We start from the raw sequence: 129041 nt of genomic DNA on the forward strand, positions 1-129041 counted from the left end.
TAAAAACTCACGGAATTTTAACTATATATTTTTAACAAAGTTGTTGGTTTCCTTAATATTTGCGCCTAGGTAAAGTATTGACAAGTATTGATCTCACTGAAGTAGTAATATTTTCCGATATCATGATAAACCATTTTTTATTTATGAAAAATAATATTCCAATTGCTTTATATATTTGTGTAAAATTTTAGTGTTGTATTCTAAATAATTTTTGAAATATTATTAAACATTATGTGGGATTACTGACTCAGAACTTAACACTGAACAAGAATATACAGACACTAGGTCCTTGGTTTACGTTCTAGATGCGTTCCAAAATTTGGGGTCATAAAACATAAAGACGTACAACAAAATCAATAAATTTGAAAAAGCAAATCAATTACATATTGAATATTATGTATATTATATTCACATTAAATTTGTCAGCAGGATTTTATTTTTTAAAAGAATTGCATTTGTCCTTTCCGTATTGAAAATAAAAAAAAATAATTTCCCAATAATTCATCGGTACTATTTATCGAAATGAGAAAAAAAACAAAAAATTAATGGACGTAAATCAGAGAAAAAGCTTTAAACAGGAGTAAACTAAAAGTCGTTAAAAAAACGTCTTAAACCAGGGCCCGAGTATATACATGTATATATAAAAATATATAAGTACCTTTCTATGTCTGAAACTATTATTTTTCAGCAGAATAGTAAATTATAGTACACCCTTCCAACATACATACATTCGAGTAAAGGTATAATAAAATTATTATTATAATAAAGGAATAAAAGTCCGTTGTTCTTGCACTGGCATACTTACCACACTAATATTGTTAAAGAAATAAGCAGCAAATATATATGTACGTACATATTTTTTTGTTTTCAATAATTTTCAACTTTTGATTGTTTTTAGAAGTATATTTTTTTTTCTTCCTCCTATATAACATATTTTTTACATCCTGCGTGTAAATTATAATTTTACATGCGCTCTAAATAAAGTAATGTGAAAATCCTTTAACAAAAAATAAAAATAAGTAAAAGGCTGATGTGGCCTGCACATTATCGATGGCAATATTTATTTTAAAAATTAGTCTGAATGATATAAAGAAATTCCTATTAATTTATTTTCATTAATTTGGAAATAGAGTTACGCAAGATTAGAAAAAAATTATAAGTAGTTATTTCTATTGGGACCATCGGAATGTTTTTTTTACTGTGAGTTTCCTTTCTCTTAACGTACCATTAATGACGTAATATTATCTTGTAACCTAAGTATTTCTATTTCAATTATTGTTTATTATCTTAAGTGAAAACGTCCAAAGAGATAATTCTATTATATTCTACTAACTATTAACTATTGGAGTTTATGCCTACACGTAACTCCTTTCGATAAATTTGTCAAATATTAATATTCCACTCTTCTTATTTTAAAGCAGACATCCATATTTGGGGTTTTTTAAGAAAGAAGTGAAAATTATGGGTTGATAAGTCGATTAGGTACATAAAATTAAATGAAAAAAATACATTTTTGTACATGTAAAACATACACATAATATAAAACATGTACATATTATAAAGTTGATACCATAATTTCAGAAATTATTCCACAAAAGAAATAAGTTGCCATAAAGAAATTATTCTACAGAATTCTACTAGGTCATTCTACAGAAACGTTCTTATTTGTAAAAAAAAGTAAAATTTTTAAATTTTAAATTAAAAATAAAATTTTTAAATTTTAATTTTATTAGTAAAAAAAATAAAAATTTTTTAAACTTCCAAATTTGCTGGCAGGTTCGTTACCAACAACGAATTACAAATAATAAAGGAAGGAACATCTTTGTTTCTATCACGCTTACACTTACTAAAAAAACGTATCTTGAAAAAAAACTTCATGTAAAAGACAACTAGAAAAATTTGGCTTCATCGTTTTTTCAAAATGCTCCTTCCTTTAGTATTTCTAATTCGTTTATTACCACGAAAATAAGTTTTTTTTTTTATTTCATTAATAAAAATTTTGTGATAAGTTTTGTCATTAGCGTTGCTGTCTTTAAGCCTTCTACATCAATTAAATATCTAAAAATTCGTTATTCCAAATTTGATTTTTGATTTCTAGTAATTTATAATGAAATCAGGATTGAACAAGTTTTTTTGAAAGTATGCAACATTCACAATGCTCTTTTTGTTTTTAGTTTATTTTTGTTTTTGTACTTGTCGCCACACATTATTTAATTTCTTACTCTCTTTATTTAAACTTAATTTTTCAAGAGATCAAATTTTTGAGCCTCAAAAAGTTGATGTATAGAGACCAATAAGTATTTAGAAGTTACGTTTACAAAGTCAGTGCGTGCCTTCTTAAATATGAAAAGTGAAAACAAAAAAACAAAAAAATCTACAGCATTTTAAGGAAAACTTAAGGCTAAATACTCCACCAAATAGCGATGAAGAATCTCTAGAACTCAAAAGAAATAATCAGCCTAAGATATCCAAACGAATTCAAGCTAGAAATAGGAAGTAACGTTCAAGAAAACTATTAAAAGTGGAAAAGGAAACTGATATACTCAAAAATTAAGTTAAGAAATATCAAAAACATAATGAAAGACTTTAAAATAAAAAAGAAAAATCTGCATTAGAAAAAAGATTTATTTTGGAATTGTTTCAAATGCCAAAATAAATATTCTCACTTTGACATTGGGATTATGAAATATGCCAATGACAATGAAGTTGAAATAGATTTAGATGATACAAATCCAAATAATATTGTGTGTTAAATTTTAATGGTGTGTACATATTCTTTTTCGCCATCTTCATCGACTTCGTCAACCTCATCACTAGCTTTGAATCACATTAAAAAAGGATGTTTCTTGCTTGTAGAATTCCCTGGACAAAAAAGTCAAAAATATAAGTAAGAAAACAATAATACTAAGATTTCAAATCATTGAATTTTCTCCCGTATTTTATAGATATGTTAGTCAATGTTTGGAAGATTCCGACAATGACGGAGAACACTTCGAAGCAAAAGTAATATTTTTAACAAGTAAAAACGTTCAGTCGGTACGAGGGTCACTATTTATATTTCGGGTCCTGGCAATACTAGTGCTGCCAGGTGCAATCTGACACTTCCATTGAAAAGTTTGACATTTTTTAGGACAACTTCACTCAGAACGTTTTGTCATTCGAGCGCGAATTGTTTTGTTTACAGTGACTTGAAAAATTCATCTCGGTCAAAAAATGGAATTGTCCCGTGAAAATTTTCGTGCGATGATTTTTTACGATTTTCGGCGCGGATTATCGAGACAAGAGTGTCTCGATCAACTTGTTTCGACTTTTGGTGATGAAGCACCATCAAAAACCACTGTAAATCGCTGGTACCAAGAGTTTGGTTTCGGACGCCGTTCGGTCCAGGATGAATTTCGTGAAGGTCGGCCAATTTCGGTCGTTTTGCCGGAAACCATCGATGCTGTGCGCGAAATGATAATGATGGACCGGCATGTGACATACTGTGAGATTGAGGCATCCTTGGGCATTAGTTCCACCAGCGTACATAAGATATTGCATGAACATCTTGCCGTGAAAAAGGTGTGTTGTCGATGGATCCCAAAAAATTTGACGATTGCACAAAAGAAGGCTCGTGTCGATTGGAGCAAAGAAATGTTGAAAAAATTCAATCGCGGTGCGTCAAAAGACGTTTATAAGATAGTCACAGGTGATGAATCATGGATCTATGCATATGAGCCCGAAACGAAACAGCAATCGACCGTATGGGTGTTCCAAGACGAGCCAAATCCAACAAAAGTTGTTCGTGGAAGAAGCACATCGAAGCAAATGATCGCGTTTTTTTTTGGTATAACCGGTCATGTGGCCACAGTACCTTTAGTGGAACGTAGGACGGTCAATTCTGAATGGTACACCACCATCTGTTTGCCGAAAGTTTTCGAAGAAATAAGGAAAACAAACAAGCGCCGGCGAATCATTCTTCATCATGACAATGCAAGCTCTCACAAATCAGCTGAAACAATGGACTATTTGAGCACTCAAAATGTCGAATTGATGGGTCATCCGCCGTACAGTCCTGATTTAGCACCCAATGACTTCTTCTTATTCCCTCACATCAAAAAAAAAATGCGTGGACAACGATTTTCAACACCTGAAGAAGCAGTCGATGCGTTCAAAAACCATGTTTTGGAGGTGTCTCAATCGGAGTGGAAAAAGTGCTACGAAAATTGGTTTCAGCGCATGCAAAAGTGTATTGATCTTCATGGGGAATATTTTGAAAAACAATAAAACCATTTCCAATGATAAATGTTTGTTTTTTGTTGCTAGACCCGAAATATAAATAGTGACCCTCAAACCGATTGAATTATACCCTGCACCTTTCGTTGTTGTATAGAAATTACTCAAACCTGGAACCCATTCTATAGAAATTTCACGCATATGTCTGACTTATAACTGGACACACAACTGCCAAGTTCCATGAATCTGACTTTATTATTTTTACAAACATATAATATGTCTGACCTATAATTGGATACATTACTGCCAAGTTTCATGAATCTGACTCTATTATTTTGCCGAATATAAAAAATTTGCTTTTGGAGTTTTATGGCAGCCACCCAAACCGGTGCAGCTATCCCATTAAAATCCCATTAAATTTTAGAGCATGTGTAGAATATAATTGGACACATGTATACAAAATTTTATAATTATAACTTTATTAGTTTTTGAAATATTTAAAATAAACTCCTTGAGTTGTGTGGCAGCTACCCGAACCCGTTTTCCGAATTAGTCCAATTACAATAGGGTTCGTCCTTGGCACAAAAGAAACCATTTGTGAAAGTTTGGTGTCGATTAGATTATTCGTTTTTGAGTTATCATGCGATCGGACGGACGGACGAACATGTCTGAATCAATGCATAATTTTACGCTGAGAAAGAATATATATATATATATATGTCCATACCGCAGATGACTCCTTCAAGTAGTTAAAAACTCTATACCAAAGTTAGTATACCCCTCACGAAGTGCAGGGTATAAAAAGTGCTAATTCCCAAAACACAAGACGAAAAAAAAGGAAAGAAAAGAAGAAGGAAAAACAAATATTAAAAATTCTAAAAAAGTCCAAAATGTACATATATACCGTATATAGTGATAATAAGCAAATTTTTGAATTTCAGGAAAAATTACCAGTATATGAACTCTAAATTTAGTTACCTTTTATTTTAAATTTTTCTATTTGATTATGTGAAATATTTTTACGTATTATATATGTATTTATATCAAATTTTGTAGTTGTATAGTTTAAAGTTTAAATTTTTTTTTTTAATAAGTTTTGTTTTTAAATATTTATTTTTTCGTGCCACCTTTGTTTTTTTTTGTTCATTGTTTTCAAATTTATTTGAATTTGTGATTTAAAAAGTTCCTTTTATGTTAGCAAAATTTTTCTTTTTATAAAATGATTTAAAATAAAATAAAAATTTAATAAATTGATATGTATGTCATTTTCGTGGCATCCTTGTCATTAGCGTGTTTAAAAATTTTTCAATTTCATTATGATTTTTTTGAAATTGAAAAAAATAAGGTGAACCCCTTAGCAAAAAGTTTTAAAATGCTATAAGTAACCATTTAAAGCTTATTGTTAATCAGAAAAAACACATTTTTTTTATGCAAAATTTTATTCACTTTTGGCAAGTTTCCGTAGAATGATCCGTACATATGAGTACCTATATAGGACTAAAATATCCTTTTATTTTGATTCTTGTTTTTCTTTATTTTATATATATATTTATTTAATTTTTTCCTCTCACGTTTTAATATAACCAAAAGAAACAACTGTTTTCAAGTTAATTAAAATTGTCCCATATTTTTTAATATTAACATTTTTTTTTCATAAAAATACACAAAGAACAATAATAGCAAACGAGCTATATACCAATCAAAATATGCATATGTACATATAAGCATATATATATATATTTATATATATATGTATATGTATATATATATATATATATGTATATGTATATGTATATATATATATATATATATATATGTATATATATATATATATATATATATATATATATATATGTATGTATTTCCTGGATGAATTTTCTTTGTAATAATAGAAAAACAAAAAATAAAAGAACTGAGAAACCATAAAACTGAAATAATGAAGCAAATGAAGATACTTACATACAAACGTAGAATTATCGAATTCTTTTAATTAATGTATTACATGCATACAGTAGTAATAAATATTAAATAGGACACCGTTTTCATACACTTTAATACATGCTAAACTCAATCAGATATGTAAATATATACATATACACATCTTGTACATGTATATATTTTCATCACACATCCAGTCTTGTAAAATTTATAACCTTTTTCTAGATAAAAATTTAAGAGAAAAAAAGCAAAATTGCAGCTTCGATAAAAGTTAAAAATGCAAAGCCATACTTTCCAGAGCTAGAGCAAAAAAGTATAAGTAATTTGATTTATATATAATTTTTAAGTTTTCTATTAATAGGACCTCATTAATTTTATAGACCATATAATTTTTTGCTGGAAAATGATCAAAGAATTGTCCCTGAAATTATTTTCCACCTTATGCGAAAACACCCTGTATATCGCACTTTTTTTCACTGTGTGAGAAGTGTCATATTATATATAAATGTAGTTTAATTTTCAAGTGACAAGAATTTTTTCGTAATATGTATGCCACATTTTCTAAAATTTCCAAAGTTCAGTTACCATTTAATTACTAAACGTCGGAAGATAATGAGTTTAGTGGATAATTTAAAATTTTCTGGTAAAATAAAAACACAAATTAAGTTTTTATATTTTATCTACTTTCTTAAGTGTTTCACTTTAATCTTCATTTTTTAAATTTTTCAAAAAAAATTTTGTAAAACAATTATCTAAGCTCACTGAACAAAATGTATTTAAGTAAATTTTTCAAATTTCCATGACTTAGATTTTTTCATTTCTAAATATTTCCATCAAGTTTCCTTTATTGTTTATAAACAACTTAAATGATTTTGTTCTGGCGATTATAGATAGTAAATGGTTACAATTTGAAATATGTTTGTAATTTAAGCAGGTTGCAAATTTATATTTACAATTGAAAACAGTAAAAACGCTATTTATTTAAACTAATGGTCAGATGGGGGTGCATCTTTTGGTTTATAACCAAGCTGATCTTCTGGTAAATGTGGCCAAAATGTTGGACGATTGATTGGATCTAAAGCTTCATCTGGAAATGCTTCACGATAATCTTCCATCGTCATTTGATCATATGGTAACAACGATTTTAAGTGGGCAATTTTCTTATTATACTCAGTAATTCTATCATTTGAAGATTTAATAAATCTTTCAATCTCAGCTTTTGTTTCTTTAGCTTGAACTTCAATTTGTGGTGTTAAATTTTCAGTTGGGTATGGTACTTTTAAAGCATCGTAACTTGATTGAAATTTATCAACAAGACCGGGTATTGGTATTAGCTTTTTATAATAAGCCCAATCAATTTTAGGTGCTTCTTCAGGGTTAGCAATTACACTACAGAAAAAAATATATAATAAAATTATAGTGGTATTAAAAAACATTCTTATATAATTTGTTAATAACCAGCGCGTTTTAGACATCTAAAAATAAATTAAAATACTAATTTTGTATGTAGATAGGTAACCTACCACCTACACACTTAAATGTTATACTATGACTATTTGAAAAATTTAGTTGAATCAAAAATATAAGGGTCTCTATGTCATTTGAGACCCCAAGTAAACTATATTTATTCAGTAATACAATTTTCATTAATAAATTAGTCATATTTGTTTATAAGAAATTTTCAATTAATTAAAAATTTTGCTTTAATGAATATTTTCGAGTCAATTCCTAATTGTAGAGATTTCATTTAAATTATATGCTGATTGTGTCTGCCATTCTTTTGGCTGTAATGTTCTTCATTGGTTGTTAATTAAATTTTTATCAAGTATTATTACACTCCAATTTTAAAAAAATTTTTTTTAATACTAGAATGCTGAAGCAAATTATCATTTAATTATGTATTCGATAAAATTTAACTTTTAATGAAATAAAAGTTATGGTGTTTTTTATAAAATTAATTTGGATTAGAACTGCCATAAGAAAGAAAAAAATATAATAAAACCGAATGATTATTTCTGATTTAAGTAATTAAATATGAATTTTGGTTTTTTAAAGATAGTAAAAGGACAAAAATAATTTTTTGATTAAAGAACAAATTTTAACCTTTTTAAAATTAATAAATATCCTTAAATTACCTTCTTAAATAAACATCAGATTTGGATTTAAAGGCTTGAAAATTAGATTTTTGATTTGGTGGAACACGTTCTGCCAAAGAAGACCAGTTGATTGAAGATGCAGTAATACGACGAGCAGCCATTATTCCCTTATGTAAATATTCTGTTTAAAATATTTTAAAATTAAAAATTGTTTTAAACCAATTCGTGTAAAGACACTAAAAAAAAATATTTTATAACCAAAATTTTCTCTTACGCAACAAGCTACGATTTTTCAATCAACGTAATATAAAAGAAAATTTGACGACAAAAATGTAAATAACAATACCTGACAGCTATTCAATGTTGTAACAGCAAATGAATAACTGAGTCTGATGGATAAATTAGTCATGAAAATAATAATCGATTTTCAATTTCTGACATTTATTTTAAATGTGTCATAATAATACCCTTCAAATTAAATGAAACAAATGACTAAATAATTTGGCACAATAGTTTGGCTCTTATTTTAATTTCGTTTTTCCACACTTAGTCTTTCTTCACTTGAATTTTCATACTACGGTTCATAGTTTTGTAGTTATGAAATTTCTGTCTTCTTCTTTGAATTCCAATTTTTTTTTGAGGTTAACATTCAAATCTACTAACCAAAGAAAAATTTTTCATTTCCTTTTTTTTGTCATTTACTCATGAAATGCAATATCAAGTGGAAAAACAACACGAAAGTATTGTTTTTTTAACAATACAAAGAAAAAATAAAAAAGAAATTGTGTTTTTAGAATATAAAATGTGATTTTACAAAAAAGGTAAAAATTTTTAAAATCAGTATACCATTCATAACACATGTACATTATATGCCAGCAAAGATTTTTGCGTATCTAAACTAATTTACCAGAAAATCCAGAAATGGAGAGTTCAGAAAAAATGAAATGCTGATACTTATTATTAACTATACATATATTCAAATTTGTACAATTCTTTATATCAGAATTAGGCAAATAAAAAAGTATATATCTATAATGGAAGAAATATGTATGACTTTTTTTATTTTTTTTATCGCCAACTTTGTAGATCATCCGCTTTTATTTTATATTCGTCTCTCTTTAAAATTTTATTTCAAATACACATATGTACATACAAAAAAGAATCTGCTTTTTAATGAACAATGTGGAAATAAAACAGATTCAAAAAAAATTTTTTTGGGAAGAAGATTAATGTGAAGGTAGCCATTAACATGTTTAACAATTTGTTAGGGAAAACTGTGAATAGAGAAAACTTTTTATTTGTCAAAAGTTCGACCAGTAAAAAAAAAGATTCGATCAACAAAAGAATTAAAAAATTGAATTATAAATTGACAGTAACAAATTTCAAAAATAAAATTTTGTAAACAAAAACGAACACATTACTATAATTAAAGCGAGCAAACGGTTGAAAAATTCTCATTTTAAGAGATAAGCCTTTTATTAAATGCTAAACCTAATGGATGAACCATATAGTTCATCCATATGGAATTAAATAATTATAATTCCATATGGAATTAAATCAGAGAGAGAAATTAAGCAATCGATTATTACGGTATTTAATTAATATCCTAGAAAATCTATTAGTATAAAATATATAAATATAATTAAATTAAAATTAAATTTAATGAAATTACTCTTGTTTTAAGAGCATATATTATTATCATATATGAATATATAACAGGGAGTCAAAATAAAATCAATATCAATTTATAATTTCATTCAATTAGAGTTACACTCCTAAAAACTATTGTGAATTTATTTTACGTTATCACGTTAAGTGAAAACTTCATATGTAGTAGAAAAGCAACAGCTTGCTTTCTAATTCTCTTTTTTGTTTTTATTACTTTTGTTACAAATCAAAGTATATATCAAATTATATCTATAAAAAAGTAGTTCGACACATTCTATTCCGTGAGTTTTCGTTTGCTTGTCACTTCCAAATTCTCAAAATATTCCATTTTTATTTAGAATAGATCGTAATAAGAGTTATGCAGGCAAGGAAGAAGCAAAATATTATAAACAAATATTATAAACAACGAGTGTAAATAATGTTTAGTAAAAATTTGGTTATTTTTATGGTGATAACAACAAATTAAAGTTAGGTAAAAAAATTCGAATGTATGAAAGCAATGGATATCAGTTTAAAATTTCATGTATTGTTGTATTGTATATAACACCGTTATTTCCACTTTGTAATGGAATGAATTGTAGAAATGAACTCTTGCTTTTAAAATTCTTAATATTTTTTCCTAAACTTAAAATACGAAAAAATTAAAAGCTACCGCTTTTAAAAATACATAACAAAAAAACATTTATTGCGTAGACATCTATTGCGTACTCTTTCTCTCTCCCAAAAATTACTATGTGTATAAAAGTGAAAATAACAAGGTATAATGTTTAACTCTTTAAGCAAAGGTAATTTTTCGTATGCAAATATTGTTAAGTGTTTGAATTAGTGCGATGTAAACGGAGAGTCGAACTACTTATTGAGTAGATATACTTTTATGATAATTACACAAAATATACCAAATATTTTGTGGTTCCAAATATTGTAAAGCTACAACATTTAGAACCACGAATAAAAAACTATTGTGTTGAAAAATGCTATTGCTATTTCACTTTTCACCTCTTAAAATTTCATTAAATATTTCTTATACATATTCACCCTAATATCATATTATGTAGCAAGCATATACTACATAAATTAATTATGCTCATTGCTCGTAAATTATTGATATTGTAACTGTTGTAGGTATTTGTTCGATAAAACAAATTTCTGTAGCTTCGGATAAGTTGAAAACCTCCCACTAAGCATAGTCATGATGATGGGTATTTACTTTATATTCTCAATGTACAACAGTCTCAGCCTGCTTCTAAGAATTTTTATTGTTGCTTTCTCCCAACCTTAAATTCTATTATGTATTTGTTCCCCGGCAAGTTAAAAAAAAATGATGAAAAATATTTTGAATCTATTTAGTTTCAGTAATATCATTAAAATTACAACTTTTTATTTCAACTTACATAAATACTTAAACTACATATTCTGAAATATTTTTCACCAAAAAATTACAACCCAAAGTAATATGATAACTATTCTAAAGCATTCCAGTTTTTGGTTAACGGTGTGTAGTGTTCTTTTGTTTTCGCTATACAAATATAACAAAGAAAACAAAAGCAAATGTTTCTAAGGGATACATATTGAGCTCTTAGTAGGGATGCACGTACCTTGATATCATTAAAAGACGATAAGTTTAGTTATCGTATAAAATATGTATCTTGTTTATTTTTATCTTATAACATTACCATAAATTACAATAGCATGTAATAAGAGTAATAACAATTTTTAACACTTTATTTATCCAATCGCGAAGATGGCTCGGTGGTATTCAAAATAAGTTTGTGCAAATATTGCAATATGTCTCTTGACGATATATATTGTAACAAAATTTTAACTATATTTTCGAAATATCGTAAAAATAAAAGTAGTACACAGTTTCCACAGTCACCGAATTATCGTGCGCACATAATAAAATTTTTCTTTAGGTACATACTTTACACCTATTCAAAAAATTATACTTTTAAAATTACACACTTACTTTATGTAACTAATGAATTCGTTGTACTTCTTTTAGACTTGTGTTGTATTTTTTTTAAACTAATTACTTCAATGAGAGATTAACGATATAAGAACAAAATTTTAATATCGTAAATCGTAATATTTTGTATGCCTGCCAACCCTGAAAAATTTGAATCCTGTTCAAAAATTTTATGACAAGGAAAGTAAAAAAGAATTGTTGTCGCCGTCGTGTGTGTGTAAATAAAAAGAATCGATCAGAATCGGATTATTTGTTTATAAATTAAAATTAAATTATTTATAAATTCAAATTAAATTATAAATTTAAATAAACAATTGTTTTTTTTTAAACAATTTAAATTAACATCACAACCTTTTTATGAAATTAAAAAAAAGGTATGGAAAAATATTTATGAGTTCTTGATTTTTTTTTAAATATGTAGTAATAAAATGTAGTTCAGATGCACTACAAATTAAACTGTGTGCAGTAAATGTGCAAACTTTTATACATACATTCACATTTATTGTGCCTCGTTATTTTTTATGTGCGTTAATTAAAATACGGTAATTTTGTTATGAGGAACTATTTACATATGAATGTATGTATGGATGTGTATAGACTGCAAAATTACTGTGATAAGAATTTGAAAATCTATTATTTAAACACGAATTTTTGAAACATTTTCAATAGTCGATTTGATTGTCATGTGTCCGTTTACAAAACTTCTGTAATCTTTAAGATAGCAATTTGGATTCTATCTATTAAAATTGTGGAAAAAAACTATTCTATAGAAGAAAATTGTTCCCTATATCTTCAACGCCCTTAAAACTTTTAATCCTTAAAGCTCATTAAAATGTTATTTTTTGTTGTAATATTGAACAATTGTTGAATTGGGTAAAAAGTAAGCAAAAAAAATTTTTTAACTTTAAATTAGTCGTTTTATTATTGTAAATTAGTCATTAAAAAAAAACTTATTTTATTTTCCATTTGCTACAGAATTCGGAATTACTGGAATTGATTCAGAATTGAAAACTTTAAAATTTTTAATATAACTGAAAAAATAAAAAAAAAGGAGCAGTAATTATGTGTGAACATTCTGAAGATACTCAGCAGTTTATTTTAATTTATAATAACTTGTAAAATCCGATGTATCATAAGTCGGATAACGGTAAATTAATTAGAACGAGAAAAACCTATTTTAACGGTAAGTTGATGTTTACATTTTATCATTAATATTTATTTTTTTTTGTTACGAATCATTTTCTAAAACTTTTTTATTAATGATTTAAATGCTGAAATTTCCGTCTTTTAATGTGTATTATTTTGAGATGTCTTCATTTATAGAAAGGTAGCCAAATAAAATTTTGTGCGTTTGTTCAGTTATTAAATCCTTAAAGGATATTTCTGATTTGACTGAAATCTTTTACAAGCCTTTTTCGTAGTTAACGTAAAGATCATCGAGATATATATTTTCCTAATTTGATTCATTGATTCTTTTGGTTTCGTGAAAAAGTGATGTATTTTGTATGAAAATTTTTATATGAAACTGATGATTTTGTGTTAGTTTCATTGTAAAAGTTATTAATTCAGAGCAAGCAGTAAAGGTAACTAAAAACGATTTCCGTTGTTATTCAGAGCAAGATCGGAATGACAAAATCATTTATACAGCATTTTGCATATAATGACGCAAAAAAAAATTTAAATAAATAAATGCCAAAAAAACTCGCCAGTGGTAAAATAGGAATCTAGGCTATTTTACCACTGCCGGTTCAATTCGCTGCGGTAATTTCGCTTGATTCTTCGCAATCCTATATAAATATGTGTATTCTATGTGAATTCTCACATTTAACGTCGGAAAATCGCTCAATTTCTGTTTTCAACTTATACTGATATTTTCTAAAATAACATATTATTGTCATAAAAATGTTAAATAAAATTCAATAAATTTCGCTCAGTTTATTTTAGACTTACGAAGAGAAAAATTAGTTTGATTTGGAATAGCTCAGTTTAAAACCGACAAACCATCAAATTCACCTTTAGAGAAACTTGTAGTAAATATAGGTATATATTTTTTTTAGATAATTTTTATTCTTTTTAGCACTTTGATTTCATAATTAACTAATATTAGTTAAAAACAAGTAAAAACGTTTCAGCCTGAATAATACCCTGCACTTTGACAATCTGAGTTTAAAAATTTGTTTTTGAAATATTTAGAAATAACTTTGATTGCTAAATGGCAATTATTTGAACCTGTCAAATCACTCAATAGAAGCTTCGCGGATTTTATATCTGACCTATAAGTAGACACAAGACGGCCGAGTTTCATGAATCTAGCCTTAATATTTTTCCAAATACTTAAAAAAATTTTTTGGAGTTGTATGACAGCTACTCGAACCTGTCAAGTCATTCCGCCAAAACATCAGAAATGTATCCACGACTGCCGATTTTTATGAATCTAATTTTAATATTTTTCCAAATATTTAATAATAACTTTCGGAGTTGTATGGCAGCTACTCGACCCTGTCAAGCAATTCCATCAAAACTTCAGACATATATTTGACCTAAAATTGGACACACACTTGCCGAGTTTCATGAATTCACCTTTATTATTTTTCCAAATATTTAAAGTTAGCTTCCGGAGTTGTATAGCAGTTCCCCGAACCACTGCAGCCGTTCCATTAAAACTTTCAGAATATATGTAGAACAAAATTGGTTAGCTTCCGGAGTTGTATAGCAGTTCCCCGAACCAGTGCAGCCGTTCCATTAAAACTTTCAGAATATATGTAGAACAAAATTGGACACACAATTAGTTTTTAAAATATTAAAAACAATTTCTTTGAGTTGTTTTGCAGCTACCCGAACCAGTTTTCCGAATCTGTCTAATTACAATAGCAGCCGTCGTTGGCACAAAAGAAACAACTATGAAAGTTTAGTGTCGATTAAATTATTCGTTTTAAAGTTATCGTGCGATCGGACGGACGGACGGGTATGTCTAAATCAACGCAGAATTTTACGCTGAGCAAGAATATATATACATGTACATACCGTAGACGACTCCTTCAAGTGGTTACAAACTCCATACCAAAGTGAATATACCCTTCACGAAGTGCAGAGTAAAAAAACAAATAAGTATCGTTGGTAAACAGTGTTGGGATATTTGATGGAGTAAATTGTGTTTGATTAGGCAAAATACAGTCCCATTTTATGCCAAATTCAAAAAAAATTTAGTAAATTAAAGGAATTTAATCAAAAAAAAATTTATTTTATTAAACTAACAACCTATAGATATGTAAATAAATAATATCATGTTTTTTGTTTTAATATTCAAAATAAATAGTATATTTACAAGATTTGAATCAGTGCCAATTGATGAACAAAAAAGATGCCATACTTATATCACACAATGAAAACTGTCTCTAAAAATAAAATCTTTAGAACTTTTTTTTTCAAAGATTTTTAAATGTGATTATGTCAAAAATGCACTTAGCATAATTTTTTGAAAACTCAAACCAAAACTACAATTCATTATGCCAAATTTGGCATTAAAAATGATAATATCCTAACACTGATTGTGTTGTGAGTTGACAACTATGGATTTGAGTAGTTCTGCTGGTGCTTCTCTTAGTTAAGTACATAGAATAGTTTTTTTCTCGCATGATGCCGTAATTTTTCTGATCATATACTTACAGTAATGTAGTATGTTCTCATATTGTTGATGATAATAATATGAAATGTGTATAGTAGTTGTTTTATTATCATGCGCTACAATTTCATTATTGAATTTGAAATTTTACTTTGTTTTTAACTGTTTTTTTATTTATAAAACTATATGTGTACAGTGTAATATGAATGTGCATCTATGTGTAGTGTAAAAAAAATGATTTATATGCCACGACACGACCACCACCAAACCAAAAGCAGAATAAATGTAGTAATGCATTTACTTTCAGTCAGAAAACAGCGGCAGAGCACAATTTAAAACAATTAATTTCGGAAGTGTTGCGACTTTTATGCATGCAGTAATTTATTTTCTTATTTTTGTACTAAAAATTTCATAAAATTCAATAAATATGCAAAAAAGCGTAAAAATTAAAAATATTGAAATAAAAAATACAACTGGAATATATTTTATTATGTATTAAAAAGAAAGTGAAAAGAAAGAAAAAATTTTTTTTTCAAGCTGTGACGCTTTAAAATCGTATTTACGCTACACACACTCAAATAAAGGATTTTTTTTGGTTCATAAAAGTGTCGCTGTGTCGTATTTATCATTTATTTTTTTTTGCGTCGCCGTCTGTGAAATTATTTGCTTTTTAGTGCTTCTTTTAATGAAAAAAAAAAGATAAACAAAAAATAATTTTTGGTGGAAAAATCAAAAATTTTACAAAAAAATAGTTTCAAATTTCTCTTTAAAATTCAGTAACGTGGAGCACAATATTTTTTGAAATTAATTCGCAATAGCTTTTGTTTTAGTGTGAAAAATAATGTAAAAATTTTTATTAATTTAAAATGAAAATGACAGTTTCCTTATACATAAATAGCTTTTTTAACTTAAAAATTTAAGAAAGAAAAAAAATAAAAACAAAATTACGAAGTGGAATAAAAAAAAAGAACTGAAAATTTTGCCTCTTTTTTATTGCCTTATGTATTTTTTCCTTTCTTTTGGTCTTTTAATTTTTTTTGATTTTCATTGTTTGTTTATATGTTTTTTTTGTTTTTGGATTAAGAAAAATATGCAAACATATTATGTATATAAGAAATCCACGTTAGAGGAGTTGTAATACAAACTAGAATGTATATAAGAATCCCACATTAGAGGAGTTGTAATACAAACTAGACATACAACGAAAGGAATTTTGTATAAAAAAAATTTCGATGGTAGGTGGTTTATTTTTCCTTATTATATTACAGTAGAATGTAAAATCTGGTATTAATATTAAAAATAATTTATGAATGCCTGCCAGCCAAACCAGGCGGCAGCTGATTCCATAAAGAATTCAATATCGTATGATATTATGTTTAAATAATTGCAAATGGTTAAAACTTTTATTAAGAAGTGTTTACATACTTACATTATACTGGGTGAAGAGCTCAAAATTTTTCGAGATACCTTTAGAAGAGGTTTTATGAAAATTTTTATTTGTTAATGAACACTTTGTTAGACAAACAATAACCAGTTTTTGCGAATTACCTTCACCTGCATATTACATTTAACAGGACAAAATTAATATCTAAAGTTTTTGAAAATAAGTTTAAAGTTTAGGTATTGGATCTTATTTGTTTTTGTCTAGCTTGTAAATGCTCTTACAATATTCCAAATAAATGTAGGTAGGTACCTACATAATTTTATTAAAAAATTTATTAAATATCAATAACATTTTCCATTTTTCAGGGCCAACCATTTTTACTTTTTTTATAATGAACTCATTACCTTTATTAGTACAGTTTATAAGTCTTTTGAATTTTGGTGCCACAACTTTTCATATTTTTTTAGTAATTTAATTAAAAAAAGTAAAAGCTGGTTGGTGCAGGATCCAGATTGTAAAAATTTCAGTTTTGAAAAATCCCTGGTGGTCTACTTTCGCTAAACGATTTCTGAATCTAAAATTTCGACACTATGTCAACCAAATATCGCAAATTTGCGTATGCGAAAGTAGCAAAGTCAGAACAACAAAATGCTACTTTCAGATACTTTTCATTCACTTGCCATTTTGTTTACTAATCTTATTGTGAAAGTCCAAGTTTTTGAAAAAATAAAACTAAACAAGTGTTACATTTTTTTTTTTGCTTTATTAAATTAAAACAACTTGCATTTTAAGTTTACTGCATTTAACTAAATTTTTGTAATTAATAATTATAATTATAAGTAGGCCTACATAAAATACAAAACCATCCCAATTTACGATAATGGTAAAATTCATGCATTATGCCAAATTTTTGTCGCTTCTCTTTTCTGCTTTCTAATATTTAAATTTTAACCTTACAGCTAAAAATATTTTATAAATCATATTTTTTTATAAAAATTAACAATTAGCACCTCCTTAATATACATTTAAATGTATGACTATTGTGTTGACTCTATTTAAATGTTACATTTAACTATTGTAAAATGCACAGTGTTGTAAGTTTCCAACTTAAAATAATCCCTTTTAGAAAAAAAATCATTGATTTCGCAATACCAGTATAGATTCAGTAAAAATTCACAGCTGCGAATCTAGTTGTAACTAATTGGAAAATTGCAGTAAATAGTAAAAAGGTAATAAATACTTGCAGTCTTTCTTTATTTGAGGAGGGCATTTGAAACTGTTAACCAGAATATTTTAATTGAAAAATTTGAAATGTATGCTGTCAATCATAATGAAAAAAAATCGTTCGAGTCGTATTTGAAAGAAAGTGAGCAAAGAACAAGGCTTAAACGCAGTGTAAGAAGCATTTGACATAACGTTAGGGGTTGAAAATTTTGGATGTACTACTTTTTTTAATGTATGTATGTAAACGAAATCGAAAAAGTAATTCAACTGTTCGACCTGGCTCTATTTGCTGATGATGCTCTTATTTATGTTGTCGGTAACACAGTCGAGGAATGAACTAGAAAAATTAAACCTAAACGTTGAAAAAATTAGATGTATTTCATTTAATGATGTATTGATAATGATGCGACTGATTGATAAAATATTTGGTCGTCCGCTTTAGTTTATTTTTTTATACACAAAGGTCTTATAATAATTTCTTTCAGCCTTTCATTTCGTTTTTACCCATAACGACACAAGCGTTTAAAATGAACAATTCATTATGTGTTTTTTTATTCTTATATTTTTAATTATTGTTCTATGTTTATAACATTATCTAAATATTTTTGAAATGTACATTTCATTATGTGTTTTTCTTATTTCGTTAACTTTCTTTATTCTTATATTTTTATAAAAACAAATGATAAAATACCCCAGACCTTCATAAAATTACGCGGATTTTAGCAATCCACCTAAAACTAACCCACAAAATTCTGGATATTTTTTTATTCTTATATTTTTTTTAAAAACTTGTTATTTTTAAGTAATAGGGCCCTCAAACTTTTTATGTATCCGGATGTACACATTGTATATTCGCCCGCTACGCAACATTGTTGTCCATGATAGGCCGCCCGCTCATAATGTGTTAACTGCAATAAAATGTGGCTTAAACATAGTCTCAAAATGTGACTAAATTTATCTTTTTCCTCAACATTGCTCCTTTCTAGTTTTATTTTTATGGGACTTAACTTTTTTCTATAGCCTCACAACGTTAACTTTTTCCTATAACTTTTAACTTAGGTTTACTAAGTGAAATGGTTTGCTGAGCAGGAGCAATATTCAAATCTTAACCTACCTGCTAAAAATATTTTGTAGTCCATATTTTTTCAAAAAATTAACAATAAACGCTTCCTTAAATGCTTATTTAAATTTTTAACTATTTTAAAATAGTTAAAATGTTGAAAAACTGTCAGAACTACTTATAAAAAAAAAAATTAGAAAATGCTGCCATGCCAGTTTAAATTTTTTGAGATGCGATTTTGGTACATAGTATTAAAAACACTTGCGAATCGCAAATTAACTTACGCAAATTTGCAAGTTCCGCATTTTTACATAGTACGCCACCTGGTGGTTCCACATCTCATGTGTATCAAAGTGAATGTAAACTAATTAAGTAGGTGGATGCAATTAAAAGTTTTCTTGCTAGTATTAATTTTTATGGATATACCTACTTGTTACCGATGTACTAAATCTTTAACAATTTTTGCATTTCTTATTTATTGAATTTGGTTAAGAAAAAAATTTTAAATATTTTTTCTTATCACTTTACTCTTTACGCTTTTATAATTGAATCATTCACTCCTTTGAATTTTTTTCCTTCTTTTCTTCTTTTTTAATTTTTAATTAAGTACATAAAATTTAAAAATATATTTATCAATGGATGATTGACAATATTTATTTTTTTAGCACTTCTCCAAAAAATTTTTGAAAAAAAGTATTTATTAGTGTCACTCTGTCTGTCCGCCCGTCCGTGGACATATTTACAAAACTTCTACATCCTTGAAGATAGAGAGCTGAAATTTCATAAATACATAGATCTTTACTAAAAACTTATTTCTACAGACCTCTAAAAGTTATACCCCTCCTCCACCGAGAAACATTTTTTAAATTCTGCAAAGAAAAAAAAAGTAGTGAAAATGTAGTTCATACCATATTTCAACTTTAAATAAACAAAATGGCCGTTATCTGAAATCCCGTTTTCCCAAATTTTTGATGGCGTTTTTCTTCTGGACCCTAGGGAGCAAAAATCTGAAATTTTAATAGCTTTTATTTATTAATAAAGAGTTTATTAATAGTTAGAAGAAAAATTTCTTCCACCTCCTCTTCCTCAATTGTAATAATATATAATATTATAAAATTGAATATTAAATAAAGTAACAATAATATATTAAATTGAATAAAAATATATAAAATTGAATATTAAATAAAGAGATGTTAACATTTTTGCTTTATTTCAAAGACTGCATAAATTGTTCATTGTATTCAAATGTGTGCAATCCTTGAAATAGTTTCGTGTATTAATGAAAGTAATTTTAATAGTGTAGTAAGTAGATTGTTTTTGAAAGCAATATTTTTACTTGTTGAAGGGAAAAGTGCTACATTACATACCATTAGTTTGACTCAACTTTATTAATTGACTATTTAAATTTTTTTTATCCCACATGAGTCATGAAAATTTTTTATCTCAATCATGAACATTCTCATTCTGTTTTTGGAAATCTTTTCTTTTATTTCTTAATAAAAAAACATTTATTTTTTATCGCACTTGTATGATACTTACAATCGTACTTGGATGATCCGAAAATGTGAAGTTTTTAATAAAAAAAGTAAAAAAATTATATTTTAATATACGAGTATGTAAGTATACGAGTATATATTTTTAAAATAAACTAGAATACAATAGTTGTTCAAGTTTCTTTTTATTATTATTTATAAAATATAAAATTTTTTTAGTTTTTAATGTAACTTTTTAATGTAAAACACTGAAATCTTTATATAACAAACATCACTATTTATAGATTTTTACCAACCGTATTGTGTAAACAATAGGTAGGTGATGTGATGGCAACAAATTTTGCGTATCGAGTTTTCGGTGGGAATGCATTTCTCCATGGTAGGGAAGTGTAAATAAAGTGGAAGTGTCCGTCTGTCAGTCTGTGTGTGCACGAGTGTATCTCAAGTTCGGCTTAACCGATTTTGATGAAATTTTATATGTAAGTTTATTTCGACCATTGGCCGGATTGATCAACTTTTGGAATATATCAGGCCTCGGGAACTGCACTTTTTAGTGGGCCTGTTTTACATTTTTGACAATTTTGAAGAAAATATTCAACCAATTTATTTAAAAATTCATATATAAGCTCCGCTCGGTCGTCCGCGAAACCTCCTAACTTTTGAAAGAAATCAGGTGTCAACAACTGGACGTTTAATACGGGCCAAATATACATTTTTGCGTATATAAAGAGAAATAATCAACCGATTTCATTGAAATTTAATATTTAAATTCTTCGTATTGGAACTATCAACATATAAAGTTTTTGGAAAGATCAGGGTTTGAAAACTGATCAGCAGATCAATATGGCCGATTTTACATTTTTCACCATATCTACGGAACGAATTGATGGAATTTGTTGAAATTTGATATTTGAGTTCTGGTTGTTACCGAAACTAACTGGCGACCATTTCAGGGAATTCGGGTAGCACAAAGCGAAACTTTACTAAGAGCCAAATTTACATTTTTCTAGTTATGTTAACTATAAGCTTACTGATGTCCTAAAATTGGAAAGAAGTATTTAACATACATTTTTATAATATTCTGTAACACATTCACTTAACTAGACAATGCACATTATACACTTAGTACATTACAAAGACAATTTTATACACTTAGTACATTACAAAGACAATTTTAAGATTTGTAATGTTTATTATGTAAAAATTCCACTTTATAATCAACTAAAATAGAGAACGGGTTCGAATGTTGTATATTTTGCTGTTATTACAATTACAAATATATATATTCACATAAATTTAGTTTCTCTTATTATAGACACAATCTGCTCAGTAAATGTTTTTTATAATCTTTCCTTCACGATTTTAAAGTAATTTCATAGTAAATTTATTTAGTAAATTGGCAAATAAAAGCTGGCATTTTTACATACATACTTCTATATTTATTTTATTGTTACAGATTCTAACATTGGAGTAGTAAGAAATTATTAATAAAATTATGGAATTGATCCTGGGGAATTTTCATAATTTTTGATGAAAAATAAAAAAAAGAAACAAAACAAAAACTATGTGTGCGACTAGTCCATTGTGTTCATTTTAATCCACAATAATTTTATTAACTAACAAAAAATTTTATTAACTTAGATAGTTACAGTGAAATAACTAAAAAAAAATATTTAAAGGTAAGTTTTTGCTCAAAATTACTCAATTTTTGATAATTTTAAAAATATTCGAATAATTTCATTAATACCTATTCAGATTATATCAAATAAGAAGAGGGAGAGTACGCTGTACTAATTCAAAAAATCAAGTATTAGACCCTTCAACGAATTTACGTGAAATTGATTTTTCCTCTTTTGGGAAAAATTTGCAGCAGTTGCTTATTTCATTTGTTTTCTTCTCGCTTTTTAGTTTTTTTTTTTAATTTTTGAGGTCGTTTCAATTTTCAAGTATGTATTTCAAAAATACTTACCAGTAATTTTTTGTGTATACATATTATACATATGTTATATTATTACTTTTACATCAGTAACAAATAACTCACAATATTTTGAGTTAAAATTAATTGACACGTGATTTCCTTTTCGTTATATTCTTATTAAAAATGTGTTACATTGTTATGGAATAGGAATTTTTTTATTCAGACGATAAAAAAGATTATGTGATAAAAATGAATGAGAACATTCGTATGAAATGTAATTAACAATTTGAAAAAAAAAAATTTGTTTCTATTATAATATGTCCTGCAATATAAAATATTTTTCACATTGAATTTTTTGCAAAAATATACAAAACTAGTAGTGATGATTATGTTCTGGAAGTTGAAGTCGATATTATTCGAATTTTAAATTTTTATTCAATATTGAAATATACAATGAGATTAGGTTGAATGTTGACCGATGTAAGATTGGATATTATAGTACCAACTTATTAACAAATTTCGGTAATACGGTAATACAAAGAAGGAGTGGCAGGTCGTAAATGAAATATTAAATAGGACTGGTCTTAAAGAAAATCTAATCTAATTCTTATGATCTAATCTAATTCTTAAAGTAAGTGAATCTAATTCTTATAATTCTTATGATTTGGCTAATAGATTCAACGTTCACTTTTCTTTTATTTTTAGTTTTAAGTTACATTTTTAATTTCAGTATTAGAAAAGAAATTTGTCCGTATCTTATAAAAATTAATGAAATTTTTCCGTTACAAAAGGGCGGGTGATGTTGCATCTGTAATTAATTATAGACCGATTTCCCTTTAAATTTTCTCTAAGATTTTTGAAGAGGCAATGAAAAATAGAATTCTTTCTTTTTTAAATGTAAATAGATTTTTCAGTGATGTTCAGTTTGGGTTTCAGCGTGCTAGGTCTACAAAGGATGCTTTTTTAAAGTTTTATAATGAGGTATACTTTTCTCAGAATTTCTCTAGGCGATATTTGTAGATATCATAAATGCGTTTGAGATAGTGGACCACAAAATTTTGTAAAATATAGTGTATCGTGCAGATTTTAGGGGTTTTGTTTATAAATGGTTTCTTTCATATTTAAGGAAATGTAAATAAAAAGTGAAACTTGGTCAGCTCTATAGTAAATTTAGAGATATAGAAGCTGGAGTCTCTCAGGGTTCTGCTCTCGGGCCTGCATTTTTTTTTAATTTATGTGTTCTTATTGTTTAAACAAAATTTTTCTAGCAGTATTACAGCATTTGCTGATGGCGCTGCAATATCTTGAGATAAGGTAAATAATTTTAATTTATACGTTATGTTAGAATGAATTCTGATTTGGAAGTTCTTAGTCGGTGGTTTTAGCTTAAAAGTTTAAGTTTAAAGTTTTAGGTTAGTAATAAAAAAAAGTTCATGACTTTTTGGTTGAATAACAGTTCTCATGAATATTTCGCCTAGTTCTACTATTTGTTTGCTTGTTAGATATTTAAATTTAATTTGAGTTATTGGTAACTCAAGCTGTTTTAATGAAGTTAGTAATTTACGTTACGATAACTGTTACGAAATATAAGTTGCACCTTTGTCATTTCTGTTTGGTCGTAGCTACAGTTTGTTAAACTGTTTGCCTGTTGATTTCAGGTATGATGTTCACAAAAAGTAATTTTTTAAAACTCCTTAGAAACTGACTATTTGGTTATGACACTGCTTCCATGGAATGTGTTTTGTCTCCTATTATTTGAGAATATGTGTAGTATATTCATCTTTTGAAAGCCTATATTAATTCTACTTTGGTTACCACTTTAGATTAGATTATAGAAACCAAAGTAGGAGTTGCAATATATTTTATTATTAAATTCTTCGAATGTTTCTGCTTCCATCATGTCAGTTTGCTTGTATATTAATTTTCATATGCCCCCTAAAAATGGCTAATGATAGTACATGTTTATATGCAGATTTACGTATATGTATGTATGTCTGCGTGTGCATATATTCATGTTTTATAAGAAAACAATAAAATTAGTTCGTCACTTGTCTATTGGGGGCAAAAAAATGTTCTTTTACTATTTTCATTCAAAACCATACCAATTTAATAATTGTTAGAAGAAATATTTAAATACTTGAAATGTGATTTAATGTAAATAATTTTGTTTGTATTTTTTCTGAATGGTGAAATTTATTTAATTTGAATTTTTTTAGGATATACCTTTTTTTTTAGTTCTAGTATGTACATATGTAAATTATTTTTGATTTTTTTTTATTAATTGCTTAGTTGAAATGCTATGCGAACTAAGTTTTTCCTTCATACATTTATTTATAGGGCAAGTATTTTTATGAATTGTTACAGATTTGTTACTTTTAATTTGAATGAAAATAAAGTACTATTATTATTGTTACTATTATCTTAATATAAAAATATTTAATTTAAAAATGATTTGGTTATGGTTCGCTAGAAAAAATGAGAAAAACACAGTGAAATTGTAAAGCGCTAAATATCGCTATCAGAAAAATATGCTTACGAAAAGTGAGGAGCTATTGAAATATTTAATTTTTTTTCGCTAAAATATATCCGTGACTTCAAAAATGCACTCCATACGTAAACTTTACAAAGTATCACATTCCAAAAAGTTTAGTAAAAGCTGTTGACGTTGTACACTTTTCCTAAATGCGCTCTATACATAGAGGATACGTAAAATATCCATCTCATATAAATATTACCAGAAATAACCAACTAAATAAAGCAGCATATATTTTCAGCAATAAAGTGCTAGTTATTAAGTTTTTTACCCAACATAAAAATGCTATGTTTTTAATGAAGTGGTAACGTTTGTTAAAAATTAACATTTCTACAGAGCTTTAAATTGAAATTTTCAAGCAAACGTCAAAGTACATATTAATATTGTAAAAATTGTATTCCAAAATGTATCAAAAGCTATAGCAGTTTTTTGTACAATGTAAAAGTAATACAATTGTATTAATACCGTACTTAAACTTTTTATAAAGCATTATTGAAGTCACGGTATCTGTTAATTTCGCTCACTAACTCTAGCATTAGAATTTTTTTGCAATTTTTCTGATTAAAGCGTCAGATTTTTGATTTCAGAAAGATTCGTAAAAAAAAATATTTATTAAATTCATACGAAACTTATTGAAAACGAAACGCTGCTCAAAAAAAATTTTTGTAAGTTTTATTTTATAATTATTCCACTCGTAGAATTGCTTTAAATTTAATTGTCTGCACGCGTACTATTTTTCGAGATTTAATCAAAAGGCGAAAGGCAAAATATAAAAATAAATATAATTTTCATAATCATAGTTCCGAACAAAACATTATAAATGGAAAAACAAAAATAGAACTAAATGTCGTAGAATTGCAATTTCAAAAATTCACATACTATTGTGAATTGCAATTTCTTTTTGTTTTTTAATTTTTTTTATGTGAAGTGACAAAGCAACAGCTTGCTTTTAAAACTTTTTTTTTTTGTTTTTATTAACTTTTTTTTTAAAGAATTATGTATGTTATGTAGCATAGTTTCGTAAAAAATTGACTTAAAAATAAGAGAGAGAGAGAGAAAGAGAAAAAGAATATAAGTAGAGTAAGATGGCAAAGTTGAATATTACAATGACACTATTTTTATACTCTTAATTTTTCAGCCAATTTTTTCTATTCTCAGATTTTTCTTTGCTATTCTCTCTATTCTCTCACTATACCTATTGCTCTGCTGGATCCCTTTCGTTTCTCTTACGCTTATTGAAAAATAAAAGCTAACTTTTATTTTTTCTTGAAAATTATCTCTGTTACTAGGATTATAAAAAAAATTGGGAATAAAACTTTTAACAAAAAAAAATTGAAATTTCTTTAAGCTATACTAAGGTGTACTGTGGTTAGTAGTTTACATAGTAGATATGTATATGCCTATTAAATTTTAAATGGCCGATCAGAAAATCCTTTTCTATAGGAATATTTTCGTTTTTTATACTGTTTTGATTTTTTGGTTTTCTGTTTTGTTTTAACTTTAAACCGAACTGAATTATGATGTATCATGTATGTATCTCTTTGTGCTCTCTCAGAAACTCAGAATCAAAGTATTATTTAAGAAATAGTTCGATTACCCGTTTACATCACACTAATGTAATCACCAATATTTGTGTAGTTAAGTAGTTTCGTAGTAAAGAATATCTAATTTATAAGCAATCCAACTTGTTTCAAGTCGTTAGTTTCGTTTTTTTTTTTCGAAATATTTCGAATGTTTTTAAAACACAGAAAAATTCTTGTTAATTTGTATCACACGAGTAGTCATCTTTCATTACTTGAATTTTCATATTACGCTTCTTCCGTCTTTCGCATATACTACATTTGTAGTTTTGTAGTCATGAAATTTCTGTCTTCTTTTTTGAATCCAAAATTTTGTGAGGTGAACGTTTGAATCTGACTAACACAAAGAAAAATTTTTCGTTTTGTCATTTATTTATTGGATTTTTAACGATTCACATCTGACTAAAGTGCAATACCAAACGGAATAACAACTTTTTTTTGAAATAATCGTCTACTTTTAGATTATCCGCTTTTTTTTATATTCCTCTCTCTTTAAAATTTTATTCCAAATAAACATACATACATACATACAAAAAAAAATCCAATTTTTGTCAGATTCAAAAATAAAAAGTTTGTTGAGGCAAGATGAGGCCAAAAAGGTAAACTCAACTGCAAGTCAAAATTATGGTTGGCTACCCTAAATACCAAAGTATATCTACTAATAAGTAATTCGACTCGTTCCATTCCATTAGTTTTCGTTTGCATCAAAGTATATCTACTAATAAGTAATTCGACTCGTTCCATTCCGTTAGTTTTCATTTGCATCTTGCTTCCAAATTCTTAAAATATTCCATTTTTTTTAGAAATAGATGGTAATAAGAGTTGTGTAGGCAAGAAAGAAACAAAATATTGTAAATAAACGAGTGTATCAAAAACATTGAAATAAAATAAAATTAAGTTAGGTAAAAATTTTGTTATTTTTATTTTGATAATAACAAAATTTATTTTTCATTTTATAAAATTTAGGTAAAAAATTCGAATGTATGAAAGCAAAAGAAATTGAAATTTCATGTATGAATGTACACATGCATGTACCTGGTACAGTAGATTCACAGTATCAGGTAGTGACATAGAAGTAAAGTAATTTATAAAGAAAAAAAGGTGTATGCATACTGATCACTTTATGAAATATAATCATTGCCGATTCATAGGAAATATATTTTAAATTTATTAAGATTGAAATGAAAATAAAAAATTTAAAAATAATTTATTTATTTTATTTATTAATAATAATTATTAATTACAAATGCTTAACACTAAAAATTTAAAATATTTTCAAAAGTACATATTTACCTCTCCATATCTTAAAGCAACAAATGAAATTTTCGTGTCGGCTTTTTTGCCTCACACACAATATTACATGCCAAACACTTCACCTTAATGTTCACCCATTATTATAAAAATTTTTTTTTTCACAACTACTTAAAATTTTTTTTAATATTATACGTCTTTTTAAAATTTATTTTTATTATTTTTCATATAAATTATAATAATTTTTTTTAAACACTTCTTTTCCGCTTCGCTTTTATAATATGAATACACCTTTTTTGCCACCTTGTACTGGAATGAATTACAGAAATTATTGTGTCGCTTTTAAAATTCTTAATATTTTTCCCTATACTTTATATAGGAACAAATAATAAAGTGTCGCCTTTCAAAATTACATTATAAAAAAACAAGTTGACATCTATTGCGTACTCTTTCCCTTTCCCAAAAATTCTTATGTGTATAAAAATGAAAATAAGAAGGTATACTGCTTAACTCTTTTAACTAAGGGAATTTTTTGTATAGAAATATTGGTGAGTGATTGCGTTAGTGTGATGTAAACGGAGAGTCGAACTACGTATTGGTAGATATACTTTGCTAAATTCAACTACATACATAATTAAAAATTTCTAGTTATTCTAATCAAAGTATGTCTACTCTATAAGTATTATAGTTCGACTCGTTGCAAGTCGTGATGAAATTTAAAATAAAATATTGTGAAAAATAAAATTTGTTTTTATGACAATAAAAATAACAAAAAAAATTGTCTAACTTAATTTAATTTTGTTTTAATTCACTATTTTTGATACACAGGTTTGTTCACAATATTTTGTGTTTTTTGTCTACACAATTCTTATCCATTTTTTAATAAAAATAAATATTTTGAGAATAGTGGATGTGGCAAGCAAACAAAAACTAACACCCTGGAACTAAACTAAAAACTAACATTCTAACGAATTAGAAATACTAAAGGAAAGGACATCTTGAAAAAAACGATAAAGTCAAATTTTTTCTAGTTATCTCTTTCTTTGCTCCGAGTATTGTCAAAGTCGTAGCAGGATTGTATTTTTTTTATGGTCTCTACTATAAATTATGTGTAATTTGTAAGGCCAAATTGATACATTGTATGTGTGCTATGTTTTAGCAAACATAAACTAATTTTGCTTAAAAAAAAATCCGGTCCTGGTAAAATTACACCCAACTCTTTTTTTACACAGTAGATACGTTCCAACGAAAACCGTGTAAACAAAAAAACGTGTAAAAAAAGACATGCCACTCATATTAAAATTCAGGATGTGTTCTACAATTTCAAAAACCCGTGTAAGATCAAAAAAATAGTTTTAGGTTGACTTAAAAACCGTGCAAAAAAGTATAATATTAAGAACCAACAACTATTCTAATGAAAAAAAAACATATACATATTTAATATATATTAATATTAAAAACAAGAACGAAATACATTTTATACATATTATGATTAAAGAAGCATAAAATAAATAAAAAACAAAATATAATTCAAACATATAATATTAAATTTACGCAATAATATTTCCTTTTTGTTGTAAGTAAATCCAAACAGAAATTATATTGGCAATAAAACAAATATTTTTTTCTTCGACACACTTTTAAATACAATTATGTTTTAATTCGCAATTTTGAAAAACAGACAAATATAAAGTGCGACTAAAAAAATTCTGGAAATTTCCCCAGTTACATTTTTTTTGTAGCTGGGTGTACAAAAATTTTTTTGAACACCGTGCTAGAATAAATAATTCGTGTAAAAAAAAACATATTTTTTGCTTTTTGTGAACCGTGTTATTTCAAAATCGTGTAAAAAAAGACCGTGTAAAAAGAGAGTTGGGTGTATATCATTCGAAGTAATTTTAATTTAAAACAAAACAAAAACAGATGTTTTGTATGCAAAATTAAAAACTTAATAAAATTACAAACTATGAATTAATCAAAGCACTGTTGAATATACACCTCCTCCTTTTTCAACAGATTTTTTTCTTTTACTTTTTATATATTTTTTATAAGTTTTCATCAAATAGTATTCTTTATTTAACACTTATTATTAAATATTTTATAATTTTTTATTTACAAACTGCACTAATTTTATAAACAAAATAAAAAAATCTTCTTTATTTACCTTTTATATAGCGGCGGAATTAGAAAAAAAAAACAACAACATTTGGAATTTAATGTTGATTTCAATTTGACAATGCTCGGAGCAAAGAAAGATACCTGAAGTTTTTAGCTTTATTATGTGTTTTTTCAAGATGCGATTTTTTAGTGAGTATAAGCGAGATAGAAACAAAGATGCTCTTTCCTTTGATATTTCTAATTCGTTGCTTTGTACATACTATATGCATTATATTATATTAATATATTTAGTATAATATATGTATGCTTTGTACATACTTATAATGGGTATACTTTGCTCCTTATAAAATAGATATTATACTTTTTTTCAGAATAACTGGTAATTTTTAAATATGTATGTAGTTGAGAAGTGTTTATTTATGTATGTGGTTGTATTTAGTGTGGCCAACCATAATTTTAATTTACAGTTGAATTTAACTTATTAACAAAAATTTTTTGTGTTTTTAAAAACACTTGAAAAAAAAACCTAAAAATATTTCAAAACGAGAAATGGTTAAATTCTAGTTATAATAAAAGAAAAAGTTTTAAATTTTTCTCATTTAGTTTTCTATAAATGTAAAGTATGTATAAATTTAAATTATTTGCATAGTTTTATTTAAAAAAACTGTATTGCACAAAATAGCAATAATGCTGAATATGTTCAATATTTGTAGGCTTTTTTCAGTAATTAAGATCGTGATCGCGTATCTTCACTATTTTACTCGTCAAGTGAGAAAAAGGTCAATAACTATCATATACATATAACTTATTATATGTTATGATATAAAATGTAATTTTCAAATTCAATCAAAAATATTAGTAATCCGATTGGAAAAAAAGATGATTCTGATTTGAAAGTGAATACAAAGTAAGATAAAAATCTGATGTGATCAGCACATAACCGACCGCAATGTATATTGCCTAGATTAGTTAAAGTATTCCATAAGATTATGCAAATGCGTCTTCGTTACAATTTTAAGAACTCTAATAAGCTTTTAGTTAACATACCCAGAAAAATGTGAATTTGGCTCTTAGTAGAGTTTCATTTTGTGCCGTCCAAATTCTACAAAAAGTTCGTCAGTAACTTCTGGTAACAACCAGAACTCGAATATTAAATTTCAAGAAATTCCATTAATTTGTTGCGTAGATATGATTAAAAATGTAGGGCTGAGCCCTTATCTTTCCAAAAAATTAAAGATTCATTGTTTTTACAGCTTGAATTTAAATATTAAATTTAAATTAAATTGGTTGATTATTTTTCTTTACATACGTAAAAATGTATATTTGGTCCGTAGTAAGCATCAAATTACTAACGCCTAAGTTTTTCCAAAAATTGGAAGGTTTCGCGTACGCTCTAATGAAGCTTATACGTGAAATTTCAAGTCAATCTGTTGATAATTTTATTCAAAATGATCAAAAATGTAAAACAGGCCGTTAAAAAGTTTAGTTCCCGAGGCCTGATATAACCCAAAAGATATCCCAAGACTTCGACTATGGCACTGATTGATCAATCATGTGCCCAGAAATATACTTCATATGGAGGCTTAAAAAATGCTTTAATAAAAAATGACATACATATTCATATGCATACATTTTGGTTTTACGTTATTAAAAAATTGGTTACAACAACTTTTCAACCAAATTTTTTAACTTTGTACCCAGTATTTTTAAACGTTTTTTTTCTAAGGTTTTAATCTTTAAAAAAATGTCATAGTTTACGCTTTTAAAAAAACTTATCTGGCCATACCTTTCGATATATTTTGGATAAACTTCAATCAACATTTGAATTTCATTAAAAATACAAAAAAGTTGAATGAGTTAAATGCATCGAGAAAGCTTTCAGCGATTCATGATCAATGATGATTTCTTGAAAATTCTTCAAATTTAGTTTGTACTGTTAATTTAGTTAAACTTTAAAAATACGTATTTAATTTTATATTATAAATAAAGTAATTCACATAGAAACTTATACATACTTGTTATTTAATTGTTTAATTCAATTTCCGCTATTATACTAGTGTCAAGAAACCCTTGGCATACTAATATAATAGGCAAAAAATTTTTCTGTTTTTCTAACGAATCCATTTTATAAGTCGCAGAACAAAAAGTGGAATATAAAATGGAATATTTTTTTTACAAGTGAAATGATTTAGCATATTTTTTGTGCAAAATTAGCATATTTTTTCAGGAAATTTTGGCAACACTGTTCAAAAATTATTTGTGTATGAATCCGAATCTGGTATTTATTTTTTACATACATATGCTTTGGCGGTGTTTCTTTTTGTCTCGTTCATACACGTAGAAAAATTTGTTAAAAAAAAAATTTTTTCGTTTTTTCTCTTTTTGTTTTTTTTTGTTTCTCTTTGTAAATCAATCAGTAAGTCATCATCAGATTTCGGTTGGTCGATGGTAGTAGCGTTTTAAAAATTTTTTTTTATTTTCATTTGTTTACTCTATAATAATTGTTTTTGTAAAATAATTTTAGATTAAAAAAATTTATGAAAAAAGTGTATAAAATCGGAAACTCTGAAAATTAAATTAAAACATATAAGAAAATTAATATTAATAAAAGTTAAAACAGGAAAAAAATGAGGAGAAAATTACAAAAAAAAAATATTCAAGGCATTTAAAATTGTTGCTGTCGCTTTCCAAAAAAAATAATTTTATATTTACGCTATACTCAAAATAAAAAACAAAACAAGAATAAAAGAGGAATTTTTGCTGAAAAAATAATTTTTTTTTCTTCGTTTTTCTTCTGTCATCATTGTTGCTTTCATTGTCGGTGAAAATTATTTTAATACTAAGTATTTTTAATTAAAGTTTTATAAAATAAATAATTTTTTATAATAAAAAACAAATGAAAAAATAAGCAGCAAAAAATGCTTAAAATTTAATTTCAAAAAGGTGCAATAAGAAGTATGTACATATGTATGTACTTATGTATACAATTGTACATACTTTGTTTTCAATTCATTCACAATTTTTTATATATTTTTTAATATTGTATAAATCACAATAGTTTTTTTGGTTTAAATTACAGATTTTTTTTTTAAATAAAAATGAAAGCAAATTTAATATATTAAGGATCAAAAGCATTTTTGAACATAAAAATTTATAAAAAAATCACAAAAAAGTCAGCTATAGAAAAAAACTCATTTTTATATTTAATATTCATATGGTAAGCAAATTATATATATACTATAACTCACAATAATTTATACCATATTTACTTTAAAAAACAAAATTTATAAATATTTCGAATGAATATTTGACTTTCATAACAATTTTATATTTCATTTAATTTTTTTTTCTCTAAAATTGTTTAAAATTTTTAATAAAAATTTGTATTTAAAATTTTTAGCAACATTTGATGTAGGTATACCTACAAGTTTAAAGTTTTACATAATAATTTTAATAACGACTGACTACTTTAAGTTTAAAAAAAAAATTAAATGAAAAATAATAATTTTTGTTTTTAATTTTTTTGTATAACGTTTACTTTGTGGTATGAAATTTCAATAATAAATTATTACGGGTTTAAATAAGGGATTTTTTTCATCATAAGTAAATATTATTTTTTTGAAGCAGAATTTGTGACAGAAAGCAATCTTATATTTAAAAATTTAAAAATATAAAATTTTAAACATTTGAAAATATAAAAAAAAGTTTGAAACAATCCTATAAAATTGTAATTTTACAAGATAAACAATAGTTTTACTTTTTAAACGGTTTTTTGCATTAGGGAAATTAAAAAAAAAGAATCAGAAATTTTAACCAAAACAGCTGATTTTGTTTTCTGCCTACCTTGGTAACTACCTGCTTACTTACTTATTCAATGCATTGAAAATTATGTATAAATGATATTTAACAAAACCGGCTTATAATAATAGAATTAATATTTTTAATAATAAATTACTGCCTTTTATTTGTCGATTATATCGATTAATAAAATTTGATTTTAATTTTATATTTCTATTGTTTTAAGAACTACTTAATGTGATTTCAATTTGTATAAAAATTTAACAACACTGAAAGTTTATTTTCAAGAATGTAATGCAAATTTAATATTAACTAAAGTAATAATTTTTAATTTTTACTTCAAAAATGTTGAATATAAATTTAATATTAACTAAAATAATAATTGGGTGGTTTATTTTGAAAGTAATCTAAGTCCATTTGCTATTTCAAAACTCTATTATTTTCAAAGCAATGATGTTAATAGATCTAGAGATAATTAAACTTTCGATTACTTTAAACCCAGATGGGGCAATATTTAATTTTGTTTTTTAAGTGAATTAAGGCCACTTTCAAAATAATAATCCAGTTTATACTAAAATAATATCTATTAACTAAAATAATAAGTACATTAAATAATACCAACAATATCAATTTTAATAAACTATGAAAACTATAAGAATAACGAAATCTCTTCTATTACGTTTATTTTAATAATTTAATTTAAAATTTTTTGTTTATTTTATATATTTCATGTTTAACTCAAACATTTTACAAAATAGTGCATACATTAAATTAAATTTTTTTTATAATGAAAACTTGCAAAGATCTATAATTACATACATATATCGCAAATTATTAAATTATTTCTATTTATTATACACGTAAAATTATACATATATCGAAATATACATATACAGGTGCTTTACATAAGGTGGCAAATAATTTCAGGGATATATCAGGGAGCTTATTATAACACATTTGCTTACATTAACTTTAAATTGTTGAAGAATACCATTCTTAAAAGTTATTTAAGTTATTTTGAAGTACTTGGGAATCAGCTAATGCAGAAATGTTTTCTAAAATTTTCATCGTGTTAATGCGGAAAAGTGTTCAGAAACCACATCATTCACTGAAATGATGAATTTCTTATTATTAGTTCTCTTATTATCTTCATTTATAACTTAATTTTAATTTAATATTAGTATTAAATTAATTTTTTAAAATATCAAAATGAAATAAAAATTTATTTAAAGGTCAATTATTTCTTTTTCATAATTCAATGACTTATATATCAAACTGTTCTTATCACATCATTGCACCAGTAATCATCGTCATATTGTATGTACATATATTAAAAGAACATATAAATAATAGATAATTTTTTTGAATACAATATAATATATAATTGTTTATATTTATACACATATGTATACATTTTTTAATTGTATATAATTTATATCAACATACAGGGTGTTTCACATAATATGGCAAAGAATCAGGGATAATTCTTTCATCAATTTCCAACAAAAAATTGTATGGGTGATGGTTCAGATATACTCGTTTTCGAGCTACAGCCTATTGAAGAAAAATGTACAGATTTTTCCTGTATATAAAACATAAATTCTTTAATTTCGGAACTATGCGAAATAGAGTAAGCATCATTTCAAAAACATGCGAAAAATGCAAATTTTATACATTGTTATTTTAAACACATCACGTTTTATTGGCAAAACTATCAGAGTAAGAAGCAAATCTTATGCGCTACCTTTTAGCTCCCCTTGTAACACATCGAAAAAAAACAAAAAAAAAATTTTCGAGAAGCTTCGATTTTTACAAAAAAATATTTCATAAAAAAAATTCTGACTTTAACGAGCTTTATCTCAAAAAACTATGGCTCAAATCAATAGCTGTCAATCACAGCTATCAATAGTCTGTGAAATTATTGATTGTTACTCTATGTCACATGGTTCCGAGGTTAAGATCTTTTATATGCAGAAATCTGTTACCTTTTTCTTCAACAGAACAGATTTTTTGAGCTTTAAAGTCATGTGATTCCGAAATCTGAACAGATTATAACTAATGTAGATACTCATATGAAGGCCCTTATTCTGAAGTTTCCAAATCATATTAATTAATGCGTCTGCCTTACACAGGCACGGAGTTATACTTAAAATTTCAAAAAGTAAAAAAATCAGTCGAAATTGAATAAGCACATTTTTCCTCTGAATATACATACACACATATCGGTAATATATTCCATAAAGTAAAAATTAGTATGCATACGCTTTTTTTTCTTCTTAAGTTGCTTTATTTCTATACCTCTTGTACTTGACTTGAAATCAGCTCGCAACTCAAGCTACATTTTTACTGTCAGCTTAAAAGCCCGAAAATAACGTTTGGATTTTAAATTTCAAGTCAAGTAAGCAAAATTATTAACGTTCATATTGACATAAAATAGGCTTCAACTATGTACGTTTAAAGCAGCCATATAAACGGAGTATATACACATATTACTACATCTCATACTGTGCATTAACTATGCATATGTACAATATAACAATATACTAAATATTAAACTTACATCTATTGTTTTCATGCATTCAAATATTTTTACCTAAATTTTATAAAAAGAAAAATAAATTTTGTTTTTATTACAATAATAATAACAAAACTTTTACCTAACTTAATTTAATTTTATTTCAGTTCGCTATTTTTGATACATTTATTTGTTTACAAAATTTGGTATCTTTCTTGCCTACACAACCTTTATTATCATATATTTTTTTTTTTCATAAAAATGGAATACTTTGACATTAGTGGAATAGCAAGCAAACAAAAAAAATCTGATGTGGTCAGCACATAACCGACGGCATTGTGTATTGCCTAGTTAAGTGAAAGTGTCACAGAATATTATAAAAATGTCTGTTAAATACTTCTTTCCAATTTTTAGGACATTAGTAGGCTTATAGTTAACATACCTAGAAAAATGTAAATTTGGCTCATAGTAGAGTTTCGCTTTGTGCTACCCGAATTCCCTGAAATGCTCGTCAGTTAGTTTCGGTAACAACCAGAACTCAAATATCAAATTTCAAGAAATTCCATGATTTCGTTTTGTACATATGGTGAAAAATGTAAAATCGGCCCGCATATCAGTTTTCGAACCCTGATCTTTCCAAAAAATTTATATGTTCATTGTTTTGGCACGAAGAATTTAAATATTAAATTTCAATGAAATCGGTTGATTATTTCTCTTTATTTACGCAGAAATGTATATTTGGCCCGTAGTAAACGTCCAGTTGCTGACGCCTGATATCTTCCAAAAATTAGGATGTTTCACGGACGGTCGAGCGAAAAATATATGAAATTTCAAGTAAATCGGTTGAAGATTTTCTTCAAAATGGTCAAAAATATAAAACAGGCCCGCTAAAAAGTGCAGTTCCCAAGGTCTGATATTTCTAAAAAATTTATCAATCCGTACCATGGTCGAAATAAACTTACATAAAAAATTTCTTCAAAATTGGTCGAGTCGAACTTGAGATACACGCGTGGACACACGACCGACAAACCGACTGATCGACCGGCTATTTACACTTTCCTACCATGGAGAAGTACATTCCCACCGAAAACTCGATATGCAAAATTTGTTGCCATCACACAACCTACCTATTGTATACACAATACGGTCGGTAACTACTCTTGGTCGGTAAGGCTTGAAACCAGTCGAATTACTTATGAAATAGACTTTGTTGACAAGCAAACGAAAACTAAAGCTTGGAACGAGTCGAATTCCACATAAAGTAGACATATTTACTTAGATTCAAACGTTCACCTCAAAAAATTTTGGATTTAAAAATGAAAACAAAAATTTCATAATTACAAAAGTACAAATTTAGTATATGGAAAAGAGGAGCGAAACGTAGTATGAAAATATGGATATTCTCGTATGGATATATACAATAAAAAGTTATTATTTACTCATAATAAAAATAATTATTTACTCAACTCTCTGCAGATGTACATGTATATACACTAAGTCCTTGAGATACGACATCTTCTAATTCAACATTTTGAGATCCGACATGATATTAATTTGGGTCATTTTTATTTGACTTGTGACATTGTTCCTGATACGACATCAAAAATTTTTAATTTTTGACAGATTTTACTAATTTCTGAATAAAATCTATACCGAATTTGGTTATACGGCAAGTCCAAAGCACATACTTCAATAAAGAGTCCTTTATAATTAAAAACACTAGTCAGTAGTTAAAAATATGAAGTGATACTCGTATACGTATCGACTTAATCAGATTTAGTTTTATTTACTTTTGTTACAAAATTGAATTTCAATGACTTTTATTAAACAAATTGATCCTATTAACACATTGCCATCGGGCGATTTTTGCTCAAACTTGTCTATAAATCGGTTATTATTTGTCTAATTAATATATTGTATTCAAATTTTTAGATGTTGTACATAAATTTTATTTGTATTGTTTTTTGGTATGATATTTGGTGAAACAGTTTCCTTTGTGTAACGGTATTTCACAGAATTTGCATGTATATCGTGTTTCAATATTATCATCCATATCCATTATGGTAAAAAATAGAACTAAAATAAATGCTTAAAAATTACCTGCGCAGTACACAAACGAGATTTTTTCGTTTGCCGATCTCTAATTTTTTTAAAAACGAGATATTTTCGTTTTCCGATGACTATGTTAATTATCAGCAAAGTGCAGAAACGACGTATGAATTTTTTAAAAAGCGAGACATCTCGTTTCCCGATGTCAATGTGTTAATACATTCGGTTGTGTGAAATTTCAATATCACAGCTTCTACAGTTTCTGAGATATAGCCAAATAACTTTTGAAAAATGTATGACAGCTACAAGAGGGAGTCAAGCAATTCCAGCAACTTTTATCAAATACATTGACCCTAAGCTTTTATAAATTCTTAAATATTTAATGAACTTAGCTCAATTAGTTTTTGAGTTATTCTTGGGACGGACGGATGGACAGACAAAGCTAAAAGGACTTAGAATTTGACGCTAATCAAAAACATGCATTTGAATCTATATCTTAGAGCATTTTTTCTTAGCGTTACAAACGGTAAAGCAAATTTAGTACACCCTTTTTTTATTTTAATACTCAAATTTTTTTTAAATCGTTTCGTCCTTATAATATTATTATCTATTTTTAGCTTATATAATAATTAATCGTTTTTATAATAACAGAAATGGTTTTGAGCGCCTTTTAAATGCTTAATATTTTTCCCTATACTTTATATACAAAAATAACGCTTTTGCGAGCATTTAAAAATACAATAAAAAAACAGGTAGACATCTATTGCGTACACTTTCCCTCACCCAATACTTCCTATGTGTATAAAAATGAATATAAGAATACTTTTAGCTAAGGTAATTTTTTTATACAAAAATTTGTGAGGGATTGCATTAGTGTTATGCAAATGCAGAGTCAAACTACCTATAAAATAGATATACTTTGGTTATAAGGTAATTATGTATACTTTTTCTGAAAACTAAATTAAGAAATTAGTACACGCAACGCATACAAAATAAACGCTCAAAGAAGAGAATAGAATAAAATATTTTTGTTAATTTTTACCGACCGCATTGTGTATACAATAGGTAGGTAGGTTATGTGATGGCAACAAATTTTTCCTATAGAGTTTTCGGTGGGAATGTACTTCTCCATAGTAGGGAAGTGTAAATAAACTATTTTTAGCAACCTGTCGGTCTGTCGGCCTGTGTGTGCATGCCTGTATCTCAAGTTCTGCTGAACCGATTTTGATGAAATTTTATATATAAGTTTATTTCGACTGTGGCACGGATTGATCAACTTGTGGGATATATCAGGCCCCAGGAACTGGACTTTTTAGCGGGCCTGTTTTACAATATTGACCATTTTGAAGAAAATATTCAACCACTTTACTTGAAATTTCATATATAAGCTTTGCTCGATCGTCCGCGAAATCACGTCCGCGTTAATTATATGTTATGCATTTATATTTATATCATGCTAAAAGATTTGCTAACTTTTTGAAATACTGCAATACACAATGTACTTTTGTTTTTTAAATTACTTAATTTTTTTGAAGGAAGTACTTTAAAAATCGATTAAATAATCAGAAGAAAAAATAACTTAAAAAAAATTGTCTTTCGGCTGCGTAAATACGAAACACGGGTGCCTCTGGCGCCCTCAAACATGCTGAGGTATTTATGTATACCAATATATTTTATTAAACATACTGTAGTATGTGTATATGTATATGCAAGGACATATGTGTGTTGCGTATTTGCGTGTGTAGTAGTTTAATCCTTGAATACAATTTACTTGTTGCATATTATTAAATAAAAATCCATATTTATTTATGTTTTTTTATTCTATACACAGAAGCGATGTGTATGTATGTATATACATATTATTGTATTATGTACATTATTTTAATATAGTATCTATGGTAAAGGACATTAATTTTGTTTTTAATTCTTTGGAAAAACAAAAATGACATAATTTTGACAAAAAATTTTGTAATAAATAAAAAAAAATTGTAAATATTTTTTTGCTTCTTCAAAAAGGTGGGTTGGGTCGGTTGAGCGGGAGGAGGGGGAGGGAATAAAGAAAAAGTACAAGAAGAAGTGTCTTGGAAAGGGCAAAAGAGAAATGAGAAAAAAATCATTATTAGTGCTTATAAAAGTTCGGAGCTGTTTTGTTAATATTCAGACTTGCACTGGAAATTCTTAGACTACACACACACACATTGATTATAAACCGCTATCATGCGCACATTCTAAAAAGATTTAAACATTTTCAAAAAAAAAAAACATTTTTTATCACGGTCCTAAAATATTAAAGCCAATATAATACAAATGAAAATAGGTAAAAATAAGAAAAATAATTATTGGAGTTTTGAGGGGTGGTTTTTTTGCTTTGTTGTAGTAAAATACGGACAAAAGAAGTTAGTATGTTCTATAATATTTTTAGTAAAAATATGGAAAACATTTTTTCAGTATTTTTTTCATCCATGCAGTGTTCCCACTCGGTAAAAACAAATGTATTCAATTTCGAGAAAAGAATGTATCCAAAATGGATCCAACCTTTTAAAGTAGAATTACTGTGCTAAGTTGTCGTATTTTGTATATATTAACCCATAACTAATACTGATTTGCTTAATTCAACACTTTTTTTTCAACTTGAGTTTTGTTATTTATAGAAAATTCTTTAACAAATCACATACAACTTCTATTACATTTTAAATGTAAAAGTTAAGGTCAGAAAATAAATAATATATGTTCTATAGTTGTTGAACTATGCGGTTAAGACGATTCACTACATAAACCGACAAATTTTAAAAAATAATTACATTTCCAATTACACCTGGCTTATACCAAAATATTTCTGGTACGTTCTTGTCTAAATGTTGTAGATTTGAATACAAGAAGAGGCAGTACTCATTTAATAAGGTATCTTTCTTACTTTCTAAATAAATTCGAAAATCTGCTTAGAAAATCCAGAAACTACATTTTTTGAAGATAAAGCAATTTCGTAATTTAATATTAGCAGCATTTTAACAGTTTTATAATATTTATTTAGTGTTTCAGAAATAAATGTATCCATATTTCAGCAAAATTTTCAAATGTAGCCAATTTCGGCATTTTGAGAGACTTGAGTATTTTTGTATCCAAGCTAAATTTGAAGCAAAAATGTATCCAAATTGATACAATTGTATCTAAGTGGGAACGGTGCATCCATGTGTATTTTGTACGATATAAATTATATCGCACTATTGTAATAAAACAATGTTCAGTTTATTATCCTGGAAATGTTATTAAATCTAAAATAATTATTTTGGTAAATATTTACACAATATTTAGTTACTTTGTATTTTAAATGCATATGCGTATAGATACGTGTACAAATGTAGTAGTTGGCTAGGTTTTGGTGGGCGTAGTTTTAAAAATATTTCTATGTATGTATATTCATATATATATATATATATATATATAAAATAATTATAGTAATAAAAATTAGAAATGTAAATTTTATTTTCAACAACAACAACAAGTGTGTGTTGTTAAAAAAAATTATAATGTTTTCACCCCATAATAAAAACACATAGATTAATTTTTATGAATTATGTTTTTAATTTTAATTTAACTTTCATTTTGAATTCATCGGTCTGGACTATTATTTATATTTCAATAAAAAGCGGGTATGGTGTGTAGGAGAAGAGAGAGGGGACTCAACATTCGTTTTTAAACAATTACGACAAAGGATCATACGTATTCAAAATATTTTCGGTTTTTCATTCAATATTGAATAGTATTAGATAATTAAAATTAAAAAAATTTAAAAAAAAAAAGAAAAAATAAAATTTATTTACTTATTTGTTTGTATAAAAAAAAATTAACAATTGTTCTTATAAAAAATGAGAGAATGTTCAAAATATCCCCAACGATTTTTAAGATTGCTACTTTTATTTCTATCTCTAATATTTTTCTCTCTGAATGTCATTGCCCCGGAATTTCAATTAATTTATAACACATCCTTACGGTTATATTAACTTAGATATAAGCATACGTGCATTTGTAAGTGCTCATGCACGTACCAAAGTATTACACAAATTTTTCTATAATTTCTAAGTACGCATGCTCGCTTTTTTTTTACCGACCGCATTGTGTATACAATAGGTTATGTAATAGCAACAAATTTCGGATGTCGAGTTTTCGGTGGGAACGCGCTTCTCCATAGTAAGTGTAAATAAACTATTTTTAGCAACCTGTCGGACTGCCGGCCTAAGCTTATTGCGACTATGGCATGGATTGATCAACTTTAGGGATATATCAGGCCTCGAGAACTGGACCGTTTAATGAGCCTGTTTTACATTTTTAATCATGTTGTAGAAAATATTCAACAGATTTACTTGAAATTTCATGTTCATTGGACCGTACACAAAACCTCCTAACTTTTGGAAGAAATCAGATCTGGACGTTTACTATAGGTCGAATATACATTTTTGCGTATATAAAGAGAAATAACAAACAGATTTCATTGAAATTTAATATTTGAATTTGAGGTGTTAAAATAATGAGTCTATCAATTTTTTGGAAAGATCAGGGCTCGGAAACTGATCTGGGACCGATTTTACATATTTTTTCATATTTCCGAAAAGAATTGATGGAATTTTTTGAAATTTAATATTTGAGTTCTGATTGTTACCACAAGTTACTGATAAGCTTTTCGTATAATTCGGACGGCACAAAATGAAACTCTACTAAGAGTCAAATTCTGATTTTCCTAGGTATGTTAACTAAAAGCTTATTAGTGTCCTTAAAGTTGTTAAAAAGTGTTTAAAACACATTTTCACAATCTTCTGGAATACATTTACACTTTAGACAACATACTTTGCGGTCAGTTATGTGCTGACCATATTAGATTTTTTTCTGTTAACTATTTTGGCATTTTCTCTGATTTAATTACATTTTAATTGTGTGCGTGGGTAGATATATATGTATATGTATGTGAATATGTATATATGTATATCTATATTTATGTATATGAATATGTACCTGCATATGTACATGTATTTGTGTATGTAGATGTATATGTATATGTATATCTATATGCATATGTATATTTCTATGTATATGTATATGTATATGTTCATGTATATGGATATGGATATGTATGTGTATACGTATACGTATATGTATATGTATATGTATATGTATATGTATATGTTCATGTATATGGATATGGATATGTATGTGGATACGTATACGTATATGTATATGTATATGTATATGTATATGTATATGCATATGTATATGTATATGTATATGTATATGTATATGTATATGTATATGTATATGTATATGTATATGTATATGAATATGTGTACAACGCAATAAATATAAAATCTGTTGGGGAGGAGGGGGGGGGGGGGTTGAGAAAAACGTAAATTATATGGATAAGATAGAAGGGAAGTTGTACTTATAGTTTTTATTTCACCTTTATTACTATCCAAATTTTCCACGGCATGTTTTATATGGTGAGGAAAAAATACATATGTATGTGTATTATATTACAAATTACGAGAGAGAAAAATTGTTGTTGACCTGTAATTGATTTTGGATGAACAACTTAAAGGGTGGGGAGATTGGAAAGAGGGAAGTAAATGATGTGGGAAAAACAAGAATAGAAAAGAAAAAGGGGGAAATAGTGTAAAAGAAGCTGGGCTGGAGTAGATAAAGAGAGAAAATGAATACAAGAAGAGAAGAAAAAAAGAATAAAGTTGGGTCAAACCAATGGTTTGTAATGTAGCAAATTTTCCCTTCAACAAGTAAAAATACTGCTTTTAAAAACAATTCAAATTTTGTAAATTTCGAGGGGTTATAACTTGAGACGGAGTGGAGGTGGAAAAAATTTTCTTCCAACGAAATGAACTGTTTTAGGGGAGATAGGCAAAAATTTTTTCTACGGAAATAAATTTCTAGTAACAGTCTATGTACATTTAAGATTTCAGCTTTCTATCACTAAGGGTGCAGAAGTTTTGCAAACATGCCCACGGACGGATGGGTAGAGAGAAAGTAATAAGCCCTTTTTTCAAAAATTTTTTGGAAAAGTGCTAAAGAGGAAGTGTGCCTTAAACTCTTATTTGTAATTTAAGTAATGAAAGAATTTCGAATCGAACTTTAAAGATTTAAAAAAAAAATAAAATTCAATAATATTTGCACGCTAGGGAGTTTTCAGTTAACTTACTAAAAAAATCTGATGTGCTCAGCACATAACTCTTATATTGTCCGCAATGTATATTGTCTAGATTTTTAAAAGTATTCCAGAGTATTATGAAAATATGTTTTAAACACTTCTTTACAATTCTAAGGACACTAATAAACTTTTAGTTAACCTTTTAGTTAACCTTAACCGGGCCCTGATCTTTCCAAAGAATTTATAAATTCATTGTTTTAACACCTCGAATTTAAATATCAAATTTCAATGAAATCGGTTGATTGTTTTTCGTTATATACGCAAAAATGTTTATTTGACCCATAGTAAACGTCCAGTTGCTGACACCTGATTTCTTCGAAAAATTAGGAGATTACAGGTACGGTCGAATAAATCTTATATATGAAATTTCAAGTAAATCTGTTGAATATTTCGTCAAAATGATCAAAAAGTAAAACAGGCCTGCTAAAAATTTAAATTCCTGAGGCCTGATATATCCCAAAAGTTGATCAATCCGTGCTATAGTCGAATAAATTATAAAATTGATGATAAGTTATCAAATAATATTCCTAAAATATTTACAAGTTCGTTGTTTTAACACTGAATTTGAAAAAAATTTGTTGATTATTTCTGTTTTATTTTTAATATGCGCAAAATATAAAATCGGCCCTTGAAAAACTACAGTTTCCGAGACCTGATATATCCCAAAGGGTGATCAACCCGTGACACGGTCAAAATAAACTCATATACAAAATTTCATAATCGGTTCAGCTGAACTTAAGATACACTGTGCGTTATACACAAAGAACGACATCTTGCTAAAACAAGTTTATTTACACTTCCCTACTAGAAAAAAGTACGTTTAGACCCACAAATCGATACGCAAAATTTGGTGCGATCGATCACATAACCTTCTTTATTGTATGCAATACGGTCGCCAAAAAATTACATTTATTTTAAATAAAAAAAATTATTTGTTTTTTATTAATCTCATTTTTTCATTTTTTTTTGTGATTTCAGATTTTATGATTTTTGGGGGGGGGGGTTAAAAGAATTACACACAACAGTATAATAAGTACATACACAAAAATTTTAATAAAAAAAAGAATAAAACAGAGAGTATAACAAAAACTACTTACTAGCACAACACCAATTTCATTAATAATTGGTTTTTTTCAATTTAGTTTGATATCATAAAAAGAACACAAAAGCAAAATAGTTTAATAAACAGAACGCAATCATCATTCCAATTTAAAGTAAAAAAATAAAAAAAACTAAAAAGCAGCCATAAACTTGTTTGGGTGTCTCTTAATTTCAATCAACTAACAATATACAGTTTTATTTGTCTATGTCAGCAGCAGTGGGAGTTTTTACTTTAATTAAAGTAAGTTTAAAATTTAAGTCAAATTTTGATTTTATATGAAAAAAAAAACAAATATAATTATTATAATAGTGCTTAATTTTATGACAATACGGCGAACCATTCGACTGCTTCCAAGTTTCGACTTAAACCAAAATCCGAGATATTTAACAAATATTTTGAATTCTTCATCGTATTCAAATTTGTAATCTAGAGTTATTTAAATTTAAATTTCTTTAAATCTTTAAACTTTATTTGCTTAAAATATCATTTCTCGTGTACTTGTCCTCATTACCTTTTTGTTGATTTTTATAAAAATCCAAAACAATTGGGGAATTCTGTTAAAATTAAATATCTTGTAGATAATTATTATTTTTCTATTCTTACAATTGATTCAATTTTTTTGAATTAAACACTCCTTTAAATATTGGATTTTTATTTAAATCCTTTGAAAATATAACGAAGTACCTAAAAAAACAAATCGCTACTGTTACTGCGGGATTAAAATTTTTGTGCCATAAAATAAGCTTAAAAACAGTTGTAAATAATAAATAAAGATTTATCAAGAGTTATGAGTTGGCACTTTCTCCCTCTCTCTCGTATTCAGGTATTTCGAATCCAGGTACAATTCTGTAATATAATAAATAAATAATATATGTATAACATAAATACATAATATATACATAATACATACATAAATTATATATATTTGTATACATAAATTCATATATTTTGTAATTATTATTTTCGGATTTTTGGGGTGGAAGTGGGGCTGAAGGGTCTATGAAGGGAATAATAAAACCAACAGGTGCTTTAATCCTGAAAAGGAAAAAAATGGCAAAAGCACATTTTTTTTGTTTTGTTCTTTATAAGAACGCAACAATAGTGTATGTTTTGCTTCATATACATACAGATGTTATACATATTATATTGCATTGAAATTGGATAATTAATTTGGTTTGGTATGAAAAAATTTGGGAAAAAGAGAATTAAGAAGATAAATGGGGGTTTGGTAGTGAAATAAAATGTAGGAAATCAGAGAGTGGTGATACGGTAGGCAAAACTTGACGACATTGATGATAAGAGAAAGTTGGTATAGACAAACAATTTTTTTGTTTCCTCATATAATTTCATAATACATTAGTAATAAAATTTTTATAACACAAATAAGCTACATAAATATTATACACAAATAAATATGTGTACATATAATTTTATGAATGCATAAACGACGTTTAATATATTAAAGCGATATTTGTCCTTTTAAATATATTTTTGAGGAAAATAAGATTAGGAAATTCAAAAAGAATTATTCAAACTCAAAAAAAACATGTATGGAAATTATAATATGCAATGTAGAATTTTAAAACTTCAAATAAGCAAGTAAAATAAAATAGAATTAAAATCACACAAAATAAAAGATTATTTTTTTTGGTTTTTTTTAGTATATATATGCTGAATATAGATGAGGCAGAGGAAGAATAATTGCAATTTAAATTAAGACTGATAAGAAATAAATTCAATTGTAATATTGATTGAATTGTAATATAGAAAAAGAAAAATGTAGATCGGTTGTTGATACTTTAGTTATAATGATGATTTATTGTATATATACGAGTACTATTATAAAGGATTTTTCATTCGAAACAAAAAAAATCATAAACAAAAATTCAATTGAGTTTTCATTTATAATTATGGCGACTTCTTAGAATTTTTATTCAATTTTGTGTAACAAGAAATAAAAATTTATAATTTACTCTAATTTATTATATTCGGTTGACAAAATTATTTGATTCGAAATTTTTGACCATTATTGTAATATTAAACTTCTATATTGTAGACCATTATTATTTAATGTTACAAATGGAATTAAAAATTTATAATATACTCTTCGGGCATATGTTTTTATGGGTATAAAAATAATTTTTTTTTTAAGAGTTCTTAATTAATTAATTTTTTAGTAATTTTTTTTTGCTTATTTTTTTTAGGTCTTATGTTTTAAAACATGAGGCTGCTAATTGGTTTACTGTTGCTGGCAACAACATTCTTTCAGTATGTAATATATGTGACATATGCAGTTACTACAAATAGTAAACTAGATAGTTCATCATTAAAAAGAAGTAATCAGCAACAATTTTTACAACAATCATTTATTGGTACACCACAGCAACAGCAACCGCAATCACAGCCACAGCAGCAACAACAACATAATCATCAACAACAAGCACAACAACAAGAACATCAACAGCAACAGCAAAAATATTTTAATTTAACTAATATTATAACACGACGTACAGAATTTGAAACAAAATTAAATCATTTAGTTGTTGATACAGTTACTGGGCGTGTATATGTTGGTGGAGTTAATCGTTTATATCAATTATCACCAGACTTAGATTTAGTTGAAACGGTTAAAACAGGTCCACAAAATGATTCATACGATTGTACAGCATTAGAATGTGCATCAAATACACAACGTGAATTAAGAGATAATTATAATAAAGTTTTATTGATTGATAGGGCAACATCACGTTTAATATTTTGTGGTTCATTATTCCAAGGCACATGTACAGTTAGAAATTTACAAAATGTTAGTCATGTTGAACAACAAGTTGCTGAAGCAGTTGTTGCAAATAATGAAAATGCATCAACAGTTGCATTTATTGCACCAGGACCACCTCAACCACCAGTTACAAATGTTATGTATGTTGGTGTCACATATACAAATAATTCACCATATCGTAGTGAGATACCAGCTGTTGCATCAAGAAGTTTAGAAAAGCAGCGTATGTTTCAAATAGCATCATTGGCTGTTACAACTGGCACCAGAATATTTATTAATTCATATGCACGGGAAGCATATTTAGTTAATTATGTTTATGGATTTAGTTCAGAACGTTTTTCATATTTTTTAACAACACAATTAAAACATAGCCATTTATCAGCACCAAAAGAATATATTAGTAAATTGGTTAGAATATGTCAAGAGGATTCAAATTATTATTCATATACAGAAATACCAGTTGATTGTATAAGTGATTCCAATGGTGGTAAAAAATTTAATTTAGTTCAAGCAGCTTTTTTAGGTAAAGCGGGTTCTGATTTAACTGAAAATTTATATATAACAGAACAAGATGATGTATTATATGCTGTATTCTCTGAAGGACGTTCTGATAAACAAGAAGAATTTAATAAATCAGCATTATGTATTTATTCATTAAAACAAATACGAAGAAAATTTATGCAAAATATTAAAGCATGTTTTAATGGTAATGGACCAAGAGGTTTAGATTTTATATCACCAAATATGAATTGTGTACCAACAAAACTACAAACAATAAGTGAAGATTTTTGTGGTTTAGATGTTAATTCACCTTTGGGTGGTGAACAACCAATAGCAGCAATACCAGTTGCAACATTTAATACACATTTAACAGCTGTTGCTGCAACAAGAACAAGTGGCTATACAGTTGTATTTATTGGAACATCAAATGGTCATTTAAAAAAAATTGTAGTTGAATCAGCAAGTCAAGCGAATGAATATGCTGATATACCAATTGATAATTCAAGAATATATAAAGATATGCATTTTGATAATGATCAAATGCATATTTATGTTATGTCAGAACGAAAAGTATCAAAAGTTAAAGTACATGACTGTGCTGTATATAAAACATGTATGGAATGTTTAGGGGCTAAGGATCCATATTGCGGTTGGTGTTCGTTAGAAAACAAATGTAGTTTAAAATCAATGTGCCAAGATGATGCAAATGATCCATTATATTGGGTTAGTTATAAAACTGGTAAATGTACAACAATAACAAGTGTTGTACCACATCAATTACAAAGAACAACTGCTCGTACATTAGAACTAATAATAGATCATTTGCCTCAGCTAAAAGAAGATTTAGTATGTGCATTTACAATTGAGGAAAAGCCATTATTTACAAATGCTACAAAAAAGAGGAACGGAGTTAATTGTACCACACCGAGAACTGATTTGTTACCACGAATTGAGCAAGGAAAACGTGAGTAATATATATGTGGAGATATGTTATTTCAGGGATAATAATATTAGTTTCCAATTTTTTTTTAAAGTTTTAAAATAATAAACATATTGATTACTTTTGTTTGTTTCATTTTTCTTGTCTCTCCATTATATAGATCATTTCACAGCAAAGTTATCTGTAAGAACTAAGAATGGTCCAGATTTGGTATCAACTGATTTTACGTTTTTTGATTGTTCAACACATTCTTCATGTACTAGATGTGTTTCATCAGAGTTTCCCTGTGATTGGTGCGTTGAAGCACATCGCTGCACTCATGACACAGCTGAGAATTGCCGAAACGATATTTTGGTTACTGGTGTTAGCGTAAGTTTTTTTTCATTTTTTTTATATCTTACTTATTCATTGCAATTTCTAATGTTTTTAATTGTATCATAACTATTTGATTTATTTAACTTTATTAGCGAATTGGTCCTAGTTACCGTTCAGGACCAAGTTATTGCCCAACAATAAATGCAACCGGTGATGGTAGTGAAATTCTAGTTGCTGCCGGTACTAGTAAATCAATTAAAGTTAAAGTTCATATTATTGGACAATTCATTGTACAAACACGTTTTGTATGCCAATTTAATATCGAAGGTCGTGTAACAAGTTTAAATGCTCAACTACTCGGCGATACAATTTACTGTGATAATATGGAATTTCAATATACCTCAAGATCACCCAATTTAACAGCAACATTTGCAGTTATATGGGGTGGTTCAAAACCATTGGATAATCCGCATAATATTCATGTTATTATATATAGATGTCGTGATATGTCAGATAGTTGTGGTATGTGTTTAGCATTACCAGAAAAATATAATTGCGGTTGGTGTTCATCTACAAATTCATGTGAAGTTGAGGAGCAATGTAATAAAAACGGTGAGGGTAAAACTGATTGGTTAAATCGTATGGAAACATGCCCAAATCCAGAAATTCATTCGTTCACTCCAAAAACTGGTTCTTGGGAAGGTGGAACAAATATAACGATACGTGGTATCAATTTAGGTAAAAATTTCTCTGATATCTATTCTGGAGTTAAAATTGCTGGAATACCATGCGCTCCATATCCACAATTATATATTGATACAAAAGAAATTGTATGTACGGTAGATAGTCCTGGTATACAAGCATATCGCAAAGGTAAAATTGTTGTACAAATTGGTGATTACCGCGGCGAATCAAAAATTGATTTTGAGTTTGTTGATCCAAAAATTGATAATTTTCACCCGAAATTTGGTCCAGTGTCTGGCGGAACCCAAATAAGTATAACGGGGCAATATTTAAATGCTGGTTCTAAAATTCAAGCATTCATTAATGATCATTTGCCATGTGAAATATTAAGTGCAGATTCAACAATAGCATTGTGCAAAACAAGTCCAGCACCAGGAATTATTGAAGGACGTTTAAAAATGCAATTCGATAACGGTATGCGAGAATTTAACGATTATAATTTTAAATATGTTGAAGATCCTACAATAGAACATGTCAGTTCTGGTCCGACTGGACATCAAAAAGTGCCAAAAGGTAAATTAAACAGCAAAACGAATCGACTTAATCCATGTGTGTATATTTTTTAGGTATTCCTGCTGGTGGTATTAAAATTTCTGTAAAGGGTGATCAATTTGATTATGTCCAGAATCCTCGAATGTACGTTTATTATGAAGATAAAATGTGGATATCACAGTGTGATGTTCATTCGAATACTGAAATGATTTGTGATTCACCGACAATTGAAGCTGATGATTCAAATTTAGATGTTGAAAAGCCAGAATTATTAGAATATGGTTTTTTAATGGATAACGTTGCTGCTGTGCAAAATTTATCAGTTAAACATAAAAATTCTTTTTATTTATATCCGAATCCAATCTATCAACATTTTGAAGAGAATATTAAATATTACAAAAGTGAATATTTGACAATAAATGGTAAAAATTTAGATCGGGCTTGCAAAGAAAGTGATGTAACAGTATTAATTGGCTCCGGTATATGTAACATAACATCATTATCAAGACAACAATTAACATGTCGACCGCCTTCAGAATCATCTGACACGTCAAATGATGTACCAAGTGTCGTCGTTAAAATTGGACCAAATTTAAGTTACGTAATCGGTAAATTAAGTTATGCATCACCAAATTTAATACATGGAATTGGAAAAAACGCCCTTGTTGGAGTTATAACTGGTGTATTTATATTACTTATGGTATTTATTGGACTATTAGTTGCGTATAAAAAGAAAACATCAGAATCGAATCGTGTGCTGAAAAATATGCAAGAACAAATGGATATATTAGAATTAAGAGTAGCAGCCGAATGTAAAGAAGCATTTGCTGAATTACAAACTGAAATGACTGATTTAACGGGTATAACATAATAAAAATAAATAAAAAAACTTATGTACATATATATATATATATATATATATTAATTGCATTTTAGGTGATCTCACGTCAGGTGGAATTCCATTTTTAGATTATCGTTCATATGCTATGAAAATTTTATTTCCAAATCACGAAGATCATATTGTGTTACAATGGGAAAGACCAGAATTATTACGAAAAGAGAAGGGTTTACGTTTATTTGGCCAATTAATTATGAACAAAACATTTTTACTATTATTTATAAGAACATTGGAATCAAACAGATATTTTTCAATGAGAGAACGTGTCAATGTTGCGTCATTGATAATGGTAACTTTGCAATCAAAATTGGAATACTGCACTGATATATTGAAAACATTATTGGCTGAATTGATTGAAAAATGTATTGATGGCAAATCACATCCAAAACTATTATTAAGGCGTACAGAAAGCGTTGCTGAAAAAATGTTGAGTGCTTGGTTTACATTCCTTTTATATAAATTTTTAAAAGAATGCGCTGGAGAACCATTATACATGTTATTTAGAGCCGTTAAAGGTCAAGTTGATAAAGGACCTGTTGATGCATGTACGCATGAAGCTAGATATTCATTAAGTGAGGAAAAATTAATACGACAAGTAATTGATTTCAAATGTATGACAGTATATGCTAGTATAACACAACAACCAATATTTTGTAACAATATTGAAATGATGCCTACAAACACAGAAAATGTTCCAGTGAAAGTATTAGATTGTGACACAATTGGACAAGTTAAGGAAAAATGTTTAGATACAATTTATCGCAATATACCATCAAGTCAAAGACCAAGAAAAGATGATTTAGATTTGGAATGGCGAACAGGAGCTACAGGTCGTGTAATATTATATGATGAAGATTCAACATCAAAAGTTGAAAATGAATGGAAAAAATTAAATACATTACAGCACTATCGCGTGCAAGATAGTGCATGCTTAAGTTTAGTACCTAAACAAAGTTCCATTTACAATTTTTCAATATTATCTGATAAAAATGATAAATCTCACAAGTAAGTTAATATCTGTCTAATTAATTTGTAATGTCCTTGCAATACTTGGCAAAATCTAATTTTTGTTTTAAAATATTTCATATAAACAAATATTTTTTATAAATGTAGGTATGAAACATTGAATCTGTCTAAATACACATCATCATCACCAACATTTAGTCGCGCTGGAAGTCCATTAAATAATGACATACATGAAAATGGTATAAAATACTGGCATTTAGTTAAGCATCATGATACAGATTTGCAAAAAGAGGGTGAAAGAGTTAATAAAATGGTATCAGAAATTTATTTGACACGTTTATTAGCAACAAAAGGTACATTGCAAAAGTTCGTTGATGATTTATTTGAGACTGTGTTTAGTATAGCACATCGGGGATCAGCATTACCTTTAGCTATAAAATATATGTTTGATTTCTTAGATGATCAAGCATTATTACATGGTATTACAGATCCGGAAGTGGTACATACATGGAAAAGTAATAGTTTACCATTAAGGTAATTACCATTTTTAAATCAAACACTTTTTTAGTTGACATTTAATTCTCTAAATAAACATTAATTTTTTGTGGATTTTATTTTAGGTTTTGGGTAAATTTAATAAAAAATCCAAATTTTGTTTTTGATATACACAAATCAAACATAGTAGATTCTTGTTTGTCAGTAGTTGCTCAAACATTCATGGATTCGTGTTCAACGTCCGATCATAGATTAGGTAATTATATTAAAATTATTATTTTATTTATTTTATAATTTCTAATCAAATTTAGAGGTGCATATCGTTTTGTACACTTACACTTTTTTCTGTAATTTAAATTATTTATAATTTATTATGTGTCCAATAATGACTATACATTCATTGCTAAATCCATTTTAATAATTCCTTTTTATAAAATAACCAAAAAAAAACTTATAATAATAGTATAGAGAACAACATTTTTAGAAAATATATGAAAATAATAAAAAAAAATAAAAAAGAAATCAAAAAGACTGGTGAGCCGTGTATTCTTAAGGAATAATTTCACTCCACATTAGGTAATTCCATATGCACCACATAGATTTCAAATCATAATTCTATCATATTATTTGATATCGTACAAACAGTAAATAATTCATACGATTCATATGATTCACGTGGTTTCGCAGTAAATTCCTAAATATAATTTAATATCAAATGATCCTGTAATTCAGTATCATTACTTAAATAATTTGATATTAAAAAACATTTTTCCATGATTCAATATCAAAAAATTTTATTTTCATATTTTATTCAAATGAATCTTGCAAAAGAATCATAAAATTCTTTTGTGTGGTTTAGTATTAAGTAATATTACGAATTTCGTTTGTGTTGTGTCTATTTATTTACAGCATAACATAATAGAGTTATGCTGTATTCAATAAATTATTGTTTTTGTATTATATATAAATGGAATTTATTCAATTTTTTATGTATAATAGGAAAAGATTCACCTAGTTCGAAATTATTATATGCAAAAGATATACCTGAATATAGACGATGGGTTGAAAGATATTATGCTGATATTAGGGAAATGCCAGCTATTTCAGATCAAGATATGAATGCAATGTTAGCTGAAGAATCTAGGGTAAGTAATAACAAATTTAACACAGAATAAATAAATTTTGTTAAAATAAAAAGACTTCTTGCCCTGCTATATATATTGTATATTTTTTCATTCATATTTTATATATTAATATATTTTTTGATTTATTTTCTAAGAAATGGAAAATAAACTTATTCAACAAATAAATTTATTAACAAAAATAGGTGTATATTCTACTTATACAAATCAGTGTAATCTAATTTACTACCTCTGTACTTCCAAAGACCATATATATCTGATACGATAAATATATAGTCTTTAGGACTACTTATTTACTTACTACTTACGTACGAAATTTATTTCAATTGTAAATTAAAAGAAGAAATAAAATACTTATAGATATTTTTATACTTTTCTGTTGCTTTTGGAAGCAAAATTATGGAAAATTTGTTTTAAATTATTACATGTATATTAGAAAATTTTTTACGCTTTTATCATTCATAAACTTATATTAAAATAAAATGAAATAAAAAATTATTTCCGAAATTTCAAATTTAAATTAAAGAAATTTCATTTATTATATTTATTATGTTGATGTGTTATTTTAGATTATAACTTTTATTGAACCTTTTTATTTAAGATTAAATTTTAAAAATTTCACTAAAATATTTGATAACATTACAATATGTTAAACTTTCAACATACTTGCAATATACATGTTGCCAATCCACATATAAAGGGTGTCTCCAAATTCACGCAAGAAGTAATTTTGATAGAAAACACAGGTTTATAATTAAAAATTGCAAATTTTTTATTGATTTATATAGTACGCATAACCCTATATTTGTGTATGGAATAGCATGTCGGGTAAATAGCCTCCATGACTTTGTTGGCACACACGCACCCTTTTCTTGAAATTTTCCGTGATTGTTTTGCATAAATGTGACTGAATTTCGTTGATTCAGCGCTACTCCTAACCCAAAATCTGCACCAAACAGTGACACGTTACGGATGCACTTATTTTTCAACAATCACTTGTGGATTTTCTGAATCCCAGATTCGACAATTTTGTCGATTAACATTTTGATGATTTTGTTCGCAAAATTTTCATTATTTTTAAAACCCCTAAACTGTCAGCTGTAACGCGGTATTTTTTTTTTTGTTGGTTGGCAACACTTCGCCGCATAAATGCCACAAAATTCAAATCTTGCGTAAATTTTCGGATACCTTTTATTATCTTTTTCCAATATCCTAATATCATTTGAATCAATATCCTAAATTATCACTCTTCAATATTCTAAATAATATATAATGTATTTCATATTCTAGTTTAATTTTTAACCGATTTTTTTTTATTTTGAATTTTAAATTGGTTTTTTGTTTTAATAATTAAATTGTGTTATAATAAAAACAGTTACATACAACGGAATTTAACACAAATTGTGCCCTCCACGAATTATATACATATGCTGTAAAATATAATGAGCAATTGACTGTAACTTTAGAAGAGGACGAATTTTCACAAAAACAAAGACTAGCATTCAAACTGGAACAAGTTCATAATATTATGTCAGCTGAATAAAATTTAATAAAGTAATTATAAATATTTACAAAAATATTTATAAAAATATATAATAAAATAAAGATATATATGTAGATATATTAAAAAATATATACATATATATGTATATAAAAAACATTTTAGATAAGTTAAAAATTTATAAAAAAAAAAGCAAAATTTTATAAAAAACAAAAAAAAAAACAAATATTTGTATAAACAAAAAATTCCAAAAACAAAAAAAAATTGTAAAATAGAATAAAAAGCCAAATATCATTATAACTTAATAACAAAAAAAAAAATTTAATTTAAACCCTTATTGCGATTGTCAATTATCTGTTAGTCACTGTCGACTCCTTAAATTAATTTCAATTTCTTTGCGCAAATTTTGGACTTTTTTTGAAATGTAATATTTTTTAACTCAATATGTTTATGACATAATTTGCAATATAGCAGTAATATTATGACACAATTTTCAATATTGCAGTAATACTATATTACTATTCACATAGTTGAAAAAAAAATCATAGAGTGAATTGTGTATTGATATCGTTTTAGTGTCAATTTTGAAGGCAGGAATAACAGCCGTACTCTTTTATACGAATTGATATACGTGAAATATAAGTTGAAATAAGTTTTTAATATTGTATGTGATTTCAAATTTATAGTAATACGGTAATATTGAAATTGTAGAATTAGTATCAATAACGTATGAATCATGGTATTTTCGTATTGAAAAACTCTTTCTATATTTCGAACTTGATTTCTCAAAAATACATTTTTTTTTTATTTTCTAAAAATACTTAAAACAATTTCTTTCGCAGGAAAAATTTTAATTATAGTAAATTTTATTGCTTGTAATTAGCAATTAACAAGATTAGGTGACACTGCTTAATCTTACCACATATTAACAAAACACTAGGTGTACCGCTTGGTTTATTCTGTACACCATAACAAGTATGCAGTTGTTATTGCTGAAATCTGTAACAATATAGTATTACTCCAATTCTCGAAGTTAACGCATGCTATATGATTTAAGATCATTTCATTGACCTAATTAAAAAAAATGGAAAACACATGCATGTAATGGGCGCAATCAAAAATTATGTGCTGCCTTTTCAACATACCAAATTTATTCAAATTGCAATGTAGAATTCAGAAATTAAAATTAACAATTTGATTTGTGTATTAAATACTATAAAGGTCTTTGATTTGAAGTCAGGGCTTTTTAAAATTGAACTGACCGAATATGCATAACTTCCAAAAGCAAATATCTACCGAAGTTTATGACTCTTAATTATTGACAATATAGAATTTTCGCCAGATTTTATTATACTCTGTCAAATTTAATCTATTCAACAATGCAAATTCAATTGTTAGCAACAGCTTTTGCACATTTCCGATCATGTATATTTGTCCAATATTTTGATTATGATTTAGAATAGCTTTGAATTTCTAAAATTTTATTGATAAATATTTTTTTTTCTTTCAATTTTATGAAAATATTTATAATTTAGTAAAACAATAAAAAAAATTGGTTTTAATAGAACTAAGTTTATTATTATTAAATTTTGTGTTATAGTAGTAGGTATATAAGTAAATTAGGTATAAAAAAAAAATTAAGTTTTCTTTGCATGTTTTTATTGTGTCTTTAGAATGACTCCAAAGTTTATAATCATTTTGTATTGATACAAAATTCAGCAATCCCAATTTACAGATTGAATTGCGAATTAGTTTAACACGCTTTATTTTAATTTGGAAGTCATAAGTGTAAATGTATTTGAAATTTTTTAATATTAAATGATGCCAATATAATGCCATATAATTTTACTTGTTCTACTATTCTGCTATAATAATTAATTTTATATTTAGCTCTTTTTTATATTCAGGACTTTCTTTTTAAATAATGCAATCCGTAATATCCATACTAAATTGAAAATCGAATGCCAATAATAATTTAGATCAAGTTCAAATGAGATAGAACGTCAAATGAGAACTGTATTGAATTTTCTCATAGAGTTATTTACAGTTTGCAAAACGACTAAGTAGTCAAACGATAATTATTCGAATATACGACGAGACTGTATTATCGTTCACGAACGAAAAAATTCACCAGACAAAACTCCTTGCTATCTTAAATCACGAAACAAACTTACATTTAAACTTCTTAAAGGAAATAAAGTGATTAACATAGGGTCATTTTCTAATAATTCAGTCCTAAACTCTAGACAAAGTTTTAACTTAAAACTTGATGAAATTTTAAAAAAAACCTCAGTAATGTTGCAATTTTAAATAAAATTGTAGTAATATTGCAGTAACTGTTCTTTCCAAACAAAAAAACTTTTCGCTTCGAATCATAATAGCTTTTTAGCGAATATGCCAGCAATGATATTTTTCTTGTTGTGTTACCAAAATGTTGGCTTAAAGTTAATTCAAATTAAAATTTTTTTTTGTTAGTTTTACCTTACGGTTATTTGCAGTATATTTTAATTTTATTTAGTTTTCTGTTTTTATTTAATATTGTCGAATACGAAATTTAAAAATTGAATTTTGTACAATATTAAAATATTTAATCAATTTTTTTGATACTTAATCATTTATTCACTTTGGTTTTAAATCTGTAATAACATATTAAGTAATTATTATTAGAAGTAAATAAATTTTTTGGAAGTTTTCGAAATCAATTTATCATTATTTAATTATTATTATTTTTTTTGTATAATAAAAACAATACTTTATCATTAATATTATTATGTACAAATATATAATTATTTTTTTAATAAAAATAAAAAAAAATAAAAAGTTATACAAAAAACATTTTTTTATTAGATATTCTTTTTTACTAAAATAAAAAAAAAAAAACAAAAAAAATATAAATATTTTTTTTAAACAACTATTATTAATTTAGATATTTTGTTTATATAATAAAAATAATTTTAAAATTTAAAATGTAACTTAGAAATTATGTATCATGTAAAAAAAAAATTTTGTAAATGATTCCTAAGTTGATTATATAAAAATTGAATCGATTGTAACATCGATAAAGATATTAAACCAAACAAAAAAGTATATATAAGTATATACATTTAAAATCCAAAAAAAAAAAAATATCAAAAATGAAAAAAAATAAAAAAATGTAACATGAAATTTTAATTTTTTGTTTTTATTTTTATCATAATTATTTGTTTTTTAAGTATTTATTATTTGCTCTGACATCAAAATTCCAATAAATACTTTATTGACGCAATTCAAATAATAAATCCCACTTACTGAATTGTCTACATACTGATTCTATATTATTGCAATTTTGAAGTTAGAGTCCTTGACATTTATTTATAAGCTGAAATTAATGGGAAAAAATTCTAAGTTAAACCAAAAAAAATTTAAAAATGAATAAATTAAATAAATTTTTTTTACATACATACATACATACATAGCATACATAATACAATAATGGTACATATAATTATGAAATTGATGTGCTTTTTTTCATCAATTTAATGTAACATTTGTTCTAATTAATGCAAATGTTCTAAAAAATGCAAATTACAACTTTAGAATGTATCACTGCAATTTTTAAGTAAATGAAAATTTATTAGGTAGTAATTCATTTCTATATCAAATCATTTATAAAATTAAATTTTCTTTAAATATTTTTATTATTTCTCAAATTACATATCTGTAAATTGATGATAATTTCGATTCTGCGACGAGTTACTGTATTGTCTATCAATAAATGTTGTTGATTTTTAATATTTTTAAAGTGGAAAATCTACTAAATTTTGCATAAACAAGTTGTTTCGATCTAATTCGCATTTCTAAATAAAGAATATACCGCCAAATAGCAAAAATGATTTTTTTTCTTGAAAGACTACCACCTAAGTGTTCGGGCGTTTTAGAAAATGCAGCTCTTACATTACAGAAAATGCTGCTTTTAAAGTTACATGTACAAATTAAATGTAGGGCTTTTAAAGCTTTGTAGTTCTAACCTTAAGAACTGCATTTTTAAAAACACTCTTCCACGACTTAAAAACTACAGTGAAGTATGAGTGTTTCTTACAACAAAAGGCAAAGTATGTTTCAAAAAAAAAAATTGCACAAACGTCCAAAAAATTTTCTTTGATATCCAAATTGAATTTGTAATTTAAAATTGCAGTTGTACCCTAAGATCGGAATTTTAATAATGCTGTAATAATGCAGAATTCAGCTTATAAATGCCAATTGCTGAATTGTGTATTGTTACGGTATTTTTTTGATTCCAATGTCAGGGATACTGTACGAAAAGCGACTCCTGAAATTTTATATCTTCGGTTAATTCCACTTTTGTGCAAATTTTTTTTGCATTTGGATTTTGCAAAATATTGTTATATGCTCTTTTATAAGGATGTGGTAAAGTTTGTTAAAAATTAACATTTGCATAGAAATTTACATTGAAATTTTCAAACGTCAATGTCCGTGACTTGCTGTAAAAAAGATTTAAGTACGGTATTAATACAGTTGTAGTACCGTCTCAGAGCTTTCAATACCTTTACATTGTAAAAAAAATGCTATAGCTTTTCGTACATTTTTTGATGTTTATTTGAAAAGTTCAATTTAAAGTTCTGTGCAAATGTTAATTTTTAACAAACGTTGCCAAGTCATTAAAAACATTGCATTTTTATGCTGCATTTCAGGAAAAAAATTTAATAACTAGCATTTTTTTGCTGAAAATAAATGCTAATTTATTTAATTGGTTATTTATGGCAACACTTGTATGACAAGGTATAAGAAAAGCGTGCTTGATTTTTTCGATACCCGATTTACTTTTATTTTACGCCTCCACTACGTATAAAACACATTTAGGAAAAGTGTACAATGTCAAGAGCTTTTACAAAACTTTTTGAAATTTGATACTTTGTAAAATTTACGTCGTAAGCACATTATTGAAGTCACGGAGTATGTATTAATATTGCAAAAATTGTATTCCAAAATGTATCAAAAGCTTTAGCAGCCTTTTTTTAACAATGCAATGTTCCAAAATCATTAACGCTCTGAGACGATAGTACAATCGTATTTATTCGTACTTAAACTTTTTATAAAGCATTATTGAAGTCACGGATACCGTAATTAATATACAAATCTAATCAGAAATTAATATTTTTACCTTTTTACTGATATTTAATATCAATATCAATTAAAAATTTTGTTTTTCATTTGAAATTTTTATTTAAACTTTTTCTCTTAATCTTCACATTAACAATGGTAATCGATTAATTTGCAATAATTACAAAATAAAATAAAAAAACGACATTTATTAAATAAAAAAGAAAAAAAATATTCAGATTTCATAGATAATAACAATAATTAAAATATGCACACGAATACATTTATATAGATATATACACCTACATATTTCTAAAATTATTGTGTACATATATAAACAGAGAAAAAAAATGCAATAAAATTTGTTTTTTTATTTTTTAATTGAGTACAAACTGTACTCAAATCATTTAAATCATTTCAAAATCTTATGCAATTCCTGATATCTTTGTAGTCTCTTTTATTACACAATCCAGTAAAACAGTATCAGTGACTTAAAAATTACTGTATAATTGTATTGCTACACAATTACATATCATAAGCAGAATTGTGCGTTAATACCATATAATTAAAATTTTGAAGTCAGTGTTATTATTGCAATTTGGATGTTAGGGGTATATAGTGTTATACTTCTTTTTCGGTTTTTTAGAATTAATTAAAGTTGTTACTGCAACATATATCTGTTATATTTTGTTAATACTTAAAAACAAAATAATTCGAAAATTCATCAGAATTGAATACAAATATATCAAAATAAAAAAAAAACAAATTTTATTGTATCTGAAATGTATATAAATTCAAACTTCTACCAAAATGCAAATTCACCCTGTATATCAACTTTTGATTTATTCAGCAATGCGATTTTTGTTTGCTTAATAAACTAAAGTAATTATAAATTATAGTTTCTCTGTCTTTAAACTTACAGTAATAAGGTATTGATATACAAATCAGTTTACAATTTATATTTACTGAATTGTATATTATTAGCATATTACTGCAATTCTGAAGTTAACATTTATTATATTTTGGTAGATGTTTATAGATTTTAGTACTACATGAATAAAAAAATAAAATACTAAATAAAAATTACATATTTTGTAATCAACCAGACAAAATTATAAAAAGAAAAACTAAAATAATAATTTATAAAACAAATTTAAATAAAGGAAAAATAAATGTATTACAACTTAATTTATTAAAAATAAATTAAATTAAAGAAATACTAACATAATAAGAAAAATTCAAATTTAAGAAGCATAATTTGAAATAGAAAAAGGACTTTTTTTTTTCTTATTTTGTGCAAAAACATAATAAGTGGTTTTATATATAAAAAAAAACGTTACAAAACAAAAAAAAAATATCATAAAAGATTTGAACTAAAAATTGTACTCTGAATTGAAAATTGCAGCAATACGATTTTTAATCAGAATGCAGCTTATGAATTATAATTACTGAATGTATAACAATGTAGTATTACAGTAATTTTAAAATCCAGGGATATTGTTTATTTTTTTTTATTGTTTCCAGTTTTCACAAAGTCAAAATTGTATTAATATTGTGTTATTATGTAACTCATCGGCTAAATTGTGTTTTAATATCGTATTTACTGCAAATTTTAAATCGAAATAATCAATGCGCTCTTTGAAAAAAAATTTAACACAAATTAAAAAATATATGTATATATTTTTTTGATACTATATACAAACCCTATAATAATCTTAGAATCTCCCCGACATCTAAATTGCGCCGTTAACATTGGTCAAATGTCACAATGCAGATCCAATGTCAATTTTAATTATTCAGGAATTAAATGTATATAACTGAATAAGTCAGGGTGAAGTCAAATTTGGTAATAAATGCCAAATTAGATATTAAAAGCATAATTATTAATCTGTATTAGTACGGTATTTAGATATCAAGGAATTCTGAAAATTATTGCAGGTCTTTGAATTTTATTAAATGAATCAGCTTATATTTTATATTATTAAAACTATTATTAAATAGATAATCGAAAATAATTATATTTGGTTTCAGTTTTTAAGAAAATATGTTATTCGATTCCTATTTTGACATAAGAAACTTTTAAATGAATATCGTTAAAACATTCTTTTTACCTTTTTGGTATCAAGATTAAATTAACATAGTAAAGAAAACTGTAGGAAACACTAATTTTTAAATGTATTTTTTGATTTAATTTTACTTTAATTTTTTTTGTTTGTGTAGATAGGTATTTTAAAATAAAATTATATATAAATATATATTAGAAATAAGAATTTATTCATGTACATAATTGCTGTAGTGAACTATGTAAACAAAAATATAAAAGTGTCAAACATCAAAAATTGTGAATATACTTCAAAATTGCAGTAAATACGACGATAATACAGAATTGAGCTTAGAAGCTTTAATTGCTGAGTTTTGTAGCAATTCAGTTTTACTGCAATTTTGAGTTTATAAAGGTCCTAAATGCTTTGAGTTTAAATATGTATTAAAAAAAAATTACGTAAAATTTTTATATAAATTGCCAATTTTGCATAACTTCTTCAAAATGACACAAAATACATGATACAGAAGAAAACATGATAGATGTTTTTTTATAATTTGCTTCTAATTGAATCATAAACCATAGAGATCTTTATTCCCTAATGTACATTATAGGAGTTTATGCATAAACACATCGATGTTTTTTTTACAGTTTAATTTTCTTCTTTATAATAATATGCAAAATTCTGTATATGTATCACTGACATACAACTTGTAGGACTACTCTAATATCAAAATTGCAATAATACTGCATTACGAAACAATTCAGCAGTAACAAGTCATAAGGTGAATTGAGTTATATACATTGTATTATTGCAGTTTTGAAAAGTTATTGTCTTACTATAAATATAAAATTCAATTATTAAGTTCTAATTATGTAGCAATTCGAATGTTTGACCATATACAGCATGCTTACAAGTTCCATGTTGAAATAATATAGTTTATAATCCGGTTCAGCTTAGATATAAATTATTAAGAGTTACGTTTAATAATCATCATGCTGAATTATGGAACCCAAAGCTTTATATCAGATCATAGTTAAAATCATATTTTATTATCATCATTTTCCAATTATAATTATTAAATGGATTTTGTTTAAGCTGTTATTGCATTTTGGAGCTCGGGAATATTTGACTTTTACGATTTACTGCAACTTTGCACAGAATTACTAATATAATAATATACAAGTTGTATATGGTATATAATTATATATAACATTGAAATTGAAAATGTAATAAGTTTTGTTGAATTATACAAACGAAAAAAAATATGGATAACAATGAATTTACATATATTTATATTTTATTTAATATATAGCAATTTGGTTGCTAATTTGCAAATTATTATGTCACCTCAATTTAAAATTGCAGTAATATGATCCTTATACATAATTTAGTAATTACAACTTATAAGCTAAAATGTTCATTTTAGGTGTATTACTGTAATTTTAAAGTCAAGGTTCATCATATTTTGATAAACATTGCTACAATTATCTATATTTTTAAGATACATATGTGTGTGAATAAGCAAAGTTTTAAATTATAACTTACATTGCGTACAAACATATTATATGTAGCTTATAATATATAATAAAATGAATTTTGTGTCAAAGACATTACGTAAAATGAAAAATGCAATCGTATACGCTTATTAAGTACAATTCAGTTTCATTTAATCTAAATGATGTGCTGAATACTGCATTCTCAATATATTGATGCAATATTTGAATATACACATTAAATTTCTTGGTACATTTTGAATTTCAGTTAAGGAGTCGAACAGAATAGATAATATAATCAATGTCATTGAGTGTACTGAATTAAACTTATAATGGAAAAAAAAGAACAAAAATAAGATATAATTTCATATATTTAAATTGAAACTGCAAAAAAAATAAATACGGAACTAGACAGAAAGTTTGAACACAAGCAGTATTTCATAACTCGAACATTTCAGTAATACCTTATTACTCCATTTAGGAATTAGAATTCTTTAGGTGACTTTCAGAGTTATTCTCTTCAGTTAACTCAATTTCAGAGTTAAGTACTCTGTAATATATAATTCTTTACAATTTTAATTTTTTTGTTTATTTTGTTAAAATCATACTTATACCAGTTTTTTATGTATTGTAGATATTGTGATCTCAATACTGCATTAATACTGCAGTAACAACAATAAATTACATAGTACACCACATATTTCATAGTATTATTGAAGTCATATAGAATGGAGCTGAAAAATTTCGTATACATATTTTGATATTTTTTGATACATTTTCTTTCTAGCTTTGTTCTCAAAAACATTTGGATTGCAGTTTTTACTACAGTAAGCATTCAATATAAATAATAAACCGTGACTTCAAAATTGCTGTAACAATGCATTATTGCAGCAGTTACAACTCATTAGCTGAACTGTGTTTTAATATATTGCAACAGCTCAGAAATAATATTTTCCCTATAATGTATAACGAAGTTGAAGTAATGTTATACATATTTATATACACGCAATTAAAAATATACAACTAGTTATATTTTTCATCAGTTAAGTTAAAAATAATAGTATAGTTGAAGGAGTAACATTTTTAAATCGGGGTAAGAGACTTGAATTTTTCGTGGAAAAGGAAATATCTCAAAAATAAAAAAACATTCCCGTATTTATTAACACAACTATATTTTCTTTATAATTTATTTATAATAGTATTTAGATTTTTATATGTTAGTGTATTTTAAATTAAACAAGAATTGTGAAATATGAGAAATTATGTGTGTGAAGGAGAGGGAAATGGATTGAGTGGCTGGATTCAGTAACGCATTACTATTTTAGTGAATAAAATAATCTTTCTTACCTAACAAAAAAAGGGAAAAATACATATGTAGTACATAATATTATATGGTTGTGTGTAAATAGGAAAAACAAAAACTCAATTATTATTGCAGACAAAAAATATTAACCAAAATTTAGATATGCATAGAAATAAGATCGATTAATTATCCACATATAATATTTAAAATTTCGTGACTTCAAAATTGCAATAATAATGTATTGATACGCATTTCAGCAAATACAACGCATATACTAAATCATTTGCTAATACCGTATTAGTGCAATTTTTAAATCAGGAATTGTTAAAATGGAAAAGTAAGAGAAAGACTCACACAAAAGTAAAAAAATAAAACAATTCACTGCCTTTTAGCTCTGTTTTTCCTTTTTATTTTTTAACTTTAGTATAACGTTTAACTTTAACAGTGACTTAAGTTAAAAAAGTTAAGTTTCCTTTTTATATTTTTATAAGTCTGCACTGTGCATTTATACAATAACCTCATTTAATTATTATATTGTTAAATCCTTAAATCTTTTAAAAATTCTTGACTTCGAAATTGCAATAGCACAATTAAGAAATTACAACTCATAAGCTAAATTATGTATTATTGTATCGTTGAATTGAACCGTATTTTTGCAGTGTTGAAGTCAAAAGTATATACATATCTATTTCAATAAATATTTTTAATTTTTCTTTTTTAAAATTGCTCCATTAATGTTTCCGAAAATACTACTTTTTTTTACTATTATGAGGCTGATTTTTTTTTTAAATTGGGAACTCTTGACATAAGAATTACAGTAATACGGTATCAATATACAATTCAGTAGTCGCAGAATTGTAGCGATACACTTTTACTGCAATTTTAAAGTCACGGAAATTTCAATTGAATTTTTTTTTTGTTTATTCTCTTTTATTTAACAAGTCAAATTGATTTTAGTTTAGTATTTGCCTATCAGCCTTCAGACTTGCACTTGTACACACTTGCATCCATATACAAATACGTACAACTTTTCACAAATCCATGTTTATGCATACTTACATACATACATACATATAATATGGATACACCAAAACTAAATTGAAACAAACAAGAAAAAAATAAAATAAAACAAATAATAGATTGTAATAAGAATTTTAAAGAAATAATTAAAAGATAAATTTAAAAAGAAAGTAAAACAGTTACATAACAAAATTACTATATATATATACATGTATACTGTATCTATGTATTTATTAGAAGTAAATAAACAAAAAATAAATAAGTAATTAATTATATATGTATATTTATGTATTAAGGAAAATTAGATATTTAAAAATTAAAAGGAAAAAAAAATCAATAAAAAAAATAAAAATATGAATAAAAAACAAAAACAAAAACCGAAATTAATAAACATATGAAGAAACAAAACCTCTTATAATTTATTGTCTTTTATTTAAATAGATTCAATCGAAAATACATAGAATATACACCAAAATGCAAATCTGGCGTCAATACTTATTGGGCAATGTAATTTTAATTTCTACTGTTTAACAAGAAATTATTTCTCCACTGTGACAAAATTCTACTCACGAAATTTAAAAAAAAATTGCAAATTCTGAATTATTTTAAAGATCGTATTAGTGCTATATGAAACTCAAGGCAATTTAACGTTGATCCATCACATTCTGTAAGTATTCAATTATTTGCTATTATTCTGACTATCAAAACTATTGACACAAACCCACTCGTATATTTGGTTTGTGTTTTCAAAAGAAAATCCTTAAATTTTCGTGATAAACAATTAATATCTCAAATTTGTATAGGTATGTTTGTATGTCCAAGAAAACATGTTCATTTATTTAAATAAATCTATTCACAATAACATGAATTTAATTATATATTCCTCGCCATCTCTCTTTTAATAGCAAAAATAAAAAAAATAGAAGATTTGAATTTGATTTTCGAAATAAAATTTTATACTTACATTTTTTTATTTAATCTACATTTTTAAATCAGTTACTTCCCTGTTTTTTTTATTTAAATATTTTTTAAATATTGGTTTATTCTATTTGTTATAGTGCTTTTTCGTTACACACCAAAAGTTCTTTTTCGTCTAAAATTTAGTCTTTCCCTATCTCAAAATAATTTGTCATAAAAATGCTATAAAAAACATCAAGAAACAACAAAAGAAGTGCATATGCATAATACATATGTACTTTTTTTGTTGCTAAAATTTTTTCGAAAATGATTTTAGTACTTCAAGAAAATCTAAAATGCGTAGAAAATTGCAACAACTTGAAATGTGTAATAGTTAAGAAGTTTTAAAAAGACATATTAGTTCGAAAACAACTTTTTTTAAAATCAAATTTAATAGTATTGTACTATTTTATGTTATGCATATTGAATATTATTGTTATTCAGATGCTTTCATAAATCTGTTTCGAATGTTGTACAAAACTTTTATTAAAGGAAATATAACATTATGAAAATTACAAAACTTTTACCTTAATTAATTTTTACTATTTTAACTAAATTAATTTTATTTCATTTCACTATTTTTGGTACACCAATTTGTTTACAATATTTTATTTCTTTCTTGCCTACACCACTCTTATAATCTGATTCTCAATAAAAATGGAATATTTTTGAGAATAGTGAAAACTGGAAGTGATAAGCAAACAAAAACTGATCGTTTGCAACAAGTCGAACTACTTTTTAAATAGACATACTTTGGTTACAACAGCATGAAAACAAAAACTAAGAAAAAAATAAAAAATTTTTCTTCTATGTTGTGCTGTTAACAGTGATGTCATTTTGATGACTTTATAATCTCCACAGCGATAAGTCGAATGTAATTGGGACAACGACTTTTTTTAGTAATTCTTGAAAAGATTTTTAGCGACTTTTGTTGTTTTTAGCACTTTTCCAAAAAATTTTTGAAAAAAAGTGCTTATTAGTTTCACTCTGTCCGTCCGTTCGTCCGTCCGTCTGTTCGTCCGTCCGTCCGTCCGTTCGTCCGTCCGTCCGTTCGTCCGTCCGTCCGTTCGTCCGTCCGTCCGTTCGTCCGTCCGTCCGTTCGTCCGTCCGTCCGTTCGTCCGTCCGTCCGTCCGTTCGTCCGTGGACACTTTTTTTGTTTATAAAACTTCTACACCCTTGTTTATAAAACTTCTACACCCTGTATTTAAAAGCAGAATTAAAATCGAGCATTATGTTAATCCCACTTTATATTAATTTTTGCTTTATTTCAAAGACTGCATATATGCATCATCCTAAATAAATGCAATCCTAGAAATAGTTTTGTATATGAATGAAAACAATTTGAATAGTTTGATAGGTATACATAGACTGTATTTAAAAGCAGAATTTTCACTTGTCGAAGGGAAAAGTGCTACAATACAAACCATTGGTATGACCCAACTTTATTTTCATCTAATTTCATTTATGTAAATGTTTAAAATTGCAAAAATTGTACTATTTTTGCATATTACAACGAAGAACGCTTTGAGTAAATAGTAAATACATAGTAATTTTTTAAATTATTATTTATAATATAAAGGAATTAATATAATAACTATGTGATATCTTGCTCATTTATGTTTTGTTTTGACGTGGATATGCCAGAAATAAAAATTCAAACAAATTTTTTGGTTATCTTTATTTTTAGCAACTTTTTTGACAACTTTTCATATTTTTTCACCAGCTTTTAGCGACTTTTTTTTTATTTTCAGATTTCTCCCAAAGAATTAGTTTGATAAAATATAGCATGCATACAATATTTTAATTTCGTCTTTTTGTTATATAATTACACTTTTCCTAGAAATAATGAAATGAAAAGTGGATTAGAATTAATAATAAAGAAGTTTGCATTTCAAATATTTTACAAAAATTTATAATTTTACAATCCATAAAATAAATTTATTCAAAGGGAAAAAACAATAATGAGTTTTGTTTAAATTTCATTTTTTTTACAGATATTTAAAATGAAAAAATATTTTGAAATATTTTTTAGTTTTTCCTTTAAAAAAAAATTTTAACTTATCCTTTTTACAAATTACACATATTTTATAGTAGGGGCCAGATGACCAAATAAAATAAATACGCTCCTGTTACGACTTTGACAATGCTCGGAGCAAAGAAAGAAGTAAATAGAAAAAAGTTAGCTTCATTGTTTCTTTAAAATGCTCCTTCCTATTTCTTATATTCTTCCTAGTATTTCTAATTCCTTGATTTCTCCTGAAAATGTGCTGCCAACCCTGGTTGTTAATATACCGAAAATTTCGTGTTAATTTATTACCAAACGTACTGTCAAAAGTACTGCCAAACGTTTTTTTAGACTCTTTACCATTTTTTAAACTCTTAAAATGTACCATTTTTCGATGAAAATATTTTTCCGTCGATATTTTTCTCAAAAAAAAACGTTTTTCCTCAAGAGAAATGGCGAAATGTTAAGTATAAAAAGAAAACAACAAACATCATAAAAATATTTATGACGTTTGTGATATCTATGTCTCTGGTCGGTACCAGAATGTGAAAAAGTCAACGTACAATATCATATCGAATTGGAAATGAGTAAAACTTTTATTTAAAAATAGATGTTCGTTTAAAATTTTTAAAGACTATATCACACTTTAAGATTAGCCAACGGTATAAATTTGGAAAGATTTCATTTTTTTAGCTTTCCAAATTTTTTGTTCTAAAAATCCAGTAAAAATTTTTTCAAGCTCTGAAACTTTCTTAACCGTATTCTTTTTTTTTATACTTTAATTTAAGGTGTTACTTAAAGTTCTTAAAAAGATATTATTTGGAAATTCCGCAGATCGCTCATACAACCTTTAAATCTCAGAAAGTATATACTCAGTTTTTAGGACCTATTTTTAAACATATTTTTTACGCAATAAGCATTTATTTATATGCAGGAAAAGTCCGATAATTTTTTTTTCAACCGGCTGTAACTCGAAAATGAGTATATCTTTTTTATAGTACGGTTATACCACTTTGCCACCTTGTACTAAAATGACTTGCAGCAACGGTTTTGTGCGTCTTTAAAATGCCTAATATTTTTCCCCATATTTTTTATACGTAAATTATAATTTTTTGCGCCTTTAAAAATAAATTATAAAAAACAGGTGCGAACTCTCTCTCTCTCTTAAAAATTCCTATGGATAAAATATTAGGTAAGGGATTTTGTGGTACACAAATATTGATCAATGATTGCAATATTGCATTAGTGTGATGTTAACTCAGAGTCGAACTACCTTCAAGATAAATATTTTTTGCTACTTATAAAATAGATATACTTTGCTGCTTTAAAAACAGAAATACTTTGGTCAGCACAACACTAGTTTCTGTTATGAAATTTTGCATTATTCCATTCGTACTGTAATGTAATGTGCCGGTACGAGTAAATATAATAAAAAAAAGAATGGAAAACTTTTTTTATCATTTTATTTATTCAGTCTGCTTTTAACATTTATCGTGTGAAGGTATGAATTTTTTTCGGAGAATAAAATTTTAATATAAAAATAGAAGAAAATGATGTTTTTTTTATTTTAGTTTGTTTTTTTTTTTTTTATTTGGATTTTCAAAGAAAAAAAAACTATTTTTGAAATTTATATAAACAAACAAAAAAAATCTAAACTACAAATTTTTTTTTCCTTGGATTTGTCTTGTGTATTATTTTGTTCGGTTTTTGTTTTCTCATATACTAATAAAAATATTGTGGTCAAAAAACAAAACAATAAAAAAAATTATAAAATTTAAAGAGTTAGAAAAAAAATTTTAAGTTAGAAAAAAATTTATTTGTATGTTAATTTATTTATTTAAATAAAAATTACATTAAAAATATATACTCTGATTAATTAAAAAAAAATTGTTAAGATAACTATCACATATGTATAAATTCTAATTAAAAAAAGTCCGTTACAAAAACTATTATTGTGAATTATTGCTGAATTATTGTTAATATTTTTTTATTTAAATAAATTGTAAAGGCAACATTATGATAACAGAAAAAGTAATTTTTTTAGAAATTTAGAAATTTTTACTGAATAAAGACACAAACTTAATAATACAAAGTTAAAAATAAAGTTAAAAAAATACTTAATAAATTTAAAATTTACAATAGCTTTAAAATTAAAAAAAAACAAAAATGAATCACATCATTAAAAAGTTTTACATACATATGTATATGCCTACATAAAGTTTTTTTTAGCAAATTTAATGTATGTACGTGTATGATTTTTTATTTTGTAAACAATTTTTTAATTAACAATATAAATTTCAAGATGATAAAAATGTATAATTTATTTTACATACTCAAAAATATATTATATACTTATGCATATATGTATCGTGTTTGCATAAATGAAATATATGTAGGTATCTAAAAATAAATTAATAAAAATAAGAAAAATTAATAAAAGAAATAAAAATTTACATATAATTTTGGGTGTTTTTGTTATATTTTTTGTTAAATTTATATATAATTTTCGGTGTTTTTGTTTTTAATTTCTATCAATGTACATATAAAATTCAAAAAAGAAAATATTAGTGATGAACAAAAAATCAAAATAATATACCTAGTACATAAAGTTACTTTTTTTTGTTACTTGAAATTATGAGTTATATTATGAGTAAATATTAAAAATTAATAATACATGAATAACTAATAAACTAATTTCTTATTATAAATATAATAATAATTAAATAATAATATATGCCTTTAAATCTAAAAACAAAGACTAAAAAAAATGATAATCTAAAAAGCTTTAAAAAAATAATTCAACTTCAAAAACTTAATCATTTTAAAGAAAGCAAAAATTTAAGACTACATATACTGGAATAATTATAAATAAAAACAATACTAATATTTAGAAATAATAGTTTATTTAATTTAAAAAATATTAAAGAAAAGATTTTATGAATAAAAATTAAAAAAATAAAATAGGTAAAAATATTTTTTTATCAAAAACAAATTTATTAAAAGAATTAAATCTATATAATATGTATTTATTATAATAAAGTAAAACACAAACATACCTATATATTATGAAATATATTTTTAAACATTTTATATAAAAGCAAAAAATACTGCTTATATACATATATTTAAAAAAAAAAGATGTTTTAAAAAATTTTGTATAGAGGAGGAGAATGTAAAAACAAAAGGGAAAAAATCTAAAAGAAAATTAAATGTAAGTATAATGAAAATATTTTAAATATTTTTTTACCAAAAAATAAAATTTTTTAAAAATTAAATATTAATGTAGGGGAGAAGGGGTTTATTTGGGGATAGAGGTTAATTATATACTATATATATGTTAAATTACAGTAGTAAGCATTCGCTCTATTTATACATTTTTCCAAACTTTCATATGTCACTGAAAATTTTTAAATTGCATTATATTTTACTTATCATTTGTCACTGATAATTTTCAAATTGAATTAAACTTCATTTATCATTTGTCACTGACAATTTTTTAAATTTAATCGTTGAATCTTTGTTTTCGTTGTGGAAAATTAAATGATACTACAATACAGCAGTTTACTGAGGCTTTTCTTAACACCTTATAGTATAAGTGGCTATGAAACACAGATACAGTGTGTATGAAAAATGGCTTAGTTAGAAAGGGGCTAACTTGGAAATAACATACTCATAACTTTGAATAAAATATTTTAAATTAATAGCAGATGCGCCGTCGCACCCTTTTATATTCTTGTCGTTTGTACATACATACATACATGTCAGTTTATTAGTTTTATACCTAGTAATTGTATTAAATAAAATTGAACCACTCTTAAAGTGTTTGCTCATGAACACAGCGCAATTACGTTTTTTTTTCTTCTTTATAATGTTGCATATCATTTATAATTAATTAATTATTTTATTGTAGTTCTCTGTTCTAATTTTGAAGTAAGCCAGTCTATATATATGTAGTTGATAATCCACACATGGATACGTTAAAACTTTAATACAATGCATTCCCTTCCTCAAAATGCAAAAGTTAATTTTTCGTACTGTATTGTTGCGCACCCTCCCTAGTGTTCTATAACCATAACGTGAACTTAGGCATTTAGCTCCTAATTTTCAATAGTGCATATTTTGAATGTGTCTCACCTACAAAAAAAAAATAAAACTGGGACTAAAATTTTTTAATTTTTTAAATGTAAACATAAATGTATACTCTTTTTTTTATAAAATTACTCCCCTGTTTCTCTCCAGTTCAATTTTTGAGTTTCGGCCGACTTATTTTTACTATTTCTTTACTCTCATTTCTTTTTTAATTTGTCATCGTGGCCTAAATTTTTGCAATTACTGTATTGAAGATAGTTTATATACCTTTGTATGTATGTATATATAAGCCCTGTTAAAACTGTTTAATTTTTTTATTTATTTTTTTTGTTATTATATATACATATGTAGAAAATATTACATGTTATTATGTTATGTTATTGCTTTACATGTTATATTAAGGCAATACATATTCTATTTTATAACATATCATTAACAGTAAAAGAAAGAACAATTTAAATTACAGTAGAAAAAAAAAGATTAAAAATGAAAAAAAAAGAAAAGAGAAGAGAAAGAAGAAAAGAAATAAGAAATGTAATAAAATAATATTAAAAATAAATAAAAATAACAAGAAAATACCAGAAACCATAGCTAACAAACAAAAAAAAAAAAACAGAAATGTAAAAAAATAAAAAATTTTGCTTTTTGTAGGTCAGTGAAAGATATAACTGTAAATAACAAGAAAATAATAAAATAAAAAAAAACAACAAGAAAATATAAAAAAATTGTGAACAACATAATAAACTGAAAAACATTAAAAAAATAACACAATCAAAAAGCATTTACATACCCCTAACTTAATAAATAAGAGAAAGTAACAATTCTGTCAAAACTCCTCAAAATAAACATAGCTGTATTCCACGTAGTCTTAAAAATAGTTTTAACAATAAGTATAGAATAAAACTTAATTAACGATTGGCATGTATTTTTCGAGAGAAATAAGAAGCTATCAACACAGTGAAATCTTAATATTTTTTTATAACTGATATAGAAAAAGGGTTAAAGAAATTTAAGAAAAAATTCATTCAATATGTCGCCATAAATCTGAAACATTTTAATATCAAAGTTTTGCATAATCATGTGCGGTATCTTTAGTATAATCAAGAGGAATATCTTAATATCCATGGTTTCTAATGTAGCACTTTTCCCTTCAACAAGTGAAAATACAGCTTTTAAAAACAATCTAGCTATGTACTACATTATTAAAATTACTTTCATTCATAAACGAATATATTTCAAAAATTGCATACGTTTAGGATGTGCAGTGAAAGCAACCATTGAAATAAAAATATAAAAATTTAGAAAAGCTTATAGTTTTGGGAATATAAAGTGCCAAAAGTTCAAATTTTCCAAATTTCAAGAGACGATTGGTTTGAGAAGGGCTCGATGTGGGAAAACAATTTGTTTTGATAAAAAAAAACTGTTGATCAATATCTAAAAGCTTCTTAAATTTCTCCTAAAACGTACGGTTTAGAAGAAAAACAATATGAGAAATTTGAAAAAAACAAGCTTAAGATAACGGTTAGTTTTAGCAGCCATTTTATTTTTTTAATATTTAATTATACCATACCGCAGTAGAAAAAGCCCCACACCACAGAATTTGAAAAATGTTTATGGTTTCCTTAAAATAAGTAGTCAAAAAATGGAATTTTTATGACTTTTAGAGGGGATGAGATAGGTAAAAATTTTGTTTTATGGAAATAAGTTTCAAGTAAAGATCTATGTACGTATGAAATTTCAGCTTTCTATCTTCAAGGGTGTAAAAGCTTTGTAAACAGACACATGGACAGACGGATGGACCGAGGAACGGACGGAGGAATGAATGGACAAAGTGAAACTAATAAACATTTTTTTTCAAAATTTTTTTGGAAAAGTGCTAAAAATGAATTTCCCTTCGTTTCTTCTGAGATGGCAGTAACATGCGACGGATTAACTACTATTAAATATTGTAAAAAATGAATTAATATTTGTATGTTTAAGCTGTTTTCAAAAAATTTATTTTTTTTTATTTATCCGTTTATTTATCCTACTAATTATGTTAAAATTAAGTACAAAATTATGAAAACTTTTACAAAATAATTTCATAAAAATAGAGAAATAAATATTATACGTAAGAATAACAATAATAATTAAAATTCAGGTCATGCTGCAATGCAATATCATTTAAAAGAGATCATCCATTTTCTACTGTATAATAAAATAATATGGGGCTGAATTTCTCTCTCTAAAATGAGAAATTATAAGATATTGTAATTGGAGAAAATTATTTAATAATACATATATAATGTAAAAAGCTTTTCTTGACTTTTATCAAGAAAAAATAATAATAATAAACCAAAAGAAAAGCAATATTGAGTAAGGGAATGTGAGAAAGACGAATACAATATTGAAGAGAGTGTAAAAAAATAAATGTCATTTTATACTGTCATCTTTATTTAGAAATCAGATTTTTTTTTTGGTTTAGGGCGCTCTCAATTGCTGTAATATACTTTAAATGCTATAATTTAAATACAAATGTATCTATTTATATGTATGTATACATATATACATATATACACATGATTATTTGTTCTTGAAATTCCTTCTAAAATGAAACCTTCTATTTTGTGTGCTTATAAGAAGAGAGAACACAAAAAAAAATTTCCCTGCAAAAGAAAAGTAAAAAATATCTTTAAATCTTTTTAAAATACCGTTACTTTTAAAATTATTTCATATCATTTCCATAGAAGGCAGTGCTAGCAAAAGTGAAGATTCGTCTTCAATATGAAGATTTTTTAATGTTACTGAATTTTTTTGCACTTTTTCCATATTTTCCAAAGTTTATAAAAAAAATTGACCGAACAAAAACAATTTAATAAGCAACGCAAATAACTTAATCTACATACGGCTTATGACATCATATGTCAATATGGATGTTATTAGGTTTTCCTTTTGATATCTGATTTTATTCGAATTGAAATCGTGCTATTTTGGCTTCCTACTTTTTTCAATTTAATTTCAGATGAAAATTTCGAAGGGTTCTCGAAGATGTTTTTTAATCGAATCCTTAAAATTAATATTGTATTTTATAAATTGAAGATATTCGGGTTAATCTATTTGGCACCACTGATAGCACGTTATTAAATTTCTTGTTTTATTTTCTCTTGGTTTTCTTTCTTAAATATTTTCATACAACATGCATGTGTGTATGGGCATGTAAATATGTTTATATGTATGTATATGCATAATACATATGTTATTTTATTTAGCCTCATTCTTTCTTTTTTTGTTTTGTATTGTTTGTTATTTGCGTTGCGTTGTTGGGTGTTGTTGTTCTTATTGTTATTATATTAGATTCTCTTTTTTATTTTGTTGTTCGTAATAAAATTCTGACGCAATTGTTACGTTTTTTCTTTAATTTTTTTTTGTGGTTAAATGAAAGTTCTTTAACATTTATTATTATGAAATAGCATATTTAATATTGTAATAGATAATGTACATACACTACATCAAAAAATTGTACATACAGGAAAATTTTTTTAGAAAAATTGATTTTTTTTAACAAAAAAAGAAATTTTAACAAATTTCAGAAAATAAATAAGAAAACTTAATAATTATTTAAAAGTAAATTTGAAAAAATTATAACATTTTTCATTTTGTTGAAATCTAAAAATTACACAGACATTGCAAATATTATGAAAATAAAATAAAATCAATAAAAAGTATGGTGTCCTTTACTTTTTATAACTGCTGATAATCGATTTTTCATTGATAACGCCAACTTTTCTGTATCTTCAGATGAAATTTTGTTCAATTCTTCGGTTATTTTGCCCTTTAGGCTTGCAATACCAGTAATTGGGTGTTGCCGTAATAGTTAATCCTACATATCCCGAATTTGCTCAATGAAATTGTGGTCGGGGGATTGCGGAGGATGTGGCAAAACCCGTTTCACGTTGTAAAGAAGCCAGTTTCTAACAATATATGACGAATGCTTTGGCTCATTATCATGAACAAGTATAAAATCACCAGCAATTCCGATTTTCCTAGCGCTTTTGACCAAATTTTTTTTCAAAATATTCAAATATCCCATTTTGTCTATAGTTGACTCCACAAATACTAGCTCTCCCATACCATTTGCCCCTAATGCCCCCCAAACCATAACGTTTCCGCGTCCATGTTCGACGGTGGGAGTTAAATTTTTGTTTTCTAAACGGGTATTGACTTTACACCAGACGAATCGTCGGCCATCAGACCCGAAAATGTTAAATTTGGACTCGTTAACAAATATTACTGACCCCCAAAAAGAATCGGGCTGTGAAACAAATTGTTTGGCATACTCTAAACGTTTTTCAACATTCGTTTTAGATAATAAAGGTTTCTTGAGTGAAACACAGCCTTTACGGCCTTTATCGTGAAGGGAATACGTACAGTTTGAGGATTTACAGACATGCTTAGGTGACTTTTTAGACAAGCTGCTATCTTAGGAGCACTAGTTTTTGGATCAACTTTCAAAATTCTTTCAATTTTTCGCTTGGCATGCTCTGAAAGTATAGCTTTGCGACCTCTACCAGGAGATAGTACAAAAGAAATGTTTGTCTTATAGTTTTTTATAACGCTTTGCACGGTAGCTCTTGGTCTTTCGACGATTTCTGCAATTTCAGCATAACTTTTACCTTGCTCTTTCAGGCTTACAATTAGTTTTCGTACATTTATAGGAACTTTGGATCGGTTACTATTCATTTTAAAGCAAATTATTTTAATATTTTACTAGAACTTTTGTTTTTTTTTTTTTTGAAATTTTTTTTTTTGAATTTTTTTAAAAAACTCGAAATTTCTCGAAAACTTCTGTTATTTTTTTTCGATACGCTATAATGAGAACTAAAAGTTAATTCATATAACTTTTTCCTCTGTCACTCATACTTTAGTAAAAAGTATTAGATGTGTTTAAAAACATGCAAACAGTGCATATTTCATACATAATCATACAAATTCCATATTATACATACTAAACTAAAATATATTTTTGAATGTTGTTTTAAATATTAATTAGAATTGAAAAATATGTATTATGATATACCCAATGTCTTTATAAAACAAATGTAATTCCATGTAAAATGCATAAGTATTTGTGTAAATTCATATACATATGTATACAATTACTGAAATAAATTTATATAAACAGTTTTTTTGAAATTGGCCGACATTTGAAATTTAATTTTATTAAATATTAATTTTAAAACGCATGAATTGCGGCACAAAGCGAGAGAATTATGAAATTGCACAGCTGTTATAGAATTCGAGATTTCTTCAAAAAAGTACGGGAAGGAAGTGTGGAGGGAAAAAATGAAAGACGACGGTTTTAAGAGTTTATTTAAAAAAAATTAAATATAGCTATGTTCCTTAAAATAATTAATTTGGAAAATTAAAAATTTTTTGGCCGTCTCAAGCTTCTTGTAACCGTTATTAAGTCTTCGTCCGTTGTCAAATCTTTTTGGGAACAGTCGAAGTCCATCATAAAGAGTTGTCGGAATTCGACTGTTTCAAAAAGGGCTCAAAAAGCAAAATCTAAAACCATGTTGCGTACTCGGTAAGAGTATTAAAGAGATCTGAAAGCTTTGTTTCATTCCAGAAAATGATTAGGGATATTTTAGAAAAACGATTCTGAGAAGTCCTAGGTCTTGATTATCCAATGTAGTCATTTGATACAGTTGGATATTTGAAAAATTTTAAAAATCTTTTTTCAGTTTTTCGGGTTGTCTTCTCCAAGTCACAACCTCTCGTCAAATAAGAGCGGCTTATATTTTGCCAATTTTCCATTTGCTTCCGAAAATTACAGAATCAAACTTGTGGTCTTTGTTGAACTACTAAATAAAATTCTATTTAATTGTTTTGTTTTAATTCTTAATTTGTTTTATTTTCTTTTTCAGGTTTCAGTTTTATCATATATGTTACTATATATTTACAAATCAACTTTAGTTCAATTAAAATTTAAATATTCAATTTAAATCACAAAAAGATTATTTCAAAATGTTAAGAATAATGGATGCTAGTTTATTTCACAAAATTCTTAAATAATATTGAAATAAAAAAAAACAAACAAACAACAAAAATAAATATATGTTTAGTTATTTTTTTAAAAATATACATATGTTATAAATGTATATATAACAGTTAATATAACAGAAAATAATCAATTTATTTATAAATCATATAAATTTTTTATAAATCGTTAATTAAATATTCTATTTATTCATTGCTACTATATATATGTACATATACACATACTTAACTTTATTTACGTACGCAAAATATAAATTAACTATTTTTCCTCTTATGTAATATATGTATCATTTACTATAAATATATTTTGTTAACAGTTTTTATGTAAAATTAATATTTTAAATAAAATATGTATTTACAAAAAAAAATTAAAAATAGACAATCTATAGTTCAAGAAAATTAAACAAAATAAAAATTTGTATTTAAAAATTAAATATGTTTGTTTTATAACTTACCTTATATATACCCACATACCTAACCTTAAAATAATATAATATAACACAATTAACTTATTATTTTGGTTATGTAATTGAATTTTGGAAAATAATTCCGTTATTTTTATATGCAGCTTTATAAAAAAAATTAAAAATATAATCCCAAGCGCAAAAAAATTTTTGATAAAGCTGAAAAAACAACAATATTTTTTCAACTAAACACAAAAACACAATAAAAAGCATAATAAAAAAATACCAAGTGAATGTCCTTTTTTTATATTCAACTACTTAGTATTAGTGATTTTAAGTGAGTGTATGTAAGCAAATAAAAGAAAATAAATCACGATAATAAAATAGAAAAATAAAAATATTTCTGAAACAAAGAAAAAGTTTGATAGAATCAAATCTGTGTCTGTGTAGGTGCTTACAAAAAAAATTGCGAATTTCAAATAAAAGTCAATGTTTTTGTTTACTTTAATATTCAAAAAATAAAAACTTATAAACACTGCACACATTTTTATTACATTTTATAAGTAAATACAAACACAAATACGTATAAACACTCCTTAATTATAACTAATCGTAAACATAGCTTTAACTTTTTATTAATCGTGTTTTCGGTTTTTTTTTTGTTTCTTGGACAACTTCAAAAACTTTTTAAATTTAAATTGAAAATTTGAAAATATATTGTATAAAACGTATTTACTTCTACACAAGAAGAAAAAGGACAGTGTGAAAAGCGAGATAGCATTATAACAATATTGTGTCAGTTCACACATAGTAGAAGCGCAGAGAAGTAAAATCTATAAGAGAGGAAATTTTGTATTTATTTTTGGAGAAAAAACAAATACTTTGTTCCAATTTTTTGGTAAGTTTTTATTTTTTTTATATTTTTTTGATTCATAGTAGGTATAATTATTATATTTTCTAAATAAAAAATAATTTAAATGCAGACATTCGTTTATATTTTATCGATGAATTCTTATCAAACTGGAGAAAAATTTCATAACTGAAATTCTCGAGGTATCGCTTAATAACAACTTTGTTTGTTATTTACGTTTTTGAATTTCACTCTATACATTACTAAAATTCTCTGACAAAACTTCTATCTCTAATAAATAACTAAAATAATATTAAAAAAATTAGTTATTCACGGCTTATTTTAAGTTTCGATGCTACTTTAATTTTTTTTGAATTTTCATAAAAAAAAAAAATTTGAAATTAAAAAGTTGAAATTGAATTTTGTAACGATTTTTCTTCGAAAATAAATTCATTTACAAAAGTTTTGGGTTTATTGCCTAAAACCGATGAATGAGTGCGAAAGAATAAGAATCAAGATTGTCTATATATGTATGTATAGATTAATCCAAAAGCTATATGTAACAATTTATTAAATAAAAGTATTTAAAACAGCCACCATTTTTGCAACAATTACAAAAATATTTATTATTTTTAATTTATATTTTAAAGTATTTTAATATAAAGTAAATATAAAGTATTTTAATTTTTTAAGCTGGCTGGTTTATTTTATATTTCAAATAATTATATTTATACAGAGAGAGAAACAGAGAGAAAGGGAGAAATTTCTAATGCGCTTTGATTCTTTGAACTGCGGATAGATTTTGATTTAGTTCCTTGATTTCTTTCTTTTTTTTTCTTTGTCTTTCTCTCTCGTATTTTTTTTCGTCTTAGCCGAAGGGAAACTACAAATCAAATTTCTCTCGTTTGCTGAGTTTTTTTCGTATGGTTTTTACTACTTCGTAGTAAATTATTTTTATATTTTATTTTTTTAATAGCATAAAATAAAAAAAAAAAAATTTTTTGTTGGTTAAGTGCAAGCATACAATCAAGTCCTATACTTGTCTATACACAAAAAGCATTTTACTTATTTTTATTAATAATTTTTGGATTTTGTTTGGACATTTCATACGTTATTTTCTTTACTTTAATCTTGTGAAAAGATGTATTAGCGGTATCTATACAGGGTGTGTCGCATAAGGAGGCAAATAATTCCAGGGATAATTCCAAAGAATCAATTTGCAGCAAAAAATTTCGTAGGGGGTGGGATTATACCTATTTTCATATACTTATTTTATGCACAGTCTACGTTTTTCCTGCAAATAAATGCATGCTTACACCGTCGGAATCAAGTGTGAGAGAGTTACAATCGAGAGCTTATTTTGGAGGTAATTGATTGCTCGTTGGTTTCATATAATCGATTAGATTTTGGGCACAGTTTTCGAGATAAAGTTAGTCAAAGTCAGGATTTTTGATTCTTTTTATATATATTTTTTTTTAAAAACTCGAAATTGCTCGAAAATTGTGTTATTTTTTTTCGATGTATTACAATGAGAGCTAAAAGTTAACCCATATAATATTTTCCATTATATCTCATAGTCTTGCCAGTTCTCATAGTCAGCCAATTCAAAACATGTTAAATGTGTTAAAAAAACATGCGAAAAATGCATAGTTCATACATTTCATACAAACATAACATACACTAAATATTTTTAGTTTTGTATGTATAATAAGTAATTTGTTCTTTTAATTACGTCACTCATCTCTTCTGCAGTTGTAAAATATAAGGAAGTTTTTGTTGCTTATTTTTTATACAGATTTATATACCGGAAATGTTTTTTTCATGTTACCATCTAAAAGAATCCGTCGAAATAATCGATTGAAACAAGTCTATGTTTCTTGTCTCTAAAAGACAAGGATCTCTTAAAATAATGAGGATAGGTAAGGGAGAAAAACATCTTTCCTAATTGATTCGCTGTATTAACAGTTATTAAACAAAAATATTGCACGCAAAGACAACAAAGTTTCACATTATGAATAATTATATAATTTTGAATTGGAGGTATTCGAGTTATCAAATATTCACGAAAATTTTTGGATTTTTTTTAAAAGTTAATAAACATATTAGTTTTTTCTTTTTTTTTTGTTTTTCTCTGATCTAAACCACTTACAAATCTAAATGTTTTATAGAGAGATGAATAATGATGAAGAATAAAGAAATTCTATATTTGACCTTTGCTTTGTTCTGTAATCTAAAAAATTCTATATGGTTATGAAATTTTTTTGATTTTTTCGCATTTGCTTTTATAATTTTGTTTGCTTAAAAGCAACAAAATTGTTTCATCATTATTTAATTATTTTGTTATATACATACATTTTTAGTATAAAGATATTTTGATATATGCATATAAGTATGTATATAAGAAATAAATGATTCACGCAATTATTTGCGCGGTGAATGACTATGTGGTTACTGAAAATTATTATTCATACATAAATGTGTGTATCAGGTAATTTTTAGGGATCATTCACATTTTGGGAACAGTAAGTTATGTGTGATGTAAAATTAAAAGCCCAATTTGGGATTATTTCATAACTATAAACAAATTGGTTTTATTTTTTTATTTTGATTCTTGTACTTTAATCTGTAACTTTTTCTCTCTTAGTTTTTTTCCTGAGCTAATTAATATTGGACAAACGAAATCCAAACCATATACCAATCATACTTTTGTGAAAAATCAAACAATAATAAAAAAGGCATGATAAGGGGTTATGAAAGATTGGAGTCTGTTAGTATGAAATATATACAGATTATTACTATGTTTCTTAATTATTATTATGTTAGACTATTTAATTAGGAACTTAAAAATTTTTGAAAAAGAAAAAAAAATCGATTCACTTATTGCGAAATTAAAGGTTCGTTGAAGCATATTTGAATACTGAAACGGTACTTTTATTAATGAACTTATCGGTTGTCCTTAATAGAGCACATTAGAAGCTATAGTGTTAAAAAACAAATGCCAAATAACTGACTTATTAGAAATGACTGAACTTATTAAAAATAAGTTATTGGAAAATTTCTTGGGGTTTTTGAAATATGATTGATAGTTTTTCCAAGAGTTAATTAAAAAATTTACGAGGTAAACCTTTGTTTAAGTCTTGATTTATTAAAAAATCGTTTATTACACATTCCATAGCTTTTTAATTAAGAAAATATTGTACAAAAACTGTAAGATTTTGAAAATATATTCTTAGTATTTTTCTAGGAAATTCCAAGGAAAATTAATGCGTATGGAATTAGTACGACTTATTATTAGGGAGGAGATCGGAGAATTTACCGTAAGAAAATTGCTTAAGGTTTTTAAAATGTGATAACTTCAAATTTCTAGAACATACAAAATGATTTTTCTTGAGTAAAACAAAAAAAATTTATGAATTAAAATTAGATTCCAAATTAAATCAACAAATCAACAAATGAGCCCAATGCAAAAATCAACAAAACAATTCAAAATGTAATAAACAATCTGATGTGATCAGCACATAAACGATCGCAATATAATTGTTTGGTTTAGTGAAAGTGATGCAGAAGATTATGAAAATGCGTTTTTAACACTTTTTTACAATTTTAAGGACGCTAGAAAGCTTTAAGTTAAAAGCTTTCTAGCGTCCTTAAAGAATTCGGGTCACTTTCTGCCACCCGAATTCTCTGAAAAGTTCACCAGTCAGTTTCAAGAAAACCTTAAATTCTTTCCGCAGCTATGATAACAAATGTAAAATAAAAATTTTTCTAAAAAGTTATAGGTATATTGTTTTAACATCCCGAATTTAAATATTTAATTTCACCGAAATTGATTGATTATTTTTCTTTATATGTGCAAAAATGTAAAATCGGCCGCAAAAAGACTCAGTTCCCGAGATATTGATTACGCCAAAAGAAATTGATATTTCCGTGTCGTAGCCAAAATAAAATCATATATAAAATTTCCTAAAGCTCAGTTCAGCCTAAAAATCGATTTCATTAAATTCGATCTTTAGATACACGCGTGCACACACAAGCAGACGAGAGCCCGATAGACCGACAGACCGACGTCTCTCTAAAATAGTTTTTTTACGCTTCTGCGTAAATAACTGCGTTTCCAGCGAAAACTCCATATGCAAAATTTGTTGCCATCACATGACCTCCCTTATTGTATGTAATGCGGTCGGTAAAAAACTTGTAATCTTAAAAATTAAATAACAACCTTAATTTATCACATTATACAATATAATTAGCGCAGAGAAATAAAAATAACAAGAACAAAAAACTATTTAGCAAAGAAAATATATAATACGAGTAATATACTCTATAAGAGCATTTTGGTCATTTGTGAAATAAATGAAATAAAATAAAAAATATTGAAAAAAAAATATAAAATTTTTACGAATTTATTTTTATCATTTATTCACACATAGCCACACATCAAAAATATATACGTTTTGCACTTGTGTATATTGACAAAAAATAACAAAATGAAAAAAAAAATATCAACGGAAAAATGAAAAGAACATAAAAAGTAGAAAACGTTATTGACCATCATCAATGTCGCGGCATGCCACTGACCCCGTCAATATAAAATTATAAATACATACATAAATACACATTTAATATATATTTACACATATTTGTTTTTCTTTTTTATTTATTATATTATTGTATACTACATTGTTTACATATATGTATGTATATGGGTGAATATCGTAATAATATACGTTCATAAGTATTACCTATATGTCGTACCGTAACTGCATATTTGCACACACGTTACAAATTTTTCTTAAATATTATGTTATAGCTAGTTTTTTATTAAATAAAAACTCATGTACATACATATGTTATTATTTTTACAAACTAACGTGTATGATTTTATATCATACTTGCATATTTGTGGTGTTGTTTGCAAAATATATGTATGTATGTAATTAACGAAACAAAAGCAGTATGATTTTAATCAAGTAAAAAATAACTTTAAACAATAATAAAAGTATTAGAGTTCAGTTTCTATTATTTACTTACCTCAGAGAATCCTTTGATTAGCGATTTGTCTTAAAGCTTCTTAAAAATTACATCGTATCATTTATAATCAGAGCAAAACAGTTAGTCAGACTTATCCATACATGCGTCAAAGTTAAATTTAGTTTTTGTGTTCATTATTTAGCAATCATTTTGATATTTTGTTTTACGCCGTAGAGTATACAACTTTTTTGTTTTATTAAAAAATACACACATATTTTATATATATGTATATGTATATGTATATGTATTTATATTACGCACAATTTTTTATATGTAGGAATTTACTTATGGCTGGATTTAACCAAAAAATTTTAATTTTTTTCGTTTTATTTTCATACACATATTTTATTATAATGGTTGAAAATATTATATTACATAGTAATGAAAATAAACTCCTGCTTACAAATGTACATAAGCGCATATTTATACTGATACAGACACGTGTCTATATTTATATTATATAGTTTTTATATGCAAACGTCTTTTAGATTTTTTATTTTTTTAAAATACTTTATATCGAAATAGTGGGTTTTATTAAATCGTCTTTGGTTAGCTCAAGAACGCTCTTAGTCAGTTTTTCTCTGTTTATTATCATGGAAATCAACAACTGTTAAGTTTAAAGTAAATGTGTTAAATTGAGTTTTAACAAAAATTTCATAACGCATTTTAGATTGATCTCAGTTTCTTGATTTAGCGCATTTTCTTCAGTCGATGGTATAAAGAAAACAACAAATTTTTCTACTCGCATATCAAAATTATTGTTGTTGTACGCCGTACGCTTTTTTTATATTTAGTTACATACTATCCATTATGTATATATGTATGCATATACATATATATGTAAATGCGTACTTACATTATTTTTGTAGTTTTTTGTTTTTGGTTGATAAATTAAATTTATACGATATATTATGTAAGTACTGGGTGTATGTGTACATATATTAAAGTAAGCGCACAAAAAACACTATTATTGAAATATTTTGCAACACAGAAAGAAAATCCCTAAAAATTCGCTAAAAACAAAAAAGTAAAAACAAAGTTAAATTCAGCCGCCTTCATCATCATTTTATCATTATCATTAAGCCCTGTTGTATCGTCGTCTACTCGTTGTCGTTGTATAGTCATTGTCGTCGTAATTCATTTTTTTTTAGTTTTATTTTTATTTTTATTTTAGTTATGTATTTTATAATTTTTTTTAATTAGAGCTACCAAATTAGGCAAATTATTTTTAATATTAAAGCGATTGTTTTTCATTTAAAATATTTTTGGGGTAAATGCCTTAAAATTTAAAAAATATTTCAAAAATATATTTGAAATATATAAAGTCTGAATATCAAATTGTTTTGAGTATGCTGTCTTACATGTCTATAAAAATAAATTCAGTTCAAAGAGAAGTTCACAAGAATGTAAAATCATTAAAAATGTATAAAAATAACACTTCTAGTTACATTAAATTGTATAGTAGCAAATTTAATAGTAGTATATAGCTTAGTATATTCATTCAGTTCTTAAGTACTCTTAAAATCTTCAGTAACCAAATTTTTACAACAGCCTTTGCTTTTTACACATATGTAATATGGGGTAGCAAAAAGTGTTATACGCTTTTTATATGCTTGAAAATGGTTAAAAGTTTGAAATTTTTTACGATATATGTAGGTATATATTATATGCGCTTGTAATATTATAAAATTAAAATCTCATACGACTCATGTGCCATACAATTGAAATGTTATTTTCTTAATGTTGATATACGATTGAAGTGTTATATTTTTTAAAAACAGTTATGTGTATTCTTTTTTAAAAAGAACGGATTTTTAACGGATCGAGTTTTTAATTTGTTTTTAAATTTGTAATTATAAATAAAAATAAAAAGGTATGTAATACGATTATATGGTAACCCTAATTTATTTTTTGTTTTTGTATTCAAAAAAGCGAAAAAAATTAATCACATACACAGTCAGCCACACCGTACATAATTTTTTGTTTGTTTCTCTATTTTGTTTCTTTATATATAATTTAATACAACACACAAAAATAATAATATGTATAATATCAGATTGAGAAGAAAACCTATAACAACAATAATAAAAAAAAAACAACGATATTTAAACGAGACACAAAAGCCTTGAACTTCTACTAAAGTACGTTCACTTCTTATTGTTGTGCACATTTGTTTTGCTTTTTAGTTATTTTTTTTTGGAAATTTTAGTATATATTTAATGTTTTGTTGTTGTTGCCGCTCTTTTATTATTTACTGCTGCCATGCTTTTTTCCTTTGTTTTCTTTTTTTCGGGTTTGTTGCGCTTTGTGCTGTCTGTTGTATATATGTACAAATAAACGTACATATAGGTAGATAACGAAAGAAAAATAAAAATAAAAAATTTTTTAAATTGAGGGTAGCAAACTTTTCATTGTCGAGTCTAGAGTCGGCAATGTGAAATTCGCAAAAAACCGAAAAAAAAGAAAAGAAAGAAAAGAAATAAAACCCAAAATTATCATTCGAATATTATTATTGAGTAGGTACATATACATATATACACGTACACACTATATATGTATAACTATATAACTACGTGTGTACACTAGAGTATGCATATAAATAAGTATGTACACTAAATTGACCGAGTTCATTGATTCCATTTACGTAAGTTTATTTATTTAAGTGTTAACTTATGAAATATGTATGTATATACAGGGTGTATTGTATCAAGCGCACTGAACCCCTCATGAATAGTTAAAACTTTTGTATGGAGACGATGTTCACAGCTCGACAGATTTGGAGTAATATACATACATATATATACATTTTTTTATAAAACGTTAATTTTCTAGGTGACGTAACATTTGAGGTTTCTGCAATTTTTACACAGCTGGCATCTTTGTCAACTGAGCTTCAGTTTCATATATGAGTCATGATGCTACCTGATCCGGTTTAGAAGTTATTATAAGAAAGAGAACACATAACCATAGGTGCAGTGGTTATGGCACTGATCCTTTGACCGAAGGGTCTCGGCTTTAAACCCGGATCAGGTCATTATAAAATTATATTCAATATTGTTATAAGTTAACATACAATACTTATAAAAAATTAAAAATAAAATTAGTATCTATAAAATTTTCATATACATATATCTATAATACTCGATATCGAAAACTAAGAAAAATAAACAATAAATTTCAATAACCTTTAATATTTGATATAAAGAAAAAAACTACGACAGGATAATGACTATCTGTTATAGCACGCAGTGGCCTTTGCTGTTTTTGGAAGTGAACAAAGGAACAATAAAAAATCTGATGTGATCAGCACATAACCGACCGGTATGTGTATTGCCGATTTAAGTAAAAGTGTTACAGAATATTATAAAAATGCCTGCTAAATAATTCCTTCCAATTTTTAGGGCGTTAGTAAGCTTTTAGTTAAAATGCCTAGAAAAATGTGAATTTTGCTCTTAGTAGAGTTTCGCTTTGTGCCACCCGAATCCCCTGAAATGCTCGCCAGTTAGTTTCGGTAACAACCAGAACTCAAATATCGAATTTCAAGAAATTCCATCAAATAGTTCCATAGATATGATAACAAAGTTCGGTTTCCGACCCCTGGTTTCCTAAGTTCGGTTTCCGACCCCTGGTCGTTCCAAAAAATTTAAATGCTCTTTATTTTTACGGCATCCAAATTTAAATATTAAATTTCAAGAAATTTGGTTGATTATTTCTCTTTGTATGGGCAAAACTCTAAAATTTACCCGCAAAAAAGTCCAGTTTTCAAGGGCTGATATATCCTTAAAGTTGATCAATCCGGGACATAGCCAAATTTTTTTTTTTTATCAAACTTTTTTTTTGTCAATGAAAAATTGATCAATCCGCGTCGTAGCCAAAATAAACGGACATATAAAATTTCATCGAAAATATCCATTCGATATCCAAAATTTGTTGCCACCACATATCCTGTCTTGTTGTATGCAATGTGGTCGGTAAAAAGTAAATGAATTGTCTAAGAATTGGTATCTCTCTTCCCATTGGTTCTTACTTTTGCTTATTCTTCCTCTCTCTCTCTTTGTTTTTAAATTTGTAATCAAAGTATATCTATTTAAGAAGTAGTTGAACTCGTTCCAACCCGTTATTGTTATTTCCACTACATTTGTACTTTTTTTACAACATTTTGACATTTTATACTACCGTACAACTGCAAAACGATTTTTACTACTTTGCGCTTATACGAGTACTAGAAAAATTCGTTTGTATTGTTGTGAATATGTCATTTTAATTGTTAATTTATAGCAATATTAATGTATTGCAATTGCGTAATTCATTTTATAATATTATAAAATATAAATATAAATTGAATTACTTCGTTTTATCCATTTGCAATACATGTATTATTATTATTTATTCTCTTTTTTTCTATATTATTTGTTCCAAAGTGTTATTGAAAATTAAAAAAAAATTGATAAGAAATATGATATTGTTTTCAATTGATTTAAAATCAATTTAAAACTAATAACTGATTTCGAAGAGCGTGTGTCAATTTCCGAACGGCACGACTGCCACCCGTTTTATTAATGCCTTTAATCTTATTTACAAATTTCATTTTGAAAGTGGAATTCTTTTTTGGCCAGATGACATTTCGATAGCACATTTATTTTCAGAAATTATGTTTTTTTCCCATTTTTTTTCCGTCAAAGAGTTGATGGACACCTATAAAAAACTTAAAATTCTAAATCCTTCCACTATTCTCAAAATATTTCATTTTTATTAAGAAAAACATAGTAATAAACAAGAATTGTAGGCAAGAAAGATACTAATAAACAAGACAAGTGTGGGCAAGAAAGAAATAAAATTTTGTAAAAAAACGAATGGACCAAAAATAGCGAAATAAAATTAAGTTAGGTAAAAATTTATTTTAATAAAATTATTATTTTTTTCATAATATGCTAAGCCGAACTACTCATGAAATAAATATACTTTGGTTGGTGATAAAAGTTGAGTAGGCAAGAAAGAAACAAAATAAACAAAAATGTAAACAAACGAGTGTTTCAAAAATAACGAAAATAAAATTAATTCGAATGTATGAAAGCAATATACGTTTGTTTAAAATTTTTTGAATATCAGCCTTAAATTGTAAAATTTTTAAATTTTACATACAAAATGTCTTCAAAATTGAGGTTTTTTAATATATAATAAATAACTGAAGTTTGTCAAAATTGTAATTTTTTACCCCCCCTATATTTATAGGTCATATTAAAATATACCATTTATATTAAAAAATGTCATTTTTTAACTATGTATTTATTTCAGTGAAACCATAAGCTTTTTCCAAATTTTGCAAGCGCAGAAAGCAGTGGGGTGCTTCTTCTACCGCGGCATAGGATATATGAACCTCAAAAAAAATAATATGGCTATCAAAATTTACCATTGGTTAAAATCGTTTTTTTTTTATTTGTTTGATGTCGGTTTTCTTCTACACTCGAAATGAAATCGTTAGAGAAAAACTTTTTTCATCTCCACCTCCTTTCAAGTTATCGCCTATCGAAATTTGTAAAATTTGAATTTTTGGCACCTTGTACTTCCGAAACTGCAAGCTTTCTCAAATTTTTATAAATGCAAAAAGCTAACGCTAAATACGATGCCATTAAAAATTTATCTCGACTCACGCAATTAACCATTAGCATTATGTAAATGCATCTTTGAATTTTATTTTCGTTTTATTTTAAAGACTGCATAAAGTGTTCATTCTAAATGAATGTAATCCTTGAAATTGTTTCGTATATAAATGAAAATAATTATTAATAATCTATATATAACTAGATTAATTTTACAAGCAGCATTCTTACTTGTTGAAAAGAAAAGTGCTACATTACAAACCATTGGTTACACCCAACTTTATTAAAAATTATGTTATATAAATTATAGTTATTTCTTTTTATTTTAAAAACTCATTTTTGTCACCTTGTACTGGAATGAATTTCATGAAGGGAAGTACCGCTTTTAAAATTCGTAATATTTTTCCCTATACTTTATATACAAAAAATATTCTTTATACGATATTTTTTCCTATACGAAAAAATAAGAAAGTACCACGTTTAAAAATACGTTATAAAAAAAATATGTTGGCATCTATTGCGTATACTTTTCCTCTTCTAATATTTCCTATGTATGTAATGAAAATAAGAAGGTATATTTATTAACTCTTTTACCTAAGGGAATTTTTTGTATACAAATATTGGTGAGTGATTACATTAGTGTTATGTAAATGGACAGTCGAATTACTTCTTAAATAAATACTCTTTATCTATTTTATATCACTCTTTATCACTTTTCTATATTATTTTTTCAGAAGTTCAGTTTTTGTTTTTTACCGTCTGCATTGTTTTGCAGTATATTTTTACCGACCGTATTGTGTAAACAATAGGTAGGTTATGTGATGGCAACAAATTTTGCATATCGAGTTTTCGGTAGGAACGTACTTCTCCATAGTAGGGAAGTGTAAATAAACTATTTTTAGCAACCTGTCGGTCTGTGTGTGCACGCGTGTATCTCAAGTTCTGCTAAAACAATTTTAATGAAATTTTATATGTAAGTTTATTTCCACCATGGCACGGATTGATCAACTTTTGGTATATATCAGGCCTCGGGAACTGCACTTTTTAGCGGGCATGTTTTACATTTTGAACATTTTGAAGAAAATATTCAACCGATTTACTTGAAATTTTATATATAAGCTCAGCTCGACCGTCCGCGAAAATTTCTAGGTTTTGGAAGAAATCAGGCATCGGCAACTAGACGTTTACTACGGGCCAAATATACATTTTTGTGTATATAAAGAGAAATAATCAACCGATTTCATTGAAATTTAATATTTGAATTCCTCGTATTAAAACAAGAAACATGTAAATTTTTTGGAAAGATCAGGACTCGAAAACTGATCTGCGGGCCGATTTTACATTTTTCACCATATCTACGGAACGAATTGATGGAATTTCTTGAAATTTGATATTTGAGTTCTGGTTGTTACCGAAAGTAACTGGCTTTCAGGGAATTCGGGTAGCACAAAGCGAAACTCTACTAAGAGCCAAATTTACATTTTTCTAGGTATGTTAACTATAAGCTTACTAATGTCCTAAAAATTGGAAAGAAGTATTTAACAGACATTTTTATAATATTCTTTAACACTGTCATTTAACTAGCCAATACACAATGCGGTCGGTTATGTGCTGAGCACATCAGATTTTTATACCCTGCACTTCGTGAAGGGTATATTAACTTTGGTATGGAGTTTGTAACTACTTGAAGGAGTCATCTGCGGTATGGACATATATATATATTCTTGCTCAGCGTAAAATTCTGCGTCGATTTAGACATGTCCGTCTGTCCGTCCGTCCGTCCGTCCGTCCGTTCGCACGATAACTCGAAAACGAATAATGCAATCGACACCAAACTTTCACAAGTTTTTTCTTTTGTGCCAAGGACGAGCCCTATTGTTATTGGACTAATTCGGACAACGGGTTCGGGTAGCTGCCATACAACTCAAAGAGTTTATTTTAAATATTTCAAAAACTAATAAAGCTATAAATATAAAACTTTGTATACATGTGTCCAATTATATTCTACACATGCTCTAAAAATTATAATGGGATAGCTGCACCGGTTCGGGTGGCTGCCATACAACTCCAACAGCAAATTTTTTATATTCGGCAAAATAATAAAGTCAGATTCATGAAACTTGGCAGTCATGTGTCCAATTATAGGTCAAATATACTTCTGAAGTTTTAGAGGAATTGCTTTACAGGTTCGGGTACCTGCCATACAACTCCAGAAGCTAATTTTAAATATTTGGAAAAATAATAAAGTCAGATTCATGAAACTTGGCAGTTGGATGTCCGATTATAGATTAGATATATTTGTGAAGTTTTAGAGGAATTGCTTGACAGGTTCGGGTACTTGCCATACAACTCCAGAAGCTAATTTTAAATATTTGGAAAAATAATAAAGTCAGATTGATGAAACTTGGCAGTTGTGTGTCCAATTATAGGTCAGACATATTTCTAAAGTTTTAATGGGATTGCTTGACAGGTTCGAGTAGCTGCCATACAAGTCTTAAAGCTTATTCTTAATATTTGGAAAAATAATAAAGTCAGATCCATGAAACTTGGCAGTTGTGTGTCCGATTATAGATCATATATATTTGTGAAGTTTTAGTGGAATTGCTTGACAGATTCGGGGACTTGCCAAACAACTCCAAAAGCATATTTTAAATATTTGGAAAAATAATAAAGTCAGATTCATGATACTTGGCAGTTGTGTGTCCGATTGTAGATCAGATATATTTGTGAAGTTTTGATGGAATTGTTTGACAGGTTCAGGTACTTGCCATACAACTCCAAAAGCTAATTTTAAATATTTGGAAAAATTATAAAGTCAGATTCATGAAACTTGGCAGTCGGATGTCCAATTATAGGTCAGACATATCCGTGAAGTTTCTACAGAATGACTTCACAGGTTCGAGTAATTGCTACACAATAACGAAGGGTGCAGGGTATTATTCAATCGGTTTATACCGACTGAAACGTTTTTACTTGTTTTATTTCTATTTCTTCCAAAAATCTCTTTATCCTCGCTTTTCTTTCTACATGCATATTATGTCTGGAACAAGTGTATATGTATGGAATTAACAATATAATGCATTTACATGCTTATATTTATATATGCATTTTATGTAATTATAGTTTTATCATCATAATTTATAATATATTTGTGTATGCATATGTTTACTTACAAAATCAGGATCGTTTTTTGTTTCATACAAGAATTATAAAAAAAAACTGTATCCGCACCCGTGTATTATTAAAGTAAATAAGTACATAAATGTATATGCATGATACCAGTTGTCGTTTACAACCTAAAAATATTTTGACCTTCAAAAACTTTTGACGCTTACATACCGTCATATATTCGTTGTATGCATGAAATGTATACAAAAAAATATGTAAGTATGCAGCATAATATAATAAAATTTTAAAATTAAGTTGCAATTTTCGCTTTCTTGTTCTCGATTATCATTTATTTATAAAGTACCTACCAATTTATATATATACATGTATATAAATATACATATAGGGTGTTTCGTATAAGGCGACAAATAATTTTAAGAATAATTCTTCGATTCTTACAGCTTCCGAGATAAAGCTCGTAAAAATCAGAATTTTTGTTTATTTTTTTTTAATTTTTTTTTTTGTTGTTGAAATTTCTCGAAAATTTTTTTGTTTGTTTTCCCCATAAAACCTCTTGTTTGTTTTCCCATAAATTTTCCTCTACATCTCATAGATTTGCCAGTAAATGTGTTTAAAAAACATTCAAATTCCATAAATTTTGAGTAAAATTTTTGTTTTTAACTAGTTGAAAACTCAACGGATTCCAAAATACAGTGAACGAATATTCACGAAATTTTTAATTTCCCAATTTTTTTGCTAATAACTTTCCTTCCAAAAAAGGTAGAAGGTTCATACAAAAAGTTTTTGAAAGGAGTAGTAAAGGGGTTTAAAGCAAGGTGTTGTCTGATTACGTAGAAAGTACATAAAAAGTTCGAAAACACAAGCGCACGAACTTTCGAAAATTTCGCATTTTTTCCATTTTGTACTTTTAGGTTTTTTTTATCCCGACAATTTCATATGAAATTTTTAGAAACTTTATTTTATTAAAACTTATTTTATAAAAACTATTTATATTTCAAAATTACATAAAAAATTACAGGCGAATTTGTGATTTAAAAAAATTAAATATTCATTTAAAAACAATGAAGCCATTTTTGGCATTTTAGATTTGCTTACCGGTAATATATGAAAATTAAAGCTTAGATAAGGATAGCCGTTGTTCGCAAATATTAAATAATTCTTTAAACTTAAATTTCAAAACAAAAGGTATTGTTTGCTTTTTCTACTACCTGAACGAATTGCATGAATCACATGTTTTGTATGAATATAGTAATGCTTTGCAAGAGTAAATTCATATTCAAATGAAGCTAAACATACAGATGTCATATTATGACATCTTAATTTTAAAAGGATATTAAAACATAATGTGTTATAATATCCTTTTGCGAGCATTATGTTGATTAATATAAAAGCAAAAAAACCGGAAAATGTCAACACATAACCGACCGCAAGACGTTGTCTAGTTTAGCTAAAGTGTTGCAAATTTTAGGGAGGGAGGCATGCATTTAGTTAACATACCTAGAAAAATGTAAATTTAGCTCTTATCAGAGCCTCACTTTATACTAAACACATAGATGGTATGTATTAAAAGTCCTGTTGCTGATATATTCTATGGTATGTAAGGGCTCTGTACGTGAAGCTCGTGTCCTTCATTTGTTAACAAAGTGAAAATGTTGTTTTCTATCGTTTCGATTTATTTACTTTATATTTACATTATGTCGGATGTGCCAATCACCCCGGCTGTAAACGAATTGAACCTTATACATTATTCACATACATACACATATATTTTTATACATATATGCAAAAATATTATTTTTTCTGTTAACGTATAATAAAATATAAATCAATATAATTAACGCAAAACTTTTTTAGTTGCTTAAGTTTGTAAGTAAAACCGAAGACCTATATAATTAATAACCCAATGTAAAATTTTTCTATATGAAAAATTTTACGATTTCCAGATTTTGGCCAGAACCATCTATTGAGTCTTATTGAAATCTGCACCAGATTTTAATTTCTGTTATACATCAAAATATAAAAACAAGAAGCAGAAAGAAAAAGCAAAATATAAAAAAGAAATCGCAAACATATGATTGCGAAGGTGAAGTAATATACATTTTTTTTCTTACGATCAACTGAGTTGCCATTCTGGTAGATTTCTAACTAACTCTAATTAGATAGCTTTTCCGTAAACTCTCAAATTCTTGATACTGAGATTTTTAAATTGTAGACCCATAAAGAAAAAAATTGTTATTTTCAGACGTCGTTTGTAAATATTGTAAATGGAAGTTTCAATTGCCTTAAAAACCTCACGGAGTGAGATAACTGACTTTCTTAAATTTTAAAAGTAAAATTTTAAACTTAAAACTTTTTTGAAGAAAATTCTTGAAATTTTGAGTAACAATCAAAGAAACATTTTCTTAACTAGGTAACTTTTCAAAACGTAAATGGTAATTTTTTTCCCTTCAAGCGGCAATCTTTTGTAAAATCTGGTTTTGAATACATAATGTATTATACATACATATACATTTTTATGTTGTGTATTTACATATTTATATGATAATTGATCGACATATATGTACATATATAAATAGAATAAAAATGTAGAAATAAAATACAAAAATTATTAGGAATAATTAATTGTATGTGTTTAGTTTTTCATACTTATATAGAATATTCAGTACAAATGAGTGTTCTTAACATTCTAAACAAGAATTTTCATTCGCTACTATGTTCAATATTCTGGTTCGTATATTTTTTAACAACCCTTACATCAAGTTCATAGCGTATCAATAAAAATATTCAGATGCAAGTATTTACATATGTATACATATGTACATAATTATGCACGCATACATTTTTGAAAAGCATTTTGAAAACTCAATTAAAAATTATTACAAATTTACATAATATGTACCTAAAATTGCTTTAATATTTATAAAAATTTAATACTTAAGTAAATGAAAATAAGTAAATAAGTTCAAAAAAGGGAAATTTTATATTTGATGTTCGATTTATTAGTTTAATTATTAGTAGAAAAGTATAAAAAAATAATTATACAGAAAAAACAAAGTAGAGAATTTATCAAAGAGAAAAAAAATTATGATGTTATAGATTTATTGTTCAACCCTATGCAGTTGGTCATGAAGCTTTCATTTTTGCTTTAACTGTTTTGTTTTAATTTTTCTTTCAAGAATGTTATGAAAAATTTTTTTCATTTATATATATAATTGATATACCTATATACATATGTACATATGTATATTTTTTTTTCTACTCTTCTTTTTCTCTTTGAAAAGAAGCAATAAAAGAATAATGTTAAAAATTATGATTTTTGATAAATATGTGCATACAATTTCAGTACATCCTTCTATAGAATCACATTCGTAAAAATTAAAAAAGTAGTGTTTTCGGTTTTTTGTATACTTTCTTACGGTTGCTAATAACTAAGGCTCCAATTACAAGTTTTTAATTAACAAAAAACCTTATGTCACAATTATATTTCAAAATAAAATTATAGAATACATAATTCACAACAAAAACAGAAACTTTATAATATGTCCTACATTTTTACTAAATTCTTTCAATTATTTAATTTTTAGAAAGAAAAATATTAAATTTTTTTAAATAAATTGTTCGTTTAAAAATCAAAGCTCAAAACTCTTTTTATATGTGCATTATCATTATACAGGGTGTTTTGCATAAGGTAGAAAATAATTTCAGGGATGATTCTTTGATCAATTTCCAGCAAAAAATTGTATGGGTGGCGGCGGGTGCAGATGTACTCGTTTTCGAGTTACAGCCTGTTGTAAAAGTTTTTTTTGGCAAAGTTAAAATCAAATAAAACCAATCTTTTTTAAATATGAAAATTCTCTCATCTAACAAATAAAGGTGAGATGAGGCCACCTTTTGGGAAGAAAAGAATAACAAAAAACGCGGTATGACTTTGCTTTACTTGTATTTGAACTGATTTTTGTTTTCTGCTTTTTTTTACCGATAGAAAGTTGAATATTTCCACTATTATAACAGTTTTCTGCTTTTTTTATTTCTGCTGTTTCTGTTTTTCTACTTTACTTGCTTTCTTTTCTTTTCAAACACGGTATTAATTTTAAGTTTTCAAAATAAAGAAAAATGGGTCAATTGATTTTAACTTACCGTCACATTGGAATTTTTTTCTCTTTTGTTTATTTCTGATTTGCTTGTTTTTCATTTTTTGTTGATTTTATTTTGATCTGTTTTGTTGTATGTATGGAAAAAAGTTCCAATTTTAGAAATTATACAAAACTTGTTTAAGCACTACATATAAACTCAGATCCCAAAAAAAAAACACATATGTTTTTATATTTGTGTGTGTATGTATATTTGTAAAGGCTAATTGCGTCGTATGTTATAATGAAAAAACAGAATTTATATTCGATCAAAACCAACGCTTCTAAAATAAAGCACATTTCCTTTGTCAACAATTTAAGTAGATATAACCTTATTACGATATAATTTTGCATAATATAACGAAAAATTGATAAACAGCATTCAAAATTTGATTTAATTATGTATAGTTAATTTAATAGTTAAGCTATAAGGGAATAAACTAGAAAGAAGATGAGGGCCGATTGCTCTTCTAAAATATAGCACATTTCCTTTGTCAACAATTTAAGTAGATATAATAACCTTATTACGATATAATTTTGCATAATATAACGAAAAATTTATAAAGAGCATTAAAAATTTGATTTAATTATGTATAGTTAATTTAATAGTTAAGCTATAAGGGAATAAACTAGAAAGAAGATGAGGACCGATTACTCTATGATTCCTACTTTTATATAAAAGTTCCGAACTGATCGAGTTATAATTTCAAAGAAATAATAACACAGTTAATATACAGGTTGATTCACCAACAAGTTAGGAGCCATGTACCTAAAGCTCGAATGCTTGTATTTCCGAAAAAACGTGTAAAACCAAATAACCTCCTGTTCTTTATTTAAAGCCCTCTAAAAGCTCTTTAAAAACCATTTGTTTGAAACTTCTATCTTTTTTGGAACGGAATTAAGCAAAAAAACTTAGACATGTTAAAATTTCGCAAAATTTTCCTAAAATTCCATAGCTCCGTAATGGTTCCGATTTAACACTATGTTCCGAACAAAAATTTTACTCATTTTCAACCCTATACCCGTTGGTATATGGCTCCTAATTTGCTGATGAATCACCCTGTATATGTTTCTTATAGACTTCTTCAGGGTTTGTGTTACATTACTCCTCTTTCAATGTCATATATAATTAGGTTATAATTACTAATTTTACCGTGTGTTGGTTTACCTATTATTTTCGATATTTTGAACTTATCGATCAAAGAAGTTACCAAGTTGAATAGCAAAATAATAATAAAATGATCTTTGTCACAGTAATAATTTATTAACAAAACATACATTTTTAACAATAATAATTAATAAAGTTATTTATCTACGTAGAAAATTTTGCAACTTTATCGCTTAAGAAGTTGTGGCGAAAAGATGGATTGAACCAGTTTAAAAGCCCTGTTATACTAAAATGGTGAGTTGACGAATTCGATGCTTATAAAAATTTCGGCGAGGTCTAAAATTTTGCTCCTGGAAATTATGGGAAATCAGATCTATGAGGATCCAGGTCCCGAAAAAGTTGTCCCAAAAAAATATGTTGAAAAACAAGAAATTTATCAAGAGGCCATTTATAATCCGAGAGAAGCTTTAGGAACTCCTTCCTGTTTAACGAAAGCGAAGCAGTATCTTCTGAAATCTCGCTAACCAACATTTTACAAAATACAATTCCGATCACAAGTATAGAAAAATATAACTTGCATATTACTTTAACAGAATCGTAGGAAATTCTTGCAACTCAGTTTATTGTAGGCTATACAAGCGCCGCCACAAGTTTAATTGATCATTTCTATTTGTTTTTTTAGTATATCAGGCGCATGGTTTCTTTCAAATTTACGGGAAGTAAAAATACAAATAAAACCCTCAAACATAGAATTTTCTTGCTAGGAATGAATATTTTAAAATTTCTAATTAGGTTTTGTTCATTTTTTAAATTTTTTTTTTATTATTTTATTACAAAGTAAATTATATATACATATATATGTATATGATAAAAATAAACAAAAATAACAATTAAAACATTACTTAATAATTTATAATTATGTTAAAAATAAAGTTAAGTTTAAATAGTAATAATAAAAAGAAAAAAGGGAAAATCAAAATAAATTTTAAGAATAAAAATTTCTCGCATAGAAAACTTATACACCTAAACATACATATATAAACTCATTTTAGTTTAAAAGTATTTAAAATAAGAAAAAAATAAAGAATAGAGTTGACGTGTCAACACTGTAATACCCGTACGAATTTGTTATCCTATGTGGGAGTAATTATGCCATAGCTGACTATGGCACAAACTATGACTTTAAGTTGCCGTATTACCATAATAAACATAAATAATTTATGCAAAATTTCAGTAAGGTAAGTGTCCCTATTACTGACATATTTCGCAACAAATTCAACTTTGGCGTGAGATATTTTATATGTGGGACACAATAAATGATCGCATTTCCGATTTTTTGAATAATTTGGATAATTGAGAATAATGTTTTTTATAAAATTATTTAATCAAAATATTTTTTAATTCATAATTTTTCGATTATAGACGAAAAGAAAAAATGTTCCTAATATTGACATAACCGCAAATGTTTGTGTCTATTACTGACAGTTTGTGTTCCTAATACTGACAATGTAATTTTATATGCTGTAATCCATATTCTATATATGAATAATGGTTTAAAATGGTTAAAATGATAATATTCAATAAAAATGGAATAATAATTTGGATTTCTACGGATATTTCAACTTATTTAAAAAAAAATTTAAAATGAGTCAAAATATAATTCAAACAAAAATAAAAAACATATTTTTTATTGAATTAAAGGTAAAAATATGTGAAATTCAGCTGATTTGAATTTATTATTACTGTAGAATGTACTTTTGCTAGTAGTCTTAATATGCAACAATGAATAAATAAAAATTTTTAAAAGATATTTATGAAAATCTAATTCGAAATTATATAATTTTTTATAAAGTATTATAAGTAATATTTGCTACAGATGTATTCTTATAAATAATACCTAAAATATGATGTACCGATCACACGAAATTATAAGAAATCATATCAATATATTCTAAAGCTGCTAATAAGCCTATTCTAAAGCTGCTTTTTGCTTTAACAAAGACTATTTATGTATTAAGTACGTAACGAGAGCAACCCATTCTTAATTTTTGGAACAACATTTCGGGTTATTAAAAAGGACTCCTTTTCTTATTTAAAGAGAACCATTTCCGTTGTGATATTTGTTATGACGTTAACGTTTACAGTAATTTCAAAGCATTTTTTTAGAAAGCGAATTGTACTGTTTTATTGACAGTATTGTATACAATATTGACACACAATTTGTTAGACGAATATCACTATTAAAAAGGTAAAAAGGTCGTAGTCAGATATAAGTTTTCACAAATGTAATCGATTTTCATTCGACAGAAATAGTTTAAACAATTTTAAAGTATAAAGAAATTATTTTAATTAATTAAAATGAATATCAAAATTAAAACTTTATACTGACATAATTTTGTACATAATATTGACCCTCTTTAGATCGTATTACCGACACCCGTTTTTAAAGCTAAAATACTCCGAACCTGTAGTAAATTCTTAGTGTCAGAATTCGGACATAAGAAAGAAAATTCAAATTTGATTTTAATTAAATAAATACGAAAATAAAAATTTAAATATTTTAAAAATGACGGCATTTATAAAAATACGGATTTTTGACGTATTACTGACACATATGTCAGTAATAGAAGCAGGGTCGAATTTTAGATGTTCCTAATACTGATAGAAATTATTTGTTAAAATTCTTATTTATTTAACGTTTTTACTTCGAATTACTTATAAAATAAGATAAAAAATAATCAAAATATTTAATTTAATATAAATACATATATTTTTAACCCTCAAATAAGTCAAAAAACAATAAAAACAAAATCGGAAAAATTAAGCAAAAAGTATAAGAAATTCTCCAATGCAACCCACTTTTGCTATGTCTATGGAAACAAAACTGATTTATGTTCAATATTTTGGAGTTATTTCAAAACTAAATAAAAGGAAGTATTGCGATAATTTGAATTAATCTAGAAATAAAAATATATATATATGTTGTATAGAGAAAATCTCTTAATAATTATAAAAAACCTCATATATGTCAGTATTACCGCCACTGTCAGTATTAGCTACACTTACCTTACTCTATTTTTAATATTTTCTCAAACATGGCCAAACTACTATAGAAGTTGTATGGCAGCTACTAGGAGTCAAGAAATTTCAAAGATTTTCATCACACATAACAGCCCTAATGATACACTTGTTTTCACGAAATTTGTTCATACTTCATTTCGAAATTTGTGTATCTACTATAATTGATAAAAAAATATACTATCACAAAAAAAGTAGTAAATTCAAACAAAATTTTTTTAACCTGACTTCATTTTTATTTGGAAAAAAATATTATTATAAAGCAAGATAAATTTATAAAAAAATTAAACCAAAAATATTATCACGAATAAATTAAAAAAAAAAGAATGATAAGAAATTCGTCCAAAATTTATTAAGATATATAATTACATACGGGGTGTTTAGCATAAGGTAGCAAATAATTGTTGGTATAGTTCTTTGATCAATTTTCAGCAAAAAATTTTATGGGGGGAGGGTGTAGATATTTTTCTCTATCTCTCATAGTTCTGCCGGTAAAATGTATTAAATGTGTTCAATAAACATGCAAAAAATGCATATTTCAGTTTGATTTGTCTTGTAATTAATTTGTGGTTTCATAAATAAGTGAAGCTAAAAAGTGGAAGTATAATTAAAAATTTTGCGAAAATTATATTTTGGTTAACGTTTATTAAAATTTAGTAAATGAAAATAGTACGTACTGAATTTTGCATTTACGAAAATGTAGTAGAATTTAATACAATTGTAGCAAAGTATTAACCCTAGATGACAGTGGTACCAACAGCAGTGAGGGGTAGGTAGGCGGTAGGCAAACCGAGACATCATTTTTTTCTGGCTTCATTTCTGTTTGCTTCTGTTTCTTGTTTCTATTTTTTTTTACTTTTTATATTATGTATGTGACCCAATTTCATATGCTTTCAAAAGTTTCTTTTATTATAACATAGATCATAAACATATGCCTATGCCTATACATATATTTGTATGCATAAGTAAATATAAACATAAATAATATATACAACTTACCTACATACATTCACACAAGATATGCTCATTAAAAACAGAGAAAGAAAAAAAACTAACTAAATACATAGAAAAATTATAAAGAGAAAGTTTCTAATATTTTTATCGTGCATATGAAAAAAAATTTAAAATTATATTATACTTATATATCTATATAAACATGCGCATAATATGTACATACATAAATTTGTACAATGTAAATTTGAAAAAGATAAAAAATAACAAAAGAAAGAAATTAACAGTAATGTGGTGTAATAAAAATTAAGCTAAAGAACAACAACAAGTATAACATAAATTTTCTTTTAAATTTTTTTTTGTTTTTTTTTTTAATTCAAAACACTAAACTGTTATTTTGTTATGCTGCGATGATATGGTGAGAGCGCCGCAAACCGATACTTTTCTACCTTCTCTTTTCTCGTGGTTTTTTCTCTTCTGCTTATTATTTTTATTAATAGCTGTTATGATAATGATTGTGATGATGATGACGACTTTCATTTAGTAAAGAAACTGGGTCAACCAGTTTACACCGTTAAAGCTTAGACGTTATTATAAAATAAATAAGAAAAAAAAAATAAAAGAAAAATAATAAAATTTCTTCAACGTAATAAACAAAATTTTTTTATTTAGTTTCTTTTTTCTTTTCTTGCTTTTTGGAAATAATAATAATATGAAAAACTGGATAACCTAAATTTGAAGTAAGAATAAAGAAAAGAAAAAAATACCATTTCTTTTTTAATTACATATGAAAATATTTACATTAACAAAACAAAAACATAAAAATGTAAAATAATTGAGGAAAATTTTATAAAATGTTAACAGAAAAAAGATGTTAACAGTTAATAGAAGGAGGCAAATAATTAAAGCACACTCGCAGAAAAACCGTACGATAGGGCGTAGGATATTTTAATTGTTTGTGAATATATTTTGTTAACAATTTTGTTTATAATTTTCAGTGACAACCTTATAATAACTATGTCAAAACCCATGCAATCACAACGAAATTCTGTGAGAATTCATATCGGAATATCGGGCTCTAAAATAAGAAATTTGAATTTGTATATTAAATTTGATTAATATTTATGGATATAATATATTATATAACTATAATATACAGTAGAGCATCTGCTAAAAAGCATTAGTTTAATGTCAACATGACATATTCAACAATATTTTTTTTTCTCATTTGCCAAGTAAGAATTTAGAATGAACAGTTTCTGGAAGGTCTAGTAAAAAGCTTGAAAGCAGCAAGGTTTTTAAAAAATTTAAAGTTTCTAAAACTTTCACACAAAATTGTGGGGATGAATAAAACTAAAGAAATACAAAATGGAGAAAATTGGTGATTTTCCAAAGTTCGAATGCTTGGTATTCCGAAAGTATATAAAATACAAAATCAAGTAATATGTTGCTTTTAAGCCCTTCCAGAAATTCATTTTCAATTCATTTGAAGCTTCTGTCTATTTTGGATGTATGTATATATTATATTTTGTGTATAAAAAATATAATATATAAAAATTTATTTTTATTTTTATATATTTTTTACCTGTTGCATTCATTTAATAATAGAAAATTTTATGACCTGTCTTACAAAATAGAAATGTATATGCATACAATATTATGTATATTATTTATAACATTTACTTTATAAACATGTTATTTTAATATTTATAGAAATCTAATTATTTAATATTGCATTTAAATTGTATAAATATTCAATTTAATATATCTGAATTAGTAACATGACAAGACATTATTATTTACATACATATTTAATAATGTTAATGATAGTAACATACTGCATTATTTTGTAGGAGCATAATATGAAAATAAATATAACAAAAACATTACATTTACATTAACATTTAAATTAACATCTAACATTACAAGCTAACGTATATATAACAGAATAAAGAACAAATTAATATAATAATGTAAAAAAATAACTTTTTCTATAAAGATAACATAACCGGATTAAAAACTTTTTACACTGAAAAAAGAAAAATGAAACAATAAGCATTTTTTTCTGTAGTTTTATAATGTTAAACAAATATCTTAAATATTATTATTAATAAAAAACATTATGTGTGGCTTTTTTTAAAAAAAATGTTGAACAATTAAATAATAGTATGTAATTTTAAATAAATTAACAATTCATTTACACACAAATGCACACACATTTTACTTAGAATATATGTATATTAGAAAAAGAAAAATTTCAGAATGTGAACGAGTGAAAAGATAAGGAAAATGAGAAATGAAAAATTGATAAAAATCTATTTAAAAAAAATGCAACAGAATCCTGTGCATTTTTTAGTCAAATTATTGTTCAAAGAGCCACAAATTGAAACATAGGAACATGTATGTGCATCATAAATAGAGGGAGAGTGAAAGAAAAGTGAATAAAAAGCTAAGATAAGGAGAAAATGAGAAGAACAAAAAAATAAAAAAGTGGAAAGAAAAGTAAAATAGATAAGAAAAAGAAAGAGATGGGTTTATTGCACACATAAAAAAACACCAAGAACAAACCAAAAAATGAAAAGTTTAAGGTCGGTTCGGCTTTTTTTCTTATTTTAATTTTCTTGTTGATTTTTGAATTTTATGTAAGTACAATTCAAAAATCAACAAGACGGGCATTATTTCGTATAGTTGCTGTGTAAAATTTATTCTGAAATAATAAAATATATTTATTCTATGTGAGGGAAGGAAAAAAAGGGGATTGGGGGAGTGCAAAATCGTACTGTCCGAGAGATAAAGCCTCTAAAGGAGCTGCTGGGAGGGGGTCATCACGTTGGAAGGTGATAGCTCACTCAAAATGGCAACCAAGCACCAAAGCAAAGCAGCAGTACTGGACAATATACTTTTAACTTATCGACTATGAGGGAGTTTTGGAGTAATATAAAGAAAAAGACGTGCCGGAGTTTCTAAAGATCATGCGAACGGCATTGACATGCTAAGAAAGAATGATACTTCTTTTATTGACAGTGCAAAACGGGAACAGTAAACTTTACGTGGGGCCGGACATGTGTCAAGAACCTGGGTTCGGGGCTTGTCTAGAAAAATCTGACAAGCAGAAGATTTGGTGGACTGTGCAGTACTTCAAGTCCTACAAGTCTGCAGGTGGGGATATTACCCTTCCCGGCATGCTGCAGGAAAGCTTGGAGAACTTTGTGGCGCTTCTAATGCAACAATTTAGGGTTAGCTATCACTATGCCATATTACACCAAATTGGAGAAAGGTAAGGGTGGTATTCATTTCAAAGGCCAGTCGCCCTGAGGAAGATGCCGGACGGGCATACGAGAGCCACATTTGAGCGGAATTCACCTCTGCATGGAAAGCGGTTCGTTTACAGGATAGGAATGTCTCTGCCTGTCCTTGAAATTGTTCTGCATGTCCTTACTGGGGCCTGCATGTTCCGTGTCTGCGGCCCTGAACATAATCCGGGACAGACACAAGCGGAGGGTCTTGGCATTTCTTTAGCAAGGGCAGTTATTGTGGCATTTATTAGATGATGGAAATTTAATTTCCAAGAAGGTCAAATATCTGGGAGTGATCCTGTGTCAGGGACTGAACTCCGGCCTTCATCTTGAAGGAGTCGCAAATAGAGCGACTCGGGCTCTATATGCTTCGATGAGGTTGACGGTTCTGCTCGTTTTAAATTGTTAGAAGAAATCGATCAGGTCTGAGTTTCTTATTTCAAAAATTTACTTTCTTATTACATCTCCCTTAAAGTCGAGAGGGCGGGGGCTAACAACGTTTAAACTTGTCACTGAACTCTGTCCCTCGATTCTCTTGCAAAGAATGGGCAAGGTGAAGATGAGCTCTCCCATCTTTGGCTTTAAGAGGACGAAACAGTGGAGCACTTGTTGTGTAAATTTAAGGCGGTGGCTCGCCTAAGAATAAAAAGCTTCGGTAGGGGCTTTATGACCCTGATGGAGGTTTCGCGCCTCGAGACAGTTGTTATACTGCGATTTGTCAGGACCATGTATATAGTGCTAATGTACGCGGGGATGGTAATCATCAAAGTTCTTATAAGTCAACGTAAGAAGTGTCTAAAGGCCTGGGTCCTCCTTGGAAAAATGGGGTTGGGGGGGAGTTAAGATAAGAAAACTAGTTTAAACTTTAGTTTAAAATTCAGTTTCCTTAATAAAATAATTTTTACACTTTTTATCAAAGACTTTAAAATTTGTAGATTTATAGGCTTATTACAAGCACATTTGCCATGCATAATGCGAAATGCTAGTGAATTCGTCAGCTGAAAAGTCAAATTTTTCAGATTTTCGATACATAAAAAGTTTATTAAATGTTTGTTTTTATTGCATTTCTCCGAACAATAATAAACGGGAGAATATGTTTCGAAATAAATAACGGGAGAAAATTTTTTTGGAGTTTCAAAACAATTTCACATGAAACTGTCAGGTTAAGGAACACTAAAGAAAATAAAGCAATATATTTAATTTGTTCTAAAATAATGAATGCATGATATTTCGAAAGTACATAAACTTCAAAAACATTTTGTTTGAAGCTCGTATTAAGTTTTACAAATTATAAGTAAAAACACGAGATCATATAAAATATTTGATAAAAAATTCTTAAAATGCATAAGTTTTGACATAAATTATATGTGTAATATTGTACTTACACTTTTACTTACTACATAATGATTCACCCTGTATATATATTAATTTGATTTTTAGAAAGTTTACAGTTATGTCAGAATTTGTGTGATGAAATAGCTGTCTATTTTTTTTTCCTCTAACCTGTACTTATTTTGTGTACTGTGATGGCTACATATGTATGTGTATAGGTGCATGTATGAACTGAATTTAAAAATTTTAGACGCAAAAATTTCTCTATATTTTTATTTATTATTTTGTTCTATTTTTTTTTTGTTTTAACTATAAATAAGAAAATGAAAACAAAACAAAATACATAGAATTAATGATACATATAAATCTAAACATTTTTTCTTAAATAAGAAAAATACATAGGGTATAATAACTCGCATTCAATTAAAATTTTTTTAAATTGTTTTATACTTTATAGATAACTTAGTTTATTTATAAATTACTTTAGGTGTAACACATAGGTTAATTTAAAAATCTTACAAATTCCTATTGAAATTTACAATCTGTAATTCAAACATCAAAATTCTTACCGACTGAGCTGCATATACTAATAAGAGAGTTACGTACTAATATGTATTTTGGTGTCGGTGTATTGGTCTCTTTGCTGCGCTGTTATTGACACATTTTATGCAAAAAGCAACATTGAACTTTGAGCTGTGCAGTTTTTTGTAAACCAAAAGTTTTAAAATTCTCTAGACATAGCATTGCATTATATCTGCACAATTGAAGTCAGAGACGTTTTGGCTTTTTGGTTCAGAATTTTAGATCATTTTGTTTTCTTGATATTCAAGAAAAAAGAAAGAAAAAGAGAAAAGAAAAAATAAAAACTACAATAATTTTAAAGAGAAATTTTTGTAAAAAAATGTAATTTTTCATGCAGAAAAAGTGGAACACAAGCAAAAAAGAAAAAAGAAAATATGTAGAAAGAAATTGAAGAATTGATTGAAATTCGGTTTTGAATAAAAAACGTTGTGTGAATACCACTTGTTTTTCTCTATATATCTTTCTCTTTACCCCTTCTAACTTCATTTACCGTCCGTCGATCGAGGCTTAGTTAATTTTCATGTTTCACTTGTAGAAAAATTCGTTAAAATTTTTTTATTTTATTATAATAAAAACATTTCAGTCCACCTAACATATATCGAGTGAATTATACCCTGCATCTTGACAATCTGAGTATAAAAACATTTTTTTGAAATATTTACAATTAGCTTTTATGGTTTTAATGGCCGTTACTAGAACTTGGCAAATCTTTCTACAAAAACTTCGCGGGTATGTCTGACCTATAATGGGATTCATGACTATCATTATGAATTTAACATTATTATTTTTCCGAATATTTAAAATTAGTTTTTGGAGTTTTATGGCAGCTGCCCGAACCAGTGCAGCCATTCCATTGAAATTTTTAGATCATATGTACAATGTAATTGGAAACACGTATACAAAATTTCATAATAATATCTTTATTAATTCATGAATGTTGATGACTTAGCGATAGTTTATAGCGACATAAATTAAAGTAATATACAAAATGAGATAAAGGCAGACAATGTGGATTGTAGATTGTAGATTCTAAGGGAACCGAGTGGGAGGGGAGCATCCCCCCAAGCCACCGCAGCCATTTTTGATTTATTGTAGCCACCCCACTCTCCCGTCTATAATATCCCCGTCCCAATCACAAAGCCGGAGATATCCCTAAGGGAGTTGGACAACAGTTCCCGAACACTTAGGGACCCATGTCCAAGACAATTGCGGCGCCGAACAGCTAGTGCCGGACAGTCGCAGAGAATGTGCACGGCGGTCTCATCGCCACCCCCACAAAATCTGCACAGGGGGGAGCCCGACTTCCCCAGCCTATGCAGGTGGTACTTCACCGGGCAGTGCCATGTGGAAGTTCTGAAGAAAATTAACGAATATAAATTGACTATTAATATTTGGAAGACTAAATTTCTACTATTAAGACCACAATACAAAAAACAAATATATATGGAAAAACTATATATAAGATTCAACAATATTAGAATTGACAGTGTAAACCATTGCAAATATTTGGGACTTATAATTTACAAAGATCTAAATTGGAATCAACATGTAAGTGCAGTTGCTCTAAAGTGTAAAAAAGTAACAGGGGTATTCAGAAAAATATTAAATCTGGTCCCAAATAAAATAAGAAGATCCATTTATTACAGCTTATTTCGAACATAACATATGGATTATTAAGCTGGGGAGTAAGCTTACTACAAAATTTAAAAAAAAATCAAACTTTGCAAAACAAGGCAATAAAAAATTTATATAAACTAAACCAAAGGATAATATAAATACAATTCAACGTCAGCTGAAAATAGCGCAAGCTGATCATATACATATATATAAAGTTCGAAGTGGTTTGCCAATTTCAAACATAAATTTTTTACTAGGAACTGAAACAAACAGTCACAACACTAGGCACGTTTCCAACTTAAAGACGATTAATATTTATATATTGAAATAAAATCAACCTTTTTTCTAGCTTCTTGATTTTCCTGATATTCAATAATTTTATAATCTATTTACATTCAAACACTTTAATTATGTTATTTGTTTTGTTTGAGTTTTTATATCTGTTTTGTATTCTTTTTGTTTTAACTGAATATGTAAAATATAATTATGATAATTTAAAATAACGTAAATTGTCAATTGTAATTTGTATCCTAAAAAATATTAAATTATAACACTCTGTACGAGTTTTTGCTCACTTGAGATTAAAAAAAATAAATATTTGAAATTATCTCTAAAAATAATATTTGAGTTGTACGGCAACCGAAACCTTTTTTCGAATTGGTCCAATTGCAATAGGGTCCATCCCTGACAAGACATTTCTATGTAGTTTATTTACCATATTTAATATATATGTATTATTTTAAGAAATGTACATATTTGTGTTTGTAAGGAATATTGTACATTTTATTCTTAAATCTGTATTAGGATTATAAATGAGATTTTTTAGAAATATATGCACAGATTTAATTATATAGATTTAAGCTTTAAAGTTAGTCTACATATTTATTTTACTTTACTTTCTATAACTTTTCTTTAACTTTTTCTAAAACTTACTATATTTGCTTTCATCATTTCAATCCCAACAAATATATTAAATTTTTCCCTGAATAATTCGAGCTAAACAGGTAACAATAATTCTGTTGAAGTGAATAACATTCTTTACCTAGAAACAAAACAATTTGAATTATTATTTGAGTGATACTCGTATCGTAATCGAATTTGCTACTTGAAAAACTCATTTCAAACCCAACCTATTACGTATCTCATCCCCTTCCCTTAAAAAAAGTATTATTTGCTTTAAGTTCGATATTTGAAGATCTAAATTTGTTTTAAGATATGTGTATGTCTATATAAACATGCGTATATATAGAAATAAATATTTGTGCCCGGCTTAAAAAATAGTATTGCGTTTTGGAAAAATGTTCTTTTTTGTTTTTGTGAGCCGTTGATCCTATGAGTAAAGTTTCATTTGAATTCAGAGTGTTAAAACAATAAGCCTATAATGGGCTTATTATATAAAACCAAATTGTTTAATTTTACCTTTTTTACCATATCTACGGGACGAATTGATGGAATTTCTTGAAATTCGATATTTGAGTTCTGGTTGTTATCGACACGAACTGGTGAACTTTTCAGGGAGGTTATGTGGCACGAAGTGAAGTTCTACTAAGAGCCAAATTTACACTTTTCTAGGAATTTTCGCTAAAAGCTTGCTACTTCCTCAAAATTGAAAGAAAGTATTAAAAATGCATTTCGATAATCTTCTGTAACACTTTCACTAAACTAGGCAATATACATTGCGTTCGGTTATGTGCTGACATCAGATCGAATTTTTACCACATCAGATTTTTTTTCTGTTTTATGCTATGCAAATAAAACCGACCAGCCATAATGTATTTATTACAATATGTAATGTTGTTAAGGTATTTTACTTGGTTTTTTGTTGGTAAGGTGTTGTTATGCTTAGTAAATTTTTAACATAATAAATGTTAATGTTATTGTTATTATTACATTGAAAATATTATTACAGTAGGGGAAGTTAACAGTCAACAATATTAATAGTTATATTATATATTTATAAAAATCATATACAAACATAAATAAACTGTAAGTAGAAATAAACTTGACATTTGTAAGCATATACATAACTTAGCATATGTATTAATATAATGTAAATAATGTAATAAAAATGTGAAGAAAAAAAGAACGAAAATAAAAAAATAAAAATTTTTCATGTTTTGTTTATTTGTCCTAGAATATAAGTAAAAAGTAGAAAAAACAATACAAAAATATGTAGTAAAGCGCGATCGCTATAACGTGGAGCTACTTTCACTTTATTAAATTGGAGAATCATTAATACTTAGATCATATACACTAATACATATATATATATACATACATATATTATATTGAGGTATACATAATATATATATGGATATTGTTGTTGATGATGATGATGATTATAATATAATATTGATAATAATAATGAAATTTAATTGGTATTAATATTCAACTTAATATTATATTTTCTATTTCTCGCTCATTATCAATTCAGTGGTACTGAAGTGAAATGTAAAAATTGTAATAGAGCTATACAAAAAATTATATGCAATTATTTATCTCCGGTTTCATACATATGTAACGTATATGTATAATGTATACACCATTGTTATACGAGTATGTATATTTAAAAATCTACAATATGTTCTTAAAATTGGTAATTTTGGTTAATTTTATCAAAAATTTAATAAATTGTTATTAACATGAGGAAATTGGAATTGTAAAAAAAATTAAATGAATTTTATTTTAAACAACAATTAAACTAATAACTTTTTTTAAATACATTCATATGTTTAGCATTTTTCCAGCAAAGTTGAAAAAAAAAGATCTTTATTAGTTCAATCTGTCCGTGTGTCTGTCCGTATGTCTTTTTAAAATAAAAACTGAAATTAAATGCATATAAATAGATCTTTGCGAGAGTCTCCTAGAGAAAATTTCTCTTTTTCTAAAAGCGAATTTTTATACCTTTAAAAATATTAAAAAATAATTTTTTTTCACCTTATTTACAGCTTATATACACCTTATATGCTTATAGCTTATTATACCTTATTTACACCTTATATACGATTATTACGTTAATGCATCTTTTAAATTTTGTCCTTACCCTAAAATGTATGCAATTTTTTTATTATATGAAATAATTTTTTTATATTTGTTAATGCGATTGCGACAGTATATATTCTCAAAAATTTGGTTTATTATATAGTTCTCATATATATTATATTTATGTTAAATGCTTACAAATTCTATTGACTTTTCTATTACTGCTCTTACTTAATTTTTGCATTTTTGTATTATAATTTATATCTTAAAATTTTAAAAGGACGTTTATAGTCATTCAACATTATTATATAGCGACAAATATCCAATTTTTCTCCAAAATTCAGTCCAACTCAGTATACCTTACAATATGGTGCTGAATATAACAGGAATATAAAATAAGCCCACTGAATAATATTTTAGCATTGCGATGTTTTTTTTTTGTGTTTTTACACTCATCACACCATTTGCGTTTCTATGGAATTTGGGGAAAGATTTAAAAATTAATATATGTGTTGTCTGCATTTGAAATAATTCGATAGAGAATTATTTCATGTGTAACATTGCAATATAAATTATAGTGGAAGGGAGATATTTTTTTAAATAAAAAAATAAAATTTTTAAAATAATTCAAAACACGTTCAAGCAATGGCGACAACGACAACAAGGCTAAGAGCACTTTTAAGCCTACATTAAAGTAAAGAAAACTTATAAATTTTAATAATATTGAAAGATGTTAATTTTGTAGATATGTATATTGAAAGTGTTCACGAAAAAACGTGTATAATATAAAAAGAAAGGAAGAGAATACAAAAAAAAAATAAAATCCTATTTAATTTTTTATCTTAAATCACATCCTTGCTTGTTTCTGAGCATATTTTGTTTCATAACCACTAATATATTGACAATGCGAATAAACACAAAAAAAAACTGAAAAAGCACAAACTTATTTTTATTATTTTTATTATTACTATTATTTTTATTGTATAGATTGGATTAAAGTGCAAAAGATAAAGAACAAAAAAAGGTCAGTGTGCACTAGAAAAAAAATTTGATACAGATTTCAGTTTTTAACTCAACAAACAACAAACTTCAAAAGCATGAAGAAAAGCTAGAATCCAGTTTATTTAGTCTTTCAACAACCAGACGAGTGAGTATAAAATGAGTAATAATATAAAAATGAGAAAAGATAGAGTTGACTGAGAATAAATTCAATAGCTAAAAAAGGTTCTTATTTAGTTTCTAATTAACGTTTGAATAGAATGTTGGCCAGAGTATTTTCCCTTTATTCAGATATAAAAATAAGCCTTGATGTTGTTTCAGTTAATTTTCAACGCAAAATCATAATTAAAGTAGATGTGTATAGTAGTATATAAGTAGTAGTTAACGATAAAATTAAGTACAATGACAATATTCAGTTTACCAGACTTAATATCCAGTTGTGTCTTATTGCACATTTTATTATAACTATTATTATTATTATTTTTGTGGTATGATTCTAATTTTTAAAAATAATTATTATTGAAGCTTTTCATATATTTTTATTGTTAGAATATATTTATGTGCAAAACATATATTTAGACTCACTATGTACATATATATGCATGTGAATAAATATTATCAATAATTTTTAGAGAGCACATTGCATAAACACGTGAGTATTAAAACGATTGCGTTATTCAAAAGCACACATCACATAGGTCTTTAAAATGTGAAAAATGTGAAAATAAAATGTGTTTTTTTTGTGTTGTTTTAATTTTATTTTTAACTTTTGTGCTGAAAAATATAATAAAGGTTTTATATTGAATATTACACAAAAAAAGGTTAAATTAATGATTACTTAACAAGAGTTACTTATTAACAAAAAGAAAAAAAGCTGAAATAAATTCTCTCTGTTTTTTTTATTTTTTCTTTTTTGCATCAATATTTCACATTAAATACCACGTGAGCTAATCGCATAAAAAAATTTCTTAAATATAAAATTTCCAATAATATAACATTTTAAAGATGTGTGCTTGCGTATGCTGCCCTTCGAAGAGGAAAAGCAATAAAACAGAGGAAAAAATAAATGAGTTTCAGTTTTTTTTGTTCAAAAAAAGTTGCAAATGATTAAATTTCTCGGAACATAAAGAAGTTCCAATATTTTACAAACTTTTGTTTAAATTCAATCAATAAAATTCTTTTAAGAATATAAAGTGCAATGAAACAATCCGAATAACTCGGAGAGGGTTCCAGGATATAAAAGTGAGATATTTCCCTGGTTATATCTGATATTAACAGAAATCTATCTATTGGCTATTATTGGGATATCTTTTATCTATATTACAGGACAACTTGAATATACATAGGTTAGAATTATTGGACATTCTTTCTTCATTTATCCGCATTTTATTCGAAGAAAGAATATATGTGCTTCGGTTGACAATTAGTGTGATAACCCATATAGCTTTTCGAGGAGAAAATTGTAGGTGTCTGTCAGCAATTAAGTTTTTTTTCCCATGTACATATGTATATGTATATATATGTTGAGAAAGAGAAATAAATAATAATGCGATTTAGCATGGCATTTGGTACGTCAAGGTATATGGTTTTTTTAAACAAATGAGCTGTAACAAATTTTTGGGAATATTAAGTTCTCGGAAACTGAACTGTCACTATAGAGATCGATTTTATATTTTTGATTATTATCTATTTTAATTGTTTTTGGTTATACTATTACCATAATTATAACGGAGTTTCTTCAGCCAACGCAACTACGATAGTCGTACTAACAAACTTTTAAGTAGGAAACTTGTACAATATTTAATTTCTTTGAAATTTTAAAAAAATTATGTAAAGAATATATTTTAATAATTTTTTCAAGTTTCTCGGTAAATTATACAAAAAAAATACAATTATATTTTGCTACCGTTTATATTGTGCTGACCTTATTAGAATTTTGCTTTTTGTTCGTTCTCTTGTAATATTATGAAATATTGTGCACCAACATATGCACCTATATAATCTGCAATGTGCTTTCATATATATAGAGTAATTTGGGTATTTTATAATATGTAATGCTATACTCTCAATAAATTGAATATTCTGGAAATTATTTTCAATATATGTATGTGTATACATCACATAATTTTATATTATTGTTTTTTCTATATATATTATGATTAATCGCTATGCTGACCTTTAATATTTAGAGTACATTGAATTTGGATTTGTATAGGAGAGTTCAAAAATATTTTTATGAGAAAAAAATAAAACAATAATCAAAGAAAAAAATCCTAATATTTTTATTTTATTTTGTATATATGTATGTATGGTCAGGTAATATTCTCAAATAGAAAATTAACATACATATATAACGTATTATATATGCATGCATATACATACATATAAAATCGAATAATTTATTTATGTTGATACTATTTTTGTCTGTGAAAAATATTCTCTTGTACTTTAATGAAATAATTTCTATAAATATAATCTTTGATTCAATTTAAAAAAGTCTGTAATTAAATGTTAATTATTTGTACATCGGTTTTTCGAGTTGTGACATTTTTCTTCCCAGTGAACATATTAATTATTACACGTGTTTATTTTGCATTCTTTCTTATGTATTTAGAGGAAATTATTATAAGAAAGAGGGTAATTGGTTTTCCCAATGAGAAATTTTTGTTCATGCTCAATATATAATTATACGCTTTTATAGCCTATTGCATGTGATGTAAAAAAATGTAGGGTTATGATTTGATTATATAAGTTAAATTTAAAAAGTCGAAAATATTTAAAATATTTTGTGCAAAATATATACATGCGTACATTCATGAGCTAGATTAGGTATAGAGTGGCGGAATCTGCCTCATATAGAATCTGTGCAATGTATTGCGTGAGGAGTTAAAATAAAGTACAGATCCTGTTAGACACAATTAAATTATGAAACATAAATTGTATAATTCATTTTTAGTTTAAACATTTTGATACTGTAAATCTCTATGTATATTACTAAAATTTACCAATACTGTACAAAACCTATGAGTAGAATTGTGTAAATACCACAAAATTCTACCAACGGGTAATTTTGTGCTTAAGTATAGGTACAACAATAAAATGAAAATTTAATATTAAGATGCTTTGAGTTCCAAAATGTAGTGAAGTAAAAAGGTTTTTAAATTATATTCCAAAATTTATGTTTAAACAGACTTCAAAAATTCATATTTGAGATGGAAGTAACGATTTCAGCACGAATACTTTATAATAAAGAATTATAAAAGAATTTCTATTAACATTGAAATACACAATTTGTTTAAAATGTAAATTTTTGTATATTAAAATATTTTATAAATATACTCTTCACAGTATTATACAATTTGCAGGAAAATCACATGTAATTACATTGAAAATTATCGATAGATCAAATTTTTATTCCGTAACAGAATACCAACGTGACAACTCTCTTATTTTGTCCTGCTTTGTTTTTATTTTTTTTTAATTCACTTTTGTAATTTATTGATTTGTTCTGTTTTTTAACAATTCTCTTTTTCATTATATCTCTCTCTCTCTTTATAACGTATGTTCGAAATGTATTATAAATTTGCTTCGACGTTTATAACGTCAAAGAAATAATGGACATAAGTGCATGTTTTTGATCAGCTTCGAATTCTGAGTCGATTTAACCCTGTCTGTCCGTTTGTCCGTCCCAGCTCAAAACTAATTGAGCTAAGGTCGCAAAATTTCAACAAATGATTTTTAATAGTTAATTCCGAAACTCTATTTTAATTGCAAGTGATCGAGGTAATGATTCTAACTTTAAAAGTTATAGGGCTATATCTCAGAAATTATTGTAGCAATAATAGTGAAATTTCGCCTAAGAAAATATATTTTGAGGGGTCTAATGTTACGGTAGGCTAGTCACCTACCTAGCTAACTCTCTATGACTATGGAAACTAGGGAATGATATCATACCCTAGTTTCCATGAGAGCCCTATGCTCCTCGTAGGAGTGAAGAAGAAAAACAAAAAAAATGTGAAATAAAAATCGTTGAAATTTCTTAACACTTTGTGATAGTTTCCATACAATTTCAATACCTATTTGATCATATCTTAAAATCTACTTAAGGTATAGTACTGAAATTTTGTATGGTAACATGGCCAAATATTTTCGGTAAAAGCTGTTGGAATATTGTGAGCGCTTGCGATCGCTGTCATACAGCTTTAAAACTTTTGAAGCTTTTGAATTTGGCATTATCTCAGAAATTTTTGAAGCTATAATATACAATTTTCCTGCGTACAAGGTTCAATATTATTAAGGTTCATAGAGGTATATCACAGAGTTGACAGGGTCAACTCCATACCTATTCTCATTTTTACTTGTTCTGTTCTGAATTAATGAATGTCAAAATTCTCCTTACAAAACATATAATATTGTTACATGTCACAATTATATATTTAAAGATAAAGTATAAATTTGTAACAGTTTTAACTTATAACATTTTTCTTTGTTTAAATATAATTTGATTATATAAATAGGTAAGTATTAATTATTAATAATATAAAACTAATGTATAAGCTTTTTTTTTATAAGGGACTAATATTATTGTGTTTTTAAAAATTCTGAGAAAATCTCTGAATTCTTGTAAATGGGATTCTACTTGGAATTTCTCTAATATACAACAAAGAATAATAGATCTTAATAAAATGTGTAATAAAAAACTAACCTATACAATTTGCACTTTGTGATATTTCCGCGTACATGTTATATTTGTATGTGTATATTACTTAATATTCATATTCTTTCATATGCAATTATTTATGTGCGTTCACATTGGACACAAAGTGCGTTATAAATTATATATATAATTATATTTTAAATTTTTTTTCAATTATATTTTAAATTTTATTTGATTGCTTATTATTATATATTATTGTTTATAATTTTTTAATTTTCATATTTTACATTTTGTTTTCTAAGTACAATATGAAAATTTAATTATTTAATAATTTTTAATTAATATTTAAAAAAAAAACAAAGTAAAAATGAAAAAGAAAAATAATTTCTTTTCCATGCTCGGTACCACTAACGTTAGAAAAGAGTTATGAATTGCAATAAACGATGCCTCACTTTTTTGAACAATAGGTATTTTTGTTAAATACGAGTACATTCTTTTCAAAGAGATATTACTTCGTTTAAATTTGACAAATACTTGGAAAAAAATCGAGCAATTCCTTTGACATAAGTTGAGAATGAATTTCTTATGCAAAATAAACGTCTCCTATGCCATTCCAGGATTTTTTAATTCTTCATTTAATGTATTCTATGTTTTGCATTTTACTGGATAACGATTTTAATTTTAAGATCTTCGAATTTTTATTCATTCCATTCCAGGATTTTTTTAATTCTTCATTTAATGTATTCTATATTTTGCATTTTACTGGACAACGATTTTAATTTTAAGATCTTCGAATTTTTATTCATTTCAAATTGCATATTTGAAATTTTTGCTTTAATTTTAATGTTATTTACAAGCAACGGGATTTATAAGAATTTGGATTACATTCTATTTTATTGTATTAAACCATAAATTTCATGCGGACATTCTTGTATATTAATTAAATTTAAATTCAAATTTGAGTACGTTTTTTCGGGTGCGGCAATTTCGTTAGGTTTCATATAAAATATATGTATGTGTACAAATATAAATTTTGACAATCGCTTGTCACGTTGATTAAGAACGTTAAGTAAAGTGAACTTTCAAATTTATAAATTTATTTTTCGATTGCATAATTAAAATAAAAAATATTAAAAGTTAAACAAAAAAGATTCTACTGAGCGGTTTTTTTGACACTCACTGTATATAACATGTAATATTAGAACATAAAATATATCTCTCGCAAATATGTGTATAAACATAATTTCACTGCAATTTTCATTATCATTCAGTTTTGCGATATTGTTTTTTTTCCGATATTATGGGAATTTTAATTAAAAAAAAGTTAAGAAAGTGAAAACAGAATTCAACGATAATATTTGAGGATTTATTGTTTTAGAATAGCGTAATACAAAAAAAACCGCTTACGCTTTACCTTAAGTAAAGCGTAATACAAAAAAAGGGCAAACCACAAATCATATTTATTAGAATTTGGCTGGACACGATTAATTTTATTTGATTAAATGCCATTCAATAATTGTTGCAATTTTATTGTGCATTTGATGAACCTAGGGATTTTTATGGAAAATGAAACTTCTTCTCTATTTCTCTCTTTTATATTAGGTCTAATAATGGATAATTGAGTAAAAAAATAATTTTAATGTGATGTTAATTTCGAATGTGAACTTTTCTGCACATAATTTATAGGTTTCCTTCTATAACTTTAAAGATATGTGCAATTATGTACATATATATATAACTGTAAACGTAAAAAATTATTAACAGTTACTAAATTAATGATTAAGTCATTCATAGTTATGTACATACATATATTGTCTGAACAAATATTTTCATACGTTTCATACATACTAAGATACAAATTTACTCCTTTTTACCACTATATTATGTTGTATTATATTTTGTTGTAAGTCAAAAGTGACAGAACTAAATATTTAGTTAACTTTTTTTATTCTCAACGTTTTTTTTAAATTTTTGGGGTTGTTTGCGTTTTAAAACAACAAAGCAAAACACAAAAAAAAACTTCAAAATAAAAAAAATTCTAACAAAATAAAATAATAATGACATTAAATGGGAACAATAATAAAAACAGCGCCAAAAAAATTTGTTAAGTCGCAAAAACAAAATAAAATTTAAAAAGTAACAACAACAACCCATTTTGGGTGATAATGGTGCCGATAAAAAGCTTTTTTAAATACATAGGTGAATAAACTTCGTTTCATAAAAATATTTTTAATACAGGGCATACATATGTACACGCACATACATACATATATAAAAGTATTTATATTTAAAGTAGTTTACATATTAATTTTAAAAAAATAATTGCTAAAAAAAATAAAATACCTACAATACATATTTACTTTGTATAAAAAAAAGGAAAAATTATGTTTTGTTTAAAACAATTTTCAAGAGATGCTTATTGCATAGCAGTGGAATATACGACAAAGGAAAATGATAGCCAAGGATGACAATAATGCGATGATTACCCAACCATCCCCACTTTAATTTTAAGAGACCCATTTTAAGAGATTAGGATTTTTTAATAAAAAAATATGATAAAGTGATAAGTAAAGATGTATATGGAAAGGAATGACAGGGACTACTTAGGCATATAGTGAAATGAATGATGAAAATAACATTTATAATATAATACTTTATAAAAATAATTTTGTTTTCTCTGTGTTTTATTTCTGTTTTTTTTATGTTTTTAATTAAAATTTAAACTATGCCGATTTATTGAGCTTATGGTTACGCTAGATTTCAAATGAAGAGTAATTATGCGTAATCAACGGGATTCTTGTTAAAATATAGAGAACAATTCTATTAAGAATTTAGGCTTTTTCTTAAGGTAAAATTGTTATTAAAATTTGATTAAAAGAAATTTAACCTGATATTCCAGCACATTTTTGGTATATTTTTAACTAAAGAAACAAATTCGAGGTTATTCAAAATTCTTTACTTTACATCATTCACATTATGATGATAAGAGATAAGGATTCTGCGAATTTCTTTCTTCTAAAGCAACCATTTTACCTTTCCATTAAATAGCTGTAGAAATTGTCACACTGAGTAAAAACATTTTTTTAACATTGAGAAATGGCGTTAAAACCGAAAAATAATTTTTGCTAATTTAACCAATTTCTGTTAGGTATACATATTTGTTAATAAGACAAATTTTGCTTTATTCTTTTACACAGAAAATAAATGAAAAATTTCATAAAATATTGAAATAATTTTTTTTGTTTTTAATATATTTAAGATGCTTATTGCATTGAAAAAAAGTAGCCAAAAAAAATTTTTTTTTCGAATTTTTAAAAACTTAGAACGGTAACCTTTTTTCTCTTTATCGACCGCATTGTATACAATAAGCCAAGCATGGGATGACATCAAATTTTGGATGTCGAGTTTTCGGTGGAAACGCACTTCCCCACAGTAGGAAAGCATAAATAAACTACTTTTAGACAGATGGCGGTCTATCGGTTTGTATGTGCGCGCCTGTATCTCAAATTCGGGTCAACCGATTTTGACGAAATTTTATATGTAAGTTTATTTTGTCTATGACACGGATTGATCAACTTTTGGGATATATTAGACCTTGGGAACTGGACCTTTTTACGAGCCAATTTTACATTTTTGCTTATATGCATAAGGAGAAATAATCAACTATTTAATATTTAAATTCGGGGTGTTAAAACAATGAATCAATAAATTTTTTGGAAATATTAGGTCTCGAAAAGCGAACTGTGGGCCGATTTTACATTGTTTAACATGTCTACGAAATGAATTTATGGGATTTCTTCAAATTTGATATTTCAGTTCTAGTTGTTATCGAAACTAATTGGTGAATTTTCCAGGGAATTCGGGAGTTACAAAACGAAATTGTACTAAGGGCATAATTTAAAGTTTTCTAGGTATGTTAGCTAAAAACTTGCTAATTTCCTTAAAATTGAAAGGAAGTTTTTTAAACGCAATTTCATAAACTTTTGTAACATTTTCATTAAACTAGACAATACACATTAAGGTCGTTTGTATACTGACCATATCATATTTTTTGGTTTTGTTTTACTTGCAAATTTCGATTTTTCGGATTTTTCAATTCTAGGGCGAGAGGTGTGTGACTAGAAAATGTTAAGAAATTTTTATTTATAATTTCAATTATAATATGCGAGTACACTTGTACTAAATGGAAAAACTATAAAACTTTTTAAGATATTTTGTATATTGTGTTTTTTTCTTGTCTATAATTATATAATGATATTTTTTAATATCGTATTTAATAAACATTTGCAAGTCAAAATATCCGTGACTTCAATAATGCGCTTACGCCGTAAACTTTATAAAGTATCACGTTCCAAAAAGTTTAGTAAAAGCTCTTTACATTATACACTTTTCCAAAATGCGTTCTATACGTAGTGGATACGTAAAATAAAAGTAAATCGGGTATCGAAAAAATCGAGCACGCTTTTCTTATACATGTCACATAAATCTTGCCAGAAATAACAAATTAAATAAACCAGCATTTATTTTCAGCTATAAAATGCTAGTTATTAAATTTCGTTGAAAATTAACATTTGCACAGAACTTTAAATTGAAATTTTCAAACAAGCGTCAAAGTAGTATTAATATTATAAATATTGTATTCCGAAATGTATTAAAAGCTTTAGTAGTTTTTTTCACAATGTAAAGGTATTGAAAGCTCTGAGACGGTACTACAATCGTATTAATACCGTACCTAAACTTTTAGTAAAGCATTATTGGAGTCACGGTATATTTAAAAAGTTGATTATGATTAGAAAATTTAAATACTCGAAGTAGAAGAAAATTCGAGATTAGTGCAAATGTTCTTAGTAAGGCTAATGTGTACATTAAAATAGTTACGTGTTAATGAATTAAATAAATAATGAGATAAGGAAGAATATAAATTAGGAAGAGAGGGAGGAAGGCAGAGAGAGCAGTGATGCTAGATTGACTGAAAATCATCATTCTCCTTGCGAAAAATTGGTAAATTACTAAAGTTTATTATAGGTACATTATGAGTACAAGTCTATTAAAGCATATTAAAATTTGTGTTATGAATTTTTTTACCCATTTCTAGAAATCGTCATTTCATAATCTTGTCAGTATACTTTATATTCTTTGTTAGAACTGTAATAATTATTTTGAAAAAAAAAACTGTTTGATTTTTTTCTTGTTTTCTTCTTTAAATTTTAATTGTGTCATTATTAAATTATAGCCGTGTAAAAATTTAATTAAAAAACAAAAAAAAAACAAAATATTCTCAAAAAAAAGGTTATAATTAAATTAATATGTCATTTACAGTATAGGATTTATGATGAGTTTTGAATAACTTGAATAGAAATGTATAGGCTATGTTTTCACTTTTTCCTATCCTAATTCGTATACATAAACTCTATGTAAAAAAATGTCAAAAGTTTGTTAAAGAATGCTCAATTTTATTTCTGAAGAGATGGCAGTTTATTCACAATAAAATATTATTTTGTTAGAGTTGGCTGTTAAATTACTTTTTTATTAATTTCTTGGGTTGAACATAGGAAATATTTGACGTTATTGACGTTATTGAATAGAACCCTGTTGTTCAAACTAACCAAAATATAATATCAGATGAATGGAAACAGGGCATAGAAATTTTTTGAGCAAACATTTTAGAACTAAATTAGCGAAAAATCATTTTCGAAATTAGAAAAATGCACAGTGTTTTGAGTTTCTCACACAGCTAAAGCTTTAGCCAAATGAATTTTTTCTAATTTAAATATAAATAAACATAATAAATAAAAATAAATAAAAAATAAATCAAATAATAAATAAATAAATCAAATAAAGTCTAAGCAACTCTTAAAAACTGTAAATATAATTTTTTGCAATCTAAATTTAATGTAAAAACATTTTAATTTTTTATTCCTAAACGGCTGTCAAAAACTGTTAAAATTAAAGTTGATAAAATTTTTTGTGTTAGGTGATTACTTTTTGCAATATTATTGTGTGTTTTTAAGAATGCTTCTGTTTGTTTATTACTCCATATTTAATTGAAAAAAAACTCCTCCTCGAATAAATCAAACGGCAGCCCTGATAACACTTAGTCTTGTTCTTAGAGTTTAAATTCAATAAAAAAAAGAACAATAAAATAAAATTTATGTCTAGAACACTTTAAATAAATAAAATGTTAAATTACTTTCCAAAGAGATAAAATACAAATAAAAAATATGCCAAAGGTTCAACGACCGAGAGGGAAAAATAAAAAAAATAGTGAAATCAAATTTTTTTTTTTGCGTGATCGTAAAAAAATAAATTTTTTTAAATATTGTTTTGTGCTGCTTTGCTATATGAGGTGTTTTTTGCATTTTTTTTTATTTTTAAGAAAATAATTAGCGAGTTTTCATCAAACTTTACATTAAAGCTCCTTTTGATAATAATAATATAAGTCGGCTAATATGAAATAACTCTTACTAGGATTTCTTGAAATATTAATATTTGAGTTCTATTTGTTAGCAACAACACTAATTAATGAAATTTGCAGAAAATTGGTCTTCAACAACCAAATTTACCTTTTTAAAGCTATGTTACAACTAAAAACTTTGCCAGCTATTATAGAATTTCAAATATATAACAAATATATAGTTTAATGAACATTTTCACAATCTTGTGCAATATTTTCGTTTACCTAATTAAAAAAAAATTGGTAGCGATTTTTAAATATTATCAGAAAACAAACACTGCCTCATAAAAAACTTGGTGTTTAAAAGCATTACGTGCTATAAACAAATTAGACTTTTGATTTAACGCCGATATTAATGAATTTATCCAGATATATTTTAAGAAAAATATTTAAAAAAAACTATATTTTGTTAAGAATTTGTGGAATAGATAATCAAACAAGGATTGTTATATTCTCCTAAATTCTAATTTTGACTTGTGTCTTAAATTCTCTTTGTTGGTTAAAAACATGTGCAATTATCTCGGTTCGGATGAGGAAGTGTTCATTTTTGGAGACTTTAATCTCCCTAAATTCATTTTTTGTGGTGGTGAAAAAAAGCTATCTTTCATAAAATCCTTCTATTTAAATGGACAACAGCAGATTTTGTCAATTTTAATGGCCAGTCTAAGCAACTGGATTTAGTCTATACTTCTGATTCGGTTAGTTAATATTGATTCCTTTCATCCTTCAATTTAATTTTTTTTATTGTGTCGACGGTCAACCAAATATAGACGACACCCTTTCTTGTCGCAATGATTTGAAAAGGAAAAATTTTAATCTTTTGAATGATTTCTTTTGCTCTTACGATTTCTCTTCAGTATTTAATATAACTGACATTCAGTTAATGACGAGTAATTTTATGAATTAATTTTTGCTGCTTTGGAATTGTTTGTTCCGGTTATAAGAAATAAGGATTACACCTCTAGCCCACCATGATTTTCTAGGAAATTGAGAAAGCTTCGTAACCGAAAAAATAAATTATGGTAATAATTTTCAACTTACATAATTATGATAATTTCAAATTGGCAGAAAAGGAATATTATGATATGTACACGTTAAAAGTTTCGGACGACATTATTCTTACCCTCATTGTTTTTGAAAATTTAATACTTATAAAAGGAAGTGTGACAGTTTTCCAAAGTTTTTGAAGTCAATGATTTTTAATAGTAGCAATTGTAATACTATTTCTGAATTTTTTCGAGATTTTTTCGCTGAATCGTGCTTTACCATCCTTTTCGTTGCTAATTTGCATGATTTTCAGTACATAAGCATCTGTCCAAGAACCACTTTTTCTAATTTTGTAACGAATTCCACTGTAGTTGAAAAACATCTCTATAATTTGGGCTCCAGTTTTTTTTCCAGGGCCTGATGGAATTCCCTATATAATTCTGGACTTTACTTTCGATTTAGGTACAAGTTATCGCCCTAATTCGAAACTTTCGGCCATTCCAAAGATTTTTGAACTAATGATATATGATAACATCTACACTCACTGTATTCCATTTATCAGTAAGTGTTTGCATCTTCATCGCAGTTAATGATGTTGAATCTGTTTGAATTGCAGTAAATTATTAATTTATGCTGATGATATAAAGCATTACTACGTTATGGTCAACATTCAGACGTTCCCGAAAAACAATTGCAGAGCGTTTGTATTTCATATTAATTAATGTATTCTTATCTCCAAATCTTTAGCTAATCTCTTGAGCTAATTGAATTCTTTATGTGGCATTCACAATTGGGGTTTTCCTCGAAACCTTTTATATTTTGCAAAAGAAAGAAGTAATTAAAATATAAAAAGTACATTTTGAAAAAAAAATATTTATTATGCAAAAAATATAAAAACAAAATAACATTTAGATATTAAATTGACACCAGATGCACTTGTTTGTAATATTATTTCACGTTGAAAGTCACGTGTACTAGTTTGTCATACTTATGCAGTACCGTGTATATAAAATGAAAAGAAAAATTAATTTTTTTTTGTTTTTCCTCTCTTTTTCTCTTTATCAGTGTCAGCAGAACTTTTTTTATTTTTGTAAATTTTTTTTTGTAATAAATGGATTGACGAATAGATGATGTAAGAATAGAATCAAGTGTGACACGATAGTGTTACGGAAATTATTTCTTGCTGTTTTTTTTGTTATTATGAAAACTACATAAACTTTATAGTGAACTTTTTAATAAACAGACATATACATGTGTTTGTAATATTTTTTAAGTACATTTTTATTAGCGA

At 26.3% G+C, this 129041-nt stretch overlaps 2 protein-coding genes across 6 annotated transcripts; one reads left to right on the forward strand and one right to left on the reverse strand.

The window, feature by feature from the left end:
- Positions 1-6814: 6814 nt before the first annotated feature.
- LOC129616773 (ATP synthase subunit d, mitochondrial) lies at positions 6815-8723 on the reverse strand. Of its 2 annotated transcripts, none has more exons than XM_055532347.1 (3): positions 8596-8723; positions 8289-8430; positions 6815-7542 (listed from the first exon to the last, which is right to left on the reverse strand). In XM_055532347.1, the coding sequence occupies exons 2-3, from the start codon at positions 8408-8410 to the stop codon at positions 7140-7142; spliced, it is 525 nt and encodes a 174-aa protein (XP_055388322.1). In that variant the 5' UTR covers positions 8411-8430; positions 8596-8723; the 3' UTR covers positions 6815-7139. The 2 variants fall into 2 exon arrangements, with proteins under 2 accessions (XP_055388322.1, XP_055388321.1); XM_055532346.1 differs by having other exon boundaries at positions 8524-8637.
- A 3627-nt stretch (positions 8724-12350) lies between these two features.
- On the forward strand, positions 12351-59484 carry LOC129616768 (plexin-A4). 4 transcript variants are annotated; one of them, XM_055532337.1, is made up of 13 exons: positions 12351-12763; positions 12859-13066; positions 22123-22345; positions 45615-45978; positions 47943-49982; positions 50119-50327; positions 50426-51530; positions 51584-52369; positions 52446-53412; positions 53521-53907; positions 53994-54124; positions 54868-55013; positions 56386-59484. In XM_055532337.1, the coding sequence occupies exons 5-13, from the start codon at positions 47960-47962 to the stop codon at positions 56551-56553; spliced, it is 5922 nt and encodes a 1973-aa protein (XP_055388312.1). In that variant the 5' UTR covers positions 12351-12763; positions 12859-13066; positions 22123-22345; positions 45615-45978; positions 47943-47959; the 3' UTR covers positions 56554-59484. The 4 variants fall into 4 exon arrangements, with proteins under 4 accessions (XP_055388312.1, XP_055388315.1, XP_055388313.1 ...); XM_055532338.1 differs by lacking the exons at positions 12351-12763; positions 12859-13066; positions 22123-22345 and adding exons at positions 32489-32887; positions 33146-33283; XM_055532339.1 differs by lacking the exons at positions 12351-12763; positions 12859-13066; positions 22123-22345 and adding exons at positions 32489-32883; positions 33146-33283.
- Positions 59485-129041: the final 69557 nt, after the last annotated feature.

Source organism: Condylostylus longicornis, unplaced genomic scaffold, assembly GCF_029603195.1.
Source record: "Condylostylus longicornis isolate FDR11 unplaced genomic scaffold, ASM2960319v2 ptg000286l, whole genome shotgun sequence".
In the NCBI taxonomy this organism is placed as follows: domain Eukaryota; kingdom Metazoa; phylum Arthropoda; class Insecta; order Diptera; family Dolichopodidae; genus Condylostylus; species Condylostylus longicornis.

Bases quoted from the DNA above. Each gene is read 5' to 3' on its own strand.
- LOC129616773 (XM_055532347.1), bottom strand. From the start codon at position 8,410: ATGGCTGCTCGTCGTATTACTGCATCTTCAATCAACTGGTCTTCTTTG. The intron at 7,543-8,288 runs GTAATTTAAGGA...TTTTTTCTGTAG, and splicing joins TCTGATGTTTATTTAAGAAG to TGTAATTGCTAACCCTGAAG.
- LOC129616768 (XM_055532337.1), top strand. From the start codon at position 47,960: ATGAGGCTGCTAATTGGTTTACTGTTGCTGGCAACAACATTCTTTCAG. The intron at 49,983-50,118 runs GTGAGTAATATA...TCCATTATATAG, and splicing joins ACGAATTGAGCAAGGAAAAC to ATCATTTCACAGCAAAGTTA. The intron at 50,328-50,425 runs GTAAGTTTTTTT...TAACTTTATTAG, and splicing joins TTTTGGTTACTGGTGTTAGC to CGAATTGGTCCTAGTTACCG.